This window comes from Spermophilus citellus (assembly GCF_964194105.1).
Source record: "Spermophilus citellus genome assembly, chromosome: 13".
NCBI lineage: Eukaryota > Metazoa > Chordata > Mammalia > Rodentia > Sciuridae > Spermophilus > Spermophilus citellus.
This window is the reverse complement of record NC_138193.1, coordinates 57,218,920-57,346,635: the sequence shown is the minus strand read 5'-3', so window position 1 is coordinate 57,346,635 and position 127,716 is coordinate 57,218,920. Positions and strand designations below refer to the sequence as shown.

At 39.4% G+C, this 127,716-nt stretch overlaps 2 protein-coding genes and 1 long non-coding RNA gene across 19 annotated transcripts; all 3 read right to left on the bottom strand.

Moving 5' to 3' along the window:
• Nucleotides 1-25,151: 25,151 nt before the first annotated feature.
• LOC308632254 lies at nucleotides 25,152-45,876 on the bottom strand. Of its 2 annotated transcripts, none has more exons than XR_014018457.1 (3): nucleotides 45,797-45,876; nucleotides 37,447-37,676; nucleotides 25,152-25,946 (listed from the first exon to the last, which is right to left on the bottom strand). It is a non-coding gene; the product is annotated as an uncharacterized lncRNA (long non-coding RNA). The 2 variants fall into 2 exon arrangements; XR_014018458.1 differs by having other exon boundaries at nucleotides 37,447-37,672; nucleotides 45,797-45,864.
• Nucleotides 45,877-49,079: 3,203 nt separating this feature from the next.
• Nucleotides 49,080-83,065, bottom strand: LOC308632247 (uncharacterized protein C2orf42). Of its 8 annotated transcripts, XM_081264170.1 has the most exons (11): nucleotides 82,811-82,945; nucleotides 76,328-76,606; nucleotides 74,763-75,597; nucleotides 73,382-73,492; nucleotides 68,571-68,642; nucleotides 64,425-64,529; nucleotides 62,172-62,279; nucleotides 59,700-59,800; nucleotides 58,018-58,180; nucleotides 56,973-57,027; nucleotides 50,675-50,787 (listed from the first exon to the last, which is right to left on the bottom strand). In XM_081264170.1, the coding sequence occupies exons 3-10, from the start codon at nucleotides 75,583-75,585 to the stop codon at nucleotides 57,017-57,019; spliced, it is 1,494 nt and encodes a 497-aa protein (XP_081120296.1). In that variant the 5' UTR covers nucleotides 75,586-75,597; nucleotides 76,328-76,606; nucleotides 82,811-82,945; the 3' UTR covers nucleotides 50,675-50,787; nucleotides 56,973-57,016. The 8 variants fall into 8 exon arrangements, with proteins under 8 accessions (XP_081120297.1, XP_081120294.1, XP_081120293.1 ...); XM_081264166.1 differs by lacking the exons at nucleotides 56,973-57,027; nucleotides 82,811-82,945 and adding an exon at nucleotides 83,016-83,065 and having other exon boundaries at nucleotides 49,084-50,787; XM_081264165.1 differs by lacking the exons at nucleotides 56,973-57,027; nucleotides 82,811-82,945 and adding an exon at nucleotides 82,962-83,027 and having other exon boundaries at nucleotides 49,084-50,787.
• Nucleotides 83,066-91,068: 8,003 nt separating this feature from the next.
• Nucleotides 91,069-121,193, bottom strand: TIA1 (TIA1 cytotoxic granule associated RNA binding protein). Of its 9 annotated transcripts, none has more exons than XM_081264180.1 (13): nucleotides 120,908-121,190; nucleotides 109,113-109,209; nucleotides 105,546-105,644; nucleotides 104,589-104,643; nucleotides 104,387-104,419; nucleotides 103,082-103,169; nucleotides 99,937-100,012; nucleotides 95,658-95,766; nucleotides 95,171-95,266; nucleotides 94,966-95,050; nucleotides 94,469-94,592; nucleotides 93,313-93,458; nucleotides 91,069-91,603 (listed from the first exon to the last, which is right to left on the bottom strand). In XM_081264180.1, exons 1-13 carry the CDS (start codon nucleotides 120,931-120,933, stop codon nucleotides 91,468-91,470), a joined length of 1,170 nt encoding a protein of 389 aa, XP_081120306.1. In that variant the 5' UTR covers nucleotides 120,934-121,190; the 3' UTR covers nucleotides 91,069-91,467. The 9 variants fall into 9 exon arrangements, 8 of the variants coding, with proteins under 8 accessions (XP_081120306.1, XP_081120300.1, XP_081120299.1 ...); XM_081264174.1 differs by having other exon boundaries at nucleotides 91,069-91,607; nucleotides 93,313-93,455; XM_081264173.1 differs by having other exon boundaries at nucleotides 91,069-91,607; nucleotides 120,908-121,188.
• Between the last annotated feature and the right edge of the window lie 6,523 nt (nucleotides 121,194-127,716).

Below are 127,716 nucleotides of genomic sequence, written 5' to 3'. Positions count from 1 at the left end.
GATGACACAATCATAGATACCTCCCACCAAATGACCTTGGAGATAAAACTCCAGCTCACCCAGAACCGGTGGGGTTTATTATAAGTTAGCACGTGTGTCATAAGGTGGGTCTCAAGGCTGGAGACCAGTGGGTCTCCAGTTTCTCACAAAGTCTGAGGTGGCCCAGCTGGGTGGGCCTCCTGGCCTCAGGCCAACACAGTGGCGCCCAGCAGGGGGCTGTCTCACTGTACCCTGAGATGCAGCCAGTTGATACCTACAATTGTAGCAAGATGATTTGGATATTTAAGAAGGTAAAGCCTGACCAGCAGCACACACCTGTAATTCAAGCTACTCCAATGAATGAAAAGCCAAGGCCAGTGTGAGCAATTTATGGAGACCCTGTCTCAAAAAATTTTTTTAAAGAAATACTGGGGTTGAAGCTCAGTGGAAGAGTGCTTCCCTAGTACATGAGAGGCCCTGGGTTCAATCCCCGGGGATTGAAAATACAAAACAAAAACTGAAAGTTTTATTCAGGGAAATAGCCTAAGCCTCATGACCTATATCTTAAAATGAGACCTTTTAGAATAAGAAACAGAAACTAGAATTTAACCAGTCTTACAGGATATTCTTGCTAACCACAAACTTACAGAATTGTGGCTTTAGCGACAGAGATCTCCTTTCACAACTTTTTGCAGATGTCCCTAGTAAATGCCAACATCCGCTTCTTTTTTTAAAATATTTATTAGTTGTTTAGTTATAAGTGTACACTATAAATTTATTTTATTTGTATGTGGTGCTGAGGATCGAACCCAGTGCCTCACACATGCTAGGCAAACGCTCTCTACCTCTGAGCCACAACCCCAGCCCACCATCCACTTCTTGATTGCTCAAAAAAAAAAAAAAAAAGGTTACAAAGTGGATTTTGTGTCTAAGGTAGCATGCCCCATTAACTGAGCTTTTCTCCAAACTTTTTTTCCCACATTCTTAGCCATACTGGAGAATTTTCTTGGGTAGTCTGGCAGGTAAAGAAAAGAGGCATGGCATTGTTTTAATATTAATTCCTTAGACTACTGGCAAAGGGGAAAAAAAATACACACACACACACACACACACACACATTCCATGTTTCTCAGTGGTTCCCATTTCACCCTCAGTGAATTGCCTGCTTCTCACCTTTCTTAACTTTTTTCTGTCAGGGTGTTGATAATGTTCTCACTAATTGAGGAACTTATTGAATGTTAAAATATTAGCCCTTCATCATATATCCTGCATCTTTTTTCTTCATTTGTCAGTTTCCTTTTAACTTGTGCTTTGCAGAAGTTTCTAATGGTTAAGTAGCTAATCTGTCAATCTTTAACTATGGTTTCTGTCTTGAATGTCAAACTTGGGAAGTCCTTCCCTAACCACAATACTTGCTATTTTGTTTTTTTAAATTTCCTCTTTTTCCCCCCTAGTATTGTATGTTTCTGTTTATTTAATATTAAATATAATCCATCCATATTTGTGGATATATGATGAGAAGAGCTAATGACCCCCCCACACACACACCAAAACTTGCTGGCTAGTCATCCCAGGGGTTTTCATGAATAATTCATGAATGTCAAATAGGTGGCCCCAGTGAAGTCAGTGTCCCCCTCCAGGGCCTCTGGAAGATATTTCTAATCAAGTGCAGAATTCCTGGCTAAACCTAGAATAGCCCTCCTAGAACTTCAGGCGGCTACCTCCTTCCTGTGAGATTTGGCATCAAAAGAAAGCCTTTTGTCACTCCCTAGGCCAACCCATGCCTTTTCCTACTGATGTGTGGTGGGTCTATTAAACAATACTTTTTTATTCGATATCTGCCTTTCTGTTCTATTTATACACCTGCCATCTTGTGCCAGCTCCATACTGTTTGGTTATCTCTCCTACATGCTAAGTGGTGAGAACTGGAGGCATAGGCCTTATACTTTTGAAAACGTTTATTTATTTTTTTTGTGGGGGAATGGTGGGCAGAGATTGAACTCAGGGGCACTAGACCACCGAGCCACATCCCCAGCCCTATTTTTATTTAGAGACAGGGTCTTTCTGAGTTGCTTAGCTTTTGCTGAGGCTGGCTTTGAACTCACCATCCTCCTGCCTTAGCCTCCCAAGCCGATGGGATTACAGGCATGCGACACTGTTGCCCAGCACTTTTTAAAACTATTTTCTCTAATTTTAAACTTTCAACTAAATGTGTTGCATCAAAATGTCTCCAAAATAAATAAATTAAAAATTGAAATTCTTGTTAGATTTTCTAATCTAGGTACACAATATTTCTTTCATTTTTTTTTAACTTTAATATTTATTTTTTAGTTCTCGGCGGACACAACATCTTTGTTTGTATGTGGTGCTGAGGATCGAACCCGGGCCGCACGCATGCCAGGCAAGCGCTCTACCGCTTGAGCCACATCCCCAGCCCCTTCTTTCATTTTTTAAAAGGCTCCCTTTATGTCTCTAAATGATTTTATTATAATAAATCTTAAATTACTGGTTAAGTTTATTTCATATTCATGGTTGCCATTATAGTGGAATTTTTTCAATATAATCTTTTTTTTGGTAGATGGGGATATTGGGAATTCATCTCAGGGGTGCTTTGCCACTAAGTTATATCCCTGTCCTTTTTATTGTTTTATGAGACAGGGTCCTGCTGACTTGCTGAGGCTGGCTTCATACTTGGGATCCTTGGGCCTTAGCCTCCTAGGTAGCTGGGATTACAGATGCTCTACTATGCCCAGCCAAGGAGAAAGAAATGTGATAGGAAAAAAATAATGGGCTGGATCTGGTGGTACATGCCTGTAGTCCCAGCAATTTGGGAGACTGAGACAGGAGGATTGCAAGTTTGAAGCCAGCCTCAGAAATTTAGTGAAGCCCTAAGTAACCTGTCTCAAAATGAAAAATCAAAAGGACTGAGAGTGTAACTCAGTGGTAGAGCACCACTTGGTTCAATCGCCAGTGTCTGAGGCCACGCCCCACAAAAAAAAAAAAGAAGAAGGAGAAGAAGAAGGAGAAGAAGAAGAAGAAGAAGAAGAAGAAGAAGAAGAAGAAGAAGGAGAAGAAGAAGAAGAAGGAGGAAAACAATGGGTTCCATTCCAGGCATGGTGGCATAATCCTATAACTACAGCTACTCAGGAGGCTAAAACAGGAGGATTAAAAGTTAGAGGCCAGTTTGGGCAATTTAGTGAGGCCCTGTTGTAACAGTGGTCCACTTTATGCTTTAAATGTAGCTCTTGTTGCCCTGCCTCTGTGATTTATTTTTTTTAATTTTTAAATATTTATTTATTTTTTCTTAGTTCTCGGCGGACACAACATCTTTGTTGGTATGTGGTGCTGAGGATCGAACCCGGGCCGCACGCATGCGAGGCGAGCGCGCTACCGCTTGAGCCACATCCCCAGCCCTCTGTGATTTATTTTTAAAAGGACATGTTTCTTTCTCTTCCTCTATCCCTCCCCCTTCCTAATCTCAGGGGAAACAGGATTACCTTTCTTCCCCATCCTAGGCAGAGTTATCTGTCCTTGAACACACACCCACCACAGAAATGAAGTAATACAGACTTCGGGGATGGCACCCAAAGATCTCAGAAAGGACTATCTCCCAAACTAACAAGTGACCTACAATGCCCACAGAGAATGGGTAGAGCGTGGCCTTTGAATCACCATTTTAAAAAACCCCATTTCCCTCGAAGTACAGAATCACAGCCTTTGGGACAGTAGTCCTGTGAGTTTCTCCTCTGCTAGCAAAGAAGCTTCTTTTTATTTCCTTTTTCTTAAAACTGTGTCCTCATTATTGGATTGGAAGTGGGGACAAGGACTGAGCTTTCAGTAACACTGTCTCAAAATAAAATTTTAAAATTGGCTAGGGATGTAGCTCTGTGGTAAAAAGCTTGCCTAGCAAGGCCCAGGATTCCATCCCCAATATTGCAGCAGGGGCAGAGGGAGGAAAAAAACAAAATAATGGATGTCAGTTTGGAAATGTTCAGAGGGATATTAGTATGGAGATGTCCAGTAGACAACTGGACATGTAAGAAATCTGGACTAGAGACAAAGATTTGGGAGTTAACATTATATAGGTGTTAAGAGTTCAGGGATGCCAAGATGGTAGAGACAGGGTACAAGAAAGATGCTGCTGGTTGGGCACGGTGGCACCCACCTGTAATCCCAGCAGCTCAGGAGGCTGAGGCAGGAGGATCCTGAGTTCAAAGCCAGCCTCAGCAACTTAGCAAGGCCCTAAGCAACTCAGCAAGACCCTGTCTCTAAATAAAATACAAAGGCCCAGGGATGTGGCTCAGTGGTTGATTGCTCCTGGATTCAATCCCTGGTACAAAAAAAAAAAAAAGATGGTTCTGGAGGACAAGACAGGGAGATGAGTCATGTCCCTGTTTATGATGAGTCCAGGATTTATCACCATGACAACTCCTGCTACAGGTTCAATATTTTAAAATAACCAAGGGGGACACAGTGGGCAGTATTCTAATTAAGTTTCCTGAAGTAACCAATGGGGGGAGGATTGGACAAATTCTAATTATAAGGTAGCCAATGGGAGCAAATGGGGTAAGGTCTTCAATCTGGTCCATATAGGAAAGAGAACGCCTCCCAGCTCAGCACATAAAATATTAATTTCCAAACACTGGGGCCTTGAGCCTCTCTCTCCGTCAGCTCACTCTACTCTATCTTACAGCAGGCTACCTTCACCTTCAATAAATCTGTAGTTTGCCTGTTATTTCTGCGTGTCTTGCTCAATTCTTTGAGACATCAAGGACCTAGACCCCAACTGGACACCCCAGTGATAACAGGTAGTATAGCTAAGGCCTTGGGATAGGTAAATTCACACTGGAGAGAAGGTCAAAGAAAGAACTGGAGGATACCAGCCTCAAGGCTAAGCCAAGTAGAGGAAATGTGGAAGACACCATGACAGTGATGAGTGGAAATCGGTAGAGGATTCACCGGAGACCAAAGATGGATTTCAGAGAGAGGAAGTGATGGGCATTGTCAAAAGACCAAGATTGAAAAGAGCACAACTAGCTAGGAGGACATTGGTGACCTTAGTGAGTGTCAGGGAGTCCCTTATGTTATGGGGTCAAAGTTACCTGCAGTGGGTTGAGGAGAGGGGAGAAAATATAGACTCCCTTCAGGGCTGCTCCTTCAAGGAGCTTAGCAGGGAAGAAAAGGCAAGAGATGAGGAACGGGGCTGGGGATGTGGCTCAAGCGGTAGCGCGCTCGCCTGGCATGCGTGCGGCCTGGGTTCGATCCTCAGCACCACATACCAACAAAGATGTTGTGTCTGCCGAGAACTAAAAAATAAATATTAAAAATTCTCCCTCTCTCTCTCTCCCTCCTCTCTCACTCTCTCTTTAAAAAAAAATCTCTCTCCTCTCTCACTCTCTCTTAAAAAAAAAAAAGAGATGAGGAAATGAGGAACTATAACAAAGGGGAAAGGACTGTGATTTTTTTAGGTGGCAGCAACAAGAGGGTGTTGCCCTGAAAAGGAAAAAACAAGCTAAAGGCTTAGAAAAGAGAAGTGTAGAGTCAAGGGGGTACACCCCTGGAACCCCAAAGATTTGGGAGTAAATAGAGGTGGGAGTATCACAAGTTCAAGACCAGCCTAGGCAATTTAGTGAGGTCTTCTCTCAATATAAAAAATAAAAAGGGCTGGATGTAGATCAGTGGTACAGCACCCCTGGGTTCGATTTCCAATAACAACAACAACAAATAATAATAATAATAAAATGAAATTTTAAAAAGGAGGGAAAGCATCAGGGAGGGTGTGGAAGGGATGGCCTCCACAGTGGGCCCCTTTTAGCTCTCTCTGAAGTGGCCTGAAGGATTAGTGCCTCTGCAGTAAAGGGGATCCCACCTCTAAGCTCTCCCCCACCCCCACCCTAATGGCAAAGGAGCCTTGTGCTAGGAGCCCGGGAGGTGCTCAAATTATTTTTCTTGGGCTGAGGACTCTGGCCGACAGCCTTTAGGTCCCAGCTAAGCTGGGAAGTCACAGCTCCACTTGGCCCAAGCAAAGGCCTCAAAATTCTCCCTGTCATGGGAGAAGAAGTATCTTCCGAAGAGGATTCCGAGGAGTGGGGCAGAAAGCCTGCTCAGGACCGGCCTGGGCCTTGATAGATGTGATGGAAAAGAATTTCAGCAGAGGCACAGAGAGCTTCCAGGTGGATTCAAATGGGCAGCCATGGCTGGGACCGTCTGGGGTAAAAAGCAAATGAGAGCTGGGCTTCGTGGTGCACGCCTGCAATCCCAGAGGCTTAGGAAGCCGAGGCAGGAGGAGTGCAAAGCCAGCCTCAGCAACTTAGCAAGGCCCTAAGCAACTCAGTGAGACCCTGACTCAAAAAAAGGGCTGAGGATGTGGCTCAGTGTTTAACCCCCTGGGTTCAATCCCCAGTACCAAAAATAAATAAATAATAAAGTGAATTAGAGCCTGTGGAGGCTGAGTCCCTAAACCTAGGGAGGGGAAAGACTAAGAGAGGCTCTGCTCCCCTCACCAGAGCAGGGGGGCCCTGCAGGTATAGCATAGGAGGATGAATTTCTGCCTGGTTCTGCCCTTCATTAGGATCTGAATTTTTCCCCAACCTCCTTCCCTAAGTTAAAATATAGGAGAGCTTCCCTGAGAGAGAGGCCATGAGCCACTCGGGAGGCAGAGGAGGGTCTGATTCAGGAATATGATAGTAATTACCACAAACAATAGTGAGTGTGTGTGTGTGTGTGTGTGTGTGTGTGTGTGTGTTTTCAGGGCTGCCTATTCAACTGAAAAACAAAAGCGGCTCTGAGTCTAGAGCGAAGGTTTAACAAGTGACCAGGATGACTCATGATGCTTGGCTGCTAAAGGCCACAGGGCTACCACCCCCAGCGGGGCGGGGCCTGGGTGGGAAGAGTGGAAGGTGCAGAGATTCCTGCAAACTTCCCAACCTGCCCCTGAACAGTCTGCTTTTTCTTTTTCTTTTTCTTTTTCCTAACTAGAGGGCAGACTGCCTTTGGGGCCAATCTAATAAATACTTTTGTAAATATTAAGATAGTAAATAGGACTTTCCTCTTACTGTCAGAAATTTCCCATCGTGAGCAAGCAATCGTTCAAAGGCCTGGGTCTCTTTGCACAAGAATGGGGATGCAAGATAGCAAGCTAAAAATGTGGCCTTTTCAAAACAGGTCAAGCTGGAACAAGAGAAGGCCTGGAGAGCTTAGGTGCTACTGTGAGAAGGGGTCTTGGGGGGTGGGGAGACAGGACCAGCCCAAAACAGCAGGTGTGATGGGAACTTACAGCCTGCAGATTTGAGGCATGGAGGAAACCTGCATCGTCCAGCACAGTAGCCACTTGCCACATGGAGCTGTCAAAGACTTGAACTGCGATCCTCTAAACTAAGATGTAAAGTATATATTGAATTCCAAGACTTAGTGGCCGGTGTAAAATAGATCACTAATAATTTATTAACAACTTTAATACTGACTACGTGTTGGAATGATATTTGCATTAAGTTAACTGTGTTGTTTAATTGATTTCACCTGGTTTTTTTTTTTTTTTTTTTTTTTTTTTTTTTTTTGGCAGTGTTAGGGGATGGCTAGGCAAGCACTTTACCACTAAGCTATGCCACCAGACAGATCATTAGACTTTTTATATATGGTTTCTAGAAGATCTGAAATTACATATGTGTCGTCTATTAAATTCTATTGGCTAATGCTGCATTAACTTCATTAACCACTGAATTTTTATTGGATACTTACTTTGCCCAAGGAAGCATGAAGGCACAAAAGCCATTTATAATAATAATGGCACTGGTTTTTATAAGGTTAACTACTTGCTAGGCACTTTGCACTGATTTAGTAACTTGCCCTAAGTCAGACAGCTAATCTGCCGCTTCCAGAACCCCCATTATTAACTATGAAGCCAAAATGCCTTCCTAGTGACAAAGACCTTAGGGACTATTTGGGGCACACCACAGACACATGTTCTGACAAAACATAAACTGCTCACATATGGAGCTGTCACACAGCAGAGGACACACAAGTTAAAAACCCACTACCCTCAGGGAAAAATGAAACAAAAATTCACACAGGTCCCAGCCAAAAAACAAACAAAACCTACCTTCAGGAACACTTAGACCTTTGAGTATTTTTAGTATTTTTTTAACCCACTGGGATTACAGATGTACAGCCAGCAAGCTGGCTGCAGTGGCGCACATCTGTAATCCCAGTGGCAACGCCAGTGGCTCAGGAGGCTGAGGCAAAAGGGTTGCAAGTTTGAGGCCAGCCTCAACAATTTAACAAGGCCTTGAGCAACTTAGCCAGAACCTGTCTCAAAATAAAAAGTGCTGGGGATGTAGATCAGTGGTTAGACATCCTGGGTTCAATCCCGAGTTAAAATAAAAGAGAGAGAGCTATCATTCTCCATCTTGTCTGTCCAGATGTAATCATCTGGGGAGTTTTGAAAAATCCTGATGCATGGGCCTCATCCCTAAAGATTCCCATATGTCTGTGGTTTGGGACCAGGGCTTTGGGATTTCTAACATCTTCCCAGGTGATCCTCATGAGTAGCCTTGGTTGAAAACCACTGGAGGGGCTGAAGATGAGGCTCAAGCGGTAGCGTGCTCACCTGGCATGCGTACGCCCGGGTTCGATCCTCAGCACCACATGCAAACAAAGATGTTATGTCCGCTGAAAACTAAAAAATAAATATTAAAATTCTCTCTCTCTCTCTCTCTTTAAAAAAAAAAAAAGAAAACCACTGGAGTAAAAAGGTAATTGGTCGCCCAACCCCAGCTCTCTCTTTTGCTCTTCCAGTCTATACTGCCCACCCCATCATAACCATGTCAGGCTGGTCTGATGCCCCAAATTAAGGACAGTGTTGCTAGAACAAACAGAGCTCACTGCAAAGACACAGCATTTTGACTTGGACTCTTTCTGAATGGGCATCTTTTTAAAAATTCAGCTGCTTTGGGGGGCATTCTGTTCCACCTTATTTTTTCCTGGAGTTATACTTTTTTTGTGGGGGAGTGTACTGGATCTTGAACCCAGGGGCACTCAACCACTGAGCCACATCCCCAAACCTTTTTTGTATTTTTTTAAAGTTGTTAATGCACCTTTATTTTATTTATATGGGGTGCTGAGAATTGAACCAGTGCCTCACCCATGCTAGGCAAGTGCTCTACCACTGAGCCACAACCCCAGACCATTTTTGGTATTTAGAGACAGGGTCTTGCTCAGTTGCTTCGGACCTTGCTAAATTAATGAGGCTGGCTTTGAATTCACAATCCTCCTGCCTCAGCCTCCTGAGCTACTGGGATTACAGGCATGAGCGACCACACTGGGCCTTGTACTTATTTTAAAATCTGAACACACATACACATGACCACTGGATGAAAGCAGCAAGAAATTGTGGAAAGGGGCATGATGTCCAGGCTGGTCTGCCACTGCGAGGGGCTCAACTTCCCCATTTGTGAAATGGGTGGGTTGGCCTCACAAGGATCCTTCCAGCTTGGACATTCCAGGATACTAGATCAAGGTCAGACTCTGCCCTAGATTTTGTGTCCGATCCTATTAGCCAGAGGGCAGGACTGCTAGTGCAGATCAGGAGCTGCCAGCTGAGACAGAGACTTCACCTTTGGAACAGAAATTTCCATCTGCGGCCTCTCAGTACTTCACCCTATCCCTCCTCCCCACTCCACCCCTACTCCTGTAAACCAGCCTGGGGAATCAGATTGTGGAGAAATTTTGATCTGTTTATCTGGAAGGTACAAGTATAGCTTTGCAAAGGCTGCCATGGGTGTGGAGGTGGTTTGGGGAATGTTTCACATTTTTCTAGCAAGTTTAATTCCTATATTTTCTAGGAGGGACCTTCCCCCAGGGAGGCCTCAGGAAATGGCCATGGAATGAAGGAAGAACAAGGATGGGATGGGAGGGAATCTTCTTTGGAAGGAAATATCATTGCAAAGTTTTGAAAATCCATCCTGTGGCAATTGTTTAGGACCAGGGTAGGGACCTGCCTCCATCACTGTGTGATTAAAAAGATATTTATTGATTTCAAGCTGCTGAGGACAAAGAGGCCTCCCTCCAAGCTCCGTTTAGCAGCCCTCCGGCCCACTATCTGCATTGCTGCCCACACTGGCCCTAAAATGCACATCTGACACCATCCTCACTCCCACCCCACTACCTCCATGGGATACCTATAGTGGGAAAAAAGGCAAGTCTAAGCCAGGCGCTGTGGCACACAAATGAAATCTCAGCTATTCAGGAGACTGAGATGGGAGGATCACAGCAAGCTTGAGGCCATCCACGTCAATTAGGCAAGACCCTGTCTTGAAATAAAAAAAAAATAATAATAATAAGGCTGAGGATGTAGCTCAATGGTAGGAGCTCCCCGCCCCATCCAATCCTACCCCCCCCCAAAAAAAAAAAAATTGAAGCTCTACTCTTTTGCACTTGAAGCCCTTCAAAATCTGGTGCCAGGCTTTTTTTCTACATTTTTTTTTAAGAGAGAGAGAGATTTTTTTTTTTTTTTTTTAGTTTTTTTTTTTGCGGACACAACAACATCATTTGTATGTGGTGCTGAGTATCGAACCCCGGCCGCATGCATGCCAGGCCAGCGTGCTACCGCTCGAGCCACATCCCCAGCCCCAGGCTTTTTTAAAAATCTCATGAATAAATTACAACTATCTGTGTCCTGCTCTCCAGCCTACTTAGCCCTTATGTCCATGTTTTTTCTGTGGACAGCCCTGAGCTCCAGTGGAAAGGACAGTGGCTCAGCCATTTCTGTGTCCTTCCTTCAATTCCCATCCAGCTCCTGGCACACAGGCTCAATATAGGTTTTTTTTGTTTTTTTGTTTTTTTTTTTAAAGAGGAGAGGGGGAGTGAAGCTAGCCAAACCCTAAAAAACAAATACCAAATGTCTTCTTTGATATAATGAGAGCAACTATGAACAGAGCAGGGAGGAAGAGTAAGAAGAAAAGATTAACATTAAACAGAGACTTGAGATGGGAGGGAAAGGGAGAGAAAAGGGAAATTGCATGGAAATGAAGGGAGACCCTCATTGCTAAACAAAATTACATATAAGAGGTTGTGAGGGGAATGGGAAAATAAACAAAGAGAGAAATGAATTACAGTAGATGGGGTAGAGAGAGAAGTTGGGAGGGGAGGGGAGGGGGGATAGTAGGGGATAGGAAAGGTAGCAGAATACAACAATTACTATTAGGGCATTATGTAAAATTGTGGATGTGTAACCGATGTGATTCTGCAACCTGCATTTGGGGTAAAAATTGGGAGTTCATAACCCACATCAATCTAATGTATGAAATATGATATGTCAAGAGCTTTGTAATGTTGTGAACAACCAATAAAAAAAAAAAAAAGAGGAGAGGGGGAGAGGGAGAGAGAATTTTTTTTTTAATATTTATTTTTCAGTTCTCGGCAGACACAACATCTTTGTTGGTATGTGGTGCTGAGGATCGAACCCGGGCCTCACACATGCCAGGCAAGCACGCTACCACTTGAGCCACATCCCCAGCCCCTATAGGTTTGATGCTTGAATGACCAACTAACTGGGGACTATGAAAATTAAGGCCTTGGACTGGACAATTCCTAAACTCCCTCCCCGCACTAACTTGTGAGAACTTTTCTCCAGGGTAGAATATAAAAATTGCTTAGAACTTGACCTACTTTAGGCTGTGGATGTAGCTTGGTGGTATAAAGCTTGCTAGCATGTGAAAAGCCCATGGGCTCAACCCCTATTACTGCAAAAAAGAAAGAACTTGACTCAGTGCATGCTAACAACTACTGTATTTTCTAAACCAGAAAAATAGATAGGTAATCTGACAACGGGTTTGAAAGTTTTTTATTATTATTATTATTTTATTAGCTTGGCACAGTCCAGCATACCTGTAATCCCAGGGATTCCAGAAGGCTGAGGGAGGAGAATTACAAATTTGAGGCCAGCCTCAGAAATTTAGTGAGATCCTCAGCAACTTACAGAGACCCTGTCTCTAAATAAAATATAAAAATGGCTGGGGATGTGGCTCAGTGGTTAAGTGCCCCTGAGTTCATTCCTCAGTACCAAAAATAAGTAAGTAAATAAATAAATAAACAGGGCTGGGGTTGTAGCTCAATGGAAAAAAAGTGTTTTTTTTTATTAGCATGATAAGTTTTCATAACGCTTACAATGCAATTCAATATTTGGAATCACCTTCAAACAAGGATGTACTAATGGCATTGAAGTATATACTTAAAAATGGATAAGAGGCTGAGGGTGTAGCTCAGGGACACAGCATTTGGTCATCATATATGAAGACCTCGATTTGATCCTCTAACATTGCCAAAAAAAGAAAAGAAAAGAGAAAAAGAGAGAAAGAAGAGGAGAGAGATACAAGAATAGTTAAGATGCAAATTTTATGTCCTGTGTATTTCTTTTTTTTTTTTTTTAAGAGAGAGTGAGAGAGAGAGAGAGAGAGAGGGGGGAGAGAGAGAGAATTTTTAATATTTATTTTTTAGTTTTCGGCGGACACAACATCTTTGTTGGTATGTGGTGCTGAGGATCGAACCCGGGCCGCACGCATGCCAGGCGAGCGCGCTACCGCTTGAGCCACTTCCCCAGCCCCTGTCCTGTGTATTTCTTCACAATTAAAAAAAAAAAAAAAAGCAGCCACTCAGGAAGCTGAGGCAGGAGGATTGGGAATTCAAATCCAACTTAATGAGGCACTAAATAACTCCATAAGTCCCTGTCTCTAAATAAAATATAAAAAAGGGCTGGGGATGTGGCTCTGTGGTTAAACACCCATGTGTTCAATCCCTGGTCCAAAAAAACAAAACAAAATCCTGAATGTGCAGTTGTTATCCTTAACCTTTCTGTGGAGTGGAATTTTAAATCAACTAAACAAAAACCTTTTTTAAAATTTTTTTTTGTTGTTGTTGTTGTTATTGTTGATGGACCTTTATTTTATTTATTTATATGCAGTGCTGAGAATCAAACCCAGTGCCTCACACATGTTAGGCAAGCACTCTACTGCTGAGCCACAACCCTGGCCCTAAACAAAAACCCTTTTCAATTGGGAAATATTAAAACATTGATTCTTAGAGAAAATGGAGAAGAGAGGATCCTTGGTTTAATAAAACGTTCAAATGTAGTGATATTTAAAGAACCCTAACTTCATCACCATCCCGAGGTCTGTCACACAGCCAGTAGACTAGGAAATGAGCAAAAATAGCCACACTGACCACAAGAGATGTCAGTTGACTAACTGAAGAACCAACTTTACGAGGTTAAGTGATCCCCGTTTTTATAGCTGAGGAAATTAAGGCTCAGGAAGGGTGGCTTGCCTAAATTTATACAGCTGACCAGTTGAAAAGCAATATTCAAAGCTACTTTTGAGTATGGAAAGAGTTAAAAAAAAAAAAGTTTGTGGCCCTTCCACTACACCATGCTTCTCTTCCTCAGATGTTATAATCTTCATAATGGCCTTCTCATCTGGCTGGTTTGGTTTACTGTTTGAATCCCCCCAAAACAACTCTGACCACCTACTACAACTGGGAGGAGGCTGGAGTGGCTCAAAGGACACTGGGGGAACAGGTAACAAGCAGCAGCAGACAGGCAGGAATGAGGGCAGCCTGGGACCTTCTTTTCTAAAACACTGTGGCTCATGTGACACTGCTGCGAGCTTGGCTGACTCAGAGACTCTCTGTTCAGGTTTCAAATTCCCAGGAGAGAGAATCCTGGTTTGCCCGCCCGGATTAGGTGTCCGCAGCCCTGTCAGTCAGCTCTATCCAGGGTTGCAAGGTCCTGCACCCCAGATGTGGAACCTAGACTCATCCTAGGTGTTGCTTTTTTGGGGGAGGAGTTACTAGGATTTGACTCCAAGGGTGCTTTACCACTGACCTACATTCTGAACCCTTTTTATTCCGTATTTTGAGACAGGGTCTCACTAAGTTGTTTTAGAGCCTCACTAAATTGCTAAAACTGCTCTCTAACTTGCGATTCTCCTGCCTCAGCCTCCCTAGTTGCTGGAATTACAGGCATGCACTATTGTGCAGGCTGGGGGTTGGCAGGGAAGTCCCTTGAGGGGCCAAGTAATCCCTCCCCCTGTGTTCTGAGCTGCAAATTTCCTGGGAAAGAGAAAAAGGCAACAGAAGTGCCCTGTCACCTGAGAAGTTCTCATGGAAATGTTCTGAACTATAAATTGAGCCTAAGTTGTCAGCCTTATTCCACTCATAGCCTCATCCTCAGGGTTGCAAACTTGGGCAGCATATCTGCCATTTTGACCTGATTGTGTATCTGCAGCGTTTGAACTCTTTTTACCTATACCAACTTCAGTGTTCCAGAGCTTATCTGCAAAGGCACACTTTGGGGGCCATTGAGTGAAGGGCTGCTCAGGGAAGGGAGAAGAAAGGCATACAATCTAGAAAGCTCAGAGATGCCTGAGAGGCAGACTGTACTCATTTTCCAGGAAACCCCTGGGGCTCTCTACAAAAAAAGAAATAAAAATGTGTGCCAGGCATTTGACTCAGTGTAACTGTTTTGGGGTTCATTACATAGAAACTTGTGCCTGGGCTGGGGATGTGGCTCAAGCGGTAGCGTGCTCGCCTGGCATGCATGCGGCCCGGGTTCGATCCTCAGCACCACATACCAACAAAGATGTTGTGTCTGCCAAGAACTAAAAAATAAATATTAAAAATTCTCTCTCTCTCCCCTCTCTCTCCTCTCTCACTCTCTTAAAAAAAAAAAAATACTTTGTAAAAAAAAAAAAAAGAAAGAAAGAAAGAAACTTGTGCCTGTACAATGAGTCCTAACAAGAAATAACCAGGGGTTCCTGGTCCAAATTCTAAAACCCTTTGAAGAATAGTAGAACTATTAGCTCTGACTGAAGTTGAATTCTAGACAGAAATCACTATCCAAATTAATGACCATATTGAATAGCTTTTCAGAGTCAGGAAGGTCTCTGTAATGAACCAATGGCAGCAAGTACCTTTGCTTAACACCTTATTGCTATGTATTTAGATTGCATTTCTCTACAATCCTGAGAAAGCTGGCTGCAGTTATAACCATTTGTGGAGGAATGATTGAGGCATGGAGAAATTTTGATTTATTACAGAACAGAAGGTTGGGAAATCCTAGAAAGGATGGTTGACTTTTGAATTCAGTTCTTTCTTTTTTTTTTTTTTAAAGAGAGAGTGAGAGAGGGGGGAGAGAGAGAGAGAGAGAGAGAGAGAGAGAGAGAGAGAGAGAGAGAGAGAGAATTTTTTTTTTTTAATATTTATTTTTAGTTCTCGGCGGACACAACATCTTTGTTGGTATGTGGTGGTGAGGATCGAACCCGGGCCGCACGCATGCGAGGCGAGCGCGCTACCGCTTGAGCCACATCCCCAGCCCTGAATTCAGTTCTTTAGATCTCAAAACCTAGGGTCATGTATCTTATGAGGACTTACTAATAGAATCTTCACTTATTTATTTATACTCTTATGTCATCAGCATTTTTTTTTTTTTTTTTTTTTTTGGCAGTACTGAGGATTGAATCCAGGGGCACTTTGAGCCCTGAGCCCATGAAGTACTTTTCCAACTTTTTAAAAATAAATAAATAAATAAATAAAATAATAAGATAATAATAATAATAATAATAATAATAATAGGGTCTTGCTAAATAAAATAATAAGATAGGGTCTTGCTAAATAGCCCAGGCTGGAGTGTAAATTGTGATCCTCCTTTTTCAGCCTCCTGAGTCACTAGGATTATAGGTGTGTACCACAATGTCTGGCTCATCAGCCCTTTTTGCTACTACTGGGAGTCGTGGATGGTGGTAGTCGTTGTGGGTGGTACTAGAGATTGAACTCAGGGGCGCTGGACCACGGAGCCACATCCCCAGCCCTGTATTGTTTTTTATTTAGAACACCAGGGTTGTGGCTCAGTGGTAGAGGACTTGTCTAGCATGCGTGAGGCACTAGGTTCAATTCCTGACACCACATAAAAAAATAAAATAAAATAAACAAATAACTTAAAGGTATTGTGTCTATTTGCAACTACAAATTTTTTTTTTAAAGTCTATTTTATTTAGAGACAGGGTCTCACTGAGTTACTTAGTGCCTTGAAGTTTCTGAGGCTGGCTTTGAACTCACAATCCTCCTGCCTCCACCTCCCGAGAAGCTGGGATTACAGGTGTGCACCATCATGCCGGCCTGTCTTCAGCCATTTTTTTCCAAGTAAATTACCAAATATTCTCTACTCTTGAACAGTGGGGCTGGATTCCATGCTGGTCTAAATGTATGTGCAAGGAATGCATCTGAGGGGCTGGGGTTGTGGCTCAGTGGTAGAGCGCTTGCCTAAAATGTGGGAAGCACTGGGTTTGATTCTCAGCACCACATATAAATAAATAAATAATAAAGGTCCATCAACAACTAAAAAAAAAAAAGAATGCATCCGGTTACTTTTCCTGCCCAGGAAAGTAAGGTCATCCTTTTCTTGGGCTCTAATTGTAAGAACAGCTGAGCTGGAGTAGATCCTGGTGATGGTTTGTTGCCAAGTCCCAGATTACACTGTAGACAAGAGGAGTTTTCTAGGACTATATTAAAGTGAGTGTGGTTAGCTAAGGGCTCCAGGCTGTGGAACTAGGAGGAATGTTATGCTAAACCTCAGGATTGAAATTCAAAACCAGAGTTTGGGTTCTTGCCTGTTATATGTCAATCAAAGCTTAGTTCAGCCTGAGTGCCCATACACAAGTGTTGGGTGTTCCTCTATGAATTTATGATTGTCTGACCTCTCCATCACCTCTCTGGAGAGGGAGATGAGTGAAAGTGGTGGTGTGGAAGTAGATAAGATCTGTAGAGAGTAACCAGCCTTTTCCTGGTCCTAATTTAGGTTTTTCAAACTCAGTTAAGTTCCTTGATGTGTGAAATCAATTTCTTTGGTTAAGACTGACACCTGTTTTTGTTTGTTTGAAGTTGGGGACTGAGCCCAGAACTTCATAAATGCTAAAAATGCATTCTACCACAAAGCTGCACCTAGTCCCTATTTTAAATTTTTTTAAATTATTATTTTTAAATGTTACTGGAGATTGAACCCAAGGGCATTCTGCCACTGAGTTACATCTTCAGCCCTTTTTATTTTTCATGTTGAGTCAGGGTCTTGCTAAATTCACCAGGTTGGCCTCCAACTTGCAATCCTCCTGCCTGAGCCTCCCAAAACTTTTTTTTTTTTTTTTGTACTAAGGATTGAACCCAGGGGAGCTTCACCTTCATTTCTGATTTACGTCTCCAGTTATTCTTATATTTTTATTTTTAATTTACTTTTGGTACTAGAGATTGAACCCAGGGGTGCCTAACCACTGAGACACATCCCCAGACCTTTTAATATTTTATTTAGAGACAGGGTCTTCCTGAGTTACTTAGGGCCTTGCTAAATTGCTGAGGCTGGCTTTGAACTCCTGATCCTCCTGCCTCAGCCTCCCAAGCAGCTGGGATTACAGGCCTGCACCACTGTGCCCAGCAAAATTTTTATTTTAAGACAGACTCTCCTTTAGCTGCTTAGGGCCTCACTAAATTGCTGAGATTGGCCTTGAACTTGAAATCTTCCTGGCTCAGCCTCCAGAGCTGCTAGGATTACAGGCATGTGTCACCATGCTCTGCTCTCTCAATATTTTCTTGAAAATGAAATAGAGTAAAATTAGTCTGTTTGACTTTCTTATTTAGAAATTTCAGACTATAGCCAGGCATGGCAGTGTTACCACTGTTTACCAGTGATGAGTCCTTGCTTCCCCGAATGCTGAAGTATAACACCAGAGAAGCACTCATAGGCAAGTGTAGAGTGGAAAGTAGAAGCTTTATTAAAGGACAGCAGAAAAGACTTCTCCCCAGAGGAAGAAGGGGACCAGAAAGGTGGAATCCTTGTTTCCCTTTATCTTGCAGTGAGTGATAGAATGCAGGTGGGAAGGTACAAAAGGTGGGAGACAGGTGGGCTAAAGGAGTAATCTGGGCAGGAAGGGCCTGGGGCGGCTTTTGATTAGCACTTCCCTGTTTGCTGAGAGCTGTTTCTTTAACAGTTCCTTAGGATGGGTTCTGGGCCTTGGGGACATTCACATTTCAATTTCCCCAAGGGCTGTTCTGGTTTCCTGGACTCCATTCTCTATAATGGCCTCCATTTTATTTATCTTACTCGATATTAGACCCAACTTACCTAACTACACTACCTACATATCTGGCTTCAGTAGCACACGCCTATAATCTCAGTGACTCAAAAGGCTGAGGCAGGAGGATCACAAGTTTCAGGCCAACCTTGGCAAATTAGTGAAACCCTGTCGTAAAATAAAAATTTGAAAAAAGAACAGAGGATGTAGCTTAGTGGTTAAGCACCTGGTTTCAATCCCCGTTACTGCCAATCATCATCATTATCATTATCATCATCATCATCATAATCTGGCTATATCACATGTGCCTATGATAAGCAATGTTTCACGAAACATTCTAAAATCAATTTTAAATAAATAGTTCTGTGTGTAGGGGTTTGTAATATAAAATGTAACAAAATGTAAAAATCGAAGTAAAAAGTTTTTTTAGTCAGTGGCTAGGTGGATTGAGGAAGGCCTTCCATCTACAATGCTCTCCAATTACTATTAGGTCTTAGCTGTTAGGGCTGTTTAAAACTTGCCACTTAGAAGCGTGAAACCAAAACAAAAAGCTGCAATGAAAAAGATTTAGAGACTTGATTTTGTAAATATTTCTAATTTTCTGTATTGAAAAGTATAAAATAGAATTGATAATTTTTTTAAAAAAACACACTTGTTCATGCACATTTCAATTTTATTTATTTATTTGATACCGTGGATTGAACCTAGGGACATTTTACCACTGAAATACATCCTTAGCCCTTTTTTTTTTTTTTTTTGGTGGGGGTACGGGGAACTGAATTCAGGGGCACTCGACCACTGAGCCACATCCCCAGCCCTATTTTGTATTTTATTTAGAGTCAGAGTCTCACTGCATTGTTTAGCACCTCGCTTTTGCTGAAGCTGGCTTTGAACTTGCGATCCTCCTGCCTCAGCCTCCGAAACTGCTGGGATTACTGGCATGTGCCACCATGTCCAGCTCAAAATGTATTCTTAATATTAAAATAATGATTATAAATCAAGAGGAAAAGACTGGGCATTTTGGCACACACCTGTAATCCCAATCAGTCAGGAGGCTGAGGCTGGAGAATTGCAAGTTGGAGGCCAGTCTCATCAATTTAACAAGACCCTGACTCAAAATAAAAAGGGAACTGCCAGGCATAGTGGCTCACGCCTGTAATCCCAGCAGCTCAGGAGCTTGAGGCAGGAGGATCACAAATTCAAATTCAAAATCAGTTTTACCAATTTAGTAAGGCCTTAAGCAATTTAGTGAGACTCTGTCTCAAAATAAAAAAATAAAAAGGGCTGGGGATGTGGCTCAGTGGTTAAGAGCCCCTGAGTTCAATTCCCAGCAACCCTCCCTCCCCCCAAAAAAATCATTAAAAAGAAAAAGGCAACAGATTAAAAAGAACTTCAAATTAACTAATAATGTCAGTTAAAGCAAGCTATAGTTTTTTTTTTCATCTCCCAATGTATTTTAAATACCCAGTTTTGTCAAGGATGTAAAACTATAAAAGGCATCACATGCAGCTGGTGGGAGTATAATTAGATAAACCAGAGAAAAAATTGGCAAAATACACCCAGAAGCCTTGCAAATCATGCATCCTTTGATTCAATAATTCCTCTTCAAATAATTTATCTCAAGGAAACAATCATGGGTGTGTTCAGGTTGTCTACAATAGTAAAAACTTGGAAAAAATCCTGACTGTCCCGTTGTTATGATCTCTTTTGTGTAAAAGGTAAAATGAATGAATGAATAAGTTTGCTTGCAAAGTCTACCCTCAGACTTGAGTTTGAGCCATTTGGGGACCTGGAAACCTGGTGCTTCCTCTCAGAGTACAGATTCTAGACCTGACAAGGGAGAGCCGAAGAAGGAAGTTTGGGGAAATCAGGCCTGGGGGCAGGGAGATGCAGATGAGGGGACTGTTGAACCTCAGTGGAGAAAAAGGATTGAGACAGAAACTGGAGCCGTTTTCTTTTTCTTTTTTTATTTATTTATTTTTTTAAGAGAGTGAGAGAGAATTTTTAATATTTATTTTTTAGTTCTCAGCAGACACAAAATCTTTGTTGGTATGTGGTGCTGAGGATCGAACCTGGGCCGCACGCATGCCAGGCGAGCGCGCTACCGCTTGAGCCACATCCCCAGCCCTGGAGCCGTTTTCTTAAGAGACAGAGTGAGGCTGTAAATCTGGGGCTTGAGATTAACACAAAAGATATCAAAGAAGCTGGTAAAAAAAAAAAAAAAAAAGTGCCCTGGGGGGAAGCACAGTAGAGAAGAGGGTGTGGGAGGACTTTGCAGGTTTAGTTAGGTGGTCTGGGAGGCCCCGCTGAGGAGTGGCGATTTGTCAGAGAGCTGATAGAGAGGCCAGAACTCCCAAAGAAATCTAAGCTAAAAGAAAGGCCAGTGCAAAGACCCTGAGGCAACCATATACTTTTACTGTGTTTGAGGAACAGAAAGGAAACCCCTGTGGCGGGAGTACAGTCAACAAAAGGGAGGAGGCAAAATCAGCCAAGCAGCCAGGACAGGTCATCTAGGAGAACACTTGGCCATCTAAGGACTTGACTTTTTCTTTGAGTAAGAAGGGGAGAATTTTGAGAAGGGACATGATGTGACTGACTTATGTTTTAAAAGCAACACTCTGGCTGGGCTCAGTGGCCCATGCCTTGTAATCCTAGCAGCTCTGGAGGCTAAAATAGGAGGATCTCGAGTTCAAAGCCAGCCTCAGCAAAAGTGAGGCACTAAGCAAGTCAGTGAGACCCTGTCTCTAAATAAAATACAAAACAGGGATGGGGATGGGGTACAGTGGTCGAGTGCCCCTGAGTTCGTTCAGTCCCCTGGACCCCCACCAAAAAAAGGGCTGAGGATGCATCTCAATTCCTGGTACAAAAAAAAAAAAAGGAGCACTCTGAAGAGAGCAATGTGGAGAACAGACTTGGGAGTTGGGAGATAGATGTAGGGACTGAAGATAGAGACGGGACACCAGACAGGGGCTACTGCAATGAAGTGCGCCAGGATCAGTAGATCAAGACAGAGAGAAGGTAAGGAGAACTGGTCAGTGTGTATGTGTTGAAGGTAGACTGGCAGGATTTGGGATTTGCCAATGGATGGGAGGGGGTAAGGGCGGGTGTGTGTGAGAGAAAGAGAAAGAGAAGGGGCGAGGGGAGAAATTGGAGCTAAACTTGTCCCACATGAACAAGAATTTCTGTTGATTTTCTCTACCACTGAACTACATACATCTCAGCTTGAAAAGTTTTAATAAGGGAAAGCAAGCATATTTTAAACAAAATATTTTTCCTCTCTCATCCTTAAGAATGAAATGGAAGAAAACACCATTCAACTTTATCTTAATGATCATGTTGTAACAGGGATTCACTTGATGCTTTGACTATATATCCCTTGTGGCTTTGAAACTTACAGGTTTTTTCCCTTTTTCCCAACTGTCTTCTCCCTATATTCTTTTTCTAACCTTCTCCTCCCTGATGTATTTTCCCTGATCTTCTCCTTCCTCATCTCTCTTCCCTAATCTCAGTTTCTCTGAATCATCTCTTTAAATACCCTCCCCTGTTCCTGCTGATGGGCAGAACCACAGCCTTTGGGACAGGAGGCCCCTGTGTTTTTCCTTTGCTAGCAAAGCAAAAAAACATTCTTCTTCCTTTTTCTCAAACCCGTGTCCTCCTTATTGGATTGGCATCAGGGATAAGGACTGAGCTTTGGGCAACAATAGCTCCATCTGACAAATTAGTACAATTCTTCCACCTTCCCTTTGGAGCCCCTTGCTTCCCCACCCACCTGTGAGAGCTCACTCTGTCCTTTCCTGTGGCCAACGTGGCCGCTTTCTCTGAGCTTCGTCCTCCCGTGTTTGTTCTCGGAGCCTGATTTTCATTTGGAGAGCTGCTTTCCTGTAAACCCACTCTGGACCCGAGAGGTTGTGTTTTTCTGAGGTCCACAGTTCAGCTAGGTCTCGTAGTGGACAGACGACCCTAGAATGCCAGGCCACAGGAACCCAGAGGCAAACTAAAGCCTGTCCTTGGATCTGGGACAGTCCATGGCCTCCCTAGAGGCACTAGGGTTCTGGTTCATCCGCCCTGAATCCTTGGCTCTTGGGAGACAGGAAAGGAGCTATTTGTGTAAGACTCAGGCCCTGGAAGGTGTCCCAAGCTCTTTGGCACTAGGTGCCCCATTTGGAGGCCTAATAAAAAGCTTTGGAAGTAGTGGGGAAAGTCTTTTCTTATACTTCTCTATAAACATTTTTCAGTATCCTGAATTTTGGGGGTTTTATGTCATTAAACATTCTTCAGAAATGTGCATTTGTGTGTGTGTGTGTGTGTGTGTGTGTGTGTGTGTGTGTGTATGTTAATGTAGATTAAACTCAGGGGCACTTTTACCACTAGGACACATTTCCCAGTCCTTTTTATTTTTATTTATTTATTTATTTTGAGACAGTTTCCTTGCTAAATTGCTGAGGCTGGCCTGAAACTGGAGATCCTCCTGCCTCAGCCTCATAATTTGCTAGGATTACAGGCATAGGTCACTGTGCCTGACTTTTACTAGTATATTGAAAACCATCTGGTAATTTATTTAAAAGGAATAGTTAAAAATTAACCTCCAAATTTTGAGTCAGCAACTAAGAAAAAGAGTCCTTAGGCGGGGCACAGTGGCACATGCCAGTAATCCCCGTGGCTCAGGAGGCTAAGGCAGGAGGCTGAGGAAGGAGGATCGAAAGTTCAAAGCCAGCCTCAGCAATGGTGAGGTGTTAAGCAACTCAGTGAGATCCTGTCTCTAAATAAAATACAAAATAGGGCTGGGGATTGGCTCGGTGGTTGAGTGTCCCTGAGTTCAATCTCCTGTAAGTACCCTCCCCAGTGCCAAAAAAAAAAAAAATCCTTACATTTTCTATACTTTTCCCAACTTTTTTTTTTTTTTAATTCTGTTTGGAAAGGAAATCATTCTTCCCACATCTGGGTATTTTTTTTTTTTTTTTTTTTGGTATCAGGATTGAACTCGGTCACTCAAACACTGAGCCACATCCTTAGCCCTATTTTGTATTTTTATTTAGAGACACTGAGTTGCTTAGCACCTCTTTGTTGCTGAGGGTAGCTTTGAACTCACAATCTTCCTATCTCAGCCTCCTGAGCTGCTGAGATTACAGGCATGCACCACCATGTCCTGCTTGGGTAATATTTTTCTTAATTTTTAGTATTATTATTTATATCTGTAAATAGCTTTAGTGTTCACAAAGCACTTTCTCATAAATATTGTCTCACCTAATCACATAAGCACACCATGAACTAGGTTACCATTTCCATTTTACATTTAAGGAAATTGAGGTTTAAAAGGCAAAGTGAGGGGCTGGGGATGTGGCTCAAGCGGTAGCGCGCTCGCCTGGCATGCTTGCGGCCCAGGTTCGATCCTCAGCACCACATACAGACAAAGATGTTGTGTCCGCCAAATACTAAAAAATAAATATTAAAATTCTCTCTCTCTCTCCCTCTTTCTTTAAAAAAAATAAATAAATAAATAAATAAAAATAAAAGGCAAAGTGACATATACAAGGTAATATAACTATTGTCACAGCCATACATGGGCTCAGGTCTTGGGACTCCCCAAACCATATCTTCTCCCATATGTAAATTACCAAGCCAAAAGCAGTTCAGGATAGGTAGATGGCAGCACAACAGACACAAGAGTTAATGACATTAGTGAACTACAGATAAAGTGCTAAGGACAGTGGCTTTGCAAGGACAGAGCAATTCTTCCTACCAGAGGACATGCAGGAGGCTTTGGGGAGACACAAAGGATGAACAGGATCTGGATGTTCAGAATAAGAAGGGAGCTCACCCCTGTAATCCCAGCATCTTGGGAGGTGAGGCAGGAGGATTTAGTTCAAAGCCAGCCTCAGTAATTTAGTGAGGCCCTAAGCAACTCAGCAAGAACTTGTCTCTAAATAAAATAATAATAAGGGTTGGGGATGTGGCCCAGTGATTAAGCACCCCTGGGCTCAATCTCCAGTACCAAAAAAGCGGAGCAGTGATTGGGCTGGAGATGTGACTCAGTGGTGAAATGCTTGCCTCACATGCATGAAGCTCTGGGTTCTATGTTCAGTACCACAAAAACAAACAGTAAGAAACAGAAGAAGGGCTTTCCAGAGGTGCTGTGAGCGGGAAAGTGAAGTGTGGCTGACTGGGGAAAGGGTCTTACAGGGAGCAAGATGGGGCATGACCAAGGAGGAATGGAATTGTAATTACATCCTTAGCTACAGCCAACTGAGCCTTGGAGGTCATCTGGTAAGGAAACTAGAGAAGTGGGCAATTTGCTGACTGCAGTACCAGGCAAGGAAAAGGCAGGGTCCAGGTTCTAACCCTGGCCTCCCATCATTCAGGCCAGTGCTTCTTTCATGCAATAAACCTTTTAGATCTTCTGAAATGAAAGAGCCGTTTCCTAGGAACAGGATTTGCTACAAAGTACCGAATCAACCCCCAGTGGCAGGATGAGGGATCAATAATGAAATCTTGGTTGGGGGCAGTCAGGAAGCTACTGCAGTGACCTGGCAGGGTGACAAATGAGGCCCAAAGAAGGTGGAGTCAAAGGAATAAGGAAGAGAGACTGGAACAACAGATATGATAAAGCTCAGAAAGGTCACACTGTTGGGACCCAGCAAGTTGATAAGATACAGAACCTGCTGGAAGAAACTAGAGATGAGTGCCATCCCTTAGAGCCAAGGAGCTGCAGTGGTGTGAGGACTGCAGAAGAGAATGGTTAAGAAGCTGGTGAGGAGCCAGAGGGAGCAGGTAGCCTTCCAAGAAGTTCTGCTGCATTGCAGGGCAGTCTGTACCTTTCATGCTACTGTTGAGAATATAAATTCAGAGCTATAATTTTTTCCAGAAAAATACACAAGAAAGTGGCATCAGTGGTGGCCTTGAGGGAGGAAAGTGAGCGGTTAGCAGACAGGGCTCTGCTGCCTGAGTGTGTGTGGAGGTGACAGGGCGCAGGTTGGGGAATGGGGATTGAATCCAGGGTATTCTACCACTGTGCTACATCCCCAGCCCTTTTCATTTTTTTTTTTTTTTTTTTTGAGAGAGAGAGAGAGAGAGAGAGAGAGAGAGAGAGAGAATATTTTTATTTTTAATATTTATTTTTTAGTTTTTGGTGGACACAACATCTTTGTTTGTATGTGGTGCTGAGGATCGAACCCGGGCCGCAAGCATGCCAGGCGAGCACGCTACCGCTTGAGCCACATCCCCAACCCCCCCTTTTCATTTTTGAGACAGGGCCCCGCTAAAATGACCAGGCTTTGCGGCCTCCCCTTGTGATCCTCCTGCCTCAGCCTCCCAGGTCTCTAGGATTATATGCCATGGCACCACCTCCTCTGGCTTGTCTGTCTTTTGTTTCTATTATCCTTTGAATTGTGAGCAGTGAGCATGTAATAACAAACTAATGAGGAAAAGTTGTCCAAATTATATAGAAAACGGAAGGAAAGAAAGAGGACAATAACACTGGGCAGAGCAGGTTCTTTTTTTTCCCCCTTGGACTGGGGAGACTGGGCAACTCTGGAAAATGAAATTGAAAATGTGGGGGGAGGGGTTAAGTGAACAGAGACTGGGCAGGAGAACAGCAGAGAGCGCAGGGCTCCAAAACCGGGTAGTGTCGTCAGGGAGAAGGCCTTCTTCATGGCAGGGTGCAAATGGCGAGGAGGAGGCCAGGAAGATTCAGAGCCACTGCTGGTAGGCGCCATCTCGGAAAGGCAGCAGCGACACAAGGTCACTTCCACTAGGCCGGCTGGCAGGACGCTCCCGGGGTTGGAGAGTTGTTGTCAAACTCAACTGGGGAGAAACGGCGATTGTTCCCGCTGTGGGTGGCGCGCATTCATCGCATCGCAGTTTCTGGTGCCAAAACACAGGGAACAAAAGAATTATTAAATGCACAGAGGTGCCTTCGCGCGCTGGATTCGTGTCAGAAGAGCGAATAAACTGGGATTGGGGGGTTTCCACGTTGTACTGGGGAGACTCGCCTACTTGATGGTGCTATTTTAGAAAACAAAAGCAAACGCTGCGTGCGGGTGCGGGTCGTTGTACGTGGATACGAGAGCAATGGCGGGAGTGTATACTCCTGCTAGTCCAAATCGGGATGGTGGAACATGAGACAGAGGCAGGGGAAGAAATCCTAACTACTCAGAGGGCAAACGGGGCAAATGCAAAACCGCCTCGTCACCCCGCCCCGGGGCCCCAAGGCTCGGCGACACGGCGGCGGGGAAGGGGCACCAGGCAGCCCAGAAGTCCTCCCCGCACCTCGTCACTGCGGGTGACCTCCGGGTGTGGGGCGGTAGCGCCCGCAGAGCTGTGCGGAAAGGGGCGTCTCTCAGCCCTTTGTTAGGTGAAGATGGTGAGGGAGGGGATGCGCGGCGCGGGGACCGGTAGGCGTGCGCGTCGCCGCCCGGGACAAAGGCGCCTGCGCGGCGGGAACGCGGGGCGGCGCGCGCGACCCCTGGCGCCCACGCACCCGCGCGGCCGCCCACTCCCCTCTCTTCCAGGCAGCCATTTGCTCCCCAGTATTCTTCTTATTTTTTTTTCCCTTTCCCCTCCCCGCCGCCCCCAGTCACTTTTGCTCTACTTTCTGTCTCTAGGAATTTGCCTATCTAGATTTTTCTATGTAAGTGGGATCATGCAATATTTGCCCTTTTGTGTCAGGCTTGTTTTGCTTAGTTGAATGTTTTCAAGGTTCATCCATGTGGTAGCATATATGAGAATGCATTCCTTTTTAAAAATTTTTTTATTTTGTTGAAATGTACATAAGAAAATTTACCATTTTAACCCCCATTTCCTGACCTCCACCGTCACCCCCTTTTGCCTTGTTGGAATGGAATCCAGGACCTTGAACAGCTGGACAAGAGCTGTGCCAGTCAGCTACACTCCCAGCCCCCCTGGGGTGATTTCTATTCATGTAGAAACAGGCAAAAAGCAACTGGAGGTTGAACTTTAAATTTAAACGGAACCGGGCTGGGGATGTGGCTCAAGCGGTGGCGCGCTCGCCTGGTACGCGTGCGGCCCGGGTTCGATCCTCAGCACCACATACCAACAAAGATGTTGTGTCCGCTGAGAACTAAAAAATAGATATTAAAAATTCTTAAATTTAAACGGAACCAATAGTACGATATTACTGAGGGAGAGAAGATTCATATCACCTACAAAGACCATCTTCATCCAACTAAAAGATAGCAGGGTAATAAAGTGGTTAGAACTGTGCTGTCAGAATATGTGAATCATATTTAAATTTTCTGGTAGCAACATTCAAAACATAAAACAAGACAATAAAACATTTTACTGAACCTGTGTATCAAAAATATTTAGAGCTGGAAGTGTTGGCCTATGCCTGTAATCCTAGCCAGCCACTCTGGAGACTGAGGTAGGAGGATAACGGGTTCAAAGCCAGTCTGAGTAATTTTCAAAGCCAGTCTGAGTAATTTAGCACAACTGTCTAAAAAATAATATAAACCTGGCTCTATGGCGTGCATTTGTAATCCAAGTTACTCTGGAGGCTGAGGCAAATGGATTGTAAATTCAAAGCCTGCCTAAGCAATTTAGGGAGGCCCTGTCTCAAAATAAAAAATAAAAAGGGCTGGGGATGTAACTTAGTGGTTAAACACTCATGGGTTCAATCCGTGTTACCAAAGAAATAAAAGTAAAATGAACTGGGCTGGGGATGTAGCTCAGAGGTAGAGTGCCCCAAATTTAATCCCCAGTAGCTCCTCCCCCCATTATCATTTCAAAATGTCATTAATTTAAAAAATAATAATGAAGGGGAATAGCATGGATGGTGAAAGGAGACCCTCAGCATTATACAAAATACATGTATGAAGATGTAAAAAAATAAATAAATAAAACAAATATTTGAAATTATAAAAAAAATAATAATGAGCCCTATAACCCTAGCTACTCAGAAAACTGAGGCTGGAGATTAGTTGTTTTTTTTTTTTTGTTTTGTTTTGTTTTTGTTTTTGTTTTTTTAGTTTCAGATGGACAAAATACCTTTGTTTTATTATTTCTTTATGTGATGCTGAGGCTTGAACCCGGTACCTCACACTTGCTAGGCATACTCTACCACTGAGCCACAATCCCAGCCCCTAGAGAATGTTGAGTCCAATCTGGGCAACATAGCAAGACCCCTATCTCAAAAATAAATAAATAACTGGCTGGTACGCATCGCTGGCCTATAATCCCAGTGGCTCAGGAGGCTGAGGCAGGAAGATCATGGGGTTCAAAGCCAGCCTCAGGGGCTGGGGTTGTAGCTCAGTTGGTAGAGCACTTGCCTAGCACGTGTGAAGCATTGGGTTTGATCCTCAGCACCTCATAAGAATAAAAATGAAGGTATTGTTTTCATCTACTATTAAAAAAAAAAAAAAGCCGCAGCAATTTAGCAAGGTACTAAGCAACTCAGTGAGACCCTGTCTCTATTAAAATTCAAAATAGGGCTAGGGATGTGGCTTAGTGGTGAGTGCCCCTGAGTTCAATTCCTGGTACCCCAAAATAAACAAAGAAAGAAAACAATACAAACATTAATGAGATAACTCATTTTTTTTTAATACTTGTTCTCTGAAATCAGGCTGACCACATTTCAAGTGCTCAATGGCCATAAGTGGCTACTGTCCTGGACAGTGCAAGGTTGAAACCTAGGACATGGAAGCTGGACAGGTCAGGATTCTATATCCACATTCCAATCCTTAATTTGTCCTTACTGGACAAATTACTTATCTTCTCCTATTTTTGTTTTTTGATCTATAAAGTGGAACTCATAACGCTACCCACTTTATAGAGTAATTTTGAGGATTAATGGCACACAAAGCACCTAGTATATGCTCAGTAAATGTTATATTATTAGCAGTAAATTAGGCGATTATTAAATTGAATTAATGAGATTTTGATATTACTGTTATGGTGACCTCATTCATTCCATTCAGATGATGTGGCTTGGAGACTTCCAAATAGACAAAGAAACAATGCACAAACCAGGAAAACATATTTCCAACACATGTGACTCACAAAATGGTATTATATTTGGTAGGTAAGAAATGTTTCCAAATAAAATAAGAACATAAATATGAATGATAAGTTCAACAAAGGAAGCCAACATCTGAAGTAACTTTTTAAAAGCAAGACCTGCCAGGCACATGGTATACTCCTGCAATCCCAGCAACTCAGAAAGCTGAGGTAAGTGTGAGGACAGCCTCAGCAACTTAGAAAGACCCTTGTCAAAAAAAAAAAAAGAAAAGAAAAGAAAGAAAGAAAAAGGAAACCGAAAAACAGAAGTATTAGCAAGACTCTTTTAGAGTTCAGAGTTCTTAGGAATCAGATATAATAATAAACATAGGATACCATTGCTGGGGCTGGGGTTGTGGCTCAGTGGTAGAGCGCTTGCCTAGCAGGTGTGAGGCACTGGGTTTGATCCTCAGCACACATAAAGATAAATAAATCAAATAAAGGTATTGTGTTCATCTATAACAACAACAAAAAAATTAAAAAAACAATGTTTGAACTCTGAGACAGGTGATTAAAAAAAAGTTGGGGGCTGGGGTTGTGGCTCAGTGGTAGAGTCCTTGCCTAGCATGTGCTATGCCCTGGGTTTGATCCTCAGCACCATGTAACAATAAATAAATAAAATAAAAATGGTATTGTGTAAAAAAAAATGGATACCATTGCTGAGTAATGAATTGGCAATATCCAGAATTTGGTGGCACCTAATATTGAAGAAGGAAGGGAGATCAGTGCTCTTCCCAGATTAAGATTTCCTGAGGTTTTGATTGTTAGATCTAACCCCTGTAAGCAAAGAAGCGAAAGAAGGAAATAAAGAGAAGTGTCTCAACAATAACACAGGTTTGTTCTGGACAAACCTGCAGGGGTGGTCCCAATGGAGACTGAGACCTGTCTTCCACTGGGGTAGATATGGGGGATTGAGGGAGGGGGAATTAGGCTGTTGCTAGGGGTTGTCAGGAAGGGTCCCTGTGGTGTCACCTTCATAAGGAACTAGGTGTTTTCAGGATTTCAATCCCAGATAACAATTTCTTTTCTTAACATGATGGATTTTGGGGGTTTCTTTGCATGATGATGGAGTATTATCTGAGGTTTAGGTCAGGCTGAGTCAGAGTGACTTTGAGGTGACTCTTGTTCTAAAATGGAGGATATCTTTCAAAATGGCATTGCCTATGTCAAATTCTAACTTACAACTACAGATTATCAGGATAAATGATCTGCCATCTCATTTCAAAGAGGAACAAACTAGCCCCCCCTTCTCCATCAGGGAGCGAACCTAGGACCTTGAGCATGCTAAGAAATATATCTACTACTGAGCTTCATTCCTAGTCCTTTTTATTTTTTCTTTTGAGATAGGGTCTCACTGAGTTGCTTCGGGCCTCGCTGACTTGCTGAGGCTCACATCAAACTTGGGATCCTCCTGCCTCAGCCTCCTGAGTAGCTGAGGTTTCAGTGCCATCATGCCCAGCTCCCCACAGCCTTTTCTGTTCATCTTTTCTCCCTTCCAAATGAAATTTGGCCAGCAATCCCCTTCAGCAAGTTTGATTTTTTTCCATTGGCACGTGTGCAGTCACTTCACATTTGCTTTGCTAATAGTCCCTTACCACAGGTGTTGACATTTCACATGGCTCGAAATAGCCCCCAATGTTGTACCAAATTTGGACAGGGCTGACATTTGTACCTTAAACCACAATAGTCCCAGAATATTCTTAGACTTCTGGCTAAGTCTTTAGGGAATGTTTTATCTGCCAGCAGGGTCAGCTACACAATTTTCAGTCTCTTTCTTTTTTTTTTTAACAAAAGGAGGAAAAAAATTTTTTTCATTCTTTCTCCAGCAGCCTCTCTCCCTGTCATGGTGGTTTTTATTTGCTATTTATTGATGTGTGCCCAAGTTCTCTCTTTCTGGACATTACACTAGTATATCAACTAATTATGTCCATAAACTGAGCTATTCCAGGGGGTAGATGCAGATCTTTACAAATGCCTGGAGACAACATGCTTTTCCCAGTTTGGGAAAACTTGATCCACTGTAGGGGAAAAGACAAATTCTGAGTCATCCACGTCCTTAGCTGTCTTTTCTCTGTATTCTGCTCTATAATGGTGCTTTGAGGCCAAAGAGGCATCATTGTCCAGCCATCCCAAGGGAAGGGAGGGTCACAGGGGAACAGGAAGCACAAAAAAAGAACACTTTGGCAAGGAGTTCAAAATATTATCCCTGTATGTACAGCAGAATCTGAGCGCTAGGTTAGTGAGTCAGACCCCAGAGAGCTGATCTGTTCCCTGTTGCCAATTTAGATCTTGAGCCAGGCAAGGCTGAGGACCAAACTTAAGTTCTGAGGTGAGTTGACACCATGGGGATGTCCATGTGGGCGGCCAGCCAGTCTGGTGACCCCATTCTATCTCCCTGCACAAACTTCTAGAATATTCCCAGACTGCTGAGGGGCCCAAATGAGAAAGAGGATGTGGTGACTTAGGACTAGAGGTAGGGTCTCACCCTTTGTCATTTCCTCCTTTCAAACCCCATTTTCTTGCTTCAGAAAATGCCTGTTTTGGGGAGCTGGCGGAAAAACCCATGCTCACTCCTCCTTGTAAGGCCAGGGTCCCCACCCGTAGAAATCCAGCATGAAAAAAACCAACACCGGTCCCTCATGTTAGCCAAACAAAGGATAAGAAATGGGTTCTCCCTGACTCAGAGGGCAGGGCACAGCACCCAAACCTGGGAGCTGCAGGACCCTGAAGTAAGTGGCTCAGTGGGATGAGGCTGGTCCCTGCTGTGTGGTGTCACCATGCGCCCCACTGGGCCCTGCACCTGTGATCACTTGAGCTTTCTAAGAAGACTGAGAAAGCTGAGGGCTGCCCATTTGTCAACATTGCCCTCTTCATTTTACATTATTATCCACTTTTTCTGAATGTGCTCATTTCCCTTTTCTTTTTGATTCTATTATCTCTCTTTGGATCCTCCCTTCCTTCCTTCGCTCAGTCAGCAGATCTCCCATGAGTACCTGCCTGCTGTGCACAAGGCATGGCCATGGATGCAAGAGACACCCAGGTGAGACACCCCATCTCTGTCTTCAAGGTGGTCACTCTCAAAGGAGCCTCCTTTCCCATGGCTGCTTCTTCAGCTCTTTTACTGTCTCCTTTTCCTCTCAGCTCCCAAAGTTGGCAAAGATGGTTCCCTTCTCTCCTTCTGCAGGTCCACACTCCCATAACTCCAATACCATCGCAGAGCAGATATCCCTTAAATCTGACCCTAATTGAAGACTCTCCTGTCCTCCAGAAATGATTTTCCAAGATCTGACAAGTTCTCTCTTTCTGGACGTTACACGAGTATGTCAACTAATAATGTCCATAAACTGAATTGCTGACCTTCCCAGTACCTTCACCCCTGCTGCCTCAATCCCCTCCTGACCACCCTATCTCCTGACTTCAATACTTATGTCAGGAAAACATTCTTTTCCCAGGTATCTAGGATAAAGGTTTGGTTTGTTTGGCCTCTTATTCATGCCTTCTCTTTCACAGCCAATCTGTGGTCATCTTCTGTAGATTCTACTGCCATGCCGTGTCCACAGATTCATTTTCACTCATTGCCATTCCCACCATCATTGACTGAGTCTCTGCTGAACTGGTTTCCATGCTTCTAACTTTTCCTCTTATGTATGTATGTATGTATGTACATACTGGGGATGGAATCTAGGGCCGCTCTACCACTGAGCTACATCCCCAGTCCTTTTTTTTTTTTTTTTCCTTTGGTACTGTGGATTGAACTCAGGGGCACTCAACTGCGAAGTTACATCCCCAGCCCTTGTTTATATTTTATTTAGAGACAGTCTCATTGAGTTGCTTAGCACCTCGCTTTTGCTGAAGCTGGCTTTGAACTCGCGATCCTACTGTCTCAGCCTCCAGAGCTGCTGGGATTACAGGCGTGTGTCGCTATACCGGCCCTGAGACCTTTTTATTTTTTGAGACAGTGTCTCAATTAAGTTGCTTAGGGCCTCCTTAAGTTGCTGAGGCTGACTCAAACTTGTGATCCAATTGCCTTAGCCTCCTGAGTCACTGGGATTGCAGGTGTGCACCAGGGTGCCTGTGCTTTTCTCTTTTAAATACTGAGCTTGCAGCATGCCCTTTTCTTGCCTAAAAAGTCTTTGTAGACTCATTGTTGCTGGGATAAAATGCAGAATCCCAAAACTGACACCCAAGGCATCATCAAAACAGCCCTGTCTGTCCCCTTATTTCCTTTTTGTCTTGAACACAGATCCTGAGCTTCAGCCACACTAAACCACTGTTTTCTCCTATGTTTATGGTATTGGCTCCCTGACATGCTTCCCTAACTGCTATATCTCCAGTCCAAATCAGAGCCCAATCCAAATCTTTCCTATTCCATGAAGCTTTTCTTTTCTCCCAAATAGTTGGATTTTTTTTTCCTTAGAGAACCACAACCTTTGAGGTGTACCTCTCTGAGGCCCATATGTCTTGTTCTTTCTTTCCCCTCTTCCCACTAGGTAACTGTAAACTTGAAGGCAAGGAGAATTTATTTCTTTTGGCTGCAGCTCCCAAAACCTAGCACAGAGCAACAAAATGAAGTGGAAAGAGCAAGAACTTTAGCACAAGAGACCCCAGGTTATTAACTGTTAAACTTTAGTCACATCCCTCAGACTTTCTCAGTCTATTTCCTTCTCTGCTATTTCCTACCTTGAGTGATCAGTTGTACTCCAGGCAGGTGATGTATGTGAAAGTCCTTATAGATAGCCACACCTCACATTGCTTTATTTAGTCAATAAATATTTATTGCATTGAGAGCAAAAGGTTGAGGAGAATCAGAGGGAATGTGGAAAGGTATTCAGGAATAAGAAAGCACGCGGTAAGCAGTGCCATAAAGGAAGGCTATGGGAGGAGGAGGTCCTGGGTTCAATCCTAGCATCATCATTAATTAATTAATTAATCAAAGAACATATTGCCTAAAATGTCACCCCTCCAACTGTGCCTGGTCATACAGAGGAGAGAAAGTAATTAGAAACAGCCCTAATTACTATTAGGGGTTGAATCAGGGGCACTTTATCACAGAGCTACATCTCCATTCCTTTTTATTTTGAGACAAGGACTTGTTAAATTGCTAAGGCTGGCCTCAAACAAGCGATCTTTTTGCCTCAGCCTCTTGAGCTGCTGGGATTACAGGTGTGTGCCACCGTACCTTACCAGCCCTAATCTTTTGAGGAAAGAGAGCAAATGGAGGCCCATATACATATGACTTATACCCTCAAAAACAACAAAATTGTAATCTATGAGTGAAACTATGAAATTGAAAGTATATACTTGGTGGGGCTGGGGATATAGCTCAATTGGTAGAGTGCTTGCCTCACATGCACAAGGCCCTAGGTTCAATCCCCGACACCACACACACACACACACACACAAAAAAAAAAAAATATATATATATATAATATTATATATGCTGGGGGCTAGCTCAATGGTAGAGTACTTGCTGCACGTGTGAAGCATTGAGGTCAATACTCTGCATCACATAATAAATAAATAAATAAATAAATGTATTGTGTCCATCTACAACTAAATTTTATATATCTACATACACACATATTTTTAAAAATAAAGTATATGCTGGGCATAGTGGTGCATGTCTGTAATAATCCCAGCAACTCAGGAATCTGAGGCAGAAGGATCACAAATTTGAAGCCAACTTCAGAAACTTAATGAGGCCCTAAACAACTTGGCAAGACCCTGTCTCAAAATTAAAAATAAAAAGGGCTGGGATGTGGTTCAATGGTCAAGAGCCCCTGGGGTTAATTCCTGGTGCCAATAAAATAAAATGAAATAAAAAACAAAAAAGAAGTGTGCAAAATACCAACATTAAGTGAATTTAATTATTACATGCCTGGAATATCAATAGACTGGTAATGTGATCAGTAGTAAAATAAAGACAAACATAATTCTTTTTTTGTACCAGAGATTGAACCCAGGGGCACTTAACCACTGAGCCACATCCCCATCCCTTTTTTATATTTTATTTAAAGATAGGGTGTCACTGAGTTGCTTAGAGCTTCACTAAGTTGCTGAGGCTGGCTTTGAACTCACCAACCTACTGTCTCAGCCTCTAGAGCTACTGGGAATACAGGTGTGTGCCACCATACCCAGCCAAACATAATTCTTTTTTTTTTTTTTTAGAAAGAATTTTAATATTTATTTCTTAGTTTTTCGGTGGACACAACATTTGTTTGTATGTGGTGCTGAGGATCGAACCTGGGCCGCACGCATGCCAGGCGAGCGCGCTACCGCTTGAGCCACATCCCCAGCCCCCCAAACATAATTCTTAAAGCATACATTCATAAAATTAATTTTTCTTTTCTCCATTTTAGTAAAACTACTAATGAATAATGCTAAAACAGATGTTTTAAGACTCTCTAAAAATAAACAATCTAATATTTTTAGAATTGATTCCTGCAAACCATGTATAAAAGAGTTTCTTGGGCTGGGGGTGTAGTTGAGTGGTAAAGTACTTGCCCAGCATTCTCAATCCCTGGTCTCAATCCACAGTTCCTCCATAATTACTGTTATCGTCATCATCATCATCATCATCACAATAATAATTTGTTCTTTAAATAATTTATTATTTTATGTCTGTGGTTCGGGGTCTTCTAAAGTATAGGTCTCAGAATAGAGGTCTTATGAATGCTAGGCAAGTACTCTACCACCTGAGCTATATCCCCAGCACTTTTTTTTTTTTTTTTTTTTTTTTTTGGACACAGGGGATAGAACCCAGAGGTGCTTAGCCACTGAGCCACATTCCCAGCCCTTTTTTTTTTTTTTTTTTTTTTTTTGAGTCAGGGTCTCACTAAGTTGCTGAGGCTGACTTTGGGAGGATGTGGATCACAAGTTCCAGGCCAGCCTTAGTAATTTATTGAGACCCTGTGTCAGTAACTTAGGGAATCCCTGTCTCAAAATAAAAAATAAGGGCTGGGGATGTGGCTCAAGCGGTAGCGCGCTCGCCTGGTATGCGTGTGGCCCGGGTTCGATCCTCAGCACCACATACAAATAAAGATGTTGTGTCTGCCGAAAACTAAACAATAAATATTAAAAAAATTCTCTCTCTCTCTCTCTCTCTCTCTCTCTCTCTCTCTCTCTTTAAAAAAAAATAAAAAATAAAAGGACTGGAGATGTAGAGTGCTCCTGGGTTCAACTGCCTGTATAAAAAAAAAAAAAAAAAAAAAAAAAAAGGACACCTGATCCTGATCCTTTTCTTTCTTTTTCTTTTTTTGGTTTGTTTTATGGTACTGGGGATTGAACCCAGGAGTACTCTATCACTAAGCTACATCCTCAATTCTTTTTATTTTGACACAGTCTCCCTAAGTTAGGAGGGTCTTGATAAATTACTAAAACTGGCCTGGAACTTGTGATCCTCTTGCCTCAGTCTCCCGGATCACTGGAATCCCAGGAGTGCTTCACTGAACTAAGCACAGGTGTCCTTTTGACAAAGAGAGAAAGCTTTGACAAGTGGCAGAGGAGGCAGTATTGTGACCATGGAGAAGAGTATTGCAGTTGCAAGTCAAGTACTGTAAGTCAGCAGTCCCCAGAAACTGATAGAGACAACAAATGAATTCTTCCCTACAGTTCTGGATAGAGCATGGCTTTACTGACATAGCCCAGCACACCTCTGCCAGCAGCCTGGTTTCAGCCTAGTGACACTTATTTCAGACTTCAGACTTATAGCCTCTAAAATTTTGAAAAACTGCACTGGGGATTAAATCCAGGGGTGTATAACCATTGAGTTACATCCCAAGTCCATTTTTTTTTTTTGAATCAGGGTCTCACTAAGTTGCTTAGGGCCTCACTAAAGTTACTGAGCCTGGCCTCGAACTGGCAATCTTCCTGCCGAAGCCTCCTGAGTTCCTGGGATCAGGCGTGCACCACAAAGATTGATTTGTTAGATATATAAATGTACTAGATCCCTAGTCCTTTTTATTTTTTATTTTAAGACTCTGCACCAGGCTGGCTGGCCTTGAATTTGCAATACTCTTGCCTCAGCCTCTTGAGTAGCTGGAATTATAAGCATGTGACACTATGCTTAGCTTATTTTATTTTTTTGAACACTGTAAGTGAAATACCTATTCTGAGAAGTCAATGCATATATACGGTTTAAGGGCAAAATCAGACAAAATCCTTGTATTGTTTAAACATCCATTTTGGAGGGCAGTCTCTGTCCCCCTTTCTAATGTCTTCCAGGGCAGTGGGCCACCCTGACTCCCTGGTGGCTCTAAGGACAGCTTTAGCACACGGACTTCCTATGTCCTGCCAATAAGCAGCTAAGCCCAGCACACCCTCTTTCCTTACCCCGACTTAGAAAACAAACCAGTAGGTGAATCCCTGAGTCAGCTTTCTGAAGGCAGTTGTCAACCCATCTTCTTCTGCCCTTTGCTCTCCTTTTCTTCCATTTTCCAGAGAAACCTGGAAAGCTCTGCAACTGCAAAGTGCTGTAGAGCTCTGGCTTGTTGTTTTCCTTCCTCTCTTTGGCCTGTGTCATCCTCTCAGCAAGGACTGCAGTCAGACTTCTTGCCAAGCTCACCTGCTGGGTTCATCTGTCTTAAAAAAATAAACAACAACAACAATAACAACAACAACAAAAAAACCCTGGTATTTTCATAGAACTTAAAAACCTCAAATTACACATTATTTTGTTCAACTCCCCAGCCAAAGAAAAATGTCCCAATTATAAAATTTTGCAGAGAAAATCTATTTGGTTTCACTTTGTCAGCTCAATCACGCCAGAGTGACAGTTCTCATAAAATATCTGTTCTTGTGAGGAATCCCATGGGGCAGGTCTATTTGAGTGTGGTGTCTAGCCACGCAATGAGCCCCAGTAAATTTCCATTCAGTAATATAGTGACTGTTAATCAACACCGAATATGTCTCCATTGCTGTGAGGCCCTGGGCAGGGACAGCACCAAACATGAGACCTAGCTCCTGTCTGCCAAACTTTTAACAACCGTATTAGGATACCTTCAACTCATCATTGTGTCTGGCTTGTTTTATTTTGTTGTAAGTCCATTTTTTGGTTGTCTATGTCAGAAATATGATTTATGGGCATGACTTTCTACCCTCTCCCTTTTTTGAGGTTTTGGGGAAAACAGATTTTTATATTGCAGAGATCATAGCTGAAGTTCTAACTCTTCAGTAATTCACATAAGACTCACTGAACTTTCAGGGTGTTAATTTAGCTATGAGTGACATAGCTTTCTTTCATTAGCTAGAATTCCTTGGCTAATGTGCAGGAAATTGGAGATGTCTTCCAGGTGTGTTCAATGAAGGGTTTTGCTCAAATCAAATGTGAGTCTAAAAGCAAATCATTCTCACAGAAGCTGAGCCGGGCTGGGATTCAGGTGTCTAGAATCACACCATATATCTCCCCAGAGGATGCTGGAGCAGAACACTCCTTCCCTTGGGTGCTGTTAAACTTGCAGGGAATGACGAGCAGAAGGCCTATGGAGGCAGAATGCTCACTCTCTATTACACATGTACAGCGTCACCAGGAATGATACCTCAAGATTCATTCCTTACTGAATTATTCTCAAAGGAAACCCCCATCAGGCAGAAGGTGATGAACACCACAGACTGTAGGTAGCAGGAAGAAGCTACCACACAGTGGTGGTTCCCACATGCCCACACAAAACATGCCAGCAGGAAGAAGTAGAAAATATGTTAACTTAGGTTCCCTGTCAGGACATCCTGGCTTGAGACACAGGGCTGGCACTGCAAAATATAAGAGAACAGACAGATGGGAAGCTTCCAGAAGGCCTATGGAGGCAGATCATGTCCTTGAGAATCTAGAGATCTGTCAGTCTGCAAAACACAGTTCAAAAGCAGGTATGAAAATAACCTGTTCCAATTAATGACAAGTAGTTTTTCTTCCAGGTGAAGAGGAACCTAAGAACATGAGGACATGAACTGGCTCAAAGAATCTAGCCTGGGGAAGGCTCCATGCACACATTCTGAGTAGAAGGGGCCCTATGTTAAATCAATAGGCTTGGACCAAATTTGCCATAAGGATGTGACAAATTTGGGATACAATCATTACTGGGTAAGTGGCAGCCTTCATTTTGCTTATGACTTTGAAGATTATCTGTGAATTCCCAGTGTCCATGGGACCACATGCCTTGCCACCTGGCATTGGACAGTGTAAAGCTACACTAAACAGTATATACTGTCTCCCTGGCAAGACCACAGGATGAAGGAGAATCCCTTAAAAGCAGAATGTAGGCCAGGGCCCTCCCTGCACTCTGGCTTGTCTTGGCAAGTTCAGGATCAGAGAGATCACTCATCTATCTGTTCATTAATTTGTTCATTCACTCATTCAACAGATATTTATAAATATAAATATAATTATAAAGATATTTATAAACACCTCTGAGGTTTCAAGCAGTATTCTAGGTACTGGAAGTGCACAGGTGAATTAAGACTCATTTCTCTGTATTGAAGAAGTTCAGAATGTAACATCAGAGAGCAGGGCTGGGGATGTGGCTCAAGCGGTAGCGCGCTCGCCTGGCATGCGTGCGGCCCCGGTTCGATCTTCAGCACCACATTCAAAAAAAGATGTTGTTGTGGGGCTGGGGATGTGGCTCAAGTGGTAGCGCGCTCGCCTGGCATGCGTGCGGCCCGGGTTCGATCCTCAGCACCACATACAAACAAAGATGTTGTGCCCGCCGAAAACTAAAAAAAAAAATAAAGATTAAAAAAATTCTCTCTCTCTCTCTCTCTCTCTCTCTCTCTCTCTCTCTCTCTCTCTCTGTCTCTCACTCTCTCTAAAAAAAAAAAAAAAAAGATGTTGTGTCCGCCGAAAACTAAAAAATAAATATTAAAAATTCTCTCTCTCAAACAAAACATCAGAGAGCAAAATAAGCCAACAGTTCCAGTAAGGCAGTACGATGAATGTGTGCCCAAAGTGCTGCCACTATTATTACTATACTAATCTTGTTTTAAGGATGGGGGCACACAGAATGTTAGGGAAAAGTAAGCAGAGGCTGTGATGCCTGAAGGTTAGCCAGGGAAGTGGGGAAAAGAAAGAAGGTTGGGGGTGAGGTGGGGCAATATGCACAATGGAACAAAGGAGAGAGGAAACATGGCTCAGTTAGAACAATGAATGATTCAGTGTGGATGGAAAATAGAGGGTAACAGAGTTAGGGTGGAAGGGATGAGGGTAGATGGAGAAATGAGCAGAACTAGGTGACTAAGGCCCTTGTCATCATGTTAAGGAAGGCTGGGTCTGTTTTATTTTCTTTCTTTCTTTTTTTTGTGTGTGTGTTCAGTGCTGTGAGGGGGATCAAAACCTCTCTACAACTGAGCAACATTCATTCCCCAGGGGCTGGGTTTTATGTTTGCTTTATCACCCAAGCATTAAAAAAAATAAAAGATGGACACAATTAGTTGTCAATGAACAGCTGAAGATAACGGGGAGCCACAGAAGGGTTCCAAGCAGAACAATATGGCCAGGTTTGTGTATTGGACGGACATGCTACAAAAAGATTTGAAAAGAGTTAATGGGAGCAGGAATACCAGGTGGAACCTTGCAGGGAACCAGGAGCAAGATGAAGATAGCTGAACCAAGGTAGTGCCCTGGGAGTGGCAAGAAGTGGGTGGACACAGGGTGAGCCTTAATGTCAAAGAGTATGGATACTTTTATAATTTCTCATGGACAATGCCAGACCACATGCAGAAAGTATTGGTCAACCTACTGATTGTTCAAAACTACAGGTGTACTCTGCTTTCTCAGAATTTAAAAGCTGGTAGTCTCCACCATACATTTCTGTGTCTTAGGGGTGAAGCCACTTCTCAGGTCCCTAAAGGTCTTCTCTTATGCTTATTTCCATGTTCCCTTCTGTGAAAAGGAAGTAAAAAGTAAACACCCTGTTTAGAAAAGGATGGCATGAACTACTGTTAAGTGGCCAACCTCCTTCTACACCATCAGGCCAGGATGTAAGGGAAAAGCCCCATCATTTATTTTTATTGATTGATTGAATGATTGGTTGGTTGGTTGGTTGTAGGTGGACACAATATCTTTATTTTATTTTTATGTGGTGCTGATGATCAAACCCAGTGCCTCATGCATTCGAGGTGAGCACTCTATCACTGAGCCACAACCCCAGTCCCCCATCATTTCTTTTCTTTTTTTTTTTTTTAAAGAGAGAGTGAGAGAGGAGAGTGAGAGAGGAGAGAGAGAGAGAGAGAGAGAGAGAATTTTTTAAATATTTATTTCTTAGTTCTCGGCGGACACAACATCTTTGTTGGTATGTGGTGCTGAGGATCGAACCCGGGCCGCACGCATGCCAGGCGAGCGCGCTACCTCCTGAGCCACATCCCCAGCCCCCCCCATCATTTCTTTACAGAATGTCTGAGCCTGAAGGACCAAGAGAGGTCAGTTCAAGCCCTTCTCATGCAGAAACAGCAGCCAGAATTCCAAGGGGTAGAGGCTTTTGCCCAAGGGTAGATCTGGAGGTCAGCAGAGCCAGCCAAAAACTGAAGTCTCCCAGATGCTCTTCTATTAGGCATCCATTTAAATTTCCCCCAACTGATAATTAACAGAGGGGGCAACTAGAGGGTTCAGGTGATGCCAGGAATTTAAGTCACAAAGTGTAGTTCAGCTACCAGCCTTACTCATTTTGGGTTGTATATATCTGGCTCATTTCCCCTTCAGCTTCAAAAAGAATATAGTGGACCACTCTTTCAAAGGTCTTAAAGGTCAGTGTGGACTGTTTTAAAATTTTTTGGTACCAGGGACTGGACCCAAGGGGGTTTAACCACTGAGCCATATCCCCAGCTCTTTTTAGTCCCACTAAGTTGCTTAGGGCCTTGCTAAATTGCTGAGGCTAGCTTTGAACTTTGAACTAATCCTCCTGCCTCAGCCTCTGGAGCCACTGGGATTACAGGCATGCTCCACCATATTTGGCTGGCTAGTGTGGAGGAACTGTCATCCATCTTTCAACTTCAACACAACAACAGGTACTACCTATTGACACCAGTGTTCATACTGTCCCATATTTAATCTTTCCCTTTTAACCACAAGCTTTTACTTCAGTCTACTATTTTGTCCCATTTTGTTCTTCCAAATACCTTTGTGTGTGTGTGTGTGTGTGTGTGTGTATTCAATTTCTTTTCTTTCTTTCTTCTTTCAGTATTGGGGATCAAACCCAGGGTCTTGCACATGCTAGGCAAACACTTTATCACTGAGCTACATGCCCTATCCTGTGTTCCAGTTTCATCTCTGGTAATGATAACACTTCATAGTTTTGAAAGTCTTGGTTCTAGGGGCTGGGGATATAGTTCAGTGGTAGAGTGCTTGTCTAGCATACATAAGGTCCCGAGTGGTGTTGTCTCTCTCTCTCTCTCTCTCTCTCTCTCTCTCTCTCTCACACACACACACACACACACACACACACACCACACACACGTCTTGGTTCTGAAAATGGTGCCGGTGAGCATTCTGAGATCCCTGCCTCAGTCAGTAGTATGTCCAGGCTTACATCAGGGGACAGGGAGCCTCTTGAGGAAACACATGTGGTTTTCATTGATTATACAGCTATAACTGGCTCAGAGTCTTCCTTCCCTACTCTTTGCTCCCCAGCCCCATGCCCAGAGCAGGAAAAGTTGCTGAGAATGTGCTTCTTTAGCTCATTCCTCTTCCCAGTTTAGCTCTTATCACAGTCCAGTTATTTTCTTAGAACTATAGTCTATCACCTGGCAGAGTGATACACACCTATAATCCCACATGGGAAACTAAGGCAGGAGGATCATAAATTTGAGGCCAGCCAGGGCAAGTTAGTGAGATCCTACGTCAAACTGAAAAATAAAAGAAGGACTGGGCATCTGGGTATGTACCTAAAACAAAACAACCAACACCACCACAAAAAATATCAAAATAAAAGCAGAACTGTAGTGTTTCTGTCTAGGGTAAAATTCCATTTTCCTCTATCATTGAACTTGGCTTTTCTGGCTTTCAGAGAACATGCTGGATTCAGAGCTCTTGGCTTATTTTTCTCCAGGCCATGAGTCATATTCACACATTTTATCTTTTGTGGCACAACAGGGTCGGCTCCCCAATTCACAGAAAAATGATTAAAGACTGTGTATCCCTTTTACTTTTATATTCACTTGAATACAATTTACTAAAATCTGGAGAAAACTCATGGGGGCTGTGCACAGTGACCACAAACAGTAGCCTCCCTGGTGGTGCACGCAACCAGTTGTTGTTGTTGTTTTTTTTTTTTTTGGTTGCCGCAGGGACCTTGGACACAGCTATTTCCAGTGGACGTTCATGTCTCTGACTTCATGCAGGCACCGATCTAGGCTCCAGACAGGTATGTGGGGTGTCTTTGGGATGTGTCAGGGCACAGTGGCCAGGGTTCACACTGGCCAAGTCTTTATGACCATCCACACCATGCTGCAGAACCAGGAGTATGTAACTGAGACTATGCAAGGCCACATTTAAGTTCCCTGTCCTAGGGTTGGGGAATATAGCTCAGTGGTAGAGTGTTTGCCTAGCATGCACAAGGCCCTGGGTTTGATGCCCATCACTGCAAGAAGGAGAAAAAAGGAAAGAAGAGAAAGAATGAGTTCTCTGTCTATACAATATCCACATCTCAAAGAGGTGGGGCCATAATTCAGGTGAGTTTGGAGACATGGTGGCTGAGAAGGAGCTTATCCCAAATGGCTGTGGCAGGCCCTGGCTCCTAAGGGTTTCCACTGGGTAGCTTCTTTCTTACTTACGTCTACTAAAATAAAAGAGGAGGGAGACATTTCAGCATTTCTTCCTGCCTTTCACTCCTGATTTGAATTTTCTCCAAAGCACCTTTATCACCTTCTGTCATACTATATAGTTCATTTTGTTAGCTCTCTCTCCTCACTAGAATGTAGACTTTTTCGGGGTTGTTTTTGTATTGGGAATTGAAGCCAGGGGCACTTTATCATTAAGCTACATCCCATCCTCAGTCCTAAATTTACTTATTTACTTAATTGGTACTGGGGATTGGTCCCTGGGGAATTTTAACCACTGAGCCACATCCCCAGCTCCTTTTTAAAAATTCTTTGACACAAGGTTGTTCAGGGCCTCACTAAGTTGTTGAGGCTGCCTCAGCCTCCCAAGTCATTGAGATTATAGGAATGCACTACCACACCTGGCTTAAAATGTAACTTTTTGAAAACAGGACTTTTTTTTTTTCATGTTATATCTCAAAAACCTATTTACCAAGTTCACACAGAGTTGTAGCTCCAGGACTCAGATCAGCGCCTTACACATATTAGCTATTCAAGAAATGTTGAACAAATTGTTGAATGAACAGTTTTCTTTCAATAGGTCTTCCTTATTTCTGGGCTCTACCACTTCCCTCTCCCACAAAAAACATGCCTTTCCATTGGCTCTAGGTAGCTCCCCTCCAACTCCAGCTACTGACATTACATTATTCTGTAGGACCTACTCACTCCTCTGTGGCACTATCCCTTAACCTCCCCCAGCAATCTCACCCTCCCCTGAATCCACCGCATTCCCAGGTATGTGTCCCTTATCTAGAATTCAGCATTTTCTACTTTGTGTATGTATGTGTATATATATATATATATATATATATATATATATATATATATATATACACACACACACACATATACACATACATACACAAATATACTTTTCCTGAATAATGTGACTGCAATCAGGCCAGTAGTAGACACTGGTTAGTATTTCCTGGGCAAAGTTGGTTTCCTGTCCCCTTTCCACTCCCTTTTTCCACAGTTCATCAGCCAGTGCTAAATGGACCCAGGACAAGGACCCAGATGTGGGCCTGATACTTTCAGGCTGGTCCATAGTGAGGGGAGTTATATCTCAAACACCTATTTACCAAGTTCACACAGAGTTGAGGGACATACAAACCAAATGTCAATTTGCTGACTGACCCTGAGGAATGGTGACAGACCAGGTGGACTGGAATACTTGAACTGGCCTAACCAGTTGATCTCCCCATGCGCTGAAGACTGCTTAGTAAATGTAAAACAAAAGTAACCACCTAAGGCAAGAGCTTCTCATTGCTACAGGAGCCACCTGACCACAGAAATCAGAGCTCAAGTCTCCTTAGTCAGGATCTAGCTCCAGTTAGTCAGCGCCAGCATGGGTCTTGCCAAGGCTCACTTCTATACTTCTGAGGATGACCAGATCCCTTCTGTTCACTTCTTCAAACTGGTTCATAACATAACTGAGTAGACTTAACCTAAATTATAGTCACTCTCCAGCCCCTCACTTGTCTGCAAGTTCCTGAGGGTCCACACTTTGTAGGTCTCAATAAGTATGTCAGCTAATTTAGGACAGGAAAAGCTGCTTTGGCAGCAAAGAAAGGAAGGGAAAACCTCACTCAATTCCAAGGGTCCCTGGGTCAACCAGTTTCATGCACTGTTTTGATCTGAAACATAGAAGCTACCTGTTCAGAACTAAGAAGTACCTACCTACAAAGCCCTGTGTTTTGAAGAACTATTCCTAAATACTTAGGCCTTCATTTGTTTGCCTTGGAAGTTTCTCTTTCTCATACTTCAGCCAAGTTTTGAGATTGGAGGCTGGGGGAGAGAGACTTCTGCCTCTGTTGACTTTCTCTTGTCCCTATGGTTCCACATACAACTCAACAGCAAGTAGGGGCTTCCATTCTCATAACATGAAGCAAAGAACATACCTGACCCTGGGGGGCATTGAATCCAAATTACACAGGCGTCACATCTCTGCACTGCTGCCTGGCAAAGGAGCAATGGTTTGTATAAGTAGCAGGTGCAGGAGAGGTGACTCTTGCCAGATGGTGCTAAAAAAAGGCCCAACTCTGATACACAGGACTCCTTTCATTAACCCCTCCAAGACCAAGGAAGAGTGGGGGAGGGTTGCCTCTCCTCTGCCTTTTGGGGATTCTACCTCAATGCCCTCCTTCATCTGTTACTTATGCGTTTTTTTGTTTTGTTTTGTTTTTTAACCAGGGATTGAACTCAGGGGCACTAGGCCACTGAGCCACATCCCCAGTGCTAATTTGTATTTTATTTAGAGACAGGGTCTCACGGAGTTGCTTAGCACCTCGCTTTTGCTGAGGCTGGCTTTGAACTTGCAATGCTCCTGTCTCAGCCTCCCAAATTGCCAAACTGCTGGGATTACAGGCATAAGCCACCCTGCATGGTTTAATGTGTGTTTTATTTTGTTGTTGTTTTTTGGTACAAGGGATAGAACATGGGAGCACTTAACCACTGAGCTATATCCCCAGCCCTTTTTTGAGACAGGGTCTCACTAAATTGTTTTGGCTGGTCTTGCAATCTCCCTCCCTCAGCCTCCCAAGTAGCAGGGATTACAGGCATATGCCTGAACACCTGGCTACCTAGTGTGGTTTTGTTCTGAGACAAACGGCTGAGAACTTGGAGGGGTAGGCCATAGTGTAAGATGCCTTCGTTCATACCCTCTAATATGGTCACTAGCATCTCAAGACTGTGAGGGAGACCTGACCAGATGATCCTTTCTTGCCAGAACCCTAGAACACAACTTCAGTGGAGTCTCCAAGAGTATGGCTCTATGTCATCCTTGCTATGAGATATGAGGTGACCTATTTCAAACTGCTGAACCAATTTCCTTATATCAAATGTTCCACCTAGCTCACAACACCCTTATGGACTCAGATGAGCTCACTTGTATCTTTATTTTTACGTGGTGCTGAGGATTGAACCCAGTGCCTCACACATGAGAGGCAAGCACTTTACCATTGAGCTACAGCCTCAGCCCCTCAGATGAGCTCACTTGTGAAAAAAACTTAGGTCAGTCCCTGACCTGTGCCACATTAGCACTTTCTTTTCTTCCTTACAGGAGATGGTCCTTGTCAGTCTCCTTCAAGCTACTGGAGGCTAACTTCTCTCCAGGGTTCAGGCCATCCTCCCATGATGGTCACAGCAATGTCACACAAGGTGAAAAATTCTGGGGAGGGGCAGTAAAAACTGTGCATGCATCCTATACGGGTATTCCAGTAAAGAGTGAAGTAGGTGCTAGGGTAGAGAAAACTTCCCACAGTTCACATGAGGCAGAGGGTCACAGATGAGCCTTTGGCCACCCTTTCTTCCAAAGCCCCTCGTTGGGTTATGAAACGCACCCTAAGAAAAGAGAAGCTGCTATTAACAGCCTGAACAAGGAAACCCCAAAATCTTTTGTTTTATGGACAACGCAGGAATCACCGCCCTCTTAAAGCTGACCCTTCTGATCAGGTGGGAATTAGTGAAGACCGTTCACATCAATGCAGGTAGATGCAACGCCCACCACGCGCCAGACGGACTACTGGTTCAGTGAGGTGGACGGTGCTACAAGTACTTCACAAAGGAAAACCGAATTTCAGAGATGCTGAATGGCTTGCTCAAGGCTAGCAGCACACAGCAAGCGGTGGCCCGGGTGCAAACGCACAGCTCTTTTCGGGGCGCCCTATTCTTTCCCTACCTGACAGGCACCGCCCAGGTGAGGGCTGCAAAATGCTAGAAAGGGCTGACGACAAATTAGCGGCGGGACAGGGCGGGGCGGGGCCCTGGGCGCAGCGTTCCCTGCAGCGACGCGCGGTTGGGAGCTCGGGTGCTACTCGGCACCTCGTGCTCTGAGGCCGCTCCGCCGCCCCAGAGGACCTCGTGCCCACATCCAGGCGTAGGCCCGTCCGCAGGAGGGCGCAGCCGCCCAGGGTGCTAGGAAGTCGGTGCCCGACCGCCCAACGATCGCCCTCTGAGAAGCCTCGCGCCAGGCCGCTTCGTGCCCGCTTAGTCAGCAGCTCGGCTGGGCGCGCAGGTCCAGGCTGGGCCCCAGGGTGGGTCACGAGGCGGGCGCGGCCGGGTCGGCCCCCGCCAGACCAGCGCGCGCAGCTTGCCCTCCTCCCTTCCGCACCTCCTCCTCTTTCCTTTCCCCTCCCCCTCTTCGCTCTCCACTCCCCTCCCTGAGAGGGCCGCAGCGCGCGCCACGTCCCCAGCCCCGCCCCCGCAAGCCACGCGGGGAACCCCGGTGACGTCACCACCTTCCAGCCCTCGCATTCCCGCGCTCTCCAGAAAAGACGCGAAGGTGGTGACGTGTCCTAGGCTCCAATACGGCTGCGCTGGCAGCGTAGGTAACTGAACGTCCTGCGGCGCCGCCTGGTGGAAGAAAGCCGCTAAGGCGGCCGGAAGCGGCGGCGCGGGCGAGGGGAGAGCGTGACTTACGTCATCGCGCGGAGGCGAGCAGGCGGCTGCCGCGTGACCAGCCCCCACCCGGGGTGTTTTAGTGTCGTCTTTCTCTTATTTTAATTGTGCCTCCACTTTTTTTTACTTTGTCTCTTTTAGAATTTGTCAAGCTAATGTGATTTATTTTAGAAAATTTAGATGTTAAGAAAATTACATTGTTATCAGCATTCCCAGTCATTTTTAACTATCTACCTTCTCTTGCATTTAACACAGTTGTGATCTTACTGTATAACAGTGGTATTAATTACAATAATTCCCTAGAAGTGACAAAAAACATCACTTGAGCTTCAAGACTTAAGAAGAGTTTAAAAAAAAATAGGTGAGATGAGTGATTCACAGCTGATGTGCTGTAACTCACATCATCCAGATGAGGAATGGGTGCAGTGTTAAATAACTTGCCCAAAGTCGTACTTTAATAAGGGTGGCGGAGCTGGGTTTTCAAATTCAGGGCTTAAGATCTGAACCTTAAAATGAAGACTGGGAAAGACTGTGAAAAATGAAGCTAGGGAGAAAAACCCACAGGAAATTCACAGAGCTGTGGAATCGGAATGTTTTCTACTTTTGGACGGATCAATTGGAAATATTCACAAGGAATGAGGCTAGTGCCCTCATCTGTTAGAAGAACTTTATGGTAGTGTCAGAAAACCCCTCACAAATGCATCTCAAGTGCACCGACCTCTAGCGCTGCTCTTATTAGTGGCAATGAAAGGTGGAAGGAAAGTTATGGATCAGGTCACAGTCCTACAGTTGGGCACTTTGTGTCACTTGGAAACTTGATAGAAATGCAGAATCTTGAAGACTTAGAATTTATGAATCAGAATATACCTTTTAATCAGATCCCTTTGGTGATTCCGATGCATGTTAAAAGTTTAAATGGGCCATTATAAAACTAATTCTGTGGAATCCATACTTTCAGGTTTCAGGAGCCATAGTTCCTGCCAGGAGCTGTTCTGTTCTGAGCATGAATAAGCCTCAGTAGGAAGTGGATCAGATGAACTCTTGCCCTGGACAGTGGCCCACCTCTACTCCCATGTGGTTGTCCAGCCCTATTTTAGTGTCCATGAACAATTGTTCATTCTAAGCTGGCTAGAACTGAGTTTCTATCATCTGTAATTGAAAGACGACCAAGAGCCTACTTCATATGGATTTTTTTAGCTTACTGTCCTTGCTTTCCAAGGACAATGAATTTAAGAAAGATATTGAAGCAACACGTTATTGTAATTAGAATACTGGAGTAAAACTAAACATTTTTTAAAAAATATATATTTTTAGTTGTTGATGGGCCTTTATTCATTTATTTATGCTGAGAATTGAACCCAGTGCCTCAAACATGCTAGGCAAGCGCTCTACCACTGAGCCTAAACTCCAGGCCCCCTAAACATTCCTTTTAATGTGTTTCCAACAAGATATATAACCTCAAAGAGGCTGCTTACTTAAAAAAAAAAAAAAAAGGATTCAATGAGAAAAATGATGATATGAGAATGTAAAACAAAGTGCCTGGTATATGGTAAGCACACAGAAAATATTTGTTCCCTTCTTTCCTCCTTGAAGACACCTTTCCATTTCTTTTTTAGTATCTCCATTCTGTGATCAGTGAATCCATAAACAGAATTTTATCAACTTAAAACTTTTTGAAGAATAAAAAAAGGAAATAAATGTCAAGTGACTAAGCAATTATAAGTATTAGTTAGAAATATCAATAATCTCTTGCTGCCCAGACCTTTTTTCCCTATATTTCACTATCAGGTCAATCTCTCCTAAAGTTTACAGTGGAATAATTAGGCCAGCATGAGGTATAATTTGGAAAAACTAGTGACACTTTGCTTTATTTGAGAACAGAATAAAAAGCATGGCTGGAACTCTGCCAAGATGGTCCTTTACCTTCTGCCCTAACTGGGATATTAATTTTCTAACACTGTTGGCATAAGGCTGAGTGCTGCTAACTTCTTAGAGAACTAGAAAAAGGTTGAAATAAAGTCTAAGGGTGAATCTATAAGAAGGAAAGTGAGTTGGTTTTCTTTTTGTTCCTTTTAAAACTGTAGCCAGTTTTAAACTGTCCAACTTATAATGAAGATAGTACAAAGCAGCACCCAAAAGGCTATTTATGAGTTTTTCTTCAGCAGAACCCGATTTGCTAAGAGCAGTTTCACTAAAGAATGGGGCCATCTAAGTGCCAAACTAGTATTTAAAGTGGTCAAGGTGAGGATGTGCAAATTTAGCAGCAAAAAAACTCTTGTTTTGCCTCAAGGGAAAGTGAGAGTGGTCAAAGGGGCCAGTTCCAAGGGCTGGTCCAGAGGGGGCCGTTGGTCTTGGTAGTCTGCCACGTGCCCATTCCGGTGGTGACCATACTCAAACTTGATCCGCAGTTCGCCAATCTTGGATTGGGGAAGGATGTCTGGGATCCACTCGATGATGAAAGGTGTGGGCTCTTTTTGATCTGGGGAAGTGTTTCCTAAAAGCGGGAGGGAGAAGGACCACTAATTAGTACAATTCCACCTGACTCTCATGGGCATTCCTTATAGCAAGAAGTGTCTTGGGATGGAACAGTCTCCTCAGCTTTGATAATCAGAAAGTTGAGAAGGACCTACATAGTTAATGGTGAATAGAGTATCAGGTTTTCTGATCATTATAAAATTAATACACATATTTGTAATTTAGGTCTTTCTTAACTGATGTTGCAGGCTAGAGTGTCAGCTGAATGGCAGATATGAAACAAAAAATTCAGATTCAATTTCTGTCAGTTAAAATAAGGATGGTTTTCAGGAGAAAAAGTAAAAAACAAATTTTTTTTTAAATATATAACAAAAGAATGATAGAGGAGAAAGACCCTAACTAAATATATGTACAGTATACCTTTTTTTCTCTCAGTATTACTTATTTCTGACTTCATAAACTAATATTCTATTTTTTAAAAATATTTAGTTTTTAGTTGTAGTTGGACACAGTACCTTTATTTATTTATTTTTTTTAATTTTTATGTGGTGCTGATTGAACCCAGGGCCTTGCATGTGCTAGGCGAGCGCTCTACCACTGAGCCACAACTCCAGACCCCTAATATTCTATTTTTCACTTCACTATCTTATTCCCCCTCCATTTTATCCCCAATAACTTTTCATCCTTTCTTCTTCTTCTTCTTTTTTTTCTTCCAGTGCTGGAACCCAGGGCCTCATGCATGCTAGGCAAGAAATAAATTATATTCTAAGACACTTCTCCTTACTGCCCCTTCTATCAAATTGTAACATAGTTTCTGAGATCTCTTTGTATCATCTTAAAACCACAACAGTTTTCACATGGCAAAGTTTCTTTTCCCATCAGAAAAGTGGCTAGTACATCTACATCTACTAAGCATTTTGTAATCAAGGACCTTAGAATCACAAAGATATAATATGTAACATCTGCCAAACTTATTTATTTTTAAAAAAAGTAATGCTTTTTTTCCCCACAAAATACTTATTACTATCTCTTCTTAAAGACAGAGCTGGAAAATACTACACTGGAAAGATTTTATTATGCAGGGGAAAAGAAAAGATAGGCATGACTCCTAGTTGTTTTTTTTTTTTTTTTTCCATCATTGCTCTTGAAATTCTCACTATCTGAACAAGAAAAAAAGATAAAAATGTTTGATAGGAAATAAAATGATCATGATTTTTGTAGGTGATGTCACCAATTTTACAGAAATGGGAGGGAAGCAACTACTATTATCATTACTAAGACTTTATTAAGGTTAAGAAACTTGGTTAAGAATCTGACAAAATAATTATGAATTATAATTTTCTCCTGGAATAATACACAGTTAAGAGAAAAGAAGGGGCCTCTCATCTTCATGGGATACATTCTAAGACCTTCAATGGATGGTTTCCCAAACACACACACACACACACACACACACACACACACACACAGACTCTCTCTGTTGATATATACACACATATATACACATTTGTCTGAGTCAGCCCATGTGCTATGTGAGTGAGCTAGCATGTGAGCTTATAAAGGAACTGAACTGACATTGCTGCCTGATTGGGCTGTGCAATGTATGTGTGCCTTTTCGGTTGCTCTGCCTTTGATCCCACAGGCACCTGAGATGGGTGTGGCTTTCTAAGCTGTCAGTCAGACTGCTGACCACAAGACATCATCAAGCAAGATTCCACCCTCCAAAATCCAATCTCTTGCCTTATTTGGGTGGAATATTCTATGAATGGCTTCTCCCCAATAAATAGGGGGGTTTCAAGTGTGCTTGCTCTCTTGCCTGCCTCTTGTCTTCCTTGCTCTCCTTGCCCTTCAGCATAGGAGCTTGATTCTTGAGGCTGCAGAGCTGTCCTGAATCCCGAAAAAGGTATTTTCTGTGTTTGTGTATTTTTTTAAATTGTCAGCCCAATCCACCAGGAATGACTCTGATTCTGTTGCATATTATGACACACATATAAACTTCAATTTATATATTAGACACACTAAGAAATTAATAATAATAATAAAGTAAAACAGTTATAACAATATACCATAATAAAATTACCAGCATCACTACTCTTGTGCTTTGGGGTCATTATTAAGTAAAATAAGGGTCATCTGTCTACAAATACTGAACTGATAGTTAAGATTTAGTCTCTGAGGAGTGGGGATATAGCTCACTGGTGAAGCACTTGTGCCTAGCATGTGTGAGGCCCTAGGTCTAACTCTTGGCACTGCAAAAATAAATAAATAAATAATTTTGGCTCCTGAGATAGCTGTTAAGTGCCCAATGGGCAGGTAGTATATATATATTATGGACTCACTGGACAAAGGGATGATTTACATCTCAGGTGGTATGGAGAAAGATTAAGACCTAATTTCATCATGCTACTCAGAATGATGTGCAATTTCAAACTTATAAATTGTTGTGTCGGGAGCAGTGTTGCATGCCTGTAGTCATAGCAGCTGAAGAGGCTGAGGCAGGAGGATCACAAGTTCAAAGCCAGCCTCAGCAACTTGGTGAGACCCTTTTTCAAAATAAAATATAAAAAAGAACTGGGAATCTAGCTCAGTGGCTAAGCAACCCTGGGTTTAATCCCCCATACAGAAAAACAAACAACAACAACAAAAGCAACTTATGAATTATGTATTTCTGTAATTTTCCATTTAACATTATCAGATAGAAGTTGACTGAGGGTAACTAAAACTACAGAAAACAGAATTGCAGATAAGGGTATTACTGTATACCAAAACCAAGAGCTTCCCATACAGTGGCAATAACAAGTTAGAAACAACTATCTCATTCACAAGAGCAACAAAAAAATGTAATATACCTAAGAATATGTTCATAAGAATCTGACAAAATAATTATAAATTATAATTTTCTCCTGGAATAATATACAGTTAAAAGAAAAGAAGGGGCCTGCTAGATAGATCACAAAGCTAGAAAAATAATTAAAACTATGGCTGGGGCTGGAGATGTGGCTCAAGCGGTAGCGCACTTGCCTGGCATGCGTGCGGCCCAGGTTCGATCCTCAGCACCACATACAAATAAAGATGTTATGTCTGCCGAAAACTAAAAAATAAATATTAAAAAATTCTCTCTCTCTCTCTCTCTTAAAAAAAAAGAAAAGAAAAAAACTATGGCTGATGTAAGGGGAAAAAAAAAAAAAAAGGAAAATGCCCCAATATGCCTAGCATTCATTCAGACATTTAACAAGTCTTTAATGAATACCTATTATGACCAGGCATTTAGCCATCATTAGACCATGTGGTACAGTGATTAACAGGAGTGCCACAGTTCACTGCCTTGGAAGGGCTTATAGTATAGTCAGTGGAAAGAAAACTGAGTACTAGATGGTTGGTGCAGGCTCTGGAGTCCAAAATGGTGTGAGGTTGAAGCAGCACTACCACTTACTAGGTAGGTAACCCTGGGGGGCGGCGGTGGGGGGGGGGGCGGCGGTGGGGGGGGGCTGCGGTGGGGGGGGTGGCGCTGCACTGACCTTCTCCTCTGTTTCTTCCTCTGTAAATGGGGATCATGAAATCTACCTCTCAGTGGACTGATGAGCATTAAATGAGGAAATATAAGGCACATATAAAGCATTTAATTTTTTTTTGGTACTGGGGATTGAACCCAGGGGTGCTTTACTGAGCCACATCCCCAGCCCTTTTTATTTTTTATTTTGAGACAGAGTCTTGCTAAGTTTCTGAAGGTCTCACTAGATTGCTGAGGCTGGTCTCAAATGTTGTGATCCTCCTGCCTCAGCCTCCTGATTACAGGTGTGTGCCACTATGCCAGGCTATATAAACCATTTAAAATAACACCTGGCACAAAGCAATTGCTAATTAAATGCTTTTTATAGACATTATTGCATAAATACCCTAATTAAAAACAAACAAACAAACAAACAAACAATTCATCAAACAGAAATGACTTTTGATAGAATTCTCCCAGTGAAACATCTAGGCCTAAAGATTTCTTTTTGTGTATGTGTGTTCATTCTGAATTTAATTTCCTTAATAATAAAAAAACCCATGGCTCAGTGGCAGAGTGTTTGCCTCATACATGTGAGGGACTGGGTTCAAACCTCAGCACCACATATAAATAAGTAAAAAAATGAAGTTAAAAAAAGGTCCATGGACAATTTAAAAAATATTTTAAAAATAAAAAATACCACAAATGATAAATATGCAAAGTTAACCCTCTTTAATATTTGAGGAAAATGCAAATTAAAAGAGAAAAAAAAAATTTTAATCTATCAAATCAACAAAAATTAAAAAAGAGTTTCTCCGTTTCTCTCTTTTTTTTTCTTTTCCTTTCTACAGTACTGGGGATTGAACCCAGAGCCCTGTGCATGCTAGACAAGCACCCTACCAATGAACTATAGCCCTAGTCCAAGAAATGCTTAAACATGGCTAGCAGGAATACATTCTAAAAATATTACAATCTTTCTAGAGAGCTGATGGATAAAAGCCTTAATATATACATAAACTTTGATCCTCCAATTTCTTTTTTAAGACTTTATCCCAGGGAATATCCTACATAAGTTAGAAAATAAGAAAAGTTTATTTACAAGGAAGCTAATTTCAGTACTGTTTTAGTTAATAGAAAAAAGTTTGAAACAACTTAAGTAGGGGATTGATTAGGTGACATTCCAATGAATGAATTTTATATACACACATATATTTATATGTCTTTATGTATTTTTTTCTTTTTTTGTTATTGTTGCTGGGGTTCAAATCTCGGGGTGCTTTACCACTGAGCCACACCCTAGCCCTTTTTATTTTGAGACAGGGTCTCACTAAATTGCGGCTGGCCTCAAACTTGCAATCCTCCTGCCTCTTCTGCCTCCAGAGTCATCAGGATTACAAGTGTATGCCACTGAGCATGTGCAGTAATTGAGTTTTATGCAACTGCTAAAAAATATTATTGTATGCTGGGTGCAGTGGCCCATGCCTATAATCCCAGCAATTCAGGAGACAGAGGCAGGAGGATCAAGTTCAAAGTCAGTCTCTACAACTTAGTGAGGCTCTAAGCAACTTCATGGGACCCTGTCTCAAAATAAAATAAAAAATAAAACGGGCTAGGAATGTAGATCAATGATAAAGCACCTCTGGGTTCAATCCCCAATACCAAAATACAGACATACATACATAAATAACACTGTAAGTTGGGGGCGTATTCAGTGTAAAACATGTGCTTAGCATGCCCAAGGCCCTGAGTTCAATCTCCAGCACCACATAACCCACAAAAAATGAAACAAACATGGGGATGGGGATGTGGCTCAAGCGGTAGCATGCTCGCCTGGCATGCGTGCGGCCAGGGTTCAATCCTCAGCACCACATACAAACAAAGATGTTGTGTCCACCGAAAACTAAAAAATAAATATATATAAAAAAAAGAAACAAACAAACAAACAAATAAAACCCTGTGTATTCACAATAGCTAAAATGTAGAAGCAACCCAAGTGTACATCTACAGATGAATGAATAAACAAAAAGGTATATATACATACAATGGAATGTTATTCACCTTACGAAAGAAGGAGATTTTGACTTAAGCTACGAACCTTAGAGAGAACTTATGCTAAGTAACATAAGCAGGTGCAAAAGAACAGATATTGTATGATTCCACTTATGTAGGTACTAAGAGTAGTTAAACTCAGAGACAGAAGTAGAAGGTGGGTGGCTAGGGATTTGGAGGAGGCAGGTATGGAGAGCAGAAAATGAGTTCAGTTTTTTTTGTGTGTGTGTGTGTATGTGTGTGGTGTTGGGGATTGAACCCAGAGCCTTGTGCATGCAAGGCAAGCATTCTACCAACTGAGCTATATCCCCAGCCCAGAATATGAGTACAGTTGAGGAAAATAAAAAGTTCTGAAGATTAAGTGATGGTTATTCAGCAATGTGAATGTACTTAATGCAAAATAATTGTACACTAAAAAATAGTTTTAAGCTGGTACATGACGCACACCTGTAATCCCAGTGACTTGGGAGTCTGAGGCAGGAGGATCACGAGTTCAAAGCCAGCCTCAACAAAAAAGTGAGGCACTAAGCAACTCATGAAACCCTATCTCTAAATAAAATACAAATAGGGCCGGGGATGTGGCTCAGTGGTTGAGTGTCCTTGAGTTCAATCCCTGGTACTCTTTAAAAATAAAAGTAGTTTTAAACTGGTGTGGTGGTGCATACCTGTAATCCCAGTGACTCAGGAGGCTGAGGCCAGCTCAAACAACTTAGGAACACCCTGTCTCAAGATGAAAAATAAAAAGGGCTGCTGAGGATGTAGCTCAATGGTAAAGTGCCCCTGAGTTCAACTCTCAGTACAAAAAATTAAAAAATAAATAAAAATAGTAAATTTTCTACTATGTATATTTTTAAATAATGATAAAAAAGTTTAAAAAATAACATTAAAGACAGACATGGAGGGCTGGGGTTGTGGCTCAGTGGTAGAGCGCTTGCCTAGCATGTGTGAGGCATTGGGTTCGATCCTCAGCACCACATAGAAAACTAAATAAATAAAATAAAGATGCTGTGTCTATCTACAACTAAAAAAAAAAAAAAAAGATAGACATGGAAAGCAGTTCATCATGTAGTAATAAGTAAAAAAAAAAAAAAAGGAGCAGAAGTACATCCCATGTTTTGGAAACTCTTGATGTACAGAAGAGTCTGAAAGGATATGCACCAAGAACTTAACAGTGTTGCTCCCTACTGCATGGAGGGGTGGGGATTAAATGTGGTTTTAAATTTAGTCCTTTATGTTCTATAATGAAATCTATAATTTTTCTCCAGAGAGACTCTATTTCTCTAACATGTATGACTTCTGTAATTTTATTTTGAAGCAGTGGCTCAAATGAGACAAAATACTTTATCCCATCACTGCCTTTACGAAATGAATATATGTGTCTTTTTTTGATTAAGGTCAAGATTCAAAGCCTCAGAGAGCCAGATGTGGTGGTGCATGCCTGTAATCCCAACGACTTGGGAGGCTAAGGCAGGAGGATTGTGAGTTCAAAGCCAGCCTCAGCAATTCAGTGAGGCTCTGAGCAACTTAATGAGACCCTGTCTCAAAATAAAACATAAAAAGGATTGGGTTATGGCTCAGTGGTTAAGTGCCCCAGGTTCAATCCCTGGTACCAAAATAACTAACTAACTAACTAACTAAATAAATAAATAAATAATTTAAAGCCTCAGAGAGTGTAATGTACAGAGATGACCCTTGAAGGAAGAAACTCACCAACTTTGAGGAAAGTTTTTAGTTCCAAGGGTCGCAGCACTGGTTGCTTTTCTATGCGACCGTAAGTTTCTGCTATGCACTCCACTTCCACTTTGGGGCATTTAAACAGCTCATAAGTCCCATCTCGGTTCTGGATAAAGCTACGGGTGATTTCCAAGGGCATCTGGATACCAGGACAAAACAAGAAAGGTGAGACATGGAAAACTTTCAAAGTAGACAAATACCTGGATGGCAATAAATCTTTTACGATTCCTTCTTTCTTGTTAAGTGCCAATGAATTAAAACTTTCCTTTGTATTTCTGAGTAAATCCTGTTCACAAATCTGCCTTTTCTCCTTTACATCATTTCTGGCTTTCCTTAATTTGAACTCCAGCAAAATCATATACCAATTGAACCTGTAAGATCTTCACAACTACAGGGCTGCTACTGACACAGACATGCTCTAAAATCAGTTTCATTACTTCCCCTCCTGGCAGCATTCTTCTGAACAGTGTTTTGATAGCACTTACAGCTCACCTCACATCCTGTGTGCTTCACACTATCCTAGGACTGAGCCAGATAGAGTCTGAACCAAATAGCAGGGTGGCCCTGAGCAAGCTAACTTCTCAGGGCCTGTTTTCTCATCTGCAAAACTCAGTGTCTACCCATGCATGGCTGGGAGGGTAAAGGAGACAATGTAGGTAAATAATGACCAGGAGAAGCTGGTCAATGATCACTGGCTCATTCTCCTAACCTGCCTTTGCCTTGGGTTGCTTTGATGCTTTCCTGAATGCTACCTATTCTAGGCTAGAAGCTGCCTCTGGACACCCTGCATTTAAAGTTCCCAAGTCTTTAGTGCTAACACAGGCCTTTTCCTGGGTTCATAGGAAAGTTCCATAGCTACCAAACAACTTATTCTTTTTCTGAACATAAAAATGCTTTGCCACTGAGGTAGTCTTAATGTATCAAATCACAGTATGCTGAATTTTCTACAATATTCCTTCTCAAATTCTCAAGATTTGTTTGAAAATTTTTAAAATGTCTATTGTGTCTCTGGTGAAAGACAATGATAATTAAGGGCCATTTCTCTTGCAAAAACCAAATTACACTTTGGGAAGGAGGGTTTAATTGTACCCACTTGACTTTACAAAGAGTATATCATCTAAAGTAACTCATATCCTTTCTAGCTGCCTGCTAATCAAATCTAGGGGTCATCATAGCTACTATGGGATCATTACTGAATTTATAAGACCCTGCTTTCTGAATCTGAAGGCAGAGAAAAATTATACTTTAAGACATCTTTTTATTGTTGGTGGGATTGAAACCAGGGCTTTGTGCATGCAAGGCAAGCACTTCATCATCGACTACATCTCTAGCCCTTAGAATTTTTTTTTTTTTTTTTAATTTTGAGACAGGGTTTCAGGAAGTTGTTTAGGCTGGTTTTGAATTTGTGATCCTCCTGCCACAGCCTCCCAAGTAGCTGGGATTACAGGCATGTGCCACCATATCTGTTTATGATAATTTTTTAAAGTGGGAATACCCAGTAAAATCAGAGTCAGAACTGTAACAACTACTTCTGAATAACCTCTGGCATGAAAAAAAGGAACTCAGAACTGGCAAAGATCTCAGGGAACTGCTGCAAACTTACTCCCTACACTAGCTTCCCTCCCTGCCCTCCCACTACTGTAGAAATAAACTCTTACCTCTGGGGTATCTAAGATTTGCTTAACTTGTAGAATATTAGTGATATGCCAGGTGTACTTGGAAAAGGTTCCCAGTGGCAAGGCATCTTTTCGAACAAAAGCTTCAATGTAAAAAAGGGACAAAATTAGACTACCAGACAATACCATTCCCTTTCACTGTATTTGCTACTCGATTTCTAGAGTTCAGTGCAATGCTACTTTTTCCTTATATAATCTCAACACTTTTTTTTTATCTTGAACATATTTTTATTGTTGCATGAATCATGCTGTATGGCAATGACTTCCTTACATGTTTTTATGCATCATAATAATAGCAACTGTATGCCAAATGCTTACAAGTGCCAATTGAATCTTCAAAATAAAACTATGAAGTAGGTACTACTATCATCTCTATTTTATAGGTGAAGAAACTAAGGCATAGAGAGCCTAACAATTTCATCCAGGGGCGAACAGTACTAACTCTTGCATTTAACTGAAGCATGTCTCAATCTAAGTTCTGTCCTAGTAAACCTCTGCCACTTTAGGCACATACTGCAGGGAGCCCCAACTCCCAAGGTGTCCACCAAAAGATCAGGAAGTTCATGGGCGGATAAAGCAGATAGCTTTGTGGAATATTGCAGAAAGAACTTTCCTATAAGACTGTTAGACCCTATGTTTTAGTCAGCTTTTTCACTGTTGTGACCTAGAATTTCAAGACTTTAGTTTTTTTTTTGGTACCAGGAATTGTACCAGCCCAGCTGCTTAGAGGCTCACCAAGTTGCTGAGGCTGCCTTTAAACCTGTGATTCTCCTGTGCCAGCCTCTCAAGCTACTGGGTTTATAGATGTGCACCACTGCACTCATCGAATCTCAACACTTTTAAAATATATATATTTTTCATTGTAGATGGACACAATACCTTTATTTTATTTATTTATTGTTTTATGTGGTGCTGAGGATCAAACCCAGTGCTTCACACATGCTAGGCAAGCATTCTACCACTGAGCCACAATCCCAGCCCAAATCTCAACACTTTAAAATATATAGCAGGGTTTGGCAGATATGTGACAAATCCAGTGATAAAGATTTCTGCTATGTGAAGTCTCTAGTGCTCCTTTTGAGATCCTACTTATTTTTGCTACCTTAGACACTTGTAAAGGTATGTGCACAGGACTCCACTTTAAAATAGACTCTTACTACTTCAGATGTTACAGCTTAAATTAAATTATAATCTTTAAAATAATTACATAAACACTTGTCTTACATGCATAAAGCCCTGGGTTTAATCCCCAGCACCTCAAAAAGAAAAAAAAAGAACAATTACATGGAGTTTAAGATTTCTAACATGACTGCCAATCCTGCCAATCCACTGCCTACATGCAGGATTATATGTAGTTCCACCAAAGAGCCTAGAAAAATAGCCAATGGATGGGTTGAAATTACTGTATTAGGTCTCAAGTTTAAACTGGAAGAAAGACTCTACACTGCTTCAAAAGTCAGATTATTAAGCTATGAACACAAAGATTTATATGTCCCCAAACATAGTGACTCACAGCTTGCAATGTTCAAAAAATGAGTTAAAACTCAAGAAGTCACGATTGTATCAAAGAATAATTTACTGAATAACACTGGTTTCTGTGTGTAGTTACTCTTGACCATTTGCCACTAAATAATATTTTTTTTCATCCATTTCCTTTCCTTATTTCCTGTACTATTTAATAAGTGTCTTGAGATCCCTAGAAGAGAGATGTTAATAAGCACTGGAACAATATAATAAAGTGTTAGAGTTAGGGATGTATCTCAGTGGTAGAGTCCATTCTTAGCATGTGTAAGGTCCTGGATTTAGTTCCCAGTACCAAATATATAAAGGTCAAAGCCTATAAATTACTCCTTCATCAAATGTTGAAAAAAAAGATTTTTAAAAACCAAAAGGTTTTAATTTATATATAATCCACTTCCAAGAAGCTGGTCCAAATAACTACTAGGGCCTGCAATGCTTTTGCAGAAATTAGTTCCTACTTAGAAATTTCAAACTTACCTACTTACCTATCTATCATCAATCAATCGTTTATCTATCTTACAGTACAGGGAAGTGAACTCAGGAGAGCTCTATAGCTAAAATACAACTCCAGCCCTTTTTATTTTTAGACAAGGTTTGCTAAATTGCAGAGACTGGCCTCAAACTTACAACCCTCCTGCCTCGGCCTCTGGAGTATCTGGAATTATAGGTGTGGCCACCACACCTGGTCCTGCTGTGCTCTTAATTGTTCTTTTACCAAGCTTATGTTTTCTTAATTTTTCTTCTAACCTCTTACTGGAATAAGTAAGAAAAGGGCCTTTGAAGAGTGTGGTCACTATTCCAAGACCAAATTACTGAAGGCTTCATGCTCCAAGCATGTCTAGAAGTCCTAACCCTGAAAGTTTACACAATTTTTTTCTCAATAATTCTCTAAGGTCAAATATCCATTGCTGTTCCTAAAGGAGAATTCTGTACCTGTGGTGGAGTTGGGGAGACGTTTTTTTGCACTTCCTATTGATATTCTCTGTTGCAGCGCATCAAAAAAGGACTGAGGAATGTGGAACACCAGTGGCTCTGGTTTGCCTACAGAAATAAGAAGGAAGTCATTTTAAAAAACTCAGTGGGCTTTCTGATGTGCAGAGAGAGGTAAAGGAAGAGAAATGAAGGAGCAGTAACAACCACACTCCTGGGGTTTCTTTACACAGAAGCAAAAATAAGGCTCAGATGGACCTTTATGAGTCAAGCAGTCATCATCCCTATTGTTGTGCCCTTCAATCATAAAACACATGGCAGACCCTTGTTTCCCATTAAGGATAACTTTTGAATCCCCAATTTTGTAAATATCACCATGCTCATTTTTTTCCCCTTAAAGGATATGTGAAATGAGCTGAGAACATTGAGGCCAAGCCGAGGAAAACCTAATCATCTGTATCTACTTGTTTCATTCCTGCTCACTATCCCTGGTCACTTTGCTATTTGCATTCATATCTAAGCAAAGTATGCTCTTACCTGGATGGTCAGGAAAATGATTGCTGAGAGACTGCAAAACTAGGATACTGCTTATCCAGTAAGCATCAGTTGTTCTAAGAATGCTCTGAAGACAGGTAAAATATTTGAAAAGTACTGAGATCTCTCAAAGAAACCTGGGCCAACAAAAAGTCAAGAGGTACATCCAGGAAGGTCAAATTTCTTTTTATTTAAAAAAAAAATTATGAAGGTCAAATTTCTGTGTTTATCCACATGGTTTTGGATGTTTTCTCTCTGCTTGCAATAGCCCTTGGGAGAAATGTTTAAGGAAAACTTGGAATTCATTTTTCTTGCTCCCCAGAATTCTCATTTTGTTCATTTATTGGTACTGGGGTTGGAACCTGTGGTGCGCTACCACTGAATTACATCCCCAACTCCTTTTCTTTTTGAGACATGGCCTCAAATGTGTGATCCTCCTGACTTAGTCTCCGGAGTTGCTGGGATTACATATATGTACCATCTTGCTCTGTTTCGAGGAACTTTATTTATTTATAAATATATATATATATTTTTAGTTATAGATGGACACAATATTTTTTTTAAAGTTTTTCAGTGGACACAACATCTTTATTTTTATTTGTATGTGGTGCTGAGGATCGAACCCAGTGCCGCGCGCATGCAAGGCAAGTGATCTACCACTGAGCTACAACTCCAGTCCTAAGGAAGTTTATTTTTTAAAATGATGTTCATTAGCTAGAACATATTCAAAAAATAACATCAAAATGATATGAGGTCTGTGAAGATGTTATGAGGAGTGTTTGATGAATTGAGATGTATCGCTTGGAAAAAAGAAGACTTGTCAAGCAAGTCAAGGGGTCTATGTGTATGCAGTGGCAGGGTCTGGTTTTTGGAAATGAGACCACACCTACCATGTAGCTAGAACACAGAACTAAAAGCAATGAAAAGTATTATGTTATGAGCTCAAAAAGCACTGAACAAAGCCTGGAAACCATCCACTGAGGATGTGTTCAAGGTAATGGGCAAGGACCAGCTGAGTACCTGCCTCTGACATCACTGAGTTCCATTAGGCTACAACAAATCACATCCAAATCCAGCCTGCACTCTCTAATATTCCTTAGCATGTCTAATCCCCCCGCCACCAGTACTGGAGTTTGAACTACTGATCTACATCTCCCGACCTTTTTATTTTCTAAACTGATGCGGGGTCTCACTAAATTACCTAGGTTGGCCTCAAACTTGTAATTCTCCTGCCTCATCCTCCCAAGTAGCTGGGGATTACATGTGTGCACCACCACTTCTGGTACCATGTTTATGTAATTTGATATAACTATTTCAGTCTCACATGTTTAGGTTTTCTCTAAGCCCCCCGCCCCCCCCCACACACACACTTTGATTTTAAGTTTGAGGGTTAGAATAATCTATTTTAAAGCTTTGCTATTTATTTTACCAAACACATAAAAACACACAGACAAGAGCAAGGGAATCTACCTTTACTTGTTATTTGCTGTGTTTTCTCTTCTATGTCTAAACTCATTTTGTAGGTGCTGAACTTTAATTATAATTAAATAAATGATTTAGTTATGATTATTCCTTTCTATCAACTTTCTACTTTCATGTGGCCCAATGCTCTCTGAATTAAAGTGCACTTATTTTTCTTATCAAAACAGAGTAGAACTATAGCAAAATTACATTAATTTCTTCTACTTTCTGCAACAGCCCAATTGGATGACCAATACTTACCATCAAACTGATAGTGCATGGTTTGATGAATACGTTCTGTCACACTGGCCAGCCAGTCTTGGAAGGATAGGGTCACTTGTGCCTCATCTAACAGCTGGCCACATGCTAGAAAAAGAAGAAGAAGAAAAAAAAAAACCTTCTCAATGTTATTTCTTTCAGAATAAATAACTAAAGTTTGAAAAAGTTATATAGAGTTTGTACAGAAAAAAGTACATGAAGCTGAAATTCAAAGAAAGTAGTTGGGAGTAAGTGAAACAGATTCTGGGACACTGTTTTTTCTTTTGTTTAAAAAATTTTTTTGGTAGTTGTAAATGAACAGCATGCCTTTATTTTATTTGTTTATTTTTATGTGGTACTAAGGATCGAACCCAGTGCCTCACATGTGCTAGATGGGAGCTCTGTCACTGAGCTGTAGCCTCAGCCCTAGGTTTTGCTTCTTAATTAACATAATAACTATACATATGTATGGGGGACAGTGTGATAATTCAATAGACCTATTGTTTTTAAAGAAATCATTGAGAAAAATAAATGAAAGTTCTTAAAGACTAGTAGGTTTAAGATTATTAACCATAGAAAGTACTTGGGAAATTGAGGCAGGAGAATTGCAAGTTTGAGGCCAACCTCAGCAATTTAGTAAGACCCTAAGAAACTTAGTAGAGCCTGTCTCAAAAAATAAAAAGAACTGGGGCCAGGTGCAGTGGTGTATGCCGATAATCCCAGCGACTCAGGAGGCTGGGGCAAGAGGATCAAGGTTTCAAAGCCAGCCTCAGCAACAGAAAGGTGCAAAGCAAACTCGGTGAGACCCTGTCTCTAAATAAAATACAAAACAGAGGGCTTGGGTTGTGGCTCAGATGTAGATCACTTGCTGTGCATGTGTGAGGCACTGGGTTCGATCCTTAGCACTACGTAAAAATAAAATAAAGGTATTGTGTCTACCCACAACTAAAAAAATAAATGTTAAAAAAGAGAAAAAACTCTCATTTGAAAAAATAAAATAAAATACAAAATAGGGCTGGGGATGTGGCTCCATGGTTGAGTGCCCGAGTTTAATCCCTGGTACCACTTCCCCCCCAAAAAAAGAACTGGTAAAGCACCCTGGGTTCAATTTCCAGTACCAAAATAAATAAATAAATAAACAAACATTGCCATAACTACTATTCACTTAAACTAAAATTATATGTAAATACATACAATGATAATTTGAATGGAGGCCATTGTCCTTTTCTTTTTTAGTACAAGGGACTGAATCCATAGGTACTTAACCACTGAGCCACAAATCCAGCCCTTTCTATTTTTTATTAAAGCCTCATTAAGTTCCTGGGGCTGGCCTTGAACTTGCAATCCTTCTGCCTCCCTCCTGAGTTGCTGGGGAATTATAGGAATGCGCTACAACACTCAGCATCTTTTTTCTTTGCACTGAAAGAAGTGATGAAAAATTGTTCAAAATCTTCTATTTGATATTGTCCATGTTTACTTCCTGACTATCCAAAACCATAAATAGAAGGTGCAAGTTCTCAATAAAACAGTTATAAATATTCAATATTATAATACCATATAGCGCGTATTGGTCTTGTTCTAAATTCAGGGTATAAGAGTAAGGCTGATGTCCTGATTTTAATCTGTCAGTCATAGTATATGGCCAGCCACATCACAACAAGTATTCAATAAATACTGCCAAAATTGAACTAAATTATTTCTATATAATTTATATGAACAGTTGATTCCAAAATTTTCAAGCTTAGTTAATTCTGAGAAGAGATACATTTAAATTCATAAATTATGTTCAAAATTAAGTCATTCTACTGGCTGTAGTGCCACATGCCTGTAATCCCAGCAGCTGAGATCAAAGGATCTCAAGTTTAAAGCCACCCTTAGAAATTTAGTGAGACTCTAAGCAACTTGAGACCCTGTCTCAAAATGAAAAACAAAAGGGGGGCTGAGGATGTGGCTCAATGGTTAAATGCCCTGGGTTCAATCTCTGGAAAAAAAAAATTAAGTCATTCTGTCTCATTAATTCAGAGCAACAGTCATGCCACTGCTCTTAGATATGTTTTCAAGCTTCACTGACTTTGGAAACAGTCTATATTTTATCTTTCTCAACAAACACTTTTCACTGCATAATTATAAAATATATTATTTTTTTCTTCTACTTTGAATCTCATACCAACTACATTATAGGTAAGAAGTAATAAAAGGAACACACACACACACACATTTTAAAAAACACCTGCTACCAAAACATGTTAGTAATTTTTGTTTTTATAGTGCTGGCATTTGAACCCAGGGCCTCACAAATGCTAAGTAAGTGTCCTACCACTGAGCTACACCCACAGTCCCATGTCAGTAATTTTTAATTTAAAAATATAATTTAGGGGCTAGAAGTGTAGTTCAATCGTAGCATGTGTAAAGCCCCAGGTTCATTCCTCAGCACTGTAAAAACAAAAGACATAATTTGGTTTTTTGTTTATTTGTTTTTAGAAATGTCTAAGGCCTTTGTGTGTGTGTATGTGGGGGAGGTAACAGGGAATGAACCCAGTGGCATTCCACACTGAGTTAGATCCCCAGCCTTTTTCGTTTTTTTTTTTTTTTTTTTAAATATTTTTTAGTTGTCAGTGGATCTTTATTTTATTTATTTGTATGCGGTGCTGAGAATTGAACCCAGGGCTTCAAATATGTTAGGCAAGTGCTCTACACTAAGGACAACCCCAGCCGCAATTTTCATTTTTGAGATAGTATGTTACTAAGTTGCAGAGGCTGGCCTCAAATTTATGACCCTCTTGCCTTATCTTCCAAAGCAGCTGGCAAGTAGCTGGCTGTGTGTGCATAGAGTTCCATGCAATATTTTCATGCACTACCACGCCCAGCTTTTTTTTTTTTTTTTTTTTTTTTGTACTGGGGATTAAATCCAGGGGCACACTACTACTGAGTTATATCCCCATCTCTTTTTGTTCTTTTATTTTGAAACAGGTCTCACTTAGTTGCTTAGGGATTTGCTAAAATGCCAAGTCTGGCCTTGAACTTGTGATCCTCCTGTCTTAGCCTGCTGAGAGGCTGAGATTACAGGCGTGCACCACTGTGCCTGGCTCCATGCCCAGCTTTAAGGCTTTTCTTTTTTTTTTTTTTCCTAATATTTATTTTTTAGTTGTAGCTGGACACAATATCTTTATTTATTTATTTATATGTCGTGCTGAGGCTCAAACCCAGGGCCTAATGCTGAGCCACAATCCCAGCCCCCAGCTTTAAGGCTTTTCAAATGTTGTTTAAAAACATTTTTGAGTCGGGTGCAGTGGCACACACCTGTAATCCCAGCGGCTCGGAAGGTTGAGACAAGAGGATCATGAATTCAAAGCCAGACTCAGCAACTCATTGAGACCCTGTCTCTAAATAAAATACAAAATAGGGCTGGGGATGTGGCTCAGTGGTTGAGTGCCTCTGTGTGGCTTGGGAGGCTGAGGCAGGAGGATCGCAAGTTCAAAACCAGCCTCAGCAAAAGCGAGATGCTACACAACTCAGGGAGACCCTGTCTCTTAATAAAATACAAAATAGGGCTGGGAATGTGGCTCAGTGGTTGAGTGCCACTGATTAAATCCCTGGTACCCCCCAAACAAAACAAAACCAAAAACATTTTTGAGATAATTATATATGCAATTATAAGAAACTTAAATTTTATATACCCTACACCCAGATTTCCCCAATAATATTTTGTAAAATTATAGTACAATATCACAATCAGGACAACAACATGGAGGCAATCCAGTGAGCTTATTCATATTTCACCCGTTTTACATGGACTTGTGTGGTGTGTGTGTATAGTTCCATGCAATATTATCATGTGTAGATTTGTGTGACTGCCGCTACAGACAATACACAAAACAATTCTGTCCCAAGACTCCTTTCTATTTACCACACCTGGCAGCATCTATTAATCTATTTTTGGTCTCTATGATTTTAGTTGTAATTTATTTTTGAGCATGATTTGAAATTGTTGGAAAAGGAAAGACCCGAGCTCAGATAAATTCATATACAAGTGTTTATAATATCAGCACTTTTTAGGAGAGACAACATGCAGAATGTCTTGATTACACTGCTTCTGACTTTAGGGTGACTTATCACCACTGCAGCCTATTCTAGGGAAGGGAAACTTACCCTGCCTTTTTAATGAAGAAGCAACCACGGGTTTTTTCAGGCCACTCTTCCTTAGATTACTGCTCACTGCATCTGGAGGCATTAGTGAATCACAAATTATTTACAGTATTTAAACGTATCTGCAGAATATATATTGACTAGACATTAATTTCTAAGGATTCTAAAACATATAATCAATCTGTCTTTGCTAATTTCTAGGCTACCTTCACAGGTTTGTTTGTTTTTTTAATTTATATATGACAGCAGAATGCACTACAATTTATATTACACATATAGAACACAATTTTTCATATCTCTGGTTGTATACAAAGTATAGTCACACCAATTCGTGTCTTCATACATGTACTTTGGATAATGATGACCATCATATTCCACCATCATTTTTAACCCCATGCCCTCCCTTCCCTTTCCACCCCTCTGCGCTATCTAGAGTTTGTCTATTCCTTCCATGCTTCCCCTCCCTACCCCACCACGAATCAGCCTCCTTATAACAGAGAAAACATTCAGCATTTGGTTTGTTGGGATTGGCTAACTTCACTTAGCATTATCTCCTCCAACGCCATCCATTTACCTGCAAATGCCATGATTTTATTCTCAATCCTTAGCAGGAAGAGTGAAGCAGGTGACATCACTATACCAGACCTTAAACTATACTACAGAGCAACAGCAACAAAAACATCATGGTATTGGCACCAAAACAGACTGGTAAACCAATGGTCAGAATAGAGGACACAGAGACTAACCCACAAAATTACAATTATATTATATCAGACAAAGGTGCCAAAAACATGCATTGGAGAAAAGATAGCCTCTTTAACAAATGGTGCTGGGAAAACTGGAAATCCATATGCAACAAAATGAAATTAAACTCCTATCTCTCACCATGCACAAAACTCAACTCAAAATGGATCAAGGACCTAGGAATAAAATCAGAGACCCTGCATCTAATAGAAGAAAAAGTAGGTCCTAATCTCCATCATGTGGGATTAGGCCCCAATTTCCTTAATAAGGCTCCTATGGCACAAGAATTAAAATCAAGAATCAAATGAGATGGATTCAAACTAAAAAGCTTCTTCTCAGCAAAAGAAACAATCAATGAGGTGAATAGAGAGCCTACAGAATGGGAGCAAATATTTACCACAAGCCATCAGATACAGCACTAATCTCTAGGATATATAAAGAACTCAAAAACTTAACACCAAAAAAGAAATAACCCAATCAATAAATGGACCAAGGACCTGAATAGACACTTCTCAGAAGATGATATATAATCAATCAACAAATATATGAAGAAATGTTCATCATCTCTAGCAATTAGAGAAATGCAAGTCAAAACTACTCTAAGATTTCACCTCACTTCAGTCAGAATATCAGGTATTATGAATACAAACAACAATAAGTGTTGGCGAGGATGTGGGGAAAAAGGTACATTCACACACTGATGGTGGGACTGCAAATTGGTGCAGCCATATGGAAAGCAGTATGAAGATTCCTTGGAAAATTGGGAATGAACTACCATTTGACCTAGCTATCCCTCTCCTCGGTCTATACCCAAAGGACTTAAAAACAGCATACACAGCCACATCAGTGTTTATAGCAGCACAATTCACAATAGCTAAATTGTGGAACCAACCTAGATGAATGTATTTTAAAAAATGTGGCATTTATACACAGTAGAATATTAGTTAGCTTCACAGTTTTTAAAAGGAATTAGTACTAACTTTTTTTTTTTTTTTCTTCTGGTGCTGGGGATCGAACCCAGGGCCTCATAGGTAAGTGTCTTACCACTGAGCTACATCCCCAGCTCCTAGCATTAACCATTTACACATACAATTTAAACTTTTTATGCTCTTTATAGGAAATTGGAGGGTAGGGGATAGAAGTAAAAGGAAAAAAAAGAAGTCACCCACTGTTCTCACCTCTCAGATAATTATAACTAACTTTCCAGGGACCTATATTCTATTTTCTTCTGTCACTAGTTTGTTTTGCTAGTTTTGTGATTTTTTAAGTAACTACAATTGCATCAGGATTGCCAGAATAGTAAAAAATTTTCTTTTGAATTTCTGAATAAGCAATAAATAATTTTTAAAATATGTTCCAAATGTTACATGGGAGGTATTTATACTAACAATTGTTATTTATCTTAAATTCAAGTTTGAGCACTCTGTACTTTATCTGAGCATATGAATGACCTAAACACTTCCTCAATTCTGGTTTTTGTTTTGTTTTGCAGGATTGGGTATTGAACCCATGTGCTTTTGGTAACCACTGAACTATATCTCTAGCTCTTTTTAATTTTAATTTAATTTTTTTGTGGGGGTGAGCACCAGGGATAGAACTCAGAAGCACTTGACCACTGACTCACATCCCCAGCCCTATTTTGTATTTCATTTAGAGACAGGGTCCTCACTGAGTTGCTTAGCCCCTTGCTTTTGATGAAGTTGGCTTTGAACTCGAGATCTCCTGCCTCAGCCTCCTGATCCTCTGGGATTACAGCTGTGCACACCATGCTCTGCCTTTTTATTTTTCATTTTTAGACAGAATCTGACTAAACTGCTGAGGCTGGCCTTGAATTTAGGATCGTTCTGCCTCAGGCTGCTGAGTTCATTGGGATTACGGGCATGTGCCATGACACCTAACCATTTTAAGATTCTTAACAAATACTGCAAGCTATTTTTAAAAACGATTTTAACAACTTATACCACATTAGCCATGCCCAAGCCCCAGAATTTTGTTTTTTGGAGGTGAGGGTATTGGGGATTGAACTTCAGGGCATATGACCACTGAGCCCCAGCCCCAGCCCTTTTTTTGTATTTTGAAACAAGGTCTCACTGAGTTGCTTAGCACCTTGCTTTTTGCTGAGGCTGGCTTTGAACTCCACTCCTCCTGCCTCAGTCTCCCCAGCTTCTGGGATTACAGGTGTGTGCCACCACGCCCATCTAAGACCCCAGATTTCACCTTTGCCTGCGGTCTCATCATTTTAAAAAATCTTTGCTAATTTGGTTGCAAAAGTTATTTAGTTTCACTTTTGAATTTCTAAAAGGCTTGCATGAGTCTATTTACTAGTGAGTTTGCAATTTGTTACACATGCATGCAGTGGATATTTTCTTTCCGTTTAGATTTCTTTTTTTGTGTGTGGGGGCCTGGGGATTGAACCCAGGGCCTTGTGCATGCAAGGCAAGCACTCTACCAACTAAACTATATCCCAAGTCCTTGTTTAGATTTCTTGAAATTTATTTACTAGGGTATTTCAACATTTTTACAGATTTATATGAGTCGTTAACTGACATTAAATATTTGAATTAATATGTGTATATATGTGCATAGATGGTTCCTGATTTATGATGGTTTCACTTAGGCATTTTTGACTTTACTATGATATGAAAACCATCCATGTTCAGTAAAAACCCTAATTTGAATTTTCATCTTTTCCTGGGTTAGCAATATGTGGTATAATTCTCTGTGAGTGGCAATGAGGTACAGATCCCAGTTAGTCACAAGATCCCTAGGGGAAACAATGGATACTCCACAGTATACTATGTCACTAAGCTATGATGTTTGATAGATTAGTATATTAGATACATTTTCCTTTAAGATATTTTTAATTTATGATGAGTTTATCAGAATGTAACCTTCATAAGTCAAGGAACATTGTGTATGTGTATGTGTGTGTATGTGTATTTGTATGTTATGTATCTCCACTTGCTGAAAATACAAGCAAACTGTATTCCTAAATTAGAGTGAGAAATATAACTGTTATATTGTTATAAGTTTTTGATTCTGGAGATTGAATCCAGGGCCTTGTGTATGCTAAACACATGCTCTTCAACTGAACTATACCTTCAGCCCATCAGTTTTTTAAAGTCCTCTGTGAAGGAAAACTTCAAAATGTTGTCCTAAGGCATGTTAAAGTATAATAAGATTAGTCTGACTTTAGGGCTGGGATTGTGGCTCAGTAGTAGAGTGCTCGCCTAGCAGGCATTAGGCACTGGGTTCGATCCTCAGCGCCACATAAAAATAAAACAAAGATATCGTGTCCACCTAAAACTAAAAAATAAATATTAAAAAAAAAGATTAGTCTGATTTTAAATTTGGTTGGATCTTACTTTTGGTCAGTAGAAGCAACTTTCAGCTTGACTTGATAAAGAATTATCAATGGAGGGCTGGCATTTAGCTCAGTAGTAGAGTGGTTGCCTAGCATGTGTAAGGCACTGGGTTCGATCCTCAGCATCATATAAAAATTAAATAAATAGGGCTGGGGTTATAGCTCAGTGGTACAGTGCTTGCCTACCACATGTGAGGCACTGGGTTTGATTCTCAGTACCACATATAAATAAATAAAATAAAGGTCCATTGACAACTAATTTTAAAAAAAAAAAATTAAATAAACAAACAGAATAAAGGTACTGTGTCCATCTTTAAAAAAAGGAATTATCAATGGGTAATAAAAAAATCATAAAAAGGTCTGGGGCTGTAGCTCAGTGGTAAAATGTTTGTCTAGCATATGTAAGGCCTTGGGTTCAATCCCTAGCACCAAACACACACACACACACACACACACACACACACACGTGACTCCATAAGAACAAAAATGACTTCTCATAATTTCTAAGATTCAAGGAAAGATACAAAACAGTAAAACAATGGGCTGAGGATGTAGCTTAGTGGTAGAGCACTTCCTTAGCATGTTCAGGGACATGGTCTCAATCCCCAGCACTACATATACATGCCCGTACTCACACCTACACACAACTACCTATAAAACAATACCCAGAGACTCTACCACCAAAAGAAACAAAATAGTTCCTCACCAGATACTTCATCCTTTTTCCTCTTCTTTGGCTTGGAGGCAGTAGAGTCACAAGCTGATACAGATGATTCTGAATGGCAACCTATTTGGGGCACAATAATCTCTTTTAGACCTAAAAAATAAAAAAGATTTCTGAATTACTAATACTATCCAAGAGTAAGTATGGGCCCCCATTTAGAGAAAAACTAATTTATAAAAATCTAAATCCCCAACACAAAAGATGGAATGATTGCCGCTTTAAAATAAGTTCCTTGAGCCCGGCCTGATGGTGCATACCTTTAATTCCAGTTTCTTGGGATGCTGAGGCAGGAGGATCACAAGTTGGAAACCAGCCCCAGCAACTTAGTGATACCCTGCCTTAAAAAAATAAAAAGGGGGCTGGGGTTGTAGCTCAGTGGTAGAGTGCTTGCCTAGGACATGTGAGACCCTGGGTTCAATCCTCAGCACCACATATAATAAATAAACAAAATAAAGGCATTATGTCCATGTACAACTAAAAATAAATTAAATAAATAAAAAGGGCTGGGGTTATAACTTGGTCGTAAAGCACCCTGGGTTCAATCCACAGTACCACATAAAAATAATGATAAAAATAAGTTCCTTGAAAAAATTTCCCAAAACATACGCATTTATTCATAGATCATTAACTTGATAGAAGACTCTACAGAGTAATATAAAACTAAAAGTTGGGAGCTGCTACCTGCTAATGATCATGAAGAAAATCATGAAGAAATTAAAAGTGTACAGCTGGGCATAGTGGCACATGCCTGTAATTTTAGCAACTTGAGAGGCTGAGGCAGGATTTTAAGTTGGAAGTCATCCTCAGCAACTTAGATCCTATCTAAAAATAAAAATTAAAAAAAGGGCTGGTAATGTAGTTCCATGGTACAGGGCCCTTGGGATTGATCCCCAGTATCAGTACTGCCAAAAAAAAAAAATATATATATATATATATATATATGTGTGTGTGTGTGTGTAAATAAAAACAAGAGACTTGATGAAGAAGCTTCTAAAGGTCTTTTGGTTAAGGTGCTAGTTTTCCCTCATCTTCAGGTAGGAAACAAGAGTGAAAGGGATTTGTTCTTTTTTGCTGTTGTTGTTAACATAAAACAACTGTGAAGTAAAACAAAGTAAAGCTAAGTTTGCTGGATTTATTGCCTCAATAAAAATGCCCAACTCTCTTCATCAAATTTATCCATCCAACAAATCAACCAAGCAATCAACCTTTATGCTGACTGTGATTAAAAGAAGGAATGCTTTTCATTTGAATTATCCAGCAACTGTTTCTGAAGGTTGCCAGGACAATCTCCAAATCTATCAGTGAAACTCTTTCATTGCTATTTTAGAAAAACAGAGAACTACGCGTCAATCATACCACCTACCGCTGGAATCAAAATTTAGGAAGTCTGAGAATTCCTGAGCCAATGTTTCATCACTGGCAAAGGCACAGATGCAAGCAAAGAAATGAATGCATCTCTGGGCTGCCTCTTCCTTAGAAGAACTTGACTTGTGCGATTTCAGAGTCTGACAGGAGCAGAAGAAGCGGCGCTCTGGCAAGCTTTTGGCACTGATTTTCTGCACAAAAGATGTATGCAAATATCCCAAACTATGCTTCTGGCTTGCCTTGCATTTCACCACCAAGATGTTTTTAGTAATCCTCTGTACCAGGGGACCCGTGGGTTCTGTGGCCAACTGCCAAATGGTCTGTTTGGTTTCTGGGGAGGCCTGCATGGCATTCAAGACTGAACTCTTCAGGGTCAGAGGGGTAGCTTCTGCCTGGCAATTCACTGCCAGTTTGATGTGTTGGCATTGGTTTTCCACAACGCCTTGGGTAGCAGCTTTCAGGCAGGATGGGACGTAACACCGTCCAGAGCTCAGCTGAGTGATGATAGTTCCATCTACTGTCTGGATTGTCGTCTCTGAAACACCAAGCTCCACAAAGCATCGGTAATCAGGACCCCGGTCTCTTTGCCGTACAGAGTAGACCTGCAGATCAGAGCCTGTGATGATTTTGACAGCTTCAACACTAGGCTGCTTCCGTGCACCATAGCGAAATATGGTTCCACATGTCTTGTTCTTACAGCTCAGGCCCCGGGTTCCATTGTATGTACCGCAGTGGGGACACTTTCTGATTCCCCTCAATGTGGCCTTCCCCAAGTCAGACAAAAAAGCTGGGACTTTAGTCCTCAGAGAGTTTGGTTCCATTTTTCACAGGCCCTAGGAAGACAAGCCCATTAGGATGAGTACACAGTCACATACACACACACACACACACACACAGCTGAAGTCACTTGTAATATTTAGCATAGTGTGTGTAAACTATCCAATATTTTGAAATCATATCACAAAACAACATAAATCTAAATCATCAAATGAAATAAAAAGTGTATAAAACTGGGGCTGGGGTTGTGGCTCAGTGGTAGAACACTTATCTAGCACTTGTGAGACACTGGATTCGATCCTCAGCATCACAAAAAAAAAAAGGTATTGTGTTCAGCTACAACTAAAATATATCCTTAAAATAAATTGGATAAAACTTTTCTTTCTACTTCTCTATACATTTAAAAAATTCTACTGTAGCAACCAAAGCATTTTTCCACGATTTGTTCTGTACAGCATTTGAAGTTATTTCACCAAATTTGTTTTATCTGGGTTTTGTTTTTGTTTTTTGGTACTAGGGGCATTCTACCATACAACCCAACCCTTTAAAATTTTTTTTTAGTAAATTGTGAGGCAGGGTCTTGCTAAACTGCCCAGTCTGGCCTTGAACTTAGGATCCTCCTGCCTCAGCCTCCCAAATCACCGTGATTACAGGTGAGCACAACCACATCTAGCTATTTAATCAAATCTTTAATGCATAGATGTTTAACTTAAGCAAGGACTAGAGAACAGGAAAGACAGATTCTTTCCCTTTCTCCATTCCCCATAAAACCCAGTCTAGTCCTACCTGTACTAGCTGCCAGGGCATCTGAAAAACAGTGTAACCTGAATTTATAAGACTTAAAGTGTGTTTTGTTAGTTTGTGATGATCAGAGAGGACAGGTAAAGACATGATCATTTGCAGAGTAAATGATACTGCTTAACACAAAGTCTTCTCAATTTTGAATTCTATGGTGTAACAATGCAGACATTCTGCCTCCTCCTTCTTGACCAGCCAATCGCAAAGCTCCTGCCCAGTGTTCCACAGTCAAAGATTCCCACTTCCCTAAGTGGAGATTTTGGTGGTCTACAAGTAAAACAAGAAAAAAATATTAATATCATACAAAGATGAGATGGTTCAGACAGAATACAGGCTGGGAGTACAGTTCAGTAGTAGAGCACAAACTTAGCATGTGTGAGAGCCTGGGTTCAATCCTCAGCACACACACACACACACACACACACACACACAAAAAAAAAAAAAGATAACAAAAGAAATAAAAATCACAGAAGCTAAGTCTTTCACAATTATTTGAGAAATAGTTGACAAATTGTTATGGAAACGGGTAAATGTTTTATACTTCTAACTTCAAGAAAGTGAAACAATGTTAACTTTACTCCACCTCCAGTTGACAAGAACACCTAGAGCCATGATATAGAATTGGCCAAATGCTCATCTTTCCTAAAAGTAATATATTACATTTCTAAGAGTGCTTTATGGCTAGGCTTCCTGTTGCCATGTCCTGAGCTGCTTTCCTCCACCATAATCTTCTACCATGATGTTCTGCCTCATCTCTGGCCCCAAGGAATGGAGTCAGCCATCCATGGACTAAGACCTCTAAAACCTAGATCATCATCATTGTAAAGAGGCAAGCTTGTCACCACACCCATCCAGTGCATAATTAAACTGTGGATTCTCTGCAAACACAGCTGCAATTGGCTTTTGTCTTCTGCAAAAGATTCACACAGTGAAAAGGTGTTTGATGGTGGAAGTCTCTAATCTCACTTATCAATGTTGTATTTTCAAGTCCACAGAGGTGCTAAAGGAAACAAAAGAAGCCTGTCTTTAGAGGCGATGGTAAAACTGAAGATGGAAAAAGAGCTGGAGTATAACTTCCGTAATTATTGCCAAAGAGAACAACCAGATCCTTCATGAAATATTTGTTGGTATTAAATTCAGATAAGACTAGAAAATTTGAAATCAGATATAAATGTCAACTATTATGATTTTATAAGACAGCAAAACTATGAAACAGAAAAACATTTATTTAATGAACATTGATTGACCAGGTACTGTTAAAAAAAAGAGTGCTTTACATTTTCTAGATTGCTTTCACATTCATTATTTCATTTGCATTTCACAATATAAGATATCTCATTTAAGCCAAACAATTGCTCTATAGATGAAAATAAAGAAATTATGTAATTCCTTCCTTTCCAGCCAGCAATATTGGCAATGCTGTTTCTGCAAACACACAAAAATCTAAGAGTACCAAGTTTCTACCTGTGATTTTCCCCCTCAATATTATGAAAAATTTCAAAGATATAAAATTATACAGTGAGTTCCTCATGTGCCCACCCATTGGGTTTTACAATTAACATTTTATTATATTTGCTTTATTATGTCTAGTTATCCTTCCTTCTGTCAGTTCCTCTCATATTTTGATGTATTTAAAATTAAAAGCCCCGCATGGTGACATACACCTGTAGTTTGGGAGGCTGAGGAAGAAGGATCCTGAGTTCAAAGCCAGCCTCAAAAACTTAGCGAAGCCCTAAGCAACTCAGCAAGACTGTGTCTCTAATTAAATATAAAAAAGGGCTGGGGATGTGGCTCGGTGGTAAAGTGCCCCTGGTTCAATCTCTGGTACACACACACACACACACACACACACAAATTCCAACAACAAAAAACAAAAACAAAGCAAATAACAAGTTTGGCATGGATATCATTATCTAAATATTTATTTATACAGTACTGGGTTTAACTCAAGGGCACTCTTACTACTGAGCTACATCCCCAACTGTTTTTACTTTTTTATTTTGAAACAGGGTCTCAATAAATTGCTGAGGCTAGCCTCAAACTTGCTATCATCCATCTTCAGTCCCCCTAATCACAGGGATCACAGGCATGCACTACCACACCTGGCTAACATTCAATGTTTTAAATATTGAATTTTAATGCTTTTTTTTTTAATATTTATTTTTTAGTTTTCGGTGGACACAACATCTTTGTTTGTATGTGGTGCTGAGGATCGAACCGGGCCGCACGCATGCCAGGCGAGCGCGCTACCGCTTGAGCCACATCCCCAGCCCCAAATTTTAATGCTTTTTAAAAAAAGTAATCTGATTTTTAAATTGGCAGTTAGCATTGTTTTCCCCCCAATTTCAAAGGACGATTTACTTTTTTTTTTTTTTTGTAGCATTGATTGAACCACTTAGCAACATCTGTAGACCTTTTTATTTTGAAATGATCTCGCTAAATTGCCAAGGCTGGCTTTGAACTTGCAATCCTCTTGCCTCAGCCTCCTGACTCACTGGGATTATAGTCGTGTACTTCCATTCCCAGCTTTTGTTGTTTGCTTTATACCCTGTAGAAGGCAACTTGCTAGTATCTTTCAAAATTACAACTGCATATTTGTTCTTTGGGAACCCAGGACTTGGCACATGTCAGATAAGTGCTCTATCACTGAGTTACAGCCCCAGCCCTGCATATTTCTTAAAAACAACAATCAACAACAACAACAACAAAAGACTTTCATGGGCTGAGGATGTAGTTCAAAGGCAGACTGTTTGCCTAACATGTCTAAGACCCTGAGTTCAATCCCCAGCACTGAAAAAAAAATAAATAAAAAAGTTCAACTTTGGAACTTATTTTGTAGAAAAGCTACAAAGACAGTACAAAGAATTCCTGTATATGCTTCACCTAGTTTCCCCCTAAGATTAATATCTTACATAACTATGAGACATCTGTCACAATAAGGTTTAACATTGGTGCGATACGACTCACTCTTCTATAGACTTCATTTGGATTTCACCAATTTTTCTAATGCCTTCTTTTTAAAAGAATAAACTGTCTACTTTAGAATAATTATAGATTTTCAGAAAAGCTGCAGATAGAATAGAGTTTGCAGATACCCCTAACTCATTTTCTTCTGACATTAACCAATAGTGATGTACTACATATTACCACAGGACATTTGTCAAAACTAAGAAACCAGCAGAGGCACCTTATTAACTGAACTCCAGTCTTAGTCTTTTTTCTCTCCAGGAGCCAATCCAAAATATCACATTACATTTAGCTATCACATCTCCTTAGTCTTCACAGGCCTGTGAGTTACTATGTTTCCTTGGTGTTAATAATCCTAACATATTTTGAAGAGTCAGGAATTTTATAGAATGTTCCTCAATTTGAGGTTGTTGATATTTCCTCTGCATACTCCTTTAGTATAATTCCACTAATAAGAATTTATCTTACAGGTTCCCACATGTGTAAAGTGAGGGAAATATAAAGATACTCACAAGCACTTTTGTTAACAGTAGAGCTCACAAATAACCTAATGTTCTTCATAGATGAAACTGGATAAATTGTCATACATATATATACATATATGTAAAATGGAATACTTTCCCAAAAGTAAGGTTTCCTTATAGCTTTAAAAAAACAAGGGGAGGGGGGATAGTAGGGGATAGGAAAGGTAGCAGAATACAACAGTCACTAATATGGCAGTATGTAAAAATGTGGATGTGTAACCGACGTGATTCTGCAATCTGCATTTGGGGTAAAATTGGGAGTTCATAACCCACTTCAATCTAATGTATGAAATATGATATGTCAAGAGGTTTGTAATGTTGTGAACAACCAATAAAAAAATAAATAAAAAATAAAAAATAAAAAAACAAAAGCCAGGCACAATGGCACACACCTGTTCCCAGTGATTCAGGAGGCTGAGGCAGGAGGATCACATGATCAAGGCTAGCCTCTGCAATTTAGTGAGACCCTCAGCAACTTAACAAGACTGTCTCAAAAACAAAAATATAAACAAACAAATAACAACAACAACAAAAACCCCAAGGGATATAACTCAGTGATAAAGCACCCTTTTGTCCAATCTCCAGGTTACAACCCCCCCCCAAAAAAAAAAAAAACAAAAAAAACAAAGCATATTAGTGGTTGCCACAGCTGGAAGAAAGGGGAAATTGGCAGTTAACTGCTAATGGGTATAAGGTTTCTTTCTGGAGTGATGAAAGGCTGTATAACTTTGTGGATATACTAAAACCTTTAAATTGTAACACCTTTTAAAAGGCTAAATTTTGTTATATGAATATTTTAATGAAGCTGTTATTATTTTTAAAAAGACAAAAATATTTGGAATTCAAATGCCAAAGGTCTAATTTCCTGAGTTTTTAAAAACCAATAAGAAAGGGCTGGGGTTGTGACTCAGTGGTAGAGTGCTTGCTTAGCATGAACAAGGCACTGGGTTCGATCCTCAGCACCACATAAATGTAAAATGAAGATATTATGTCCAGGGGCTGGGGATATGGCTCAAGTAGTAGCGTGCTCGTCTGGCATGTGTGAGGCACTGGGTTAGATCCTCAGCACCACATAAAAATAAAATAAAGATATTGTGTCCACCCAAAGCTAAAAAATAAATATAAAAAAACCATTATGTCCACCTAAAACTAAGAAATAAACATTAAAAAAATATTAAAATTCTCTCTCTCTCTTAAAAAAAATCCATTAGAAAAAAGGAGAAAAGACATTAAAAGAAGGTTGAGAAAAAGAAAAATTAAAAAGTGATTTTAAATATGTGAAGACACTCAACCTTATAGTAAGGAAGAGGCAAATTTAAAACAAGGTAACAGGGCTAAGTACAGCTCTGTGGGAAAGTATTTGTTCCACATGTTCAAAGCTCTAGGTTCAATCCCCAGCACCACAAAGTGAAAAACAAAAAAGATAACAACAGCAAAAAACCCACACAAACACAAAAAAGCCAAGATAACACTTTGGCAAAGTGGAAAAAAAATAAGAAAATTATCACTGTATTCATGAGAATGTGGAGAAACATTCTATAGTGTTATTGTAAAACTCTTGGAAGAGATGTAAATACAATAAATGTCATATACATACTTTGCCTTAACAATTCCACTTATGATATTGCATGTATTCTCACATGTGCAAAAAGTATATAAAGGATACTCACTGCAGAATTGTCCATAAATACAGAACTATAGAAACAGTCTAAGAGCTCATCAGTAGAGAACTGACATAAGAAAATTTTAGTGTAATCACACAATATGCTATTAAAAAGAATCAGACAACAGCCAGGTTTGGTGCAGACCTATATCTCAAGCTACTCAAGAGGCTGAGTCAGGAGGCCTGTTCCAGGACAGTTCTGCAACTTGGTGAGACCCTGTCTCAAAATAAAAAATAAAAAGGGCTGGAAATCTAGCTCAGTGATAAAGCACCTCTGGGGTCAGTCCCAAGTACAGAAGGGAAAAAAAAAAAAAAAAACAAAAAAAAAAAAAAACATCCGGGGATGTAACTTAAAAGTAGAACACTTCTGATCTAGTTCCCCATACTGCAAAACAAAATAAAACAAGAACTGAACAGATGTATGTGTACTGTGGTTCAAATATCAACGTATATTGTGAAATGAAAAAAAAATCGTAGTACTTTGCTTATAACATGCTATTCTTGGTTTAAAGGGGACAGAGAATAGGGGTGTATACATGTGTATGAACGTTTACTGCCACAGAAGTGATTTGTGACTAGGGAAACAGTGGGTCTGGAAAGAAGACTTACCTTTCACTGTTTTGTACTATTTTAATTTTAATGTGTGCTAGTACCACTTATTACAGATTCTGTATTGAAAGCATATACAAACACTTAACTTGTAAAGACCCTGTATTTGAAAGATGAAAGGTCTCTAAGTAATCTCTTTTTGGCAAATTTACAAAACAGTCTCCTTGGCAAGAGAATGTAAAGGGGCTGGTGATGGAAGAGTTAAGCCCTGACCGCTCCCTGAAGTGGTGGGTTTTCATCCTGGTTCTATCTGGCTGTGCAACTATATAGTTTGCAGAATGCTTTTTAACGCTTGCGAAGCGGTTAGAAGAGAATGAATGACGATCATGAATGTAAATACACACACCGATTACACACACACACAACTACACGAGTACCCTCCGTGTGGATAAGCCCTTTCTACGCATTTACTCATGTAATGCTCATACGAGCCTGTGAAAAATTGCCCATCTTGGAGATGAAACTGGCTGAGATTTAACGAAATTGTCACAGCCAGCGGTCATCTAACATGAGTTTGTAATGTGCTGGATTTCCTGTCAAACCACAAGTGAGAGGAGACGGCACTTTAGCCCTGTACTGCCTCGGAGGGAAAAGACATCCTTCGGGCACACGTCTGGCCGCCGGCCTCCAGGACGCGAAACTCCCGCTTCCGGGGGCCCGCCTGCCGCGAGACGCACATCCCCCGGGACCTGCTTCCCGGCATCCTACCCGCGCGACCGCTCACTTCCGGTACTAAGTAGGCCCAAGCAGAAGCATCACCTCGTCGGCATCCTGTTCCTTGGATAAGCTCTCCGCCAGAATCCCCAGCCCTACACCCCTGTCCCAACGCGTCGGGGCCCTCTCAATACAGTCGTCTTACCGGCCCTGCGCCCCCCCGTGGGCCCCAGGGCCCCTCGCGGATGACCGCCCTCACCTCTTCTCTCTTCGCCTGCCACGGCCTTTTACAAACACGGCCAAACTGTTCGCTGTAACGGCGGTCGTTATTGGTCAGAGCCGCCCACGCGCGGCAAATGCCCACCCACTTCAGCTCGCGTCGTCTTATGGGAATTGTAGTTTTCTACTCCTGGAGAGCGCTGAGAACTTCCGGCAGGATCCGGTGCCGCTTAGGTTCTGTCACTGGATTTAAGCCTACTGGTGTGGAAGGCACCAACGCAACTCCAGGGAAAACCGTTACTTCAGACCCGCAAAAATCATGTTTCTGTGTATAGTTTCACTGGAAATTGATGCAAAAGTCGCCTGAGATTTTCTACTCTAGCGGATGTCGTTAGTGATTTTTGTTTAGAGATCTTGCCCACCAAAGTGCTTGTTGTTTCTATCTCTTGTATGTTTATGATAAGTTATCCTTTCCTCCCTTAATTAGTTTGACCTATTGAACGTTTTCCCTTACAATGAGCCGAAATTGGCCTCCTGTAATCCTAGTTCCAGTTCTTGGAACCACACAGAATAAACCCAAAATCTTTGAACATGATTGGAGACAGCTTCCCAATACAATGTGTCTCAAAGTGAGGACTCTTAGAAAACCCTGTGATGAGATTTTCTGCACCCCTTACCCTAGTCTAGCTGCTTCCTTCTAGTGGCGCTGTGGGCAGGTTCTTTACCACTGAGGAAAAAAAAAATATTTTTTTTTTTGGTGGGTTACTGAGGATTGAACTCAGGGGTCACTTAACCATCAAATCAAAGTCATGGTGATGCACATTTGCCAACCTGTGGCTCTGGAGGCTGAGACAGGAGGATTGAGAGTTCAAAGCCAGCCTCAGCAACTTAGCAAGGCCCTATGCAACTCAGTGAGACCTCTAAAACACAAAAAAGGGGTGGGGGATGTTGCTCAGTGGTTAAGGTCCCCTGGGTTTTATTATGCTTTTCTTTTCTTTTTGGTACTGGGGATTGAACTCAGGGGCACTTGACTACTGAGCCACATCCCTAGCCCTGGGCAAACTAGGATCTGAAACATGTAATAATGGTTGTTATGTGCTTAGCAATGTTAGCTTTGTGCTAAATGCTTTATGTCTCATAAATAACGTATTGTTAAGCCTTATAACAACCAGAATTTTTTTTTCTATTCTGAAGTGCACTTTTCTCATATTTTAGCATGTTTGCTATCAGTGTGACAACCAGAATTTTTGTAATATATTCTCTGGGGCAGGGTTGTGGCTCAGTGGTAGAGCGCTTGCCTTGCATGAGTGAGGCACTGGGTTTGATCCTCAGCACCACATAAAAAATAAATAAAATATTGTGTCCATCTACAACTAAAAAAATATTTAAAACAAAAAAGGGCTGGGGATGTGGTTCAGTGCTTAAGTGCCCCTGGATTCAATCCCGGGTACCAAAAAAGAAAAGAAATTGTTATATACTTTATGCCACGTTATTTACACAAGTGTAAATTAGAATCACAACAGATTTTTGTTATTGATTTCTAACCTAATTTCTTTATGGTCAGAAAACATAAGTTATTTTTTTCTTTCCTTTTGAAACTTTGCTTTATTTTTCTGTTAACTGATTGAATGATAGCTTCTGATGCTTAAAGTCTTCTTCTTTCCTTCCTTTTTTGGTGGTACTGGAGATTGAACCCAGGGGCCCTCAACCACTGAGCTACATCCTCAGTTCTTATTTTTTCCCCATATTTTTTATTAGTGTATTATAGTTGTACAGAATGGTGGGATTGGCTGTTAAATATTCATACATGCACACAACATTTGACCAATATTATCTCCCAGTTTTTCCCCTGCCCCTTCCTATTCTCTTGCCTCTATTCTGATCTCAGATTTTCATGAGATCCCCCCATTCTTTTCTTTCTTCCTCTATAGATTTCACATGAGAAAAAAATAAGACCCTTGACCATCTCAGTTTAGCTTATTTAACATAATATCCTCAAGTCCCATCTATTTTCCTATAAATGACAATTTCATTTTTCTTTATGGTTGAATAAAAGTTCATTGTGTATATGTACCATATTTTCTTTATACATTCATCTAATAATGGAAACCTAGGCTGGTTCTATAGTTGACGGCTATTGTGAATTGTGCTGCTATAAACATGGGTATGCATGTATTTCTGCGATTACTTAATTCCTTAGGATAAAGACTCAGAAATGGTATAACTGGGTCATATAGTTGTTCCATGTCTAGTCTTTTGAGCAACCTCCACTCTGATTTCTGTAGTGGTTGTACTAATTTACAATCCCACTAATAGTGTATGTTCCTTTTTCTCCACATCCTAACATTATTGTTTGTATTCTTTTATTTAATAATTTTTAAATATTTATTTCTTAGTTTTAGATGGACACAATATCTTTATTTTATTTTTATGTGGTGCTGAGGATCAAACCCAATGCCTCATGCATGCCAGGCAAGCATGCAACCACTTAAGCCACATCCTGAGCCCCTATTGTTTGTATTCTTTTTTTTTTTTTTTTTAAAAAGAGAGTGACAGAGGAGAGAGAGAGAATTTTTTTTTAATATCTATTTTTTAGTTTTCAGCAGACACAACATCTTTGTTTGTATGTGGTGCTGAGGATCGAACCTGGGCCGCACGCATGCCAGGCGAGCGCGCTACCGCTTGAGCCACACCCCCAGCCCTATTGTTTCTGTTCTTGAAGACTGCTGTTCTGACTGGTATGAGATGAAATCTCAGGGTATTTTTTATTTGAATTTCCCCAATTTCTAATGATGTTGGACATTTTTCATGTTTGTTAATTATTTGTATTTCTTCTTTTGAGAAGTGTCTGTTTAAGCTCTTTCTACATTCTTGATTTAATCCTGTCAGAAGAGTAGCTAATAAAGATTTTCTCCCATTCTGTAGGTTCTCTTTTCACATTCTTGTTTTCTTTGCTGTGTAGAGCTTTTAAACATTTTTGGTTTTTTCTTTTGGTACTAGTGATTAAACCCAGTTTTTTTTTTTCTTGGCGGGGGGTGGGGGGATACCAGGGATTGCTTAACCATTGAACCACATCTCCAGCCCCTTTTAAAGTATTTTATTTAGACAGGGTCTTGCTAAGTTGCTTAGGGCCTCACTATGTGCTGTCTTAATTCTCTGCTTCTCTATGGAACAGATAATACTATTTCCATTTTGCAAATGAGAAAATTAAAGGAGAGTCTTTCTCCCCATTGGTTTGTCTCCATACTTAGAATACGCTTTTTGTGTGTGTGTGTGGTGCTGGGGATTGAACCCAGGGCTTTGTGCATGCTGGGCAAGCACTCTACCAACTGAGCGATTTCCTCAGCCCCCAGCATTTTTGATTCATCAATTTAGTATTACCTTTCTATTATTATACGCATCTTAATTCACAGACCCTTGCCAATAGAACTCTTTTTTTTTTTAATTGAATCCCATTTCAGAGTTTCCCTTATTATGACCAGTACATGTTTTTTTTTTTTTTTTTTACATCCTCCATACTGCTATAAAAATGTTCCATTATCTAACTCTGCACAGTTCAACCTAATAACAAGGTCTACGCTTCTGACCATCAGTGTAGACTGGCTGCCAAGTGGTTTCAAAGCCATCATCCTAGCACTTCCCTTTATCCATTCCTGTGCTGAATCCCATCTCTAGACACTCCATCATACTTTCTTTTTTCCCCATACTGGCCCTACCACTGAACTATATATATCCACAGTTTTGGTTTTTTTTCCATTTTGAGAGAGGGTCTTGTCAAGTTGCCCAAGATGGCCTTGAACTTATCATCTTACCTTAGCCTCCTCAGTGCTTAGGATTATAGGTGTGCACCACCATGGCTAATTATACAAATTTTTGGAGGCAATATCCTATTGACCCCTCGTTTTCAATGTTGCTGTTGAGAATCAAAGTCCAGTATTATTCTGTCCTTTTTCCATTTCACAACTTTTAGAATGTTCCAAAATTTCTTAGTGGTACAGGTTTTTAATTCAATAATAGCTTTTTTATGATCCCCAAACCTATCATTTCATCAGGAAAAAATTTCAAATTCCACTCACAATCTCAAGTTCTCTTCCTGGAGGCTGATTAGTTGTATACTGTCTCCTAAATTGGTCCAACATTTTTTTCCCTTTGCTTTTTTTCCTCCATTTTTTAAAAAACTGGTGATTATATCTGTACATAATAGTGGGATTTGTGGTTGCATATTCATACATGCACACAACGATTTGCTCAATACCACCCCCCAGTATTTCCCCTTTCCCTCACCTCTCTCCTCTGTTCTACTTATCTCTCTTAGATATTTTCATGAGATTTCCCCCTCCTCCACCTTTCTTATCCTTTTCCTTTAGTTTCCACATATGAGAGAAAACATAAGACTTCTGAGTTTGGCTAATTTCACTTAACATAATAACCTCAAAAGAATTGGAATGCTTTACAAATTTGCCTGTCATTCTTGTGCAGGGACCATACTAATTTCTGTGCTTTTCCAATGTTAGTATGTGCTGCCAAAGCAAGTACTTCTCTTTGCTTTTGATTTCTATTCAAAGACTTTTTTTTTTAAGTTGTAGATGGACAGTATGCCTTTATTTTATTTATTTTTTATGTGGTGCTGAGGATCAAGGCAAATGCTTTGCCCCAGCCCATTTCCTTGTCTTTTAGTATTTCTGACTGGCACAATTCAAAGTAGGGTAACTAATGGCCAATTTTTGTTTTTGTTTTGGTGGAGAGTTTCAAATGTCAGTGCCTGCCTTTTGGTAGTCATTCAGTTTTTTTCACAGAAGGATTCTCCAACATCTTGCCTGGTGGATATATATATATTCTAGAGCTGAAGAAAGATAAGATGCTAGGGAATATGAATTTATACAGTAAATGTTCCTTTTCTGTACAGCATGGCCTAGTAAGGAAGTATACTGCTTCCTTTTTTCAGTTGAATTCTTATCAGAGTAACATTAGCCTCCCATTTCAGAAATCATTATTACTGGTCAATCTTGGTAAAAATCTCAGTTCCAAATCCAGTGCTGCAGATGACTGAATAAAACAGAAATTTTTAATAACTAAAGGGTACTCACTCAAGGTAATCCACTATAAATATTTATAGACTTTATATTTGGTTAATTCCTTATATGATATCTATGTGAATTAAAGTCTCCAAATGAAAGGAGAAAAATCCTATTCAAATGGAACATACTCAATCATTTTATTAAAGCTTTTAAATTAAAATTCAGAGTTTTGGAGTTATGGTCTTTAAATCCTAAACACAGCAGTCAAAATGGAGTGGTTGAAATAAGATGTAATAGGAATAACCCACTATAAAGGCATAAATGTATCTAGAAATCATTTAAGAGGTTTGCTTTTTTATTTTCTATAAATACATTTTTAAAAAATATTTATTTTTTAGTTGCGGTTGGACCCAATACCTTTATTTATTTATTTTTATGTGGTGCTGAGGATCGAACCCAGGGCCTCACACGCACCAAGTGAGCGCTCAACTGAGCCACAACCCCAGCCCCAAACACTTTTTTTTCCTAATTCACTTAGTGAATTTAGTCACTCCCTTTGTAAGTGCAATCTAGTCCTTTTCGATTGCCTTTTTAAATGGGACTCTAATGCATACATAAAAGGAAGATGACCAATCACAAGAATAAAACAGGAGAATAAAAACTAGAATGTGAATCTCATTTTCAACAGGAGACAATATTAACAAGGAAAATGAGACCCTAGTTTCACATTTAGTTAAAACTGCAGAATGCAAATTCTTTGTGGTATTAAACAGCTAACCCAATGCAAACCACGGTTTTTGGAATAAGAATTAAAATATATAAACATCTGAATGAGTGAATATAACAATTGGCTAGACCAAAAAGAAAAAAATTCTCACACACAATAATCACTGCCAAGAAGATCCCACAGGTTATAGAAAACATAAAGGAACTTTAATATCCAAACAGGGTAAAGAATTCTGGATTAAAATGACCCATTAAGAGTGAATTATTTCAGGTTCTTTACAGTACCAGAAAGTCTGAATGCATATTGCAGAGAATGAAATTATTAAAAATTTTAATTTCCTTACCTGATACTAATTCCAGTATGATTTTTTAGACTGAAAAATCTTTAAATGACTTGTTTTAACACTAAGGTTTAAACCAAAGTTAGCAATGTTTCTGAAATATGAATTTGTTCAGTAGTGACCTTTTCATTCTGAATACTGGGTATCTCTTTCTCCTCAAAAAGTAGTCAATGTACAGTTGAAAGCTTGTACAGTAAGAAAATATACTGGCAAATAAAAACTGTTACTACTTGAGATAGTCAAAATGAGAAGAAAGCTACACTTGTGTTCAGATTAAATTACTTATGCCCAAACAACTTACCCTGCAGTCCATGAGTGTATAGGAAAATACTTTTTAATAAGAGAAAAATGAGGCTTCTAAAATAGAAACATAAGCCAGAAGAATCTAAAAATAGCTTCCTGATATTTTATTTTGAGTATTTAAGCTGCTTTTGGTTGCATGCCCTGATCTGTAGAAGTTAACAAGGAAATAACATTTCCAAGTATTTAAAAAATTTACTCATCTTCCATAAAGCAACTTTTAATGTATTATCAACACTTAAAAATACACAGTGACTTAATGAAACATCAGTACAACTGCATAGAATTGAGCTCCAGAAAACTATACACTTACAAGCTGTCTTTCCTGGGCTCTGGTTTACAAAGTATTATTGGCTTAGAGACCAGCTTAGAGTCATTTGTCCTACCTGGAAGATACAGGCCAGGAAACTCATTTGACTTCACAGGCCTTTTCGGTTCCTAAATAAAATACTGGGAGCTCTCGGAGAATCTTAAAAACCACCAACCTTTTAAACACATACACTGGGGACCCTTCCTCTCTGTGAGTCAAGGAGGATTTGTGACCTTCACTGAAAACAAAACAAAAATCACATCTCCCACAACTCTTCTAAGAGACTCTGAAATGTACTAGAAATTTCAAAACTAGAACAATGCCATCAAAGATTAAACCTCTTAATGCTTGGAGCCACACCAAAATAATAAAATTGGTAACTCCAATAAAACAGGTACCCAAAGAATCAAAATAGTGATTGCACTGAGGATTCTCTTCTTTGAAGGCTGTTTAAGGAGGTAGGATTTTAAGGTTTTCTTTTCTTTTTTTTTTTTCCTTTTGTTTGTTTTTATTTATCTTTTGGCCTCTGAACATTTAAAAAATGCTTTGCCCGGCTGGTCCTTCAGGCTATTTTTGGAGTTTATAATGAACCCCAAGCCTGACATAAGGATATTCTACAGTTTCACAGCTATCATTTGTACATATTAAGTTGATTTACTCTTTTTAAGTAAATCTAACTAGAAAATGGCAAATTATATTCCTTTACATACAACTTTGTGTCTCAAAATTCTTGAAAAACAAGAGATGATTTTGTATTCAAAGACTACCAAAGTATGTATTTGATATTCACATGCAAACAACCTAAAACCTTATAAATCTTATGTCAACTCTGCATGATGCCTTTAAAAAGGAAATGACATACAAAGTTTGGTAACTGTGCAAAATATTAAACTGCTAAAACATTTTACATAATGAAATAATACATGTAAATGTATAAGTTGACACATGAAAGTTACATGGCATAAGAACTTATCACATTTCAGAGATTTTTCTTGAGTAACAAGTTTTTGTTTTTACAGTTCCTGGTACACAGCAAAGTTTATCACAGAAGATAAAAATCCTTTTAAACAAATCCAACGGAATTCTTGAGGCACCTTCTCATATAAAACACAAGATGAATGCAATTATCAATCCATCTGAGAAAAGTTTTCAATCTAAGTGAACATCATTTTTTTTCCATTTAACTATATTTTACAGAACTTTAATAAGGCAAGACAAATTTGTGAAAAAATGTAAATACAAAAATGATGTAAACTAATAATTTATATTTAAAAACCCCAAGGGGTAACAGTGAAGATGGGACAGCTCAAACAATGCCTATTATTTTTTTAATCTAAAACAGAATTGTGCACAAGCTGAAGATAACAAAGAACTTCTAGACTTTGCACAGTTTTGGTTTTTCTTTCTTTTTTTAAAACCATCTTTACATTACATGTTTTAAATCATATCAGGAATGCAAACTAGAACTGCACACTACTTTAGTGGAAAAATGTTCAACATTGTGCAATTTTCTGCCTCTTAATTTTTAAAAAGTGGCAGCAATCCCTGCATTTGTATTTGAAACAAGGATCTGAGAAACTTTATCAAAAAAGGTAATGAAGGCAAAAATTGGCAGACATCCAGCATCTTGTTTCTTTTTAAAAACAATGTGGATGATAAGTAATTTCATGATTAAAAAATGAATCTTTTAAATAAATACATTGTATCTGATATTTGCACTGACTGATTTGATAAATCTTTTAAGTAAACAACGGCTTTACTACACTCCCTGTAGCCTCAAGCCACTGGCTTTATATTCTAGAGTCCTTTTTCACTGGGTTTCATACCCTGCCACTCGATACCCCGCTGGCTGATTAGGCAACATGCTGCCATTCTGTCCTTGAGGTGGCTGTACTCCGTAATTTGGTCCCATCCAAGGTGCAGAAGACTGTGTCTGACTGGTAGAGAAGGTGAAAGAAGCAGAAGAGAAGGGACATCTACCAGTTAAAACAATGCAATGCTAAGAACAAATCACAACATGGAAAGGGAAACATACTTTTTCTTAAATCCAAATATAAAAGTAACTGTAAAGCCAGAGAAAGTAAACGCAAAAGTAAAGTAAAAAAATCTATATATTCTCCCTCTGAGTTGTACTTACACTGAGTAAGTTACTACCTGAAAGAAACTCCATCATTTGGTATAATAAGTACTAGCATTTAGGGCTGGGGATGTGGCTCAGTGGTAAAATGCTTACCTCACATGTATAAGACCCTAGGTACAATCCCCAGCACCCAACAAGATAAAACGAAAAAACTAGCATTTATATTACTTAAAGAAATTAAAATAAGTATGAGCATGTGTATCTCATAAATTTTTCAACATTGTATGTGGTGCTGAGGATCAAACCCAGTGCCTCACGCATGTGAGGCGAACACTCAGCCAGTGAACTACAACCCCAGCCCCTATACTACTCTTTTGTTTCAGTTGCTGATATGCTATTAGAAAGAAGACGACCAGGGACTGAAGAAACTTCAGGGCCAAGTGAGCATGGCCAGGGCTGCAGTGGCAAGAACCAAAAGCACCTGGGAGGCCAGGATAATGCTGGTGGCATGTATTATTACCATAGAATCAATTTTGACAAATAGCACTTGGTTACTTTCGAAAGATGGTATGAGGTATTACCAAAAACTGTCAGACTTAATAAACCAAACTGTCAGACTTAATAAAATTGAACATTGGTCAGTGAGCAGATAAAGTGCTGCCAAAACAAGCCTGGAACTGCTGCCACCAGTGATGTGGTGCAATTTAGCTACTACAGTTCTGGGAAAGGGAAAATTCTCAAAGTAGCCAGTCATCATCATCATCATCAAGTCCAAATTCCTCTCTAGAAGAGCTGAGGAGATTTTTTTTTTGTGTGACTATGTCCTTGGTAGCTAAAAGCCATGTGGAGAGAAGTTCACTAAATGCGAACAAATACTTTACTCTTGGGTTGAAAAAATGTGCATCTAAGAATGGCTAAGTGACCATTAGTCGTCTGAAAGGCTTAACAACTATTAAGCACTTTTTCCCCTCACTAAAAAAATTAGTTGATTTTTTTACCAAACATTACCAGAATTTGTATGACTCTGATTATACTTCAAGGCAACAAGTTTCTAGGAAAAATCACCAAGAAGAAAAAAAAAAAAACCCAAACAAAAAAACATCCCCCGCCCCCACCCCGGGCAGTACTGGGGATCGAACCCAAGGCCTGCACATGCTAGGCAAATGCTCTACCACTGGGCTACATCCCCAGCCTTCTAGGCAAATTTTTAAAGATAATTATTTAAAACTATAAATTAGGCAGGCATAGTAGCACATGTGTTTACTGTCAAGACACTCAAGAAGCTGAAGCAGGAGGATTCCAAGTTTGAGGATAGCCTGGGCAACTTAGTAAGACCCTCCCTGTCTCAAAAAATAAAAAGTTCTGGGGATGTAGCTCACTGGTAAAGTGCTCCTGGGTTCAATCTCCAGTATCAAACCAAACCATAAATTACTATTCTAAAAGTAAGTCCTTCAAAGGTTATAGTTGTGCTTTGCATAGGGGGCCACATTGCCTACTAATTACTTAAAATTTCTTTTGGACATTTTCGAATGTTAATAAAGCAAAAGGTCAAACATGCTTACTTAAATCCCTGCTGGTTCCATGCCTGGCCATACATTCCATATGCAGGTACTTGCCATCCATTAGGCATATACTGGCCAATCTGTTGTGCGTTTCCATACCACTGGCCCCACTGGCCATAAGCTTGTGGATATCCAATTTGATTCTGCTATTAGGTAAAATTATAAGAGATAAATTAGTATTATTTAAAATTATTTGTATATATGCAGCTCTTGATATACCACAAATACTTAACAAAACATACATAAAACATCTTTATAATTAAAATGACAGGATAAACAATAATTTAGTGGTTACTAAAACAAAACAAAACAACAACAACAAAAAACCCTTAGGGCCGAAAGGCATGGCCCCTGCCTGTAATCTCAGCAGTCAGGGATACTAAAGCAGGAGGATCCAGAATTCAAAGCCAGCCTCAGCAATTTAGCAAGGAGCTAAGCTACTCAGTCACACCCTGTCTCTAAATAAAATACAAAAAAAAGGGCTGGGGATGTGGCTCAGTGATTAAGTGCCCCTGAATTCAATCCCCGGTAACAAACAAACAAAAAAACCCTTAGGTTCTCCTGCTGCAACTCTACATCATTTTCTATAGTCTATAAGGCAGTGATAATGCCCCAACAATAAACTTAATATAATGTTTAAGTGTTTGTTAAATTATTTACTTAAATGAAGAAATCTATATAGTTTAGGATTTTCTTACTCCCACCTCTCTGCTCCACTTATAGCTTCCTCAAAAAAATCAAGTTTAAAGTTGCCTAGAAAAACAAAAAACAGCAAAATCTGGAAGAAATTCCAAGGCGCTAAACATATTTATAGCTTTATTTTTTAATCAGTTGAGTCAAGCACACCTGTGAATTCTCCAAATAGTATGTGAATAAATCTACCAAGTATTAAAGACTTAATGCCCTGTTAGGTTTGTCAGAGCATTTTAAAATTCACTGTGTGAGCATGAGTCAATTGAGGCAGTTACACTCATCATGTCAGCACTGCAATCCATGAAAACACCACTCTGGAACTACAATACATATAGGAAGAGCTCTTATATATTATGAATTGAACTAGAAACTTATTAACAAAGATTATCAACAATTCTCATTTTAAAATAACCTTACTAATATTAACCCAGCAATTACTTCCCAGAGTTCAGGACCCTCTTACCTGTTGCACAGGATTTATCATATCAAGAGTTTCTTTGCCCCAATAGCATTTCACAACATGACCTTCAATAGTAGTACCATTAACAGAAACAATTGCATGTGCAGCACTTTCATGGGAATTAAACCTATTGAAAACAATATTAAGAATCAATAAAAATTCTTTTAAATTGAATTTAAGAATAAGACCTATTTTTAAAATCAAGGCAAATAAACTCAATAGCCGTTTGGCAGGGGAAAAAAGATCAAGATGATCTTAAGGTATAACAAGCAGTTGGTTGGTTTTCTTTGCCATTTCTTTAAAAGATCTTTTAGTTCTGGAGAAACTTTTCTAAATAGAGGATATGTTGGAAGAAGGGAGAATAAAACATACAGGAGCAAAAATGCTATATGCTAGAGAAATTTCCATGTCTTTATAAATGAGGTAAATTCTTAAGAAACCATTGTTAAATGTTCAGAAATTATTTGAAGGGGGAAAGTTTTCACAAAAACCATCCCTACCTCACAAATGAATATCCTTTATCTGGAAAGACTCGAATTTCCATTATTTGCCCAAATGGTGAAAAAGTCTGACGCATTAGTTGTTCTGTTAGACAAAAAACAAAAACAAAAGAAACCACACTCAGTTATAGTAAAATCCTACAAATATTAAGCTTCTCAGCTTAAAGATTAATTTCCAGATAGCACATAGGTAAAGCTCCCATACCTGTTAGTCCAGAAGTAACACCTCCACAGTAAACAGTACAGTTGCTTGGACTAGACTGATTTACAACCTCATCATATGATAGCTGTTTAGTGTTTGCTGGAGAAGGAAAAAGTTTTACATTTTCAATTCATTAAATAAATGTTCAGAAGGACAAAAGCAGCATTAACTACACTACTATAATAGCAATATTTGATCAAAATGCTTAGAGAACACACATTACATTTGACATTAGGATTAAACCTCCCCCAAGAATGTCTAAAAAATTACCCAGTATTCTCTATGTAATAGGAGACTTGACATTAGAGATTGAATATCATTTACTATTTAAAAATTACAAAAATGAAAACTAAGTACATTTTTGAACAGTAGTCTTGATTTGCTTCTCATCTATTTCTGCAATAAGTCTCCGGGAACAGCTCTAACATTTACAATCTAGTGTATTTTTCTCCAAAATTCCACATTTCCTTTTCTTCTCCAATACACCTACACTCATATGTACTCTTTGGAGCTGGAGGCTTTCGGGTTGCCCAGTTAGTTCTGATTTGTCGTCCACCAAGCCATTGGCCACCCATCTGTTGAATAGCGTTTTCGGCATCCTGTTCCGCACAATATTAGAAATGACAAAGAATATACCATTAGTAGATGGTAAACAACTTTTAGCGGTAGACATAACTTTGTGCTTTTTGTTAGTGTTTTTTAGTGAAGGTACTTTATTAAACATACAATATATGACATCTTTCTAAAAATGCAATGGTGATGCTAGGCACCATGACGCATGCCTAGGTAATCCCAGCAGCTAGGGAGGCTGCCAGTCTCAGCAATGGTGAGTCACTAAGCAACTCAGTGAGACCCTGTCTCTAAATAATAAACAAAATTAAGACTAGGGATGTGGCTCAGTGGTTGAGTGCCCCTGAGTTTGATCCCCCACCAAAAAATGCAATGGTGCTAAACTGGGTGCAGTGGCACACACCTGTAATGTCAGAGGCTGGGGAGGCTGGGGCAAGAGAAGCCCCTACATTCAAGGGCAGCCTCAGCAACTTAGAGAGACCCTGCCTCAAAATAAAAAATAAATAGGGCTGGGGATATAGTTCAGTGGTTTAGCTCCCCTGGGTTCAATCTCTGGTATCACTCTCACACACACACATATACACACAAACACACACACAGCAATGGTGCCTTTTAATTATCTTTTTTGGATATTAGACTTTGGTAACATTAATTATCTGAAAAAGTCCGAGTCCCAATCCCCTAATAATAAGGTAGCTATCATCAACTTTATGCAAAAACTCAACCTAATATAAATAAAAATTTTATTTTACACGATCCCAACAAACTTATTTGGGTTTCTAGGTACTAGGTTAAGAGCTGGGAATACACTGTGGTAGGAGGACAAAAAGCAATTATAAATTGTGATAGGTACCATGACAGGAACAAAATACTAAGATAAATAATATGGGCATGGGGATCTATTTTAGACAGCATGAGTAGGAAAATGCTTTTTTTTTTTGGTACTGGGATTGAACTCAGGAGTATTTGACCATTGAGCCACATCCCAGCCCTATTCTGTATTTTATTTAGAGACAAGGTCTCACTGAGTTGCTTAGCGTTCACTTTTTACTGAGGCTGGCTTTGAATTCGTGATTCTCCTGCCTCAACCTCCGGAGCCACTGGGATTATAGGTGTGTGCCACCGAGCCTGGCAGGAAAGTACTTTTTAAAATGACATAATCTGAGACTGTGAAGAGCAGAAGCTAGCCAAGTCAAAATAAAGGGGAAGTAAGCCCCAGTAGATGGAAAAGCACTGCCAGTTCTAAGGCAGGAAAGAGTTTGGTCTGTGTCACAAAAACATGTGGAAGATTAGTTTCAACAGAATCTAGTGCATAAAAAGGGAGAGTGCCAGAGAACTGAAAAACTTTAAGAAAGTGCATCATGATCTAATCTGTTTTCTTTGGTAGCAGGGATTGAACCAAGAGACTGAGGCTATTATAAAATATATTTTTTATTTTGAGAAAGGGTCTTGCTAAATTGCTTAAGGCCTCATTAAGTTGCTGAGGCTGGCTTTGAACTTGAGATCCTCCTGCTTCAGCCTCCTGAGCCATTGCGATTACAGGCATATGTCACCATACCAGCTTGATCCATGTTTTAAGGGCATTCTTAGTGCTAGAAGAAAAATGATTTAGGGAAATGGATATTAAAAGGAAAAGGACATTTTGAGACTACTTCAACATTGTAGATTTTTAAAAATGCTGTTGGCCAGTAGCTGTGGCTATAATCTAAAAGAAAGGCCAACAAAATGGGGTACTGGGGAGGACACAGTAGGCAAAAGGGGACAAATCTAAGATAATTCCTAGGTTCCTGGTTCAGAAGTTGGAAGGATAGTGTCAGCTTTAACTAAAATGAGAACAGACTAGGAGGGAGGTGGGGAACAGGTTTGAGGGATAAATGAAGAGTTCTGTTTATAAGTTTAAGATGTCTGTGACTCATCTAAACAAAGACCATTTGATTTTAGTTCTTACTAAATATGCATTCACTAGTAATTTTTTAAATAGTAGAAACTTACATTCCATATTCTCAAATGGGAAAAATGAGTTCTAGCCCACCCAAACCTGCAACTTCATTTCCCTACATTGTATTAACCACCTTCAAAACCTATGAATTCAGGGCAGGGGATGTGGCTCAAGCGGTAGCGCGCTCGCCTGGCATGCGTGCGAACCGGGTTCGATCCTCAGCACCACATACCAACAAAGATGTTGTGTCCGCCGAGAACTAAAAAATAAATATTAAAAATTCTCTCTCTCTCTCTCCCCTCCCTCTCTTAAAAAAAAAAAAAAAAAAAACCTATGAATTCAATACCCTAAGGAACTCAAATTAATTGTGGCTATTAATCCATCGTATAAATTGTTTATCTTTCCAAAATATTATACTGTGACTAACAATAAAGTAAAACTATGCTTCATAATTATTTTTATTTTCTCACCTTATAGGAAAAATATCTTATAATTGATAGATGGGACACGTACATGACTGATCTTGTTTCTTTTCACTTGTTAAGATGCTTTTACAATTTCTAAACTTTTCTTCTAATATATGGGTTCTTTCCAATACTATAAGCTTACCTATTTTCTTCACAGATTTTTCTTTTTTTAGAAGACAGTTATATTTCATATAGTAAAGATGATAGCTATACTATACATTGACACAACCACTGGATCATCTGATCAGAAGACATAAGTTGTTCTGAGAATGACTGAATTATAATTGCAGGACATTTTATATTTTCTTTTTTGGCCTTGCTAGCCATATCTAGGCTTTTAAAGCAAATTTCTAATTTGGACAGTAAATTTGGGGCAAATGATCATAAGTAGTTATAGTACATATCTAGATGGTAAAAGTTCATAGGAATAATCAGACATAAGGTCAATGTAAGTAGACATAGGAACTAGAAAAAAACGATTTTTTTTGAGACAGGGTCTTACTAAGTTGCCCAGGCTGGCCTTGAACTTGACATCATCCTGGGATTATAGGTGTGCACCAACATGTCAAGTTTGAAAAACTTTTTATTTTTATTTTTTAACTTTTAATGGTTCAATCTAAGGTACTCTAATACAGAAAATACATTGCTTTGTATTCATCTTAGGCAACTACCTGTCTTAATATAATGGTGAACAATAAAATTCAAAGTTTAATGCAAATGTAGTATATGCTGAAAGATTTGTACATATAAATTCTCCTGGACTGGGGTTGGGGCTCAGTGGTAGAGTGCTTGCCTTAAACGTGTGAGGCACTGGGTTCAATTCTCAGCACTGCATATAAATAAAAAATAAAGGTGCCTCAACAATTAAAATAAATATAAATAAATAAAATTAAAAATAAAATAAATTCTCCCACATGTATCCCTGTAGTTTTGCAAGTGTGATCCTACTTCATTTAACTGCTCTGACCTTTAGTTATATTAAAAAGTTTTAAGCACTTAATTATTTGAATTGATAATATACTTACATTAATAACTACAACACAATGTTCAGTGTATTACTTCATCTGCTTGTTTCTCAACAACTACCCCAAGACCCAAAACCCTGCTAAGAGACTTTTTTATCCCTACAAGGGAAAAAAAAAAACCCAAACACACTTTAATACAAGTCCCTTTCCTTTTAATGAAAATTAGCTTTCCAGTTAATAATACCTATAGAAATCTTTCTACAATGAGTACGCTACCCTTCCTTGTCTCTACAAAAATCAGAAATTTCAAATTAATGCAAATTGGGGTTCAGTAACTATTTGTAGAATGAAAGGAAAATATGAGAAGTTTCAATACAATGTATTATTTTTTTAAAGAGGTTCTCAACCATCACAGAATTTTATTACTTACTTTTTAATTACCCTGGAAATATAAAAGGGGAATAACAAGATTTTTCTTTCTTCTTTCCTTCCTTCTATTTAGGTGCTTGGGGATTGAACTCAGGGTCTAGAGAATGCTAAGCTGTGATCTACTATTCAACCATGTCCCCAGTCCCCATAACAGAGATTTTTAACATCTACTTTTGGCTGATAATTTAAATATCTTTACTATGTATATTCTGAAACACTGTATCAGTACTTTGTATGCATCACATGTTAAATAAATGTTGACTAAATAATCAGAAAGGAGAAAGAAGATATCTTCTAGTGAGGGTGCTAATTATTGGCAAAATAAAAGATGTAAGAAAAATAAACTTTTTACATCCTTTACTCTTAAAGCACTGCACATGCACTTCTGATTGAGCTCACCCATTTGTTGAAAAAGGAGACAAAGCCATATCCCTTAGACTTTCCTGTTGCCATATCTTTTACCACTCGGGCATCTCTGAAAATAGAAACACCAGAAGTTTAGGTTTGCAAACTGTCTTCTAGATATAAAATGAAAATTTTATATACAACTCATTTTCAGGTTTCACCTTCATTAAAGTAAACCTTTAATGTAAATTTACCTTTTAATCTACAAATTTACATGTATTAACAAGTGAGGCTTTATGTTATAAACATGCAAATCAATAACTTCTTAAATATTTGTATATATTATTCAGAAATTGCCTCCCATTTCAAAATGTTTTTTAAACTTTTAAATATTAGACATTGTAAAAGTAGCTATTCACATGAATTATTTAACCACTTTTAAAGTTTCCAGGCACATTAAATATTGGCTTTCTTTAACCATGCAACTTATAATTTGCTATTTGATACCATATTCTACCTAATCATAAAAAAGTAAAATAGAGAACTGGAAATAAAAGAATTAAAAAGTTGTATATTCCCTAAACTAACTAAATTATTTCATTTTCTCGGATCAATTTATACCCCCCACTTTTGGGAATGGTAAATTTTGAGAACTTCATAATTTGAGAAATGTTAAATCATTGAAGAAGAATACTAGATACACTTCAGTTTTAAAATATACAAGAAGATTTTATACTGAATTTTATAATAGCATTCATATTAAGATTGATTGGAAACTATAAGATATAAAAGCAAAATTTTAAAAAAGTCAGAAAGTAAAAAAGCACGCCAACATTTATCCACTGTGAACCGTAGCTTGTAGTTAGCCAGGGCAATTCTGTCCATTCTTCAGAGACACTCTGCAAAATAACCAGAGCCCTATTATTTGAGATTGAGTAAAAACCCAGCCATGATAGCTAAAACTCCATACCTCAAAAAATTGGACTCATATTGTGCTTCACAATCTGCTTTTAATTTAGCCAGGTATGTCATAATGCTTGCTTTCTCAGGACACATGAACAAAACAGGCACTTTTATAACAAAAACCCAAGTCAGAAAGCCATGCAATGTAATTTCATATTAAAGTATACATAAGCATATTTTAGATCAATATAGAAATTGATTTATTAAGTGTAGTCAAAATGACAAGAAGTGCTGGTGAAAAGGGAAAACTAAAGCAAGTCACTTTACAAAATGTAAAATTAACTTATTAAATTACCTGTATGGTACACATGCATTTAATTTGGTATGTGATTCACTTCTATACCAAAATATGCTACATTACCCTAAACTCAAGAAACATGAGGAGTTTAAGTTCTATAAATTAGGGAAGTATTATATTTCTTATACTAAATTTTTAATAGGCCACTGTTTATTATATACCTTCTAGAAAATAAAGCACTGTTAAAGGCTCCCTATTAAAAATGCCTATCATGAGAACCCTTCAACATATAGTTATTACTTATCCTCTTAACAACCACCACCACCAAAAATTAAAGAAAGAAAGAAAAGTCAGGAAAATATGCTGCCAGTTGTTTTTTAAGTTTAGGAAAACTAACTCCTTATATAGCCTAAAACTCAGACATTACATAATACCTCAATATAAAATTATAACATTAAAGAAAGGCCTTACCAAGAAAACAACTAATGTACACATCAGTAATTGTGGGACCAAAAGAAAATCTACAGACTGAAAATATGATGCCAACATATTTAACAAAACGAAATTACTGATCCATGATTTAAAAAATCATGAAACTGTTAAAAAGGTTATTTAAATAATAAATAAAAGGTTATTTAAAATAATCTTTATTTAATCCCAAACTAAAATTCTCATTTTTTGAAAACCTGCTTCAATCAAAATCAAAGCATTTAACAAAACAGCTACTTAATCTGTTTGCAATGTTAGATAGAGGTTTTTCTTTTTAAAGCTTCAGGAAACATCAGTTTCCAAATATACTCAACTGTTACTTATTTCTCTCTGAAAGGCTTCCCTGAAAAAGCAGTAGCAAAGACCTAGACCAAGGTTCTTAATCCTTTTATGGTCCTGTGACTACTCTGAGGATAGGATGACATTTATATTCTCCACACCAAAATGAAAACAAACACAATTTTGCAAGGAATTTAGAGGGTCCTTGAGATGCCAAAGGTTAAGGCCCTGCAAGTCTAGATTTTTGAAAGCAAGCTAACCACTACTGAAACCCTTAGACAGACTAAGAGGAACTATTAAGAAATTAAAAGAAAAATGTCAACACTAACAAGAGTCCATTTATAAGCACTAATCTGTGACTGCCTTAAAAAGTTGGCCATACTAATGAACTGTAACTCTTCAAATGAAAACTCCCCAAATTCATCAGCAATGCTACTGGCATTTATTTTGCCGTCTCCTCACCTCCTTATTTCTCTCTTGGTCTGCTTAATACAAACCAAAGTGAGAACTTCCTTTTACTTATTCTTCTATCTGAAACAATACTGAAGCACTAGAAATCCTAAAAAAATTTCTTTCCAAATTCAACCATTACTCCTTAAAAGGTACTATAAAAAATTTTTGCTATTCTTATGCTAATATGGCATGCTTTTCAAAGTATTAAAATTCTTCTATGATGAATGCTACCTTGATTGAGATATATATGGGCCTAAAATGTATAATTATTATTAAATGCAAGCAAGATAGTGCCTTATAAAATACTATAAAGGCACTATTATTGTTAACAGTTAAAAAAGAGGGTAAATACTTTGGAGATAAACTTAATAGCTGCCTTTAGATACAATTGTTAAAAATTCTTTTTGTTAAATTACATTAACACAAAATGCATGGTATCATAGAAGTGCCCAAATAATTCCTTAATCATAAATCTAAGTTACTATAGATTATTATCAAGCCAGCAAGACACCTATAAGAATCTATAATATGTACAATGCAAATGTCTCTTAAAAACTAATGCTTAAAATCTTTGAAAAAATAGTTTAAGATAGAGATCAAAGATTTATTAATGGAAAAACAATTTTTTGCTCTTAAAGTCTTGAATGGTCTCTAAACAATGTAATATACTATAATTCAAGAGTTAAAAATTAATGTCCCAAATTCACAATAGAATTATTTTTATTTCTTTTAAATTGTTTCTAACTAAAAACATTTTATTTATCTTCTGCTACTTACGATATTCTTCCAAATGGTGCAAAAGCTGCTTTTATATCTTCAGTTGTAATTTCTGGACTGAGATCACCAACAAAGACATGGAAATGATCTTATAAGGGGATAGAAGGGGAAGTGAAAAGAAAAATAGAACTTTAGAATTTAAAAAAGACCAAAATTTATACAATAAAGCAATCTTAATATAATTTATGGATTATAATAAAGTATTTTAAAAAACTATCCTATCTCTATAAAAAGCCTATCAATTTTAAACGTAATACATCGAGGTAACAATATAGGAAAGATTCTTCTAAAAAGACTATGATATAGCTAACTGAAAACTGCAGTTATATTTCTATTTATAGTCAATTATACTGGTCTAAGAGAATAAACTAATAATATATAACAAGCTTCAGTACTGTAAAAATTTAAAGACTTAGTTAACATTCTGAAAGGAATTATTTACTTTTATTCATTTTACCACTATATGAAGGCTTTACAAATTAAAACAGTGGTATTAATTTATATAGACTAGATTGGCCTCAGTTAAGACAATTTACTGAAGCTAGCTACATCATATACTTGGTTTAACCATATTTTGTGAAGAACAATCAAAGAAATACCTTGCATTGCAACAGTTTGATGTTAAAGTATTTGACAGTTTTCTCAAAAGCCAACAGTTTTGGTTGCCCAGACATTACACCATTCAGTTTATGTGAATCCATGTGCAAGTGAACTAAGACTGAAGGCAACAGAATGAAAACAGTAATCCCTTCACTTTATATCAGAACCATTAAAAAAGCATTGGAGAGAAATAACCATCCTATATGTGAAACTTTTCTAAAAAAGACAATTCTCAAGAAACACAAAAAATGCAAAATTTTTGAATACTTTAAAATGGTCACATATGTATAAATATATAATTTTGATAAAGAATATTTGGAAAGAAAAATTACCCCTATGTGGTAGGCCTCAAGCAACATATTGGGTTGCTCTTCCGTAAAGTTTCAGGAGCAACTCAAACACTTGGAAGATCTGTATATGAAGCCCAGGTGACCTCAAGGAAGCAGGGTATCTTGTCTTTTAGTTGGTGAAAGTATTTCTAAAACATCAGCTGCTACCAAGAGAATTCCTTGAACTAGCACCACAGTAGTGGACAAGTCACACTTGGTCAATGCTGGGAGGAAGGGGGAAAATATTGCCAAAGAGACATAACAAAGAGATTACTACCTAATCCCTCCCCCCTCCCATATCAGACAAAAAAAATTCAGGTGGTTAGTGAATACCCTTTCAAGAGATTTCATTTTATGTTTAAGAAGATACAATTACCTTGTGAACGCTGTGTGCTGACAACGGTACTACCTGATGACAAAGATTAGATTTGTTCTTAAATTTATTAACACAAACACATTAAATCATATCTTAGGATAACGATCAAAACATTACTGCAAACATGTACGTTTATATGTTTTACAATAAAACTACTGGGTATAACAAAAACAAATTTTCAAAGAGTATAAAATATACTTACTGCTTGTATCTTTCTTTTGACTGCTGGGAGTAGTTGCCCAATTCACTTTGACTTCCTAAAAAAAAAAAATTTTTCTACATTTATATTCCATAAAAACAAAGCTCAAGGGCTGGGGATGTGGCTCAAGCGGTAGCACGCTCGCCTGGCATGCGTGCGGCCCGGGTTCGATCCTCAGCACCACATACAAAGATGTTGTGTCTGCCGAAAACTAAAAAATAAATATTAAAAATTAAAAAACAAAAAACAAAGCTCAAAATCAGATTTGTATCTATGAATACATAAGAAAGATATGTCTGAGATGAAACATTTTTCAAGTTGTCAATGGACATTCATCTATCTATCTGTCTATCTATCTATCTATCTATCTATTTATATGTGGTATTGAGAATTGAACCTAGTGCCTCATGCAAGGCAAATGCTCCACCACTGAGCCACAACCCCAGCCTCTCACGTTTTTTTTTTTTAATATTTAGTTTTTGGTTATTGGCGGACACAACATCTTTGTTTGTATGTGGTGCTGAGGATCGAACCCGGGCTGCACGCATGCCAGGCGAGCGCGCTACCGCTTGAGCCACATCCCCAGTTCCTCAAGTCAAGTTTTGATGCTCATCTTTTGACTTATATTTATGCCAATAGCTTTAACAAATCCTAATCTTTATACATTTCTGTTAATATTCAAATAACCTTTTTTAAAAACAAATAGTATCAATGTATGTTTTCCCTTAGTTTCTTCCAAGCTTTAGTAATTCAAAAATATTTTAGCACTTACGTTCAAGCACCATGCATGATACCAACATAAACACAGGCCTCTCCCCTCTAAAAGCTTTATCCTGCCATTTTAATATTAAATGTGAATGACTTTTTAGGATAAAGTGAACATGTTTCTAAAATGGAAATGAAACCATATAACTTAAAATTTACCAGCACAAGTCACCTTTTTGAATTATGACAGCTTACCTTACCCATTATCTTCCGCCCATTCATAGCAGCAAGTGCTGCAGCTGCATGACGATGTTCATGAAACTCCACAAAACAATATGGATCGTTTCCAGCTGTCTGTTTTAAGAACAAATACACAAGTCAAATTTAAGCTTTATTCTCCCATTATTTTAAAACTATGTGCAGATTTTTTTTTTGGGGGGGGGAGTGGGGAAGGCAGGTACCAGGGATTGAACTCAGGGGCACTTGACCACTGAGCCACATCCTCGGCCCTATTTTGTATTTTATTCAGAGACAGGATTTCATTGAGTTGCTCAGCACCTAACCATTGCTGAGGCTGGCTTTGAACTCGAAATTCTCCTGCCTCAGCCTCCGGAGCCGCTGGAATTACGTGTGTGCGCCACCACACCTAGCAAGATATTTTTCTTTTCTTTTTTCAAGTATCAATTTTAGTTGTAGATGGACACAATACCTTTATTTTATTTGTTTATTTTTATGTGGTGCTGGGGATTGAACCCAGTGCCTCAGGCATGCTAGGTAAGCACTCTACCACTGAGCCACAACCCCAGTCTCCTAGCAAGATATTTTTCTTATAAATTAAGTTTTATATACTTCTCAGGTTATGGAAAATGAATGGTATACTCCAAAAGTAAATTTTTAGATTAAAAAGTTAACACTTAAAAAAAAACAATTTTTATAGGAAGTTATCTTCTTAGGCTTATACTACAATGCTGTAGCTTTCTTTTAATAATGACTAAGTGTACTAAGTGAAATAGTTACTCTATTTATTAATATTTACTAATACATACTAATACTACGTATGTTTATTTGCCCCCATAAACACATAACCATTTCTTTCAGGTACAGAGTTTGATTAACATTCTTAAATTCTCCTTTGATTTCTTTTTTTGGGGGGAAATTGTGGTACTAGATGCTGAACCCAGGGCCTGATGCTTGCTAGACTAGCACAATACTACTAAACTAAACTATATCTCCATCTCTTTTTTTAAAATTATTTATTTTGAATCACGGTCTTATTAGGATGATAGGCTAGCCTAGAACTTCTGATCTTCCTGCCTCAGCCTCCCAAGTAGTCTTTTGCCATTTTATAATTTTTAATCCTGTTGGTTATATATTAGTTTAATTGCTACAACTGTACACATCCCCTTACTGCTTCTAACTTGCTGAAATTCTTAGCCAACTTCTTAGACCTGTTTCTAAAATATAGGTAAACAGGCTCTGGAAACTAAAGAAGTTCTCTGGTAAGTAAAGTTTAAGAATGGGATTTATGTATGTACATATGTATGTATATTTGTGGTACCGGAGATTGACTTATAGACTTCAGGGATTAGCCCTTTTTATTTTTTATTTTGAGACAGGGTTTTGCTAAGATGCCAAGGCTGGGCTCCAACTTGAGATCCTTCTGTCTTAGCTTCCCAAATAGCTGGATTACAGGCACATGCCACTGTACTCAGCTAGAAGTTTTAGAAGGTGGACTTTCTGACACAGATATTTTGACTATTTAGAAAGCTTTTAAAAATCCACTCCCATCAAAAAAAAAAAAATTGTAATCTCAACTAGATTAGTATCATATAAATTTGCTCACTGTGGGCTGGGGCTATAGCTCAGTGATAGAGAGCCTGCCTTGCATGTGTGAGGCACTGGGTTTGATCCTCAGCACCACATAAAAATATATAAATAAAGATATTAAATTTTACTTCTCACTGTGATGACAGAAGTAGAATAAAAATCTAATAACAACAAATAAAACCAAAATGCTTTAATATAAAAAAATTATTCTCTGCTGGTATTGGGATAAGATAACTTGGATGCTTTGTTTTTACTTTTGTTGGGATGCTGGGGACTAAACTCAGGGCCTTGAGAATGCTAGGTAAACATGCTACACCCAAGTTGAGCTACACTCAAACCAAATATGTAGTTTTATTATAAATTGAAGCAGAAAAAAAGAAAAATTCTAATATATTATACCTATCAGTGCAAAACGCTAAACAATTTAATAGTTCATTTATTTCTTTCTGTAATCAAAGCAGAACTGATTCAAAATTCAAAAATGGCAAACACATAATTCAATATACTGGGACTACACTTTGTGTTAAAAAAATTAGAGAATATAAAAATTATGTAATTCAAACTAATGATAAACTTAATGAGAATTCTATTACAAAGATCAATGTTCTCAAGTATAAGAATGTGGTTAGGGCTGGGGATGTGGCTCAAGCGGTAGCGTGCTTGCCTTGCATGCGTTCGGCCAGGGTTCGATCCTCAGCACCACATACCAACAAAGATATTGTGTCTGCCGAGAACTAAAAAATAAAATATTAAAAATTCTCTCTCTCTCTCTCTCTCCTCTCTCACTCTCTCTTTAAAAAAAAAAAAAAAAAAAAAAAAAAGAATGTGGTTAAAAAAAGTAGCTTGCAATTAAGATTAGAGCAAACAGATGGAAAAGATCATGCATGCTAATTTTTTTAATATTTAATTTTTAGTTGTAGATGGACACAATACCTTTATTTTATTTTTATGTGGTGCTGAAGATCGAACCCAGTGCCTCACACGCTAGGTGAGTGTTCTACCAATGAGCCACAATCCCAGCCCATGCATGCTAATTTGTATCCAGAAAAAAACAAACTTTTCAAGTAAAAATAAGCTAAGCATATATACATTATCAGCATGTATACTCAGGAATATAAAATTCCTCATCAAATTTAAAAAAATTTGTTTTTCTATACATATTATCATTCAGGGTTAATACCAATTATATGAATAAATTCTATTGTTTTCTCTACCTATTAAGGTCTCTACCTAATTTTGAACTGCCTAAATCTGAGAAAAACTTGACCCTCAAAAATAAAATTAAAAACACTTTCAGCCAGGTGTGGTGGTACATGCCTGCAGTCCCAGCAACTTGGGAGGCTGAGACAGGAGAATAGTTCAAAGCCAATTGTAGCAATTTAGTGAGGCCCTAAGCAACTTGGCAAGACCCTGTTTCTAAAATAAAATATAAAAAGGGGATGGAGGGGCTGGGGCTGAGTGGCAGACTACTTATCTAGCATGTGCGAGGGACTGAGTTCAATCCTTAGTACTGCATACAAAAATAGGCAAATAAAATAAAAGTGTGCTATCTATCTACAACTACAAATAAATAAATAAATAAAGGCTGAGGATGTTGCTCAGTGGTTAAACATGTTCAATCCCTGGCACAAAACAAAAACACTTTCACTGTACTAAATGCATCTTTTTTTTTTTTTAACCCCGTTTCTAGTCTAATTATAACTTAAATTGTAGATTAACTGAACAATAATTAATTCTGATACTTTAATGCATTTGAAAACAAAAACCTAGATACATATATACATACCCACATATAGTTATCTGCTCTAGGAATGATTAGTAGTTCTGTTCTCTTCCTTTATTTAGCAAATAAATTAAAATCCATTGCTAAGACAGATTTATTATAAATATGCTAAAATCCCTATGAATTTAGACATAAACTAAGAAGTCTTTGAAGTAATGGTTTTAACAAGTATGTCAAAAAGAAGAAAGTTAACTTAAGTAAAATACCCTTACATCCATAATCATTTTGCAGTTTTTACAAGGTCCAATCTGGCTGAAGAGTTGGAGAATCAGAGCTTCTGTTACATCTCTGGAAAGGTTACCAACATATCTGAAACACAAAGAAGAGCAATTCATCATTTCAGATTTGCTTCTTTTGTATCAGTTCCTAAAGTTGCTTACTGTAATATGAATGCTGGGAGATGACAAATCTTTGCCTTACACTATACTATTAGGAATTACCTTGTAAATGTTTGCCAACACTTCAAAAAAACTCACATGGATTCAAAATATAGTATGTGCAAATACATTAGACACTGCTAGTAGAATGGAAGATAGTGTGTCAGCGTATGCATGTATTTATTTTGGCAGCAGTGGGGATTGAACCCAGGGCCTCACACATGCTAGGCAAGTACTCTGCCACTGAGCTACACCCCCAGCCCTTTATTATTTTGAGACAGTTTCTCTTATTAAGATGCCCAGGCTGACCTCAAATTTAGCAAATCCTCTGGTCTCAGACTTCAGAGTAGCTGAGATTACAGATGTACACCACTATGTCTATTTTGGTTAAGGTTTTGCAAATTAAATTTGTTGCCCTTTAAGTTTCTAGGCATACCTTAGGAAGTTGTTTTTGAAACTCTTAAAATGAATCATTATTAGAGGTATAAAATATTTTAGGCAATCAATCCTGGGACGTATTGTAATTTTTCCTTTTTTGATGTTACTGGGGGTTTAATCCAAGGGTATTCCCCCACTTAGCTCCACCCCAGCCCTTTTTAGTTTTTATTTTGGGGTGGGGGGAGTGTCTTGCTAAGGTTACTAAGGCTGGCCTTGAACTTGTGATCCTCCTGCTTCAGTCTCTCAAGTCAATGGGATTACAAGCTCATGCCACTATGTCCAGCTTTTTCTATATTAATACAGAAATCATTTGTTTTCTTCCAAATGACTTTGAATATGCAATGAAAAAATTTTATAAAAATCATGAGACAGTTGTTTCTCAGGTGTGGTAGAGTTCACAAACAGATGGGAAGCTTTCACTAAACATCACTCATCAGTGGAAGAAAAATAAAAGGCAGTACAACAAGGTTCCAGATAATTTGAGTTGATGACCAATGAACTTAATTAATATACACAGGGCACTACAAGTCCACATAATCTTTATAAAGGGTTTATAAATAAGTTCTCAAAATGGGCTTTTCAAATGAGATTACCTCTAAGCATATTACACATTTACTACTTCTGACACGATAAAATACAGTAGCGTTTAATAACTGTAGAGTTCTTTCACCAGGTACGCTTCAGAGAACTTGAAAACTAGACTCTCCCTTAGAAAAATAAACGCCTATACATGTCCACAAAGCATGGATTCCATTTCTTTTTTTTTTTTTTTAAAAAAACTCGGCTATTTTCTTTTTTCTTTTTTTTTAAGAGAGAGAGAGAGAGAGAGAGAGAGAGAGAGAGAGAGAGAGAGAGAGGGAGGGAGGGAGGGAGAGACAGAATTTTAATATTTATTTTTTAGTATTTGGCGGACACAACATCTTTGCTTGTATGTGGTACTGAGGATCGAACCAGGGCTGCACGCATGCCAGGCGAGCGCGCTACCGCTTGAGCCACATCCCCAGCCCCTCCATTTCTTCTTTCTGCTGTCCCAACAAACATATCGAGTGCCTATTAGAATAAAACTATTCGGGGCTGGGGATGTGGCTCAAGCGGTAGCGCGCTCGTCTGGCATGCGTGCGGCCCGGGTTGGATCCTCAGCACCACATACCAACAAAGATGTTGTGTCCGCCGAGAACTAAAAAAATAAATATTAAAAATTCTCTCTCTCACTCTCTCTCCTCTCTCACTCTCTCTTAAAAAAAAAGAAAGAAATTGTCCTGCATCTGGGGTGTAGCTCAGAGTTAAGAGATCCTGCTTAGGGGCTGGGGTTGTTAGCTCAGCCTGGCATGACTGAGGCCCTGGGTTCGGTCCTCAGCACCACATAAAAACAAATAAATAAGATAAAGGTATTATGTCCATCTACAATATACACAATGGAATATTACTCAGCAATAAGAGAATAAAATCATGGCATTTGCAGGTAAATGGATGGAGTTAGTGGGGTAGGGAGGGGGAGCATAGGAGGAATAGACAAACTCTAGATAGGGCAGAAGAATGGGAGGGGAAGGGAGAGGGCGTAGGGTTAGAAATGAGGTGGAATGTGATGGACATCATTATCCAAAATACATGTATGAAGACACAAATTGGTGTGAATATACTTTGTATACAACCGGAGATATGAAAAATTTGTGCTCTATATATGTAATATGAATTATAATGCATTCTGCTGTCATATATAAATTTTAAGTTTTTTTATTTTTTTTTTAAGTTTTTTTAAAAATCCTATCTGGCATGTGTGAGGCCCTGGGTTCACTCCCCAGCACTAAAACAACAAAAATCCATGATAGCACTAATTAAAAAAAAAAAAATAGGACTATAGACTTACAAGGTATATAGTGACAACAAAATATAATTAATAATCCTTGACTGGATCCTAGATAGGAGAAAAAGAGCTTGTTCTTGCAGAATGCTAATAAATATAGAAGAAATGAGAGGGGAAAAAAATCACCATTAAAACTCTACAGTAGGACTGGGGATGTGGCTCAAGTGGTAGCACGCTCGCCTGGCATGCGTGCGGCCCGGGTTCGATCCTCAGCACCACAAAGATGTTGTGTCTACCGAAAAACTAAAAAAATAAATATTAAAAAACAAAAACCTCTACAGTAATAATTGCTACATGCAAGATCCACCCGTGAAAACTAAAATTAGTTGATGAATTTTAAGGAAAAACACTTGCATAGCCTCAAAGTCTCTCAAAAAATATTATGGCTTTAACCAGTTAATTGGTGATTTTTATCTTCTGACCACAAATTCTCTTGATATATATCTCTCTAGGAAATGCACCTCAATCCTCTCTTCTTGAGTGTAAGCTAATTTCAGTGATTCATCTTCGGTTTTTTTTTTCTCCTGAGGCACTGGGGACTGAACCCAGGGGTGTTACATAACACTGACCTTCATCCCCAGCCCTTTTTTATTTTGAGCAGTGTCTCAGTAAGTTGCTGAGGATATCCTTGAACTTATGATCCTCCTGCCTCAGCCTCCTGAGTTCCTGGGATCACAGATGTGTAGCATTACATCTGGCTAGTTGATTCACTTCAACAAACCATTTTCAGAAAGCAGTCACTGTACACTGAAGAAACAGTATTTTGAAACTTTCAGTTCATATAAGATATCTCCTCACAGATTCAAAAGGTATAAGAGACTTGACTAAATGTAATGTATTATATTGCATTGGATTCTGGAAAACAAAAAAAAAAGGTTAATGGTGCAAAAACACTGGGCGAGGTGGAATAAAAATTGTAGAATGATTATGTAAAATGTTAATATTAAGGGAAGCTGGGTGAGACTGTGAGAATTCCAAAACCATTTCTGCCTGTATCTATTCTCACCTAACTTTTGTGCTGATAAAAAATCCACAAAACTGCAATTAAGTCTGAATGAAAAAATGGATCTTCTGAAACTTTAGATCTACTCTGCCAAAGGCAGAGATCTAGTGACAAGTGGGTAGTTTTTAGAACTTTAATCTTATCACTTACTCTTTGCAAAATTGTCTAAATTCAAATATTTTCTGATACTTGATTTGAAGATAGGTAATAATAAGCAGTAAGAACAAGCTGGTTTAAAAGAAACACTGGCCAGGCAGAGTAGCATGCCTGTAATCCCCATCATTCTGGAAGCTGAAGCAGGAGGTTCACAAGTGTGATACCAGCCTCAGCAACTTGGCAATACCCTGTCTCAAAATTGAAAAGGGCTGGAGATGTAGCTCAGTGGTTAAGCACCCCAGGTTCAATCCCCAGTACCTGGGGGGCATGCAGCTACACACACACACACACACACACACAGTTTGTATTGTCTTTATGTTTACTTGCTTAATTTAGCCTGTAATAATCTCCAGGAGCCTCCATCAATTCATCCCACACATAGCTGTTTATTCTGTTTTGAGGAAGCTGTACACAAAACTTGCTCTCAATCTTGGACATCATTACAATAGACTATAGGTAACAATACATTTTCATGTTAATCAATGACAAAATCTTTGTGCAAAAAAATAAAACCCATTATAGTAATCTTTAACTTTTTACCAATGTCAGTCACTAATACCTCAAATTTTTATAAACAATGCTATTACAAGTATATTTGCTCAATAATAGTTTGAGACTGAAAGCCTAAAAATATGAAATCTGCAGATCCTTTTAATACTCACTGCCTTTAATCCCAGTGTTCTGGGAGGCTGAGGCAGGATTGCAAATTCAAGACCAGCCTCAGCAACTTAGTGAGGCCCTAAGCAATTCAGCAACCTTATCTCAAAATAAAAAATAAAAAGGGCTGGGGATATGGTTCAGTGGTAAACTGTCCTTGGGTCCATCCCAGTACCACAAATCAAAATAAAAACAACCCTTTTTTATCTTTTTATACATACTTTCAATGGAAAACAAATTATACATTCATATATATGTATGTGTGTGTGCACATGCGCGCGCACACACACCAGAGTGAACTCAGGGGCATTCAAGCACTGAGCCACATCCCCAGCCCTATTTTATATTTTTTAGTTAGAGTAAGGGTCTCACTGAGTTGCTTAGCCATAGCTGAGGCTGGCTTTGAAAATGTGATTCTACTGCCTCAGCCTCCTGAGACACTGGGAGGTTTTCTTACATCTTGCAAAATGTTTTACAGTTCATTCTCATTTTTATATATGAAAGTTTTAGTTTTTCCTTACTATTTGGTTTCAAAAAACAAAGGATTCTCTGAAATATGGCTTTAAGTTTTATGTGTAGAGGATTTTTTTTTTCTTTTGGCTACCAAATATCTCCCTTCCCGACTTTTAGAGAGTTACTACCTTATGGCAGAGTCCTATTCTCTACAGAAGCTGAAAATGACAAATAGGTTTTGTAGACCTCCTTGCAGCGGGAACATTTGAATATGATGGAAGTTAGTTGTATTAAAAATATCAGAGCTGAACAGACTTCACAGAGAGGCCTTAAAAAGAAAAGATCGAAGAAAATGTTTTGGTGGCACAATAGAGCAGTGCTAGTACAAACTGTGGTGTCTGATCTTCAGTGTTTGTGGAAGCAGGATCCTTTCTGGGATGGTCTGTCATTTGATTATGACTGTGCCTAATAGTTGTCTCTCTTTTCTAAGCCAAGTTCCATGACCTTCCTACAAATTCTTAAGAGTGTCCAATATATATATATATTTTTTTGAGAGAATTTTTAATATTTTATTTTTTAGTTCTCGGCGGACACAACATCTTTGTTGGTATGTGGTGCTGAGGATCGAACCCGGGCCGCACGCATGCCAGGCGAGCGCGCTACCGCCTGAGCCACATTCCCAGCCCCCAATATATTTTTTAATAAGCTCCTTTCATAGTTAAAGTACCCATAGTAAAAGTACTCCCTTGCTACATATACTTAATCTTTATATAAAAATCTGTACTGGGGCTGGGGTTGTAGCTCAGCGGTAAAGTGCTTGCCTAGCACAGGAGAGGCCCTAGGTTTGATCCTCAGTACCACATAAAATAAGTAAATAAAATAAAAGACACTGTGTCCAACTATACCTTAAAAAAAAAAAATTCTACTAAAGCAGTTGCAAACCAAGGTCACCTATCATGATGTCTACTGAACTACTAAACAAATGTACAATTTCATTTTATCTAGTTTTTATTTTTCAAATGTTTACTTTTTTTGATGTATACCATACCAATGTTATTTATTTTGCCACATTAGGGATCCAACCAAGGGCTTTAAGCATAGTAGGCAAGTGCTCAATGACTAAGCTACACCCTTGACCTTATTTTTTTGAATAACATTTAAATGTCTTTTTTAGCTATTCCATGGACTTCTCACTAACACCACAGATTTAAGTATCTCATATTGTTATTTACTGTATCACCCCTGGGATAATGTACCAATCCTGTGCAGAACTGGAAAATGGAGACAGAATTATTTGTTAAGGTAATCAATTTAAAAATGCCATTTTTTGTTACTGTAACAAAATACCTGAGGCTGAGTAACTTTTAAAGAAAAGGTTTATTTGATTCACATTCTGGTGGTTGGAAAGTTCAGATATCATGGCACTGGCATCTGACCAAAAAAGCCCCAGCTGCATCACAACACATTGAAACAGAAAGGGGCCCAGCAAGTGCGTTGGTCTTGCTACAACCCAGTCTTATAAGAACTACATTTAAAATTCCTTTCCAAGGCAATGCCCCCATGACCTAATCACCTTTCACTAGGCCCCACCTCTTAAAAGGTTTCACCACTTAACACTGCCACATTAAGGATCTAAATTCCTGAATATGAATCTTTCAGGGACAAACCACACCCAACCACAGCATGTCTTTTGGGGCAGCTGGATAAATATGAATATAAAATAAACATTAGTTAATAATTATATCTGGAGGTAATATATTTGGGGATGTAATTTAGTTGAAGAGCACATGCTTAGCACCAGAGAATCTGGGTTCAATTTCCAGCAACACACAAATATTGTACTAATGTAATCTCCTTAAGGTGAAGAATTATACTGTGATTATGTAACAGAATGTCCTCATTCTTAGGAAATAAAGTATTTAAACATGAAGTGTCATGATGTCTTCAATTAATTCAAATGTTTCTGCAAAAATACCCCCCCAAACAAAAACAAAACCCCCCATAAATGGCTAAATATCAATAATTGCTAATTCCACCTGAAAGGCATGTTAAGTCTTCAATGTACAATTTGTGTTACTTCTCTGTAGGTTTTTTAATTTCTCAAAATAAATAATACCTGAGAAGTAGAATCAATAGTCATCACTGCTACTAGTGACCACATGACAGCTCTGCCAGGGATAGAATTTCATATTACCTTAATACACATTGTTGAAGTTGGTAACTAAGTCGAATAGTTACAAAACTGGAATCCAAGAACACTTAAAATATTCATTTTTTATTAATACAAGCTCTAGACAATTAACCTACAAAGAAAATGTACAAAGCAGAATGGGTTTGTTTCTAGCCACAATCATTAAAATGGAGAATTTAATAAAGAAATCCCTGTGAAAATGAGTAAAAAAGCATGGATAAGTAAGTTTTAACTTAATGATAAATTCCATAAGAGTACGGATTTTAAAAATTCAGACTGGAAATATACTATATAGAACACTGACTGGAACATTGCTATGTACTCTATAAATATTTGCTGAATAACTATACTCTCTAGATGACTTCAGAACATTTGCAATTTGCTAGGAAATTATTTTGCCCGAGTTACTATGCCCGAGTTACTAAAGTTAACAGGGGAAACAATTATTTTCTAATTAACACCTGTAGATGGGCTGGGGATGTGGCTCAAGTGGCAACGCACTCGCTTGGTATGCATGGGGTGCTGGGTTCAAACCCCAGCACCACATAAAAATAAAATATGTTGTGTCCACCGAAAACTAAAAAATAAATATTAAAAAAATTTCTCTCTAAAAAAAACCAAACAAATAAACCTGTAATGTGTATATATACACCATGTCAGCATCCTAACCTATTATTCAACAATTACGTACACTTCACAAAGGATAGTCTGTTACACATTGCGGAAGCTATCTTATTTATTAGCTAGTAATTCTTTCAGTTGGTTTGTGTGGCGATACACACAAACCAGATTGAACAAATGTATCTAATATTAAAATTGAAGACATCTTAAGGGATATCCATGCTCTCAAAATGGCATTCATTTTTACTTATGCAGCAAACATTTTAGATTGATATACACTTCTAAATAAATCCACTTACGGTTGGTGTCATTCTCACATAACACATCCAATCCACTGATAATCTCTGCTGCTAGATTTTCAAGACATATTCAAAATCCTTCTACTTTTCATCATTCTACTAGTATTACTTTTTAAGTCACCATTTGGTCACTCAACTGAACTATACTAGTCTACTTGACTCTGCCCTTTCAATGGTTAAAACAGATTATCACTCCCCTGCTTAAAATCCTCTGATTGCTTCCCTTGCCACTCTTTTTTTCAAAGACACAGCCCTCATAGGGCCCTATATGATCTGTTATCTTCTACCTCCCCTAATAACCCCTTCTCCCCTCACATCATTCTAACCACATTTCCTAATTCTCTCCTATCTCTTCAGTTTCTGCAACAAGCATGCCTCACCATGGGCCACCAGCTCTTTCTGCAGTGCCCCTTGCTCAGATATATGCATAGTTCTCCCCGCACGGTGACTTTTCCTTACTGTTCTCTATAATTTCCACTCTATCTTCCCTATCTTGCATTATTTTTCTCAATAGAACTTAATTACCACCTAACAATTATTTAGGTAAGTTCTAAAAAGATCTATGTGTTTCCAGTTCCTAGAACAGTGATTGCCATGAGTTACATTCTCAAATATTACTAATGAATATGTTTGTAGCACATTGTCAATTTTTTTTTTTTTTTTGTCTGAGCCATATCCCCAGCCCTTTTAGTTTTTTGACATAGGGTCTTGCTAAATTACTGAGGTTGACCTCAAACTTGGAATCCTCCTGCCTTGGCCTCCTGAGTTGCTGGGATTACAAGGATGCATGGCCATTCTTCAGAAACAATGTATTATCCAATAACTAAAATTCTCATTTTAGTCAAACTTTCCTTCAGTCTCACCTTACTAGTTAAGAATGAATAAGCCAATGAACTCAACAAAAAAGAGTTGCTATTTCCTTCTACAAAAGTGTTTGGAGAAGAGTGGTGTAGAAATAAGAAAGATGCATGGGGTGATGGAAAGGCAAGGCCCTCATTAGTAATAATTAGACAGCAATTATTTAGCTGAGGGCTTTTAAAGAGATCTACATTGTTAACAATGTCAAAGCCATACAGTAACTGTATAGCTATATCAAAATGCATTTGAGAGTAAATCACTCAGAGGACATTAAAGTGCCTGGATCTAATGGAATTAACTTCCAGCAATTAACACCAGCAATGTTTTTATAGTTTAGTGTGTCGCTTTTATTTCACAAATTTAAAGTTTTCAAAGTGACCAAGGCCAATTCAGATTCACTATACACATATTTTTATTTTTCATTATGGACAATTTCAGATTTACACATAAGAATAATAGTATGTAAATATAACCCATCCACTCACTACAAATGTCTGAATTACTAATTACTTTGAACACTCCTCAAAATAGTCTTACAGGAAAATCTTTAAGAATGTTTTTCTCACAATGTGTTTCCAAAGTACTGCTGAGAGAAAGATGAATACTGGCAATCTCAAATTTAACACGGTGATGCTGACTACTGAGATGTGGCAAATGGATATTTCCTCTAAGCCATTTAGGAACACAGGTTGTATTAGAATTCAGACTATTTTATTCTCAAATGAGTAAAATCTTGATTCTCTTCTTGAACTGTATCACATTTTAAAACAAATCTATTAATCACTTACCATGGACCAGATGCTGTGCCAAGAACATATTAAAAGCCCCTGACATATTATAAGTTCCAGAGTCATGAAAGCAAACATTAAAAGTAAGAATGCTGCTGGGAAAACTTAGGAATTAGTGCCTACCCATGGTGTAACTGGAAAAATGAGAGATTTGGCTGAGGGAGACAGAAGCAAGTGAGAAGATAATAGGACTACTTCGAGCAAAAAAGGATTCTTAAATGGGGTGTTCTAATGAGAGGTTCAAGGCAAAATCAGTCATTAGTGTAATGGTTAAGAGCTGAAGACAGTCGAATTGCAGGATGAGGAATAAAAAGGTATATGATCTTGGGTGAGTTAATTAGACTCTAATTTTGCTTTTTCTGGCTTCAAAATGGAATAAATTATTTTAATGTTCAGATGAGTATTAAAAGAGCATTTAAAGCACTTAACACAGAGCCTGGCACGTACTAAGCATTTAATGACTCTCTGAATTAATAAAACTCTATTATTTCTCCTGCAATGATTAGTCCCCTGTCCCCAGTCTAGTACTATTTAACTACCTGCTTTTGAAGACTGGCCTGAGAATGCTGAAGTTGTCTTCATTATTTGATATTCCCAAATCAACGTACTAAAAAGGTTAAGTTCCCATATATTCCTGGCAGTTTCTGAAATTAAAAAATTTCAAAATAATGTAAGAATCTTAAATGTAAAGGCATTATAAAATATGAGCAGTGCTTAACCCAATATGTGGCTATCATGCTTCTAGCTAAGATCTAAGAGGAAAAGAAGTCTAGTAGGTTTTTAGGGAGTGTTCTTCTGTAGATACAAACTTTCCCTAATTGCTGCATCCTTATAAAAAGATACCCATAAACTAGCAGAATATTTAACCTATTAAGAAAATAAGTCTGGGGATTTAGCTGAGTGGTAGAGCATTTGCCTAGTATGTGCAAGGTTCTGGGTACAATCCTGAGCACTGCAAAAAAATAAAATAAAATAAATAAAAATATAAAAGTTTTAAAAAAGAAATGTAAAATGTAACAACATTTCCCATATATATAAGAAATATCAATTTAGAATTCAAAAAATTTTGGTGAAAAAAACAACTCTCTAGTTCAGAACTTTAATATCTAGAGTTGTGAAAAGAAACCTAAAATTGTATTTTTAATGCATTGAGCTCTCAAACTGCCAGTATCCAACAGTAAAACAAAAAGCCACGTCAGGAACTCACTGAAAAGTTAACTATGTGAGATGATAAATATGTTAAGATGGCTTTACTGGGGTAACCAATTTGCTCTGTGTATTTCATATTAAACATTATTTGTAAACCTCAAATTCACACAATAAAGTAAAAATCCAAAACATATCTCATTGAGCTTTTCCTACCCCCCCCCCCCGGAGAAATGCAACAAAGGCAGGATCGCTCATCCAATTAATATTCTGAAAACAAAGAATGCAGGGGGGGGGGGAACTACACGACAAAGAAAATATCCCCAGCTCGGATCACTTAATACTAAAAAATTCTTGCCTAAATACGTTATATAATCAACTGTTGCTTCATAAAAACTGCCTGCTTGATCGGCAACATGTCAATCACCAGAGTAGCAAGCGATTATAAAGATGTATTAGATCCACTTCCCCTCAGTAGATATATTCCTCCGGGTGAGATTTCCATTTTTTTTTTTTTAAAGCAGTTTCAAAATCCTTGGGTGGTCCGGTTAGACTTTTTGGTCGAGGGTCGGGGGTGCTATAGAAGAAAAGCCAAAGAGAGGTTAAAGAAAGATATTTGGCTTTTTTCCAGTTGGCAACTGCGAGAATAAAGTTTACCTCAGCCTCAAGATGGGGGAAAAAATTCCTACCAACGAGAAGAAAACGAAAGGAAGAGTTTCAGGAGAAAAATAAAATGAAAGGGAAGTCTGAAAAGATATAAAGAGGTTAATTACAGGGGGGGAGGCGGGAAAAAAAAAAAAAGAGAAGCAAGCAAGCATGGGACGACAGGAGGGTCCGCCGAGTTCTAAAGAGAGGTTTGAATGAAAAAGTCTTTTCTCCAGGTCTAAGGACCCCAGAGGGCGGGCGGCGAGGCCAAAGGCCGCGCGCTGGTGCAGTTAAGGCGAAGGGATTAATTCTGAGGGTCGACCCCCAGTCCCTCCACTTCGTCCTCTCACAGCCCGGGTCTTGGCTCTAAGCATCCAGGTGTGTGCTAAGGAGAGAGGAACCACGATATCGCGGCGTCCACGGAGACAATAGGCTGGGGAGCGGCGCAGGGCCGAGGCCTCCCTCCGGGACGACCACCATCCCGCCTCCCTCATCGTTGCTCCAGACTCACAGAGTCTTGGGCATCTCGTCCTCCATGGCTGCTGCTGTCGCGGCGGCGCCTCTGGGTCCAGCTCCCTGCCCTTCACTACCTCCCAAATCGTATGAACGGCTATGGCTGCGGGATGGCGGGGTTTCTCGGCTGAGCGGAGGTTATTTCGCCGTCTTCTTCCGCGGTAATTACGCCGATATGCCCCGTACAGCGCGAACAATGAAGCCCCGATTCAAGATGGCGGCGAGCCGGGCGCCTAGGAGCAGCCAGCGAAGTGACCCAGACCGCGCAGGCGCAGAATAACCCTGCACTCTCACCCTCGCGGCGCGGGGCTACACCTCAATCCGTAGGTTCACTTGTTGCGCAGCCGCTCTTTCACCCGACTCGTGTTGGCTCGGATTGCGCAGGCGCAAAGCTTAACTATTTCAAAACTTTCGTAAACTGTTGGTTAGCTCCAGATCCGAATGTGAATTATAATGAAATGGAGATCTTCAGGGTAATTAAAAATTCTAAGTATTTTCACTACAGGAAAGATTTATGAAGATTCTTTTAAGACATTTTTGGGCAAAAGAAATGCCTGCGCCGCCCGGGAATCGAACCCGGGTCGCAAGAATGGGAATCTTGCATGATACCACTACACCAGCGGCGCTGTTGATGAAAGCACTCGCCAGAGCCTCCTAGGAGAAAATGCAAGCACACATTCCCATTCAAAGATGTACTTCATATATTGTTATTTTAATTTGAAAATAAAAGTGTACTGATGGTTTGATAGTTCATATCTGCTATTTTTTTTCATTGCTTTGAGAAACGAATTATCTCATTGCAGTGCAGTTGGATGGATGTTTCTATTTTTTCTGTACAGAAAAAATATTCAATTTTAATTTTTTTTTTTTACTTAAAAACATAAGTGTTTCAGTAAGAAGAATTTGCCTTGTTGGTGCTAACCAATTATTTGAGACTTGAAAAAATATTTTCAGACCCTTTATTTTCAGACCCTTTCTGTGGTGTATTCAATGTACATTGAAAAGCATTTAAGAAGTGGTTTCTGTAGCAAATTGGTCACAAGAATCATAAGGTAAGTGAATCAGAAGATACATAAATTTAAGTACTCTTTTAGAAGGAAGGAAAATTAGGGCTCTAAAATGTGATTTAGTGTTTTCGTTATGCATTTCATAATGAACTTTATAAGTTATATGAAATATTTTATAAACATAGGAGAATTTACACATCCAAAAACTAGATCCTCTTCAAAATAGTTCCTTTAGAACTATGATACATTTCTGATTTCCATTTTTGGAATTGCCTTGAGAGTCCCTGATGCATTCTTCAGATTATATTAAAAGATATCAAGATTTATTTCTTGAGGATGAGGCAGATGTTATAGTGGACAGTATTTTTAAACACATTTTTGAGACACCCATTTAAAGTAGTTTTTTTTAGTTTATTCATAGAGATGTTCAACCATTTCTACAATCAATTTTAGAACATTTTCATTCTTCCAAATGAAACTTTTTCCAATTAACAGTTACTTCTGGATCTACCTATTATGGGCATTTCATAGAAATGGAATTGCACACTGTGTTCCCTTGAAACTGGTTTCTTTCACTTAGTATTATGCTTTCAAGGTTCATATATGTTGTATCTATCAGTTTCCTCTTTGGCACCTTTCCTTTTTTTTTCCTCCTCAAATATTTTGAACTGTTTTTGTTTGTATTATTATATTTTTTTTACAGTGCTGGGGATTGAATCCAGGGCCTTGCACTGAGCTATATCTCAAGTCCCTTTGCAATGTTCTTTTAGTACTGTAGATTTTTGGTTTGTTTTGGTACTTGGAATTGAACTTAGGGGCACTCAACCACTGAACCACATCCCCAGCTCTTTTTTTTTTTTTTTTTTTTTTTTTTGTATTTTTTTTAGAGAGAGGGTCTCACTGAGTCCTTTAGGGCTTCACTAAATTTCTGAGGCTGGCTTTGAACTCATGATTCTCCTGTCTCAGCCTCCCAAACTGCTGGGATTACAGGTGTGCACCACTGTACCAGGCTAATACAGTCATTTTTTAAAATGTTATAAAAGTACTACTTGTTCACCATCACAAGTGAAATAATATAGATAATATAAGAAAAGATTAAAAATTTCCTTAGTCTTCCCTCTTTAAGAACTAATATTAACAAATTAGTCTGTAAGCTTCCACATCTTACTCTATATGTATCCAGATACACATATATGTAAATACTTAGGATTTTTAGTTATTTCAAAATACATGGTATATACTTTGCAACTTTTTTCACTTAAGCTTACATCATAGTATTATCCAGTTTGATGAATACAGATCTTTTTTTTTTTTTTTTAAGAGAGAGTGAGAGAGGAGAGAGAGAGAGAGAGAGAGAGAGAGAGAGAGAGAGAGAGAGAGAATTTTTAATATTTATTTTTTTAGTTCTCGGCGGACACAACATCTTTGTTGGTATGTGGTGCTGAGGATCGAACCCGGGCCGCACGCATGCCAGGCGAGCGCGCTACCACTTGAGCCACATCCCCAGCCCAGATCTTTTTATATGTGCATACAAGGACTGGAATCTAGGACCTTGGGCATATTAAACATACTACCATTGAGTTATACTCCCAGTCCCAACTTTAGTTGTGGCAAAATAGTCCATAGAATGAATGTGCACAACTTATTCAAAGGTAAATTGAATAAATTACCATAATTGGTGTTGATAGACCTTCAAGATACTCTACCTTTTTTCTATTACAAATGGTGTTGCAATCCTGGTACATATATCCTTATAAATTGATTCTTTTATTTCTGTAGGATAGATTCCCAAACATGAGATTGCAGAATTAATATATATTAATGTATATATAATTTAGATAAAGGTTATAATCATTCACATTTCTACCAACAATAATTGAAAGTCCCTGAGTCCTTCACCAAACTTGCTCCATTTTCTTCTGCATTAAGATGTTATTAGGGCTGGGGATGTGGCTTAAGCGGTAGTGTGCTTGCCTGGCATGCATGCGGCCCGGGTTTGATCCTCAGCACCACATACAAACAAAGATGTTGTGTCCGCCGAAAACTAAAAAAAATAAATAAATATTAAAATTCTCTCTCTCTCTTAAAAAAAAAAAAAGATGTTATTATTCTTACTAATTTTTGCCACTATGTTAGATAAAAAATGGCATCTCCTTGTTTTAGCTTGCATTTGCCTAAAGGGTTGAGCATCTTTTTTTTTTAATATTTGTTTTTTAGTTGTAGTTGGACACAATACCTTTATTTTATGTGTTTTTTTATGTGGTGCTGAGGATCGAACCCAGAGCCTCACATGTGCTAGGCGAGTGCTCCACTACTGAGCCACAACCCCAGCCCTTGAGCTAGCTAGCTAGCTTGCTTTCTTTCTTTCTATCTATCTATCTTTTTACCATTGACAGTTACTCTTTTATGAGTTGCCTATTCATATACTTAGTCTATATTTATGAAGTTGTTTACCTCTTTTTATCACTTTATAGAGCTGTTTATATGCTTATAATATTTTTTTTAAATATTTATTTATTTATTAGTTATTGGCGGACACAACATCTTTGTCTGTATGTGGTGCTGGAGGATCGAACCTGGGCCGCACGCATTCCAGGCGGGCGCGCTACCGCTTGAGCCACATCCCCAGCCCCTGCTTATAATATTGACCACAATCCTTTTCTTACTACTTCTTACCTTTTTTTTACCTCTGTGGGGGGGGAAAGCAATCTTTAATTAGCATCCTCATTTGGCTGTTAAACTTTGCCAAAAATCTACTTAGTTATTTATTTACTTATTTTGGTCCCAGGATTGAGCTCTGGGGCACTTGACTACTGAGGCACATCCCCAGCCCTATCTTGTATTTTTATTAGAGACAGGTTCTCACTGAGTTGCTTAGCACCTTGCTTTTGCTGAGGCTGGCTTTGAACTCAGGATCCTCCTGCCTCAGCCTCCCAAACCACTGGGATTATAGACTTGGGCTACTGCGCCCAGCTCAAATCTATTTATTTTTAAGTACTGGGGATTGAACTCAGAGATGTTCTATACCAAACTACATCCCTAGTTGTTTTAATTAATTATTATCATTATTATTATTTTGCTACTGGGGGTTGAATCCAGAGGGGCTTTACCACTGAGCCACATCCCTACCCTTTTTTATTTTATTTTTTTGAGACAAGGTCTTGCTAAGTTGCTGAGGGCCTTGCTAAATTACTGAGGCTGGCCTAGAATTTGTATTCCTCCTGCCTCAGTCTCTCTAGTCACTGGGATTATAGGCGGCTGCCACCTAACCTGGCCCCTTTTTAAAAATATATATTATATTTTTAGTTGTAGATGGACACAATATCTTTATTTATTTTTATGCAGTCCTGAGGATTGAACCCAAGGCCTCCTATGTGTGAGGCAAGCACTCCACCACTGAGCTCCACTTCCAGCCCCCTTTCTTTTTTTATTTTAAGACAGGGCCTTGCATAATTGAGGGGGTTCTAGTTAAGTTGCTGAGGCTGGTCTCTAATTTGTGATCTTCCTGCTTCAGTCTGTTGGCCAAAATTTAGAAGGTGAAAATCATGAGTTTTAAATGCTCTGTGACAACTGTTGCTGTAGACCAACTCTTAATCTTTAGGCATGTTCAGTGCTAGGGGGTTTGGGGAGGGTAACCATTGGCTTGAAGTGAGTGACTTATATCTATGAGACTGGTGTATCTGTCCCTGCTTTGGCTAGACCTGTTGCTCCCCAGCATTTTTTGCTTGGGACCTATCAAGCTGGAGCTGATGGAGCTGCTAGAGCTGCAAGCCACCTTTCAGATGGCCATGCGGGTTCTTAAGATGCACTATAGCAAACTGTTCACTACTAAGGTCAGAGGGCCTCCTCGAGGAAAGAGAGGATGGAGAGGGGACTAGGGTTCAAGAACTCATGACTTCATGTGGTTCCTCAGTTAACTCTTGTTCTGCTCCAGCCTGTTTCTATCTCTTCCTGTCTCTAGGCCTTTAATTTTCTCCCAGCAAACAGAGGAATAACATACACATCTTTCTAGAAAATGTCTCAGAAGAAAATGCACGAAAGTAATGGTTCAATCAGTGCTCAGGAGCTTTCTCCGAGTTACTGTGGATATGGGCCTGCCAAACTCTAGAATGAGCTTTTGTTTTTTAGTATGATATTATTCCCACATGGTCCATTCCCATCAAAGCAGAGCCTCATGTACCTCTTTAAGGTAGCTCAGGCTGATCCAGTAACCAACTAATATTTAGTTATAAGTGTTTGAACGAGGAATCTGAAAGCTGAGAGATGAAGCAGTTTACCTCTTCTTATCAATTTGTAGAGCTTTTTGTATGCTTGTAATATTAAATTCTCTTTTATTATTAATGGTAAATACTTTTCTTATGCATTATTGTTTATTATTTTACTTTAAAATGCTATCCTCTGACATCTGAAAATGGATAGATTTTATGTAATCACATGTTTGTTTATCTTTTTTCTTTTTCTTTTTGCAGAGTTGGCAATCGATGAAACCCAGGGCCTCAGACATGCTAGACAAGTGCTCTACCACTGAACCAAACTCCAGTCCGAATGTTCAATTTATATTGCTTCTGAATTTTCTACTTTGCCTAAAATAAAATATATATAATTTAAACATTAACCACTCATCACTATGCCTGACTACTTTTAAAGGAAGAATGAGGGACTAGAGAAGGGGGTGAGTAGGACATCAAATTATAGGGTAGGGTGGTGAAAATTTTTTAAATGTAGCGAGTAAGGTTTGGCCCATGTGCAACCAATCATGCTAATTAACTAACTCTTGACTGAGTTTGTTAACTACATTTAAATTACCTTCCTAACCTCCCATGGAGGCTGGGAGACAATAAGCCCTATCTTCAGATGTTGGTTGAAACAAGCAGTAAATTCTTAGCAGTCTTTAGTTTTTTCAGGCAGGTACTTTCAGAGGTAGGATTGTGGCTTTGAGTTACTTGAAACAATGTTACAATGTCTTTGTAGGCCAAAAATGAAGCCAAGTAGGAAAAAAAAAAAAAGTGCTCAGAAGAGGGCCTGGTTAGAGTTTGGTCAAGGAGAGAATCTTCTTCAGTGTTTAGCTTCCTAGACTATGTTTATGGACAACATTCCTTTGACTAAATGTTACCTTACCGGGTTGGGGTTGTAGCTAGGTTGGCAGAGCACTTACCTAGCACATGTGAAGCATTGGGTTCAATCCTCAGCACCACATAAAAATAAAATAAAGGTATTGTGTTCATCTACTAAATGTTACATTACCTTATAGTTTTCCTTTAGGTATGTGGTAACATTTTCCCCCATGATTCTTTTTTTTTTAACCTTTTGGAATTTCCTTAATAAATAATATTTTGGGGGCTGGGGTTGTGGCTCAGTGGTAGAGCGCTTGCCTAGCACAGGCGAGGCCCTGGGTTCAAACTCCAATACCACATAAAAATAAATAAATAAAAATATTGTGTCCAACTACAACTTTAAAATAAATAAATAAATATTAAAAAAAATAAGCATTATTTTGAAAGGGCAAGGGTGCAGAATGAAAAGCCTTCTGCCTCCCATTTTGCAAATTTTTCTAAGGTATGTCTTCATTGAAGTGCCCATTCAGTCAATTCTTTCACAAGGTTTCAGTATCAGAGATCAGTTTCCAAATACAACCCTTGGGCCACAGTCAATTACATGGCCAGTTCTAATCAACTAGTAAACATTTATTGAGGGCCTATTGTATTTAATGCCCTGAAGTATTATAGGAATAATATAATTTTGAAAATGGAAAGTAAAAGACAGTTTAGTTTTTTTCTTTGTAATATCAAGACGTAGTGAA

What these genes read in the sequence shown, in the direction of transcription:
- TIA1 (XM_081264180.1), bottom strand. Translation starts at nt 120,933, where the DNA reads ATGGAGGACGAGATGCCCAAGACTCT. An exon ending in TCCAAAGAGTACATATGAGT is followed by an intron (nt 95,267 to 95,657) that starts GTAGGTGTATTG and finishes TTCCTTCTCCAG; the next exon opens with CAAACACTAAACAGCTATCA. An exon ending in TGTTACTTCTGGACTAACAG is followed by an intron (nt 95,051 to 95,170) that starts GTATGGGAGCTT and finishes TTTGTCTAACAG; the next exon opens with AACAACTAATGCGTCAGACT.
- LOC308632247 (XM_081264166.1), bottom strand. Translation starts at nt 75,585, where the DNA reads ATGGAACCAAACTCTCTGAGGACTAAAGTCCCAGCTTTTTTGTCTGAC. An exon ending in GAAAAAGGATGAAGTATCTG is followed by an intron (nt 68,643 to 73,381) that starts GTGAGGAACTAT and finishes TAATGCCTCCAG; the next exon opens with ATGCAGTGAGCAGTAATCTA. An exon ending in AAATCTTAGATACCCCAGAG is followed by an intron (nt 58,181 to 59,699) that starts GTAAGAGTTTAT and finishes CCTGGTATCCAG; the next exon opens with ATGCCCTTGGAAATCACCCG.